The sequence below is a fragment of the Bos grunniens genome, chromosome X (assembly GCF_055505025.1).
Source record: "Bos grunniens cultivar Pamir isolate PY7600 chromosome X, Bosgru_T2T1.0, whole genome shotgun sequence".
NCBI classification, from domain to species: Eukaryota; Metazoa; Chordata; class Mammalia; order Artiodactyla; family Bovidae; genus Bos; species Bos grunniens.
Genome location: NC_141194.1, coordinates 82128200 through 82272378, shown reverse-complemented (window position 1 = coordinate 82272378; position 144179 = coordinate 82128200). Strand labels below are relative to the sequence as shown.

At 40.7% G+C, this 144179-nt stretch overlaps 1 protein-coding gene across 3 annotated transcripts; it reads right to left on the bottom strand.

Moving 5' to 3' along the window:
* Positions 1–42585: 42585 nt before the first annotated feature.
* Positions 42586–103061, bottom strand: LHFPL1 (LHFPL tetraspan subfamily member 1). Of its 3 annotated transcripts, none has more exons than XM_086388832.1 (4): positions 102931–103061; positions 93524–94162; positions 81519–81617; positions 42586–43831 (listed from the first exon to the last, which is right to left on the bottom strand). In XM_086388832.1, the coding sequence occupies exons 2-4, from the start codon at positions 93972–93974 to the stop codon at positions 43650–43652; spliced, it is 732 nt and encodes a 243-aa protein (XP_086244958.1). In that variant the 5' UTR covers positions 93975–94162; positions 102931–103061; the 3' UTR covers positions 42586–43649. The 3 variants fall into 3 exon arrangements, with proteins under 3 accessions (XP_086244958.1, XP_086244959.1, XP_086244961.1); XM_086388833.1 differs by lacking the exon at positions 102931–103061 and adding an exon at positions 66947–67014 and having other exon boundaries at positions 93524–94109; XM_086388835.1 differs by lacking the exon at positions 81519–81617.
* Positions 103062–144179: the final 41118 nt, after the last annotated feature.

Sequence of the window (144179 nt, the reverse complement as noted above, 5' to 3'; positions counted from 1 at the left end):
GGGATTGAGGGCAGGAGGAGAAGGGGACGACAGAGGATGAGATGGTTGGATAGCATCACTGACTCAATGGACATGAGTTTGGGTAAACTCCGGGAGTTGGTGATAGACAGGGAGGCCTGGTGTGCTGTGATTCATGGGGTTGCAAACAGTCGGAAACGACTGAGCGACTGAACTGGACTGATGATCCCATTGCCATTTACTTTGTTGTTTTGGGTTCGAGTTTGTCTAGAGAAGATCCTTTAGCATTTGTTGGAGAGCTGGTTTGGTGGTGCTGAGTTCTCTCAGCTTTTGCTTGTCTGTAAAGCTTTTGATTTCTCGTTCATATTTGAATGAGATCTTTGCTGGGTACAGTAATCTGGGTTGGAGGTTTTTCTCTTTCATCACTTTAAGTATATCCTGCCATTCCCTCTTGGCCTGAAGATTTTCTATTGAAAGATCAGCTGTTATCCTTATGGGAATCCCCTTGTGTGTTATTTGTTGTTTTTCCCTTGCTGCTTTTAATATTTGTTCTTTGTGTTTGATCTTTGTTAACTTGATTAAAATGTGTCTTGGGGTGTTTTGCCCTGGGTTTATCCTGTTTGGGACCTTATGGGTTTTCTTGGACTTGGGTGCTATTTCCTTCTCCATTTTAGGGAAGTTTTCAACAATTATTTCCTCAAGTATTTTCTCACGGCCTTTCTTTTTGTCTTCTTCTTGGACTCCTATGATTTGAATGTGGGGGCATTTGACATTGTCCCAGAGGTATCTGAGGAAGTCCTCATTTCTTTTAATTCTTTTTTTCTTTTTTCCTCTCTGCTTCATTTATTTCCACCATTCTATCTCCCATATCACTTATCCTATCTTCTGCCTCAGTTATTCTACTGTTTGTTCCCTCCAGAGTGTTTTTTATCTCAGTTATTGCATTATTCATTATTGATTGACTCTTTTTTATTTCTTCTAGGTCCTTGTTGAACATTTCTTGCATCTTTTCAATCATTGTCTCCAGACTACTTATCTGTAACTCCATCTTGTTTTCAAGATTTTGGATCACTTTTACGATCATTAGTCTGAATTCTTTTTCAGGTAGACTCCCTATCTCCTCCTCTTTTGTTTGGTTTGGTGGGCATTTATCCTGTTCCTTTACCTGCTGAATATTTCTCTGCCTTTTCATCTTGTTTAGATTGCTGTTTGGGGTAGCCTTTCTGTATGCTGGAAGTTTGTGGTTCCTCTTTATTGTGGAGGTTCCTCCCTGTGGGTGGGGTTGGATGAGTGGTTTGTCAAGGTTTCCTGGTTAGGGAAGCTTGCGTCAGTGTTCTGGTAGGTGGAGCTGGATCTCTTCTCTTTGGAGTGCAATGAAGTGTCCAGGAGTGAGTTTTGAGTTATGTATGGGTTTGGTGTGACTTTTGACTGCCTGCATTTTAACGCTCAGTGTTATGTTCCTTCATTGTTGGAGAATTAGCTTGGTATGTCTTGCTCTGAAACTTGTTGGCTCTTGGGTGGAGCTTGGTTTCAGTGTAGGTGTGGAGGCTTTAGGATGAGCTCTTGTCGATTAATGTTGCCTGGAGTCAGCAGTTTTCTAGTGTTCTCAAGTTTGGTATTTAAGCCTATTGCTCTTGGCTTTCAGTCTTATTCTTATAGTAGCCTCAAGACTTCTCCATCCACACTGCATTGTATTCCAGAAACATCCCTCAGAAGGCAGTGTTGAGGGTGGAAGAGACCAGAGCAGACACTAGTTAGAAGGCAGCCAAGGCATTCTAGATAAGATGTGATGAGAGCAAGATCAATGGCAGTGACAGCTGAGTGATGAATTTAGCTTCGAGTTCACACCAACTGTCCACAATACTCTGCTGGCACAAGACCAAGGGAGTTTTGCAAAATAACCCTCACTCTTAGCCAGGAGCTTACAGGATCTCCCTCCCCATTCTGGCTGAAGGATCACGCACAGTCTTGACTTGAGGTTTTAATTGCATCGGCAAAGTCACAGCAGTACCTAGGTTTGTGTTTGATTACATAACTGAGAGGTGGTTTATACCAGAGGATAGAAATTTTGAGAGCTATATTAGTTTGCTAGGGCTGCCATAATGAAATACCATAAAATGGACATCTTAAATAACATAAATTTATTTTGTCACAGTTCTGGAGGCTGTTAAGTCCAAAATCAAGGTGTCAGTAGGTTTGGTTTCCTCTGAGACCTCTCTCCTGGCTTGCAGATGGCTGACCTCTTGGTTGCTCTTCATACAGACTTTCATCTGTGTGCACCTTTGGTGTCTTTTTCTCTTTTTACAAGGACACCAGTCATATTGGATCAGGGGCCCCACCCTAATGTGCTGATTTTAACTTAATCACCACTATAAAGAACTTTCCCGAAAATACTGTAGCATAGTAAGGTACTAGACATTGGAACATCAACATACAAATTTGGGGCAGGAGGGGACACAATTCTGCCCATACCAGGAGCCGTCTCAAAATTCTGCCTACTCTACAAGTCATCCATATCATCTTTTTGAAAAACATAGGTACCCTCAGTTTTGTATTGAGAGTAGCCAAAACAACATAACATATAGGGGCCTCTGGGACCTCATATTTATCAGAATACTGAATTCCAATCATACAATGCCTGTTCCAGGGAGTAAGATTGGAGGTCATGCCATAACAGGAGACTTGAAGAAAAAGGAATAAAAACTAACATCCTAAATTATTAAGCAAGGTTAAGTTTAGTATGAACTGAAGAGCAACCAGCATCTCTGCATTGTGATTTTGACAATGAGAAAAGAGAAGTTTCAGAGACCCTTCTCTACAGTCCTGATTTTCAACACAGTCTCTCCTCAGCAATGCCTATAGTATCACCTCAAACTTACTGAATCAGAGCTTCAAGACCAAGGTCAGAATATTTATATTACATTTTTGCCATCTTCACTGGTGAATTTAATTACGTGCACCAGTAACCCAGAAACTAATGTGCCTGGGGCACTATATTTGCTCAATAAATATTTCTTGAATGGAAAACTCTAGATAATTTTCAGTAGTTTATTAGGTTGCATTTTATAGTCATATGGAACTTTGAGTTCTTCATATAGACCCAGAGTGTGATGTACCTACTAGTGATGCTCATCTCTAAGATCTATTTCAATGCCAGAAGCAGTGATGTTTGGGTTTCATTCCTTGTTTAGGTTCCAGACAACTTGATGTGCTTGCTATTGTTTCTGTCTTGACAAGTGGCATTTTATATATGAAATCACAAAGTCCTAATTATTGATCCTACTGCTTTCTCATCCTTGAGGATAGTGGGGAACTGACTGAGACTCATGGCAGCCTCTTCCTCAGAAATGATTCTGGTCATTGCATTCTTTTGGTCAGCATTATTTACTTCACATAGAGAAACACCATCTTCTGCAGCCAAGCAACATCTTTTTACCTGGTTGATGGATCTGCCTTGTAACATGAAGCTCCTAGGATCTTCATATAATCTTCTGCATAGTTTTAGGCCTAAACAGACATTTCTCTAAAGAAGATATACAGATGGCCAACAAATACATGAAAAGATGCTCAACATCTCTCTTTAGAGAAATGGAAATCAAAACTACCTCACACCAATCAGAATGGCCATCATCAAAAAATCCACAAACATTAAACATTAAATGCTGGAGAGGGTGTGGAGAAAAGGAAACCCTCTTGCATTGTTGCTGGAATTGTAAATTGATACAACCAATATGGAAAACAGTATGGAGATACATTAAACAATGAGAAATAAAACAACAACCCCATTATTGGGCATATACCCTAAGAAAATCATAATTTGAAAAGACACACGTACCCTAATGTTCCTGGCAGCACTATTTACAATAGGTAGGACATGAAAGCAACCTAGATGTCCATTGACAGATGAACAGATAGAGGTTGTGGTACCTACATATATATTCCATATATACAATGGAATACTACTCAGCCATAAAAAGGAATGGATTTGAGTCAGTTGTAGTGAACCCAGAGACTGTTATACAAAGTAAAGATAGAAAGAGGAAAAACAAATTGTATATTAAAGTGTATATACATATATGGAATCTAGAGAAATGGTACTGATGAACCTATTTTCAGGGCAGGAATAGAGATACAGACATAAAGAATGGATCTGTGGACATAGTGGGGGAGGGAGAGGGTGAGACAAATTGAGACAGTAGCGCTGACCTATATACACTACCATGTGTGAAAGAGATAGCTAGTGAGAATCTACCATATAGTATAGGGAGCTCAGCTCAGTGCTCTGTCACTGACCTAGAGGGGTCGGGTGGGAGGGAGGCTCAAGGGGGAGAGGATACATGTACACATATAACCCACTGGGTATTCTTGCCTGGAGAATCCCCATGGACAGAGAAGCCTGGCAGGCTACAGTCTATGGTGTCACAAAAAGTCAGACATGACTGAGCTACTAAGGACAGCATAGCTGACTCATGTTGTTGTACAGCAGAAGCTAACACAACATTGTAAAGCAATTATCCTAACAGAATTGTGGACACAGTGGGGGAAGGAGAGGGTGAAACAAATTGAGAGAATAGCATGGAAGCATATACATTACCATATGTAAAATAGATAGCCAGTGGGAATTTGCTGTGTGACACAGGGAGCTCAAACCAGTGTCCTGTGACAACTTAAAGGGGTACGATGGGGAGGGAGAGGGAAGTGGGGGCTCAGGAGGGAGGGGACATGCATACATTCATGGCCGATTCATGTTGATATATGGCAGAAACCAACAATATTGTAAAGCAATTATCCCCCAATTTAAAAAATCAAAAATAAATAATTATTTTTTTAAATGAAGAATATTAAGATTTTTAAAGTGAGGTCTAAGAACCATGTGAATGAGAGAATAGGCTATTACCTGAGTTAACATAGGTCTTTCAGATGGGATCCTGTACAAGGGGATATCAGTGTGTGTGAAAAGGGCAAAGATAAACAGGAGGGGTGGGAGACAGGATTACAGCTCACATCATATCAAAGGATAGCCTGAAGGGCCATCAGGAGTGAGAGGGGTAAGGGTGTGAGAGAGGTGGGAGCCATGAGAAGGTTGGGCAAAAAGTGACAGAGCTGTTGGAGTCCCAGAAAACCTACTCTTAATCTCTGCCATGTTGAAAGTGCAGTCTGGGGCTCTGCTGTGTTAGAAACTTCCAGGGAACCTATTAAAATGCACATTTCTAACTGGATTGTGTAAAGTGGTTATACAACTCTACATGTTTCCTAAAAATTGAATGTATTAAACAGGTGAATTTTATGGTAAATAAATTATACCACAATACATTTGTTTCAATGCAGATTCCTGGGCATCACCTAAGGCCTTTTGAATAAGAATCTCTTCGATTGGAACTCAGCAATCTCTATTTTAACATCACCTGGTAACTTTGATGCCTGCTGAACTCAGCTGGTAAAGAATCCACCTGCAAAGTGGGAGATCTGGGTTCGATCCCTGGGTTGGGAAGATCCCTGGAGAAGGGAAAGTCTACCCACTGTAGTATTCTGGCCTAGAGAATTTCATGGACTGTATAGTCAATGGGATCGCAAAGAGTTAGACATGACTGAGCAACTTTCACTTACTGGCAACATTCAGTTCAGTTCAGTTCAGTCGCTCAGTCGTGTCCGACTCTTTGCGACCCCGTGAATCGCAGCACGCCAGGCCTCCCTGTCCATCACCAACTCACGGAGTTCACCCAGACTCACATCCATCGAGTCAGTGATGCCATCCAGCCATCTCATCCTCTGTCGTCTCCTATCTCCTCCTGCCCCCAATCCCTCCCAGCATCAGGGTCTTTTCCAATGAGTCAACTCTTCGCATGAGGTGGCCAAAGTATTGGAGTTTCAGCTTCAGCATCAGTCCTTCCAATAAACACCAGGGACTGATCTCCTTTAAATGGACTGGTTGGATCTCCTTGCAGTGCAAGGGACTCTCAAGAGTCTTCTCCAACACCACAGTTCAAAACCATCAATTCTTCAGCACTCAGCTTTCTTCACAGTTCAACTCTCACATCCATACATGACCACTGGAAAAACTATAGCCTTGACTAGACGGACCTTTGTTGGCAAAATAATGTCTCTGCTTTTTAATATGCTGTCTAGGTTGGTCATAACTTCCCTTCCAAGAGTAAGTGTCTTTTAATTTCATGGCTGCAATCACCACCATCTGCAGTGATTTTGGAGCCCAGAAAAATAAAGTTAGCCACTGTTTCCACTGTTTCCCCATCTATTTCCCATGAAGTGATGGGACTGGATGCCATGATCTTAGTTTTCTGAATGTTGAGCTTTAAGCCAACTTTTTCACTCTCCCCTTTCACTTTCATCAAGAGGCTCTTTAGTTCTTCTTCACTTTCTGCCATAAGGGTGGTGTCATCTGCATATCTGAGGTTATTGGTATTTCTCCTCGCAATCTTGATTCCACTTTGTGCTTCCTCCAGCCCAGCGTTTCTCATGATGTACTCTGCATATAAGTTAAATAAGCAGGGTGATAATATACAGCCTTGATGTACTCCTTTTCCTGTTTAGAACCAATCCAGTCCATGTCCATGCCCAGTTCTAACTGTTTCTTCCTGACCTGCACATAGGTTTTCCAAGAGGCAGGTCAGGTGGTCTGGTATTCCCATTTCTTTCAGAATTTTCCACAGTTTATTGTGATCCACACAGTCAAAGGCAACATAGGTGAATCAAAAAATATTACAGTTGAGTGGGAAAAGCAGCAAGCAGCAGTGAGATTTAGAATATTTTTGTGTGTGCACACTCAGTCCCGTTTGATTCTTTGCGACCCCATGGACTGTAGCCTGCCAGGCTCCACTGTTCATGGGATTCTCCAGGCAAGTATACTGAAGTGGGTTGCCCATTTCCTTCTCCAGGGGATCTTCCTGACCCAGGGATCAAACCCAACATCTCCAGTGTCTCCTGCATTGGCATGCAGGTTCTTTACCAGCTGAGCCAAATGGAAGCCCCAGAACAATATTTATGTAAATCAGAAAGCCACAGAGATTCTGCATGAACACACACAAGCCAAAAAAAAATGTACATTGCTTCTCTTGGAATGGTTGGCTGCAATAAAGATAGGAGACAGAGAGAGAGACAGGGAGAAAGAGAGCATGCCTTAGGGGAGAGGCTTTTGAACTAATAACTATCAGAACATCTGATTCTACCTTTAAACACATCAGGAGAGAAATAATTCCTTTAGTTACTTTCCCAGCATGCCAGTTTTAGTTTTCAAGTTTGCTTGGTCATGTTGTTTAATGGTCTTCTCTTTCAATGCCATGCAAACCCAGCACTTCCTGATCTATTGTGAAAACTTCCATTTGTCAGCAACAAAACCACAGGGCATTGTGTTTATGGTTGCCCATTGGAGGGAATTCCCAGGGAGAAATGAAAGCCTCAGATCTCAGGTTTAACTGAGTCAATTCTCCATTGATGGCTTTCATGCCTCCAAAAACAATCTCACAATTAAATAATTCCAATTCCTGAAATCTTTGCAAGAAAAAACAAGGGTAATTAGTAACAGGAAGCATGCATTAAGAGCATGCAATTAAGCCTTCCCCAGTGTCTCAGTGGTAAAAGTATCTGCCTACAATGCAGGAGACATGGGTTAAATCCCTGATCCGGGAAGATTCCGTATGCTGTGGAGCAACTAAGATTGTGTGCCACAACTATTGATCATGTGCTCTAGAGCCTGGGAGTCACAACTATTGAGCCCACATGCCCCTAGTACTGAAGCCCATGTGCCTTAGATCCCAGGATCCACAAGAGAAGCCACTGCAATGAGAAGCCCTCACACCACAACTAGAGAGTAGCCCTCACTCACAGCAGCAAGAGAAAAGCCCACACAGCAATGAAGACCCAGCAAAGCCAAAAATTAATAAAAAATTTTTTAAATAACATGCAATTAAATTCACTGGGTTATCATTTATGTCTGATCTTCCTGAGCATAAAATCATTCATACAGACTCCCAGGAGTTATTGCTCTTTACCAGAGGCTGAATACTTCACCAGGGATTCTTAAAGTGTAGTTTCCTGACCAGTTGCATCAGCATGGCCTGAGAACTTGTTGTTTAGTCACTCAGTTGTGTGTCTGACTCTTTGCAACCCCATGGACTGTAGCCCACCAGGCTCCTCTATCCATGGGATTCTCCAGGCAAGAATACTAGAGCAGGTTGCCATTCCCTCCTCCAGGGGATCTTCCTGACACAGAGCTCGAACCCATGTCTCTTGCATTGCAGGCAGAAGACCACCTGAGCTACCAGGGAAGCTAATAGGAACTTGTTATAGATACAAATTCTTGGGCTGTACCCCAGGATCTGGGGATGGGGCTAGCTATTTTGGTTTTAACCTGACATCTGTGTACCTCAGGGGCACTGAATTACTGAACGTCTTCTCTACATTTAAGAAGGGAGTCAGCTCAGCCACGCTGACAGAGGAGATAAGCCACTTTTAACTGGGTCAAGAAAGGGCCAAAACCCTTTGACAGTGAGTCCCAAGAGTAAAATCCATGTACTTTTTAAAAAGACTGCACTCATACCTCTCTTGCCAGAAGCACCCACAGTTCCCCTATGTTACATGAAAATCTTCTGCCAAACTCCATGTCACAATGCATTCCTGCCCCCAAATATAAAAGAATAACAGTGAATGGGAAAGGGACAAGGTCCTCTTTCAGACTGTTAAATTTTCTAAAGACAGTTCTGCATATCTGCATATTTATTCCATATGAAGTTGTTTAGAAAGACATTTATAACTTAAAGGTGTCAAAGAGCTAAGTAAATCAGTCCATCTGAGGACTTCATTCATTCATTCATTCTCTCTCTCTCTTTCATTCATGTACATTATTAATAAATGGTAGTCTTTAAAACTTAAAATCTGTTATTGTTTCTCCATGGTATTTTATATCAGGTCACAAACTCAGTTACCTATATGGACAAGATGGGTAACATAAACAAGTAATATTTCTGATCTGACATCAGAAAACCTGCCACCAGCCTCTGAGTCAGAGCACAAAATGTGGCCATGGGCACTGTAGTAAACTGGAGAACACATTGACTGGGGAGTCGGCTGCTACACAGCTCTAGCTGATTTAGATATGAATGATTTTTGTGTTAATTTCTTAAATTTTTAAATGTTGGTCTCAAGTAAAACCAACACACTGTGAAAGCAAAACAAAATATATCAGCTCAGGGACCAACCAGTTTGGATTTCTTGTTTACCTGTACCATGCAGCATTTACCAAGAAGGCATGGTATATGCTCTCTTCCTGCTCTCCAAACCAATGCAGGGATGTCAGGTAAGTTACGTCATCTATGTGTGAAAACCACCCCACTGTCAAAGACCCAATAAGAGATTTGGATTTAGAAAACTGAGATTATCTTGTGTCCTATATGGATTCAAGAATCGTGACCCAATTTCAGCTCTTAATGACTGAGGCTTAGGTCAAAACAATTTTGTTATCTATTCTATTATCATTTAATATAGTGCTCATTGTAAGTACTTATTAAGTATTATTTATAACATTGTAATAATTCTCTGGGAGAGAGAGAAGGGAGAATTTGTTTACAGTCCTCTACTATCTTCCCAACAAAGTTACCAGTTTGGGGTTAAAAATAGAGTTGTATAGTTTTGTGTTTTATTTGGCATATCTCTGATTACTAGTGAATTTTTTCATAGGCATTTTGATGACATACAACTCCTTTTGGGTGACTGGCCTATTTCTATCTATTAGCCATTTTTTTCACTGGACACTTCTTTTTTCAGGAGCTCTTTAGATTTCTTGCATATAGCCCCTTTGCATCCTCTCTGCATCAAACATTTTTTTTCTCAGTTGATATTTTTCACACACTATTATTTTCATTGAGGTATTAATTCATAAACCAAAAAAGTGAACAAATCCTGAGTTTTGATAAAAGTGTTCACCCTTGTGACCACCATCCTGATCAAGATAGAGGACATTTACAGCACACCAGAAGTTTCCCTTGTGTCCTTCCCCAAACAATACAGTTCTCACTTCTATCACCCTAAATGGAATTTAACATGCTATTGAATTCCATAGAAATGAAAACATTCAGTGTATACTCTTTTGTGTTACTTCTTTCACTTAATATAATGTATTTGACATTCACCAATGTTTTGGGGTATATAGGCAGTTTGTTCTTTACAAAAAAGGACCGTCTTTTATTCCATCTTATGAAAAGACTACTATTTCATTATCTATTCTATTAATCAGGAATATTTGGGTTGTTTCCAGTTTGGGGCTCTTATGAACAAAATGGTTATGAACATTTGCTACAAGTCTGGGTAACTATATGTGCTCATTTCTCTTCAACAAATACTGAAGACTGAAACTTCTGGGCCATAGGATAGGCATATGGGAATAAAGGTTTCTAATTACAGTGTCACTTAATTATTTGAAGGTTGTCTGTATTACATGTAAAAAGTTTCACAATGTTAAACTAGTGGTTACCAGAGGGGAATAGGGGGTGGGGCAATACAGGGGTCTGGGAGTGGGAGGAACAGCCTACTGGGTGTAAGGCTCAAGGACGTATTGTACAAACCCAAGGAATAGAGTCAATAGCTTATAACAATGATAAGTGGAAAGTAACCTTTAAAATTGTGCAAACATTTTTTTTTGTTTTGTTTTTAATTTAATTTAATTTTTAACCTTACAATATTGTATTGGTTTTGCCATGTATCAACATGAATCCACCACAGGTATACATGTGTTCCCCATCCTGAACCCTCCTCCCTCCTCCCTCCCTGTACCATCCCTCTGGGTCGTCCCAGTGCACCAGCCCCAAGCATCCAGTATCGTGCATTGAACCTGGACTGGCGACTCGTTTCATATATGATATTATACATGTTTCAATGCCATTCTCCCAAATCATCCCACCCTCTCCCTCTCCCACGGAGTCCAAAAGACTGTTCTATACATCAGTGTCTCTTTTGCTGTCTCACATACAGGGTTATTGTTACCATCTTTCTAAATTCCATATATATGCCTTAGTATACTGTATTGGTGTTTTTCTTCCTGGCTTACTTCACTCTGTATAATAGGCTCCAGTTTCATCGACCTCGTTAGAATGGATTCAAATGTATTCTTTTTAACAGCTAATACTCCATTGTGTATATGTACCACAGCTTTCTTATCCATTCAGCTATTGATGGGCATCTAGGTTGCTTCCATGTCCTGGCTATTATAAACAGTGCTGCGATGAACATTGGGGTACAAGTGTCTCTTTCAATTCTGGTTTCCTCAAAGTGTATGCCCAGCAGTGGGATTGCTGGGTCATAAAGCAGTTCTATTTCCAGTTTTTTAAGGAATCTCCTCACTGTTCTCCATAGTGGCTGTACTAGTTTGCATTCCCACCAACAGTGTAAGAGGGTTCCCTTTTCTCCACACCCTCTCCAGCATTTATTGTTTGTAGACTTTTGGATCACAGCCATTCTGACTGGTGTGAAATGGTACCTCATAGTGGTTTTGATTTGCATTTCTCTGATAATGAGTGATGTTGAGCATCTTTTCATGTGTTTGTTAGCCATCTGTATGTCTTCTTTGGAGAAATATCTATTTGGTTCTTTGGCTCATTTTTTGATTGGGTCATTTATTTTTCTGGAATTGAGCTGCAGGAGTTGCTTGTATATTTTTGAGATTATCTCAAACATTTTTTAAAGTTCAAAGAAGACTTAAATTTCACAGTGTTCTATCAACATTCCTTTTAATGATCAATCAGCTCATAAACCGACTAATCCTTCCATTTTGTTGACAGTAAATAATTTAAACCATCTGACTTACAAACATATTTCTTTCCCAATTATTGGAAATCCCAATGGTCAAAGCTAGAACAATTTGAGGAAAATAAATAATGGTACGGGATTATAGCCCATTGAATACAAGAAATATCTGTTAAGTCCATATTGATTCAAGAAAGAAAGAAAGAATTCCAGGTAATAAATATAGAAGGAATATGGGAAATACAAAAACACTATTAGTACACCAAACTGTAACAGACAACATCTACCAATGGATGGTAAAAATAGTGGGCAAAAGTTTAAGGAGGACCTAGACATTTGCAGTCTCAAAGTATCTCTCCCAAGATATGTATTAATTACAAAGGGAACATCTAAAATTATTTCAAAGTAAAAAGTTAAAAATAAATTTAAAAATTGGAAGCTGTGTATTTTTAAGATTTGTCTCATGGACTACAAACACATAAATACATACATACATATTTTGTATGCTCTACTCCAGCTCTAGGATAATCAAGCTATCTTAGAAATGTGTTTAAAATTGGTAGACAGAGAGAAAGACACTTAAGAATTTTATATATAGATTAGTAATTTTATTGTTGAAATTATTGCTTATAATTATTCACTTGACAGAATTAGAAAAATATATATAAGCTGAGGAAAGAGTTTTTTTTCCCTAATAAATGCAAATGGTTTCCTAAAGTCCTGGATATCACATTCTAAAGCATTTTAGAAATCTTTTGTCCTACACTTGTAGAGGCAGATGCTCACTTTTATAAGGGCAATTTTAATCTATACATAGAAATTAACAGCACATGAAAGAGACGCTATAGAACCATTAAGAAGTGAGAGGTCCACAATCTAATCCAGCTCACAAGTAAAGGAAGCCATAAGCAAAATGAAAAGACAACCCACAGACTGGGAGAAAATATTTGCAAATGATGCAACTGACAAGGGCTTAATTTCCAAAATATACAGATAGCTCATACAAATTAACAACAAAAAACCAAACAACTCAATCAAAAAATGGGTAGAGGATCTAAATAGACATTTCTCCCAAGAAAACCTACAGATAGCCAACAGGTACATGAATACGAGGTACCACCTCACACCAATCGGAATGGCTATCATTTAAAAAATCTACAAACAATAAATGCTGGAAGAGGTATGGAGAAAAGGGAATCCCCCTACATTGTTGGTGAGAATGTAAACTGATACAGCCACTATGGAAAACAGTATGGAATTTCCTCAGAAAACAAAAAATAGAGTTTCCATATGATCCAGCAATCCCACCCCTGGACATATACATGGACAAAACTATAATTCAAAAAGATACATGCACCACAGTGTTCATAGCAGCACTATTTACAATAGCCAAGATATGGAAACAACCTAAATGGCCATTGACAGATGAATGGATAAAATGAATTAATAGTACATATATACAATGTAATACTATTCAGCCATAAAAAAAGAGTAAAATGATGCCATTTGCAGCAACGTGGATAGGCCTAGAGATTATTTTACTAAGTGAAGTAAATCAGAAAGAGAAAGACAAATACCATATGATATTTCTTACATGCAGAATCTACAATATGATGAAAATGAACTGATCTACAAAACAGAAACAAACCCACAGACATAGAGAACAGGCTTGTGATTACCAAGGGGGAGGAGAAGGTGAGGGAGGGATCGATACAAGGTCCTATTGTATAGCCCAGGGAATTATATTCAATATTCTATAATAAGGAAAATAAATGGTATAGAAAATATTCTACAATGAACTATAATATAAAATAATATGAAAAATAATATACATATGTATGCGTGTATAACGGAGAAGGCAATGGCACCCCACTCCAGTACTCTTGCCTGGAAAATCCCATGGACGGAGGAGCCTGGAGGGCTGCAGTCCATGGGGTCGCTGAGGGTCGGACACGACTGAGCGACTTCACTTTCACTTTTCACTTTCATGCATTGGAGAAGGAAATGGCAACCCACTCCAGTGTTCTTGCCTGGAGAATCCCAGGGATGGAGGAGCCTGGTGGGTTGCCGTCTATGGGGTCGCACAGAGTCGGACACAATTGAAGCGACTTAGCAGCAGCAGCAGCAGCATGCATGTATAACAATCACTTTGCTGTACAGTAGAAATTAACACAACATTTTAAGTCAACTAAACTTCAATAAAATAAATTTTTAAAAAAAGAAATAACAGGTTGACAAAAGTTATTTCTTACCTGTACTCTCTTTGGTCTTCTCTCACAGGACTCTTTCTCAGGAATGTTGCTATTGTTTCTAAGCAGTAGTCAGAAGATGAATTACATGATCAGAAGTTTCAGGATGCATATTCTGCCTTTCTTTTGTGTAGCAGGAGGACAACTCTGAAAGGACAGGTGGGAAAAAAATATCTTAGTAGGACACCTTAACTGCAGGCACATTCTCAGGCAGATCAATTTTAAGAATTATACATATGGAAGTTGAAATGACGCTCAAAATTGATTCTCAATACTTCTTTTGCCTGTGTATCCCTTGGGGGGGGTCATTGTGCCCCCCCAAGAAAGGAATACTGCTGATTTTTTATGATGATTCCAGAGTTTCAGAAAGACCTGACAATTTTTGCTTCATTGCTTCAATAGCTTAAAATTGAAAATTAATTATAACAACTATAATTGGTACAAATATGACTACTATTATATGTCATAGTAATAGTTTCTATTACATAGCATTTTGGGGTTTTCAAGTTTTCTCATATATGTTACTGTTTTATGTCCTTCTCTTTGGCCTTAGTTAATCTGTAAACAGAGACTAAGGGAAAGGTTTGGGTGCAGGTAGTATATTAGAGAAACAATTCAAAGGAGAGAGAGAGAGGGTAGTGAAATGGGAAAGGAGAGAAAAATGATACATTCTTGAACCGACTATCTTCATGGATAATTGGGAAGCTGAGGAAACTCAAAGAGGGTGTCTCAGAACTACTAGCCCAGGGGGAAAATGAGGAAAAGAAAGCGAAGGTGTTAGTTGCTCAGTTGTGTCCAACTCTTTAGGATACCATGGACTGTAGCTGGCCACGCTCCTCTGTCCATAGGATTTCCCAGGCAAGAACACTGGAGTGGGTAGCTATTATCACCAAGAATACTGGAGCAGGTAACCATTCTCTTCTCCAGGCGATCTTCCTGATCCAGGGATCAAACCCAGGTCTCCTGCACTGCAGGTAGATTCTTTACTGTCTAAGCCACCAGGGAAGCATTTATCTATAAACTATGACTTCCATTGGTCAAGGGTGGTTCCAAGAACATTCAATTCCAAGATGTCCTCAAAACCACAGAGTAGGGAACAATAGACGGGAGCAATGGGTCCAATGTGAAGCAGTGTCAGATTGAAAGTCTATGAGGAAATAAACAATGCAGGAGTGGCTAGGGTAGGAGGTAAGGTCGAGATGATTTGATACTATACAAGAAGTCTCCTATACATGCCCTTATAGCAACACTATAAGATAGAGTGGGCATTATTTGTTATTCTCATTCTAAAAGTATCAACAATCTACTGTGCTATTACTAGTAAATGACTTGGACACTCTCTGACTCAGTTTCCATAGCTGGAAAAAAGCAGAGATTTAGATTTCTTACTCTTTCCATTATGAAAATAACTAAGAGAACAGCTGCAAAATGCTATAAGCTCTCAGAACACAGCTATGTACATAAATTATTGTTATTATGCTTTATAGTCAATTTGAAAACAAGATGAGTCTTTTGTCATTTTAAAATATTGAATTCTACATCCAGCAAAATTGAAAGATACAGAGGGGCCAATTTTAGCTCTCATTCTTTATGCATATCTCCCACTGACTTTAAAGGGAGTTTGGCTCCCTCTGTCTATACATAATTATACAAAGTAATCACAAAATTCCATATTTTAGTTCCCATATAATGAGCCTCAAAAGTCAATAATGAACTACAAATATTCATAGAAAATATTCCTTTCTAATTTTAGGATTGATAATTCATTGCTGCTTCTATTTTGTGCACCAAGAACAACTAGAAGTATCATTACTTCTCAGAATTTATGCCCTCATTCAGGAGATAAGTGACTTCTTTTTTATTGTATTGCATTTGTGGCATTCTTTGAAAGAAGCCATACTGAAGCTTTTCCTGGCTCCCTGGCCATCTGTAATTCCATGCTACATCAGTACATCTCTACCTCAAAGTACAAGAAGGAGTCAGTCTATAGGGACCCATATAGGTGGCATGGAACTGTTGGGCTAGTAAACCACTGATGGACCATGGTCTGAGCCCTGGGACATACAATTATAATAGCTTGAATGATTCTATTTTTTCTTGATTTAATTGACTGGGTTTTGGTACGGTTATGGAGCTATGACCATAGCCCTCAAGATTGTAACCCATACAATCATGCCCGGGTCATCACAATCACTTTCCTGAAATCCCAGGCCAACCAATGATATAGACAGAGAGAATCCTAGTACTGTATAATCTTGTGAGAACTCATTTCTTCTTTTTCTTCTTCTCCTTCTTCTTCCTCTCTTGTTCATTGCTGATTTGTATTATGCTCTAGGTCCTATTCTACATTTTAACTCATTGCTACTGCTGCTGCTAAGTCACTTCAGTCGTGTCCGACTGTGTGTGACCCCAGAGATGGCAGCCCACCAGGCTCCCCCGTCCCTGGGACTCTCCAGGCAAGAACACAGGAGTGGGTTGCCATTTCCTTCTCCAGTGCATGAAAGTGAAAAGCGAAAGGGAAGTCGCTCAGTTGTGTCTGACTCTTAGCGACCCCATGGACTGCAGCCTACCAGGCTCCTCCATCCATGGGATTTTCCAGGCAAAAGTACTGGAGTGGGATGCCATTGCCTTCTCATTAGTCCTTACAATAATCCTATGCAGTAACTGTGTTATCATATCCATTTTGAAAATGAGATAACTTATGCTTGCTGCTGCTGCTGCTAAGTCGCTTCAGTCGTGTCCAACTCTGTGCGACCCCATAGACGGCAGCCCACCAGGCTCTGCCATCCCTGGGATTCTCCAGGCAAGAACACTGGAGTGGGTTGCCATTTCCTTCTCCATTGCGTGAAAGTGAAAAGTGAAAATGAAGTCGCTAAGTCGTGTCCGACTCGTAGCGACCCCATGGACTGTAGCCCACCAGGCTCCCTCCATCCGTGGGATTTTCTAGGCAAGAGTACTGGAATGGCTTGCCATTGCCTTCTCTGTAATTTATGTTTAGATGGGTTAAATAAATTGCCCAAAGTCACCCAGCTTGTCAATGACTGAGAAGATATTTAATCCCAGGTCTGTCTGATGCCAAAGTATTTATTCCTTCTAAGTAATATTCTGCCTCTGATGAAAGAAAATTCTGTGTCCCTGGGACATAAGTTATCAGGGAAGATTCACACTACACATGAATTCGTTACTTCAGTATTCTTGACCTAGTATAGATACAATCACTGTTCCGACCTCCACATCATGCACGTTGGCCATGATAATCTCTGGCTTTGACCCTATCCTGAAAGTTTGTGCCTAATCCCAAGAGTCTTTGGTATGAAGATCTAGAGCCCAGAACATTCATAGTTTTAGTTTGTCTGGACCTTCATGATGCTTATATCCAAAAATCCTTCTCCACCCATTTATTCAAAACATTTTATTGATCTGGGCACTAGATGGCCATTACCCTGACATTAATGAAGCTTGCAGCCTAGTGGGAGAAGCAGACAACACCCACATGTGCACATGCACTCATACAAGTGATAAGTATGATAAAGGAAACAAATAGGGAGCTATTGCCAAAAAAATAAAACAGAAGTGGGTCTATTTTAGATTGTCAGGGAAGGTCCCTCTGAGGTAGTAAGCTGGAAAGAGAAAGGAGCTAGTCATGTGAAGAGCCAGAGAAAGAGCACAGCAGACACAGGGAAGAGAAATAGCAAAGGGCAGGAGGAAAGGGTTTGGATAGTTCAGCAATAGAAAGGAGACCAATGTGGAGTGAGGCAGGAGGGGGATTGAGATGGAGGGGTAGAAGAATACAGAGCTCACCTTCTGCAACAAACACACCAAAAATACATCTACATGTGGAATGTCACAGAAAACCAACTGGAAACTGGCACATGATCTCCTAAACAACCAATCTGCAAGAAACATCTTCCCATAACCAGGTAGGACAGAGGAAAAAAGTCATCAGGACAGGATCAGTGGCCCTGGGAAGTATCTGTAAAGAGCAGAAAGTTTATAGGGGCATACCCTCACCCTTGGGAGATTCCTTGCCTCCTAAGAAATCCACCGGGCCAAATAGAGGGGCTGGAGTAGCCCAAAATCTATTTGTGAGTGTGCACATGCTGGGTTACTAACAATCAGGGCAGAAAGAGACCAGCACTGGCTACCACTTTCCCCCACTTCCCAATCTGAAGTGCACACTAGTTGGGGCCACAACTATGCAGAGCTGCTAAGTACTGAATCTCAGACTGACAGGCCCTAGGAAAGGACTCATCTAGCTACATAAGGACAGCATGGAGGACCTGGGGTTTGGCCCAGCCAGAACCAGGGAGCCCTTTGTCAGTGTGTACACGGTAGGGGTGGGTCTGGCTATGGAGTCCACTATTAACCAACTCATGGTGGGTACTGGTTGGTGTGCACACAAGTGGCATCACAGAAACACAACTTTCAGGTGGACAGCCCTTGGGGAAAATAGACAGTGGTTCATTTCCTGGCAGGAGCACTCTGGCTCTTCCCCGACTACATGGAAGCTTAGAGCTGGATCTGGGGTGGACAGATTCTGAGAGAGGTCTGCTCCAGAGTAACCCAGGTCCCAGGCAGCAGCACAAGTACTTAGGCTCCTGAAGCCAGCACCCAGGCCCCCAATATCAGCCCATTCCACACCATAGCCTAGTGCTAGGTCTGGGATGAGCATAACAGAGAAAAGGACATGACCTTGGGCTGCTTATGGGCAGACCTGTGGATGTCTGCACAGGCAGTGAATAGGTTGGCTCTGACCATATGGGTGGGATTCACTTGCTTCAGCAATCACCTCTGTTGAGGCAGGGCATGCATGAGAGGGCAATGTAGGCTGATCAAAACTGAACATCAGTGCTTCTACTCCAATAACTGGGGGGTAGACCCTGTCCCTGACAAGGCTGTGGCAGCCATGAGGCAACGAGGAAGCCCTGGTCAACATCCAGTGTAGGCTCTGGACACCACAACATCAATCACATCCCCTATCAAGGTTAAATTGCCATCAGACTCTGAGGAAAGACATGGATGGCATCCATACAGAAAGCAGCACCAATAATATTGGACTCACACAATTTACACAGGGACATTCCCACATAAAAATACCCCTTCAAAACCACAGTAGATAACTGATTCTCCTAAATTCACAGAGATAGATTTAAGTAATATTAAAAAGCAGAGGAACTACTCCTAATTAAAAGAATATGAGAAATCCCATGAAAGAACAAATAATGAAACAGACCCCAAATTCAAAAAGGAGGTAATACAAATGTGAAAGGAATTAAGAAAGATTCTCAATAGAAATGCAGATCACTGTAACAAAGAACTAGAAACTATAAACAGGAACCAATAAAAATTAGCCAACTCAATTGCTGAGATAAAAACCAATCTAGAAGCAATGAATAACAGATTAAATAATACAGAAGAATGAATAAGTGACCTGGATGATAGAATAATGGAAACCACCCAATCAAAACAGCAGACAAAAAACAAATAGAAAAAATAATGATAAAGAAATCAACATACGAAATTTATGGGATAATATAAAGTATTCCAATCTACACATAATAGGGGTCCTAGAAAGAAAAGAGAGAAAAGGGGATTGAAAATGTATCTGAAGAAGTTACAACTGAAAACTTTACAAAACTAAAGGAAGCAAATATCCGGGTACAGGAAGCACAGAGGGTCCCAAACAAGATGAACACAAATAGACCCACACCAAGACATATCATAATTAAAATGGCAAAAGTTAAAGATAAACAGAGAATTCTAAAGACAGCAAGAGAAAAATAAAGAGTCAGTTGCAAGGGAAACCCCATAAACTGATTCCTCTACAGAAACTTTGCAGGCCAAAAGGGAGTGGCAAAATATATTCTAAGTCCTGAAAGGGAAAAACATGCAACCTAGGATATTCAATCCAGCAAAATTATAATTTAGAATACAAGGAAAGGTAAAGAATTTCTCAGACAGCAAAAACTAAAAGAATTAAGCTACTATACTTACACTCAAATATTAAAGGGTATTCTATAAATAGAAAAGAAGCTACAACCTCTAGAAAAAAGAAAATCATGATAGGAAAGGCAAATGTATAAAAGAACCGAAGATCACTTAAATACAAATCGAGTACATAGATTAAAAAAAGAATAAAATATTGTAAATACTATTTTAACTATTAACACAATAAACAGTGAAAATAAAAGCGTGAAGATATAAAATAGAACATCAAAATCACAAAATATGGGAGAGGGGAATTTAAAAATCTTTTTAATGTGTTCGAATTTGAATGACTATCAATTAAGGGAGTAGATATAATTATGGGTCAACATACTTAAACTCCATGGTAGCTGAAATTCAAAAACACACAATACATTCACAAAAACCAAAAAGAAAGGAACTCAGTTTATTACAAGGGACTAACGGCTCTGATCAAAATACATAGGCAGATTGGATTTTAAAAAAGAAAAAGAACCTGCAGTATGCTGCCTACAAGAGATTCACTTCAGTGTCAAAGACACAGATAGACTGAAAGTGAGAATTTGGAAACAGATATTTTATGTAAATGAAAATGGCAAGAAAGCAGGGATAGAAATAGTCATATCAGACAAAATAGACTTTAAAACAAAGTCCATAAAGAAAGACAAAGAAGAACATTATATAATGATAAAAGGATCAATTCAAGAAGAGGATATTACACTTGTTAACATATATGTAACAAACATGTTGCTGCTGCTGCTGCTGCTAAGTCGCTTTAGTCGTGTCCAACTCTGTGCGACCCCATAGACGGCAGCCCACCAGGCTCCCCTGTCCCTGGGATTCTCCAGGCAAGAACACTGGAGTGGGTTGCCATTTCCTTCTCCAATGCATGAAAGTAAAATTGAAAGTGAAGTCGTTCAGTCGTGTCTGACTCTTAGCGACCTCATGGACCGCAGCCTACCAGGCTCCTCCGTCCATAGGATTTTCCAGGCAAGAGTGCTGGAGTGGGGTGCCATTGCCTTTTCCTGTAACCAACACAGGAGCACCTAAACATATAAATAAATATGAACAGACATAAAGGATGAAACTGACAGAAATACAAAACTATTAATAGTAAGAGGCTTTAATACTCCACTGAGATCAATGGATGGGTCTTACAAACAGAAAATCAACAAGGCAGCAGAGGTCCTAAATGACACAATAAGTCACAAAACAAGCCTCAATATATTTAAGAATATAGAAACTATTTCAAGCATATTTTCTGACCACAATGGTATGAAACTAGAAATTAAACACAGGAATAAAAATGGGAAAAGAACAAGCAAATGGAAACTGAAAAATATCCTATTTAAAAAGCCAATAGGAAAATAATGAAATCAAAGAAGAAATCAGAAAATACCTCATGAAAAATGGCAATGAAAATACAACCTTACAAAATCTACTGGATGCATTAAAAGCAGTTCTAAGAGGGAAGTCCACAGCAGTAAAGGCTTTCTTTACACACTCACACACACACATTCACACACACACACAATCCCTCAAATGAACAACCTAATCTACCAGCTAAAAAAGTTAGAAAAAAACAAAACCCAAACTCAGAAAAAGGAAGAAAGTAAATTGAGAAGAAATAAATAAAATGGAAATTTAAAAATAGAAAAAATAATCAATGAAGCCAAGATCTTGTTTTTTGTTAAGATAAACAAAATTGGCAAAGCTCTAGCCAGGTTCATGAAGAAGAAAAGAGAGAGGAGCAAAATAAACAAGATAAGAAACGAAACAGAAGAAATAACTGATAAGACAGAAATTTTAAAAAATAAAAAAACAATAGTGTGAACAGCTAAATTGGACAACCTAAAGAAATGAACAAGTTTCTCGAAACATACAGATGACCAAAACTGAGCCAAAAAGAAACAGATACTTTGAACAGACAGAGCACCAAAAGTGAAATAGACTCTGTCCAAAAAAAAAAAAAAAAAAAAAGACTCCCTGCAAACAAAAGTCCAGGACCAGAGAGATTTACTGGGGAATTCCATCCAACAGACAAAGAACTTATATTTATCCTTCTCAAAATATTCCAAAAGACTGAAGATGACGAAACACTGACAAATTCATGCTATAAAGTCACCATCACCTTGATACCTAAACCAGACAATACAATACAAAAAGAAAATTATGGGGCAATATCTTTGATGAATATAGATATAAAAACCCTCAACAAAATATTAACAAGCCAAATCCAACAATATATGAAAAGGATCATACACCAAGAAACTCTGGAGCCATTCCAGGGTTGCAAGTATAGTTTAACATGCAGAAAATCAATGTCATACACCATGAGAACAAAAGGAAAGACAAAAACCATGGTCATCTCAAAAGATGCAGAAGAAGTATTTGACAAAATTCAATATTCATTCATGATAAAAACTCTCACCAAAGTGGGTATATAGGGAATATATCTCAACATAATAAAAGCCATTTGTAATAAACCCATACTCAACATAATACTCAACAGTGAAAAGCTGAAAGCCTTCCTGTTAAATTCAGGAACATGACAAGGATGCCCATTCTCATAATTTCTATTCAACATGGTATTGGAAGTCCTAACCATAGCAATCAGACAAGAAAAAGAAAGTCATCCAAATTGGAAAGGAAGAGGTTAAACTGTCACTATTTTCAGAAGACTGTAAAGTCTCTGCACAAAATTATTAGAATAAATTAATTTAGTAAGGTAGTAGGATATAAGATTAATATATAGAAATCTATTGCATTTATTTATACTAACAATGAAATATCATAAAATTAAAGAAAAGTATCATTTAAAATTGAGTTTTAAAAAAACCCTAGGAATAAACTAAGGAAGTGAAAGACCTATATGCTGAAATGTATAAGATACTGATAAAGAAAACTGGAGATGATTCAAAGAAATGGAAAGACATCTCATGCTCTTGATCTGGAAGAATTAATGTTAAAATGGCCATGCTACCTGAAGGAATCTACAGAGTTAATGTCATCCCTATCAAAACACCCATGACATTTTAATCAGAATTATAACAAATAATCCTAAAATGTGTATGGAACCATAAAAAACCCAGAACTTTCAAGGCAATTCTGAGGAAAAAAGAACAAAACTGGAAGGGTAAATCTTGCAGACTTCAGACTATACTACAAAGCTATAGAAATCAGAATAGCATGATACTGGCACAAAAATAGATATATAGATCAATGGAGCAGAGTAGAGAACCCAGAAATAAACCCCACACCTAAAAGGTCAATTAATCTACAACAAAGGAGGCAGAGTATATAATGGAGAAAAGACAGTCTTTTCAACAAGCAGTGTAGGGGAAGCTGGACAGTTACATGTAAATCAATGAAATCAGAACACATCTTCACACCAAATACAAAAGTAAACTCAAAATGGTTCAAGACCTAAATATAAGACATGACACTAAAAAACCCCTAGAAAAGAACATAGGTAAAATATTCTTGTGTGTAAATCATGGTGATACTTTCTTACATCAATCTTCCATGGCAAAAGAAATTAAATCAAAAATAAACAAATGTGACCTAATAAAATATATAAGCTTTTGCAGAGCAAAGGAAGCTACAACAAAACAAAAAGACAACCTACAGCATGGAAGAAAATATTTGGAAACAATGCAACTGACAAGGGTTTAATTTCAAAAATATACAAACAGCTCATACAACTCAATATCAAGAAATCCCCAAATAACCCAATCAAAATATGCACAGAAGATTGAAATAGACATTTCTCCAAAGAAGGCATACAGGCACATAAAAAGTTGTTCAACACTGCTAATTATTAGAGAAATACAAATCAAAACTACAATGAGGTATCACCTCACACTGATCAGAATGGCCATCATCAAAATGTCTTTAGATAATAAATTCTGAACAGGGTATGGAAAAAGTGACCCCTCCCCCACTGATGATCGGAAAGTAAATTGATGTAGCCATTATGGAAAACAACCTGGTGATTGTTTAAAAAAACTAAAATTCGAGCTACCATATGATCCAGCAATCCCACTCCTGAGCATATATCCAAGAAAGATGAAAAATCTAACTTGGCAAGATACACACAACCCAATTCTCATAGCAGCATTATTTATGATAGCCAAGACATGGAAACCCCACTGCCCACCAATAGATGATTGGCTTATGAAGATGTGGTATATACATACAAAGGAATATTACTCAGCCATAAAAACAAAAAGAATAAAATATTTTATTCAGTAACATGGATGGACATAGAGAAGATCATACTGAGTAAGTCAGACAGAAAAAGTCAATTATATGATATCAGTTATATTTGGAAATCTAAAAAAATAATACAAATGAATCTATATACAAAACACAGACTTCAGATACAGAAAACAAACTTATAGTTATCAAAGGGGAAAGGGAGCAGGGGTAAGGGATAAATTATGGATATGAGGTTAACAGATACAAACTACTATACATAAAATAGCCAAGCATGGAGGAATTACTGTATAGTACAGAGAATTATCTGGAGAAGGAAATGGAAACCCACTCCAGTACTCTTGCCTAGAAAATTCCATGGATGGAGGAGCCTGGTGGGCTACAGTCCATGGGGTCACAAAGAGTCGGACACGACTGAGCGACTTCCCGACTTCACGACGACAACAGAGAATTATACCCAACATCTTATAATAACCTATAAAGGAAAATGATATGAAATACATATATGTAAATATGTGTATGTATAAACTGAATCATTTTGCTGTATACCTGAAACTAACACAATATTATAAATCAACTATACTTCAATTAAAGAAAAAAAGAAGAAAGGCGACCAGAGTACTTGGAGCTTACTGATCAAGAGAGTAAGAGACTATAGGAGAGGAGTATGTAGAAAAATGCTGGGGCCAGATTTTGACCAGACTCTGTTGGAGTTTTTGTTTACTTCTTAAACTCATGGGAAGACTTTAGTTTCTAAGTGCAAGAGTGATGTGATGTAATTCTTAGTATATAAGATCATTTTGACTATTGTGTGGAAAATAAATTATAAGAAGAAAAAAGTGGAGGAAGAGTGACCAAATAGTAAGTTTTTTAGGCTTGCAGTTTTTCAGGTGAGAGATAACAGCTTGATAGGATGATAGTCATGGAGGTGGCGAGAAATGGCAGAACTTACAAGATTTGCTGATAGACTGGAAGGTGAAGAAAAGTTAACAATCAAGAATGACTCTCAGGTCTTGATCTGAGCAACTGAAGGACATCATTTATCAAGATGGAGTATGCGATAGGAGAAACAGATCTGGGGGGCTGGATATAAGAATTCTGTTTTGGTCATGTTCTACTTGATAGGTCTATAAGACCTAAATGAAGACACTGAATTGGCAATCAAGTAATAAATCTGGAGTCCCAGGGAGACATCAGGGCTAGATATGTACATTTAGGAGTCAAAATATAGATGGTAAATAAAACCATGAATCTGGATGAAATCATTTAGGCAGTCTGTTTATTTTGTCTCTTGCCTGCTCCAGTCCCACATTAGAATGTAAGCTCCGTGCAAGCAGGTATTTCTATTTACTGGTGATTCTTTAGTGCCTAAATTTGTTCACTTATTAAAAATTCATTGAACATGCAAAATGAATGATTTTATGTTTTTCATTAAATATCTCTCAATAGATGGCACTTGGGCCTATTCTAGCCTCCTATTCCTTGTTTCTTTCTTTCTTTTTTTTTTTTTTTTTTTACTATATAAGTTTCAGGTAACAGCATTATAATTTGACATCTGTATACACTACAAAGTGATCACCACCACAAGTCTAGTTATCATCCATCACCCATTTATTTCCCTTATCTCCAACTCCCTTCCCCTCTGGTTAGTGCTAATCTGTTTTGAGTTTACTTGTTCATTTGCTTTGTTTAGATTCCACATATGCATGAAATTATACAGTATTTGTGTTTCTTTTTTGACTTATTTCACTTAGCATAATATTTTCAAAGTCCACTCATGTTGTCACAAATGGTGGAATTCATTCTTTTTTATGATCAAGTAGCATTTCACTGTGTACATATATTGTGTCTTCTTTATCCATTCATTCATCAATGGACACTTAGGTTGTCTCCATATTTTGGCTATTGCAAATAATGCTGCAGTGAATATAGGGGTACATATCTTTTCGAATTAGTGTTTTTGTATTCTTTGGGTAAATATCCAGAAGCAGAATAATTGGGTCATGTGGTAGTTTTATTCTTAATTTTTTGAGGAATATCCATACTGTTTCCATAGTGGCCACAGCAATTTACATTCCCACAAAAAGCGCTTAGGGTTTTCTTTTTAGCACATCCAACATTTGTTATTTCTTGTGTATTTTTACAATAGCCATTCTGATAGGGGTGAGGTGATATCTCTTTGTGGTATTGATTTGCATTTCCCTGATAATTAGTGATGTTGAGCTTCTTTTCATGTACCGATTGGCTATCTGTATGTCTTCTTTGGGAAAATTACCATTCAGGTCCTCTGCCCATTTTTTAATCAGGTCATATGATTTTTTTCATTGTTAAGTTGTATGAGTTATTTACATATTTTGGATATTAACCCCTTAATCAAATATATGATTTGGAAATACCATTTCCCATTCAGTATTTTTTTTTTATTCTTTGTTCTCTTATGAGGAATCATAGTCACTCATAACAACTGCCATCACATCTCCAAGCTCCAGGGAAAGTTATTATTTAGTCACATCTGCCTCTCTTGATATTTCCATCTCTATGGGTTTCTTTTGCCTAGGTCTTGTGACTTTTTTACTTACCACCATTCCCACTTCTTTGCCTTATTACCCAAACTTAGAGAGGACTTGTAAAATTGAAATTCTCATGGGAGTATCTGACTTGAGGTTGGGTTGAGAATTGGCAAAGTCTGCCTGGAGAGGCAAAAGGGGATAAATGCACTAATGCCTGATTTTATCACACTGCTCTAGGCAAATCCAGCTCACTGCTTGTGCATAGACTGGGATGCTTAAACATATTATCTAGAACTTGTAACTCCATAAATATTCCCAGGATGCTTGTAATCCAATTGTACTGGGTAATTTTCTCCAGATACTTTAAAAACAAATCCTCATTGCATGTCCAACCTGAGTGCCACCCAACATGATGTGACATTAATTTAATGCTTCAAAGCAGACCTGTGTTGGTTCAAGACAGTACTTAGTGACAATGTCGTTAGAAGCTACCTTCCCTGGGTTATTTCTCTTGATCTGAAACTCACTGAACAATCTGAAACATTCATAGCCGGTTTGCTATAGACTAAGGGCATTATTTGCTTTAAAAATGGATAACACTTTAGCAGGCCATATAGCCTGCAGTGGAATGCAAATAATCATTTTCTAGATCAGTTGGTCTGACCCAACTCAACAGGGACTAAGTCATATTAAACAGAAAAAGAAAGGGACATGCCTCTGACCTGGGTTAATGCAGTAACTTCGTAAATGGACTTGTGGGCTTTCATCTCTTCCATGCATGTGTTCTCTAGATTACTGTCAGAGAAATTTCTCACTGAGCTATTCACATGCTTAAATACCTCCCATAGCTTCCTCACAGCCTACCAACTCTTAAGTTTCTCTGGCAGCCTTTCAAGACCACCATCGGGCTTCCCTGGTAGCTCAGTGGTAAAGAATTCATGTGCCAAGGCAGGAGACACGGGTTCCATCCCTGATCCAGGAAGATCCCAAATGCTGAGGAGCAACTGAGTCCATGCACCACACTATTGAGCCTGTGATCTAAAGTCCAGGAGCCATAACTTCTGAAGCCCATGCTCCACAAGAGAAGCCACTGCAGTGAGAAGCCCTTGCACTGCAACTGGACAGTAGCTCCTGCTCCCACTCTCCACAACTAGAGAAAAATCCACACAGCAATGAAGACCTAGCACAGCCCAAAATAAATATATATTTATATATATATATATATATGCATCTCCATTCTTTCTCTGCAAATAGGTTCATCAATACCATTTTTCTAAATCCCATATATATATGTTAATATATGATATTTGTTTTTCTGACTTATTTCACTCTGTATAACAGGTTCTAGGTCCATCCACCTCATTACAACTGACTCAAAAGCATTCTTTTCATGGCTGAGTAATATTCCAGACACAGTGGGGAAAGGAGAGAATGGGATGATTGGAGAAAGCAGAATAGACATATATACACCACCATGTGTAAAATAGATAGCTGGTGAGAAGTTGCCATGTAACACAGGGAGCTCAGCCTGGCACTCTGTGATGATCTAGAGGGGTGGATGACGGGAGGGGAAGGAGACTTGAGAGGGAGAGAATATATGTATAATTATGATTGATTTGCTTTGTTGTACAGCAGAAAACATCACAACATTGTAAAACAATTTTCCTCCAATTGAAAATAAATTTAAAAAATAAAATGCAAGTCCAATGCTTAAAGCAGGGCACCAAAAGCTGGTGCTCTGGGACAACCTGGAGGGATGGGGTGGGGAGGGAGGTGGGAGGGAGGTTCAGGATGGAGGGGACACATGTATATGTGTGCCAGATTCATGTTGATGTAGGCAAAAACCACCATGATATTGTAACTATCCTCCAATTAAAATAAATATTTAAAAAAATAATAAAACAAAATGTTTTTAAAAGACCACCATCATCTGACTCCACTTTGATGCCTAGTAAATCCTATCCCTCTGAACACAACATCACACCCACAACACACACACCTCTTCCACTTACATAGTTAGGCTGCTCCACTATCAGTACCTTTCTTCCATCCTGGTGCCATTGTTATGCTCATTCCCACTGCTATGCCTTTGCTTACCCTGTAGCCTCAATCTGCAGCACTTACCCCTGTTGGTATAAACTGAAATCTTTCATTTGTTTTAAGGCCTAGGTTAAAGACAAGCTTTTCTGTGAAATCCAGCCCATGAATTTCTTTCCTCATGTTTCTCTGGTTCCCCCATATATCTTTCATGTATACATTTTATTGTAATTTTTTCCATTTTATTAACACTTTTATTATTTCTTATAGGGGCCCTTTCTACATCCCCTCAACACATCTACCCTAATGTCTCTCATTTCTTCTACTACTTTCAGTCCCCAGTGCTGCTGTAAAATGAGGCTTGCTAATAACAGCATCTAACATCTGCTTATCATTCATCTTAAACTGTGTCCTATCCATAATAAAGTTTTCTACTCATTTTAAGTTTTCCAGAATGCATATGAGACTGAGAAAGCCATAGATACTTAATGAATCCTCACTGAGGGAATCTTGGCATTCTTGACTCTGTTCCATAGAAAACAGTGAAGGGAAGACAGAGGCATAGTTCTTCCCCTCCCCTTCCCCCAGTACCAGTATAATAGTGTGGTTCTTCTTTATCCATTCTGTGTATTCAGTTTCAGAGTAAGATTATATTTGGAAAACAGGGTTCTGTCAACCTTTTATGTATGAAAACCACCAATAGAGAGCATTTATTGAATGTGTTGAATTAATGCAAATGTGCCCAGCACTGTGCTAAGCATTCCTATGTGCAATTAGGAAAGAGTTGGGAGTTACTAATGGCTTCTACACACCAAGGATTTGGAAATCTAAGGCCATGGGGAGCGACTTTCTGGGAACCAGAGTAACTCATCACCTAGTATTTTATGTATTGAGAAGGCGTGGGTATTAATTGTCCATCCTGTTCCCAAAGAGGGAGCAACACAAAGAATAAAGCATCCCTTTCCATGTGCATTTTACCAGCCCCTCTCCTATTGCCCAGTCCCTTGCCAGTCTTGCCACATCAGAATGATGGGGGCCTTGGTTTCTTGCATCTCGGAATCAGGCCAGATAGATTGTGGTGCCAAGTTGGTTGTTTTCTGTTTTAAGCACCAGGCTCCCCTGTGGGCACTGGCATTTCTGCATCTGCTCACATAGAAGGCTGCCTGCCTGAAATCTTCCCCCTGACCCTCTAGGTCTACCGGGAGACTGAGTTGGCATCAGGAAACTGCTTTACCCATAATTCATCTCTGTAATCCTGCACACCAGTCACCTGAAGCAAAGTGTCCTGCTGCCACCGCCACCAGGCAAAACTGAATCATGTGCAGACACCAATACCCCAGGCTGCTGGCTAAGAATAAGATAAGCTTAAAATAACCTGCACTATCCCCAGCGGACCTTGCTGCCTGCCAGGCTTCTCTTTACCACTGCCTGTGACTGGCTGAGGAGCCAGGTAGACAACTAGTTCCTGAGCCCTGAAATAACATTGACAACAGAAATAAATCTCCTGCCTGGGTTAGAGGCTCATCAAAGCTGAAGGAAAAGATGTTCAATCATTCTGGCACTTAATCAGTTGCACTCAGGATTTCTAGCATGGGCTTCAGGAGACTTTGATCCTCCCCAGTTCAGAAGGGTGGCAGATGTATACGGAAAGTGGAGGTTCAAACACGGTGGGAAAGGTCATTAGTTTTAGTGGTGGGGTAGAACCAGGTGATCTGTGCCTATGAGTTCAAAGCTTCATTCTTGTACCTAGGCCCCTAGTCTCTGTGAACAGACCTATATTCAGGTTGTTTGAATGAGAACTACAGCTAAGACATGCCTGGTAAGTGGGAAGCAAAGGTTGCTAAGGATGGGGATGCTCCCCTCTGCCCATGAGAAGTCATACTACTCCATGCCACCTCCTCCAGAGCTAGGGGCACGTTTTCTAAAAGTGAACATAAAACAGGAAGTGAAGGCTTTGGTGTTTCCTAACCTGAGTCACACTTATTTGACCATCTGAGAGTTACCAAACCCTGATTCACCACTCTCAGGTTCCCCTCAACCTTCACATCAGAAGAGGCATTTTCCTCTCTCTTAGCACCTAATGGTGCTACCATAGGATGGATTAAGTTCTTGACTCTACCCAGCGAAAAGGCAGATGATACTGGTTCCCTTAGGATTCGAAGAACTTATCAATTACAAGAAGTAGGGAGGTATGGGTAAGACTGCAGAGTTTACTGACCTGTAATATCAAAAGCAGTAGGATTCTCAGTAGGAACAGGGAGCCAAGCAATAGAGCATGACTATTATGAAAGATATGCCAAGGTTATTATGATCCTTACCTTTAACTTTATATCCATGCATTAGCAAGTTACTCTTATTAATTTCCTAATTCACTGAAGAGACAAAAATGGCCCAGATAAGTAACATGACCTACAAAACATCACCTAGCTGAGAACCATGCAGAAGCTGCCTGTCTCTTCAAGTGCTTACATAGCCATCACTGTTGGTCCTCTTAAATGTTTGACCATGAGAATAAGTGACTTACAGCAACTGGCATCCAGCCCTGAGAACTGGGGCTTGCAAACAATCTTCCTTCACATATGTATGAGTCTGTTTGGGCTCCCAAAACAAAATACCACTGACTGGGTGGCTTGAACAATAGAAATTTATTTTATCAATTATGGAGGGCTAGAAGCCCAAAATGAAGGCATCAGTGGTATTGATCTCCTGAGGCCCCTCTCCTTAGCTTGCAGATGAACATGTTTTGCTCTGTTCTTACACAGCACATTTTATGCACATGCCTCCTGGTGTCTGTTGTTTGTTTGTTTGTTTGTTTGTTGTACACACACTAATACTATTGGATTCAGGTCCCACCTCATGACTTTATTTATTTAGTTACCTCTCTAGAGGGCTTCCCAGGTGGTGCTAGTGGTAAATGCAGGAGACACGGGAGATACAGGTTTGATCCCTGGGTTGGGAAGATCTCCTGGACAAGGAAATGGCAGCCCACTCCAGAATTCTTGCCCGGGAAATCCCACTGATAGAGAGGCCTGGCAGGCTAAAGTCCATAGGGTCACAAAGAGTTGGACACAACTGAAATGACTTAACAGCCACGCACCTCTGTAAATGCCCTATCTCCAGAGAGTGTCACATTGGGAGTTAGGGCTTCAACATATACATTTGAGGGAACAGAGATCAGTCCAAAGTATTAGCGTTGAAGCTCCAATACTTCAGCCACCTGATGTGAAGAGTCGACTCATGGAAAAGACCCTGATCCTAGTAAAGATTGAAGGCAGGAGGAGAAGGGGACAACAGAGGATGAGATGATTGGACGGCATCACCGACTCAATGGACATGAATTTGAGCAAGCTCCAGGAGTTGGTGATGGACAGGGAAGCCTGGTGTGCTGTAGTCCATGGGGTCGCAGAGTTGGACACAACTGAACAACAACAAGATCAGTCCAAAAGAACATGAAAACTGTGACAACTGGGTACAAAGAATGTTTATCCTCATTCACCCTGCTGCTGCTAAATCACTCCCTGCATCTATGCAACTGCATTTCCAACTTCTTTCCCAACCCCATTCCACAAAGATCCTTCACACACATCTCTATAACCATCATTGGTGCTTCCTCAAGTCACATCCCTTCTACTCCAGCCCCCAAACACCCTGTCCCCAGTTTTGTGGCCTGGTCCTGGGGCTGTCTTTATCTTCTGCATGTGTTTTTCATACATGGGTTCTATGCTCCCAAGAAACCCTATTAGCTCCTCAAGGGCATAGCCCAAATCATCTTTTTCTTTTGGAGCACCAGAACAGGTAGCAAACGTCTGGGCACACAGGGGACACATGTACTAAAACCACCTTATGCCCTATTTAATGACATTACATGAAATGACAGTAAATGTCACAGCACTCCAGAAATGTTGACTGACTGCTGAGGGACAGAAACAGGGTCACCTCATCCCCCTTTCTGCTCCCTTTTTCAGTATTTTCCAAACACAATGGAAAAGGTCTTGCTCTCTGCTTCTCTTAGACAGTTCTATTTTCTATCCTTACACTCTAGGCAGTGAGAAACTCAAATAAGAATTGAAGGGTATTTATCTTACTCTGAGAGGCTGAGGTTTTTTTGTGGTTTTGTTTGTTTGTTTTTGCCTGCTGCAGCTCTGGGGCTCTCACTGTCCCCAAAAAGCAGCTCAATAGCAAAAAGTGAAATTAGGTATAGGGGGCAGGGAAGAAGGAAGCAAAGAAAGCAATGAAGGTGGAAGGGAAAGCCAAGCCATTTCCAGCACCGTGCTGCCCTTCCTGCCAAGAATAGGAAGAGAGCTGCATTTTGCATGCACGCATGCCTAATGAATCACTTCAGTAGTGTTTGTCTCTTTGCAATCCTATGGATTGTAGCCCACCAGGCTCCTCTGTCCATGAGATTCTCCAGGCAAGAATACTGGAGTGGGTTGCTATACCCTTCTCACATTTTGCAAAGCATCTCTACATAGACAAACTTTTTCTGGACAAAGACCCTAATGGGAACTGAAAGATGAGTGGTCCATTCTCATGATCGTGTTTAAAGTGTAACTTCATCATCAGGCTCATCAGCCCAAGAATGAGGGCAGAAAGTGCCTCGTGGTTTATTTTTATAAACCACTCCCATCACCTCCCAGATCCCAGAGGGGCCCAGCCTGTCGTATTTAAGACCACACAATATTGTTATTAAACTCGTGTGTGCCTGAGGGACACTTCCTATCTGTTTCAGGGGAAGAGAGAACCGAAGCTGAGCAACTTAGCTCTCTGGCCCTTGTCTTCCAGCCAGTATTTTAATAGTGGCAGGAAATCGGAGAAGCAGCTCAATGATACTCTAAGCTTGTGAGCAGATTGAGCAATTGCACCTGGACTAGTGAGCTGATCTATCATCAGTGAGCAGTTCTGGAATACTTACTGGACACAAGACTTTGCATTAGGGACTGTGGGCCTTTTCCATGAAGATGACATGATCTATGCTTTCAGGAGCTTCACGATCCTGGGACAGAATTCAGTAATGTATTCGTTTTTCTGGCTGCCTAACAAATTACCATCAGCTTCATGACTTAAAATAATACCCATTTATTCATTCACAGTTCTGTACGTCACAAGTGTATCATGGTGTAATAGGAACCTCTGCTCAGGGTCTTCTAAGCTGTCAGCTGAGCTGCATTTTCGTGTGGAAGCCCAGGACTCTCTTCCGTGCTTGTGTGGTTGTGGCAGAGTTCAGAGTTCCCAGTTACCCTGTAAAAGGAAGGGCTGTGCAATAAAGGGGGGAAAAAAACCTCTCTCTCCAAATTTGCTAATTGAAAACAACCTTAGCCTGGCAAGAGTTAGGAAAGAGGATTTCATTGTTAATGAGTTAATGTTCTACACTACTGCTGACTCAGACTTAAAAGGATGGTGTGGAGATGAGCTAGTCCTGGCTGAGAAAGCAAAACTGTGCAAGAGCTTAAAGCTCACATAATAATGAAATAGATCCTTTTTCCTAGGTTATATTCCAGAGAGTTTAGAGTTTGGTTCAGGATCCTGGAATGCTACTACCGAGTCAGAATTTTGTATAATAATGAAAGCAAGTCTGACCTAGAAAAGAGAGATGAAGCATATAGAGTTCAGCCAAAAGGGGCTTTACATTTGGGGGCAGGGGGCAAGGAAGCTGAGACAGAAACATGACATTAGATTGGGGAAAATAGAGACTTCACAAAAGAGCTCACACAGAATCTCACAAGCTCTGGAACTCAGGGCAAAAGCCATAATTGAGTAGGAGCTTGGGTAAGACCCACCTGCTGGTCTTGGAGGGTCTCCCCAAGAGGCAGGAGGCAAGTGCAGCTCACTCTGAAAACATGGACACTGGTGGCAGCCATTTTGGGGAGCTCCTTCTACCACAGGGATACTGCTGCTCCTCCCTCTAGCTTATTAGCCCCAGGACCCAGTCCTGCCCTGGCCTAAGAGCCTGCAGTTGCCACTCTTGAGGCACCTCAGGCCAACCAACTAGCTGGGCAGGGACACAGCCCCACTAGGCAGCACAAAAGTTGCCTAGACCCTCTGAGCCCACAGCCGCCTCTGGACAAGGCCCTGCACACCAGAGGTCCCAGCTCCACCCGCCAGCCCCAGAATGCCCTGGGCCCCAGCCCTGCCTTCCAAGAAGCTTGCTTTAGCCTCTAAACCAGCTGCACCCACCAGGGGGCACATACCAGATGCCAAGAAAACCACAGTCCTGGATCCTGTGGACCCAGCATGCTTATCAGTAGGCCAGACCCTTCCCTTAGACCAGCTGGGTCCTGTCCCTGCTCACTAGCAAGCCAGTAAAAGCTTTGGGACACTCCAGGTCCCAAACCCAGCTGTGTCAAGAACTGCCCATTCCCCACCACCAGCAATCTGACACCTACTCTGGTTACCCTGGGTCCTGCAACCAGACAGTGGGACCCAGTTCTGCTTGCCAGTAGTCCAGCGCTAACCACAGGACCTGGCTTCATCCACCAATGGGTGGGGAACAGCCCCAAACTCTTCTGGACATGGGCTCCACCCACTAGTGAGCCAGCACTAGCCTAGAGATACTACTCTGGGAGTCATCAATATTTAAATCAATGGTTCTCCATCATAGATGCAAAGTAAAATCACACAGTGACTTACAAAACTTGCATATATCAAGGCCCTACCTTGGGGCTGCTGCTGCTGCTAAGTCGCTTCAGTCATGTCCGACTCTGTGGGACCCCATAGACGGCAGCCCGCCAGGCTCCCCCGTCCCTGGGATTCTCCAGGCAAGAACACTGGAGTGGGTTGCCATTTCCTTCTCCAATGCATGAAAGTGAAAAGTGAAAGTGAAGTCCTTCAGTCGTGTCCGACTCTTAGCGACCCCATGGACTGCAGCCCACCAGGCTCCTCCATCCATGGGATTTTCCAGGCAAGAGTACTGGAGTGGGGTGCCATTGCCTTCTCTGGGCCCTACCTTAGACCAATTAAATTAGAACCTCTGAAAGTGGGCATAGGCATTTGCAGGGTTTAAACTCTTCAGCTGATTCCAATTTGCAATCAAAGCTGAGACCAATTGGCATAGAACAGTGCTTCTCAAACTTTAATGAATAAGAATCACCAGAGGACTTTACTAAAATGTAGATGATGATTCACTAGGCCTGGGGTGGGGCCCAAGATTCTAAATCTCTAATGCCATCCCAAGCTTTTGGATTAAAGCTTACACATTGAGTAGCAAGAGTATGAAACAAAGTGTTAGTCACTCAGCTGTGTCCGGCTCTTTGCAACCCCATGGACTATAGCCCACAAGGTTCCTCTGTCCATGGATTTCTCCAAGCAAGAATGCTGGAGTGGGTAGCCATTCCCTTCTCCAGTGGATCTTCCCAACTTAGGGACTGAACCTGGGTCTCCTGCATTGCAGGGAGACTCTTTACCATCTGAGCTACTAGAGAAGCCCAATTCTAATGTGAACCAGAATTCAAAATTACTGTTAATCAGTGCAAACTGAAAAGTATGGGGCCACTGGATGATAAGTGCATCCTATAGCTTCTGGACACTGAGAAGCAGACAGGAGAGGCTGTCTCAGAAAGCTTTGTAAACTCAAATAAGTAACTTGCCCAAGAACACACAACTCACAAATATCTGGGCTGGGATTCAAACCTTGATCTGTCTGGGAACTTTCCTGGTGGTCCAGCAGTTAAGACTCCATGCTTCCAATGCAAGGGATGCAGTTTCAATTCCTGGTCAGGTGACTAAGATTCCACATGCTGCACAGTGTGGCCAAAAAAGTAAAAAAAAAGATAGGGGAAAAAACCCAACCATTATCTGACTCCAAAACCTGAACTGTACAAAGAGATATCTCAGGGGGAAAAATGCAATGTTTCCCCAAATGAGATTTTAATAGGCCACACTGGCAAAAGGCACTGTGTCTCTGGAATGACCCCCACGTCTACCTCTTCATCTACCCCTCTTTCTTCCCTTTGATCTTTCCAGTAGCTTTGTTTCCTTTCTGTAGTTGCCACCACCTCTTTCAGAAGTGGAGGCACTACATGAAAAGGAGCCAGCATTGCAGGCTGCCCTCACGGAGGCCAGCCAGCTTTGATGTCCTCCTTCCCCAAGTACTGTGCCCTGGAGCCTCATTTCTGGAGAGAGAGGAAGAAGCAGGATACAGTGCTGCAGTCAAAACCAAGCATTCTGTTTCCTACTACTTTTGCCTCCTGACATAGCAGCAGCTCTGTGTAATGAAAATCTAAATCATTTGTGTGCACACATAGCAACTGTTTATTTGCTGTTAGCTTTGAGGACACAGTAGGGGTTCGATACATTTAGAAAAGAGATCAACACTGGGAGAGTCTAATCTCATAAGTAGACAAAATGAAAAACAAAGCCAAAAATGCATCCCTCCATATCTGAAAGAGAGGCCGGTAATAAATATCCTTCAACTTCAGCCCCCCTCCGGCTCAGAAAAATGCTTTTAAATCAGTGACACAGAGCAGAGATGACTCCTTGTAAGGAGATGACTCCTTCTGTCTGCTTGCTAAAAAAGCTTTACTAGGTCTGGTTGGAGATTGATTGTGAGTTCTAGAAACCATACAACTTTCCTCTCAGGCCACTGAGTGTGCTACCTTCCATCTTTTACAAAATGCATGCACTATTAGTTTTCTGGAAACTTCCATTTTTTTCTCACCAACAGACTTCCTGGGACTAAATACCATCCAGAAGCTTCTCCACATTAGTATTTCTACCAAGAGTGAATACCTGATTGAAGAAAGTGTCCTTATCACATTTTGAAGGGGCCAGACCTCTGTCTTAGTGCAAACTGTTGGACAGTTTATAAAATCTCGGCTTGCCAGCAGCTTCCTCATGCCTTCATCCTCCCAGGTTTTCTCCTCATCCAACCCAAACCTCATATTACCACCTGCTCTTGCAGAAACTCAGAAACCACAGCTGGTCCATTTTGGTTCAGGGCACATGCTCCTGTAAGGCAGGGACCCACTGCCTGGAAGTCACCAGCATCTGAAAATCAATGGAGGCAGCTACTCCCCTAGGACTGGCATAATGAGAGGTGACATTAGGGAGAAGGATCATTCAAGACAGGCCTGAGTGACTTGATACTTGCAGTATACTGAGGGACACCCAACGTGGAGAAATTATAACCCTACAGAAAGTGAAAGAGGAGAGTGAAAAAGTTGGCTTAAAACTCAACATTCAGAAAACTAAGCTCATGGCATCCGGTCCCATCACTTCATGGCAAATAGATGAGGAAACAATGGAAACAGTGACAGACTTTATTTTCTTGGACTCCAAAATCACTGAAGATGGTGACTATAGACATGAAATTAAAAGACTATGACCAACCTAGACAGCATATTAAAAAGCTTTGCCAACAAAGTTCCATCTAGTCAAAGCTATGGTTTTTCCGGAGAAGGCAATGGCACCCCACTCCAGTACTCTTGCCTGGAAAATCCCATGGATGGAGGAGCCTGGTAGGCTGCAGTCCATGGGGTCGCTAAGAGTCGGGCACGACTGAGCGACTTCACTTTGACTTTTCACTTTCATGTATAGGAGAAGAAAATGGCAACCTACTCCAGTGTTCTTGCCTGGAGAATCCCAGGGACGGGGAAGCCTGATGGGCTGCCGTCTGTGGGGTTGCACAGAGTTGGACACGACTGAAGCGACTTAGCAGCAGCAGCAGCAGCAGCATGGTTTTTCCAGTATTCATGTATGGATGTGAGAGTTGGACTGTAAAGAAAGCTGAGCGCCAAAGAATTGATGCTTTTGAACTGTGATGTGGTTGAAGACTTGAGAGTCCCTTAGACGGCAAGGAGATGCAACCAGTCCATCCTAAAGGAAATCAGTCCTGAATATTCATTAGAAGGACTGATGCTGAAGCTGAAACTCCAATACTTTGGCTACCTGATGCGAAGAACTGACTCATTGGAAAAGACCCTCCTGCTGGGAAATATTGAAGGCGGGAGGAGAAGGGGACAGAGGATGCAATGGTTGGATGGCATCACTGACTTGATGACATGAGTTTGACTAAGCTCCTAGAGTTGGTGATGGACAGGGAAGCCTGGTGTGCTGCAGTCCATGGAGTTGCAAAGAGTCTGGCATGACTAAGCTGAACTGAACAGACATGTCAATTGGGTAGGTGCTGTCAATCTGACATTCCTTCTTGAAGGAATATCCTGCTAAGTAGACTCTTCAGAAATGCTCAGTTGGTTTTGAGCTAGCCTGCCACCCGTCACCCCTCTACACACAAGATCTAAGTGGTTCTGAGAGACAGAGAGGATCCATGGTTAGGCACTCGATTTGTGTGCACAGGCGGGGAGCATGTTAGCCAGCCAGGCCTGGGACAGATCCCTGTCTCTCAGATCCTCCCTTTGCTCTTTCAACCCTCCCCTAATCCATGGGCTCTCCTTCCTCTCTACTTAACAGGGACAGACAAGGCTGGCTTAGCATCCAGAGTCCGCTCTAGGCCACAGGGGGAAAAAAACAAGCAGGCTAGTCAGATGTCTATTCTATGCAAAAACAAGACTTGGCAGGAAAGAAACCAGACACGGCAGTGAGAAATTTAAATTCAAATTGAACAAGGGGCTGTATCCCTCTTTGAATATAAGCCCCGTGGGCCTGGTTTCTTCACTGGGGAAAAAAAAAATCCCTTTTAAGTCCTATCCCCTTTCCCTGGAAAAGGAGAGGAAACTGACCAATGAACTACCTTATACAAGATGACAGTCATTTTAAATGGTTATTTTGAATTAATCCCTTTCTGCTCAGTCTCCTCTCTAGGGTATAGCTACTTCAAAATGTGTTCAGGTATCTGAGCCAGGGAGGGCAGCGAGGCATTGGGGAAGCAATGTGGAAGGAAATCGGGAACTGAGAACACTCACTGAGCTGTTATTTTCCTTTTGCCTCTGAAATCCCCAAGGTCCATGCTCTGCCCTTCTCTGCCATGCTCTGTGCCAAAGGAGGCTGACCTCAATGGACTATAGCAACAGGCTTTTTTTGTCAGCTGGCATCTGGCTGGGGCTGGCTAATGGTGGGCAACAGTAGGAGATCAGAGAGCAGAAAGAGAGGGAAATAAAGATTTTGTGCCCCTGCCTCCCTCCCAGGTGTGTTACATTTAGGCAGTGGGCTTCCCTGTGTCTCAGACAGTAAAGAATCTGCCTGCCAATGCAGGAGTCCCAGATCCAGTCCCTGGGTGGGGAAGATCCCCTGGAGAAGGGCATGGCAACCCAGTATTCTTGTCTGGAGAATCCCATGGACAGAGGAGGCTGGTGGGGTACAGTCCCTGGAGTCACAGAGTCGGACATGACTGACACTTTTTTTCACTCAACTCTTCTACCTAAAGACACAGCTCCTATCAGGTAGCCCTTCTTGCACTACTAGAGTTCTGGCTGGGTTCTAATAACACAGTTTCTTCCCTTTGCCCCTTCAGTCTTTGGGGTGATATCACCTCTCTACCATTCATCGTCTCTGCATGCCCCACCATCATGGTAGATTCCCTGAATTCTACCCATACCACCATAAATAGCCCCTTCATTAAGCTCAGCTAGGAAAACTCCTTGAGTGTACCATCTGTTTCCTGCCAATACCCTAACTTAACACTTACATCACTTTCACAAATTTTATCCTGCAGAATTCCAAAAGGTTCCCTAGACTTCTGAGAAGAAAGATGACCTCATCCAACTGCCTTTTCTAAAGAGACTGATCTGCATTCTCTCAAATGACAGACATATTCTCCATATACCAAGCTCTCCTAAATTAAGGTTGCATTATTGTGCTTACACAATAGAAATGAACTTTGAGCCAGTTCCATTTTTGTTTCACCTGTTCTTTGTCATCTTTCTCGGGGAAAGGGAGTGCTACAAACCTAATTACATTGTTTTCCTCCCAGTGAGGTATGCTCAACTTTCTTTACCTTAAATACTTAATCCAGTTTCATGGGGAAAATACTTGCTATTAATTCAAATATCAGTTCCCTACTATCTGGTATTCCTATGTTATTCCCCATCTTGATGAAAGCAGACATCCCAAAGTGATCATACCAAAATTTTCACTTGTCCTCACCATCACAAAACCCCTAGACATCAAGTGTTATGGGATCTATTTCCTAGATACCTTTATAAAATTTTAATATGTTCTATTTAACCCAGTATACACCAAATATTATCATTTCAACATTACTTGGCCTTTTGGCTAAAATCAAATGTAGTATGTTCTTATCACTATAAAATTATTAATAAGGTATTTTAATTCTGGTATGTAACAAAATATTCTAAATATCTTCATTCAGATTAGTCCATCTGCTCTAGCTCCATAGTCATTGCCTTAGTTCAGGACCTGATCATCTTACACCTAGATTATTGAAATATCTATAGTCTCTCCCTATTTTCTTCCATTCTCTGCACATTAGTCAAACTGATCTTTGAAAAACACAAATACGTTCACTTCACTTCCCTTTCAATGGCCCTCCTTTAAGATAAAATCCAAGCTCCTTATCCTGGTTTTAAAGATCCCGTTAGTATTTCCCGTTGTAGCCTCAGCTTTTGCTACCTTCCTTTTCACACCTTTATTCGTTGTTCTTGTGATGGAGCCATGTCTTGTCAAGTCTCCATGCCCTGCTTTCCATGTTCCCTTGTATGGTACACACTTCAGTTCAGTTCAGTTCAGTCGCTCAGTCGTGTCTGACTCTTTGCGACCCCATGAATCACAGCACGCCAGGCCTCCCTGTCCATCACCAACTCCTGGAGTTCACTCAGACTCACGTCCATCGAGTCAGTGATGCCATCCAGCCATCTCATCCTCTGTTGTCCCCCTCTCCTCCTGCCCCCAATCCCTCCCAGCATCAGAGTCTTTTCCAATGAGTCAACTCTTCACATGAGGTGGCCAAAGTACTGGAGTTTCAGCTTTAGCATCATTCCCTCCAAAGAAATCCCAGGGCTGATCTCCTTCAGAATGGACTGGTTGGATCTCCTTGCAGTCCAAGGGACTCTCAAGAGTCTTCTCCAACACCACAGTTCAAAGGTACACACTTAGCCTTTGCTAACTCTCCCTATTCATCTCTCAGACTCATCTTAGACATCATCTTTTCTAGAAATCTTTCCCATGAACTCCTTCATCCCCAAATTGGTTTAACAGCCCCTCTATGTGAACCTTTAACCCCCACCCCTTCACTTATTAGCACTTAACACACTGTTTGACAATTACTTATTTACATGTCTGTCAATATCCTATCACTTTTAGGGTAACTATCTTTATCTTTTTTTCCCCCAGTACTTAGCATAGAAAGTGGCATATAGATAGATATTCAAAAAGTGTGTCCTGAATGAGGGATTAAATGAATGAATGAGCTCATGAATAGACTATACACTTGAATTCACTTACCTCCATAAGGCCGATATATGAACCCTGAGTGGCCCTTCTTAGGGTGGCCTGTAGCTAATGAGAACACTTTTTGCCATTTCTCTCCTTCCAGGTAGGGCTGTCCTGGGCTGTATAAAAACCACACTGGAGTGATTAAGAATAGAAAAAGATGAACTGGCATTTTGAGTCACAGGCCGTCCCTAGTCCCTAAAACTGTACTTATGGAACAATAGAGCTAGCCTGAATTAATTAAGGAAGAGTAGGGGAGATAAATTCTCTTCCTGAGAAACACCCAGTTCTTCACCATCCATCAGCCTTGAGCACAGATGGGATAGAGGCCAGGCCTAAAAATACATCAGCCCTAGGTGACATCAGGATTGTGTTCTTTTATGTCTAATTCACCCCAGATGGAAGGGAAAGCACTTGAAAGTCTTTGAAACAGGCAGAGAAACATGTATCATGCTGGGAATGACTATAGGGGCAAAAGGCCACTGTGGATTTCCTTGTCAGTGAAAATGAACTCTTGTCTATTGAAAAATTTCAATAAAGAACCAGCAGAAACATCCTTGTCATCATCATTTTGAATTAGTATTTATTGAGCACACAACAAATGCTAGTCTCTGCTCAGAACATCTGATGAAAACCATTCCTGTATCTATAAGGGAAGAGGGAATACTTGCTACTATTTTAATGCCAGTCACCCGGCCAGAACACAAAATGAACTCTTATGAATATTTTCTAAAGCATAATGAGGAAGGAATCTTAGACTACATGCAAGCATCCTTGATTACTGTTTTTTCCACTGGCAGTCGCTCTCCCCACAAGCTTCGTCACAACCAGAAAGGAAGAGAAGCAGGAAAAAAGAAGAAGAGTCAAAGCACAATCATGAGAGAGGCATAAAAAATTGGGCAGGGGCACTTCATAGATGTTTACAGATGGCAACAAATATCAAGGGAGGACCAAAGGAATGGAGCAGTAGGAACCAGCCCTGTTCATCTCATGGCTCCTCCCTGCACTAGTGTTTTTGTTGTTGCTGCTGATGCTGTTGTTTGGTAACTAAGTTGAGTCTGACTCTTTTGTGACCCTATGGACTGCAGCCTGCAAGCCTCCTCTGTCCATGGGATTTCCCAGGCAAGAATACTGGAGTTGGTTGCCATGCCGTTCTCCAGGGGAATCTTCCCAATTCAGGGATGATTGAACCCATGTCTCCTGCATTGCAGGCAGATTCTTTACTGCTGAGCCACCTGGAAAGCCCATAAGTGTTTTTACCCAACGTTTAAGCTTTGGGGTAAGTCACCGAAGATGCAGAATTCTGAAGAACTGCTTGATTGTACAGCTTTCAACTGAGGATCTTTCTTATTATTTTGTATGAAAGGGCACTTTGGGACTTGAAAGCCAGTGGGTACTCACCAGCTAGATAAACATTTGAGAGAATTATTGTCCTTGGTGAATTTTGTAAATAGCCACTGACCCACTGATTTAAGGCAAAGTGAAAATGAATGATGAGTTAAAAAGCATACAAACACTGTGTTACATGACTGGCAAGTGGGTAGCAACTGGCCTAGTCTTAGTACTTCTTTTCAAGGCTCCCTTCCTTCCTCTTTCCCACCCTCTCCAATTCTGCCAAATCTCAAGGTTTGAGGCAATGGTCAAGCTCCATGGTATAAGAATTGGTGTTCCTCATGATGCTCTCCACCAACATGACAGGCTTGGGGTTTCTTCCAGCAAAGCAAGAGAGCCAGGTGCAAATCAACATGGCTGCAGCTGCGCCACCTCCAGCACAGTAATAGGCCCAGCCAAGCCGACAGGTACCTGTGGAAACAGGGATAGAGACATAAGTGTTAGATTGTCTTCTCATACATTCTCTTGGAGATGTTAGGGTTAAAGTGAGAGTAGGAAACAGTGAATGAGACTAGGCTCACTCTTTCTTCCTTTGCTGATGGCTGATATTAGCTTTAGCAAGAGGTTATAAAATGTTATTTTGTTACACATCTGTAACAGAATGGAAGTGGTGTGGGTAATGGCAGTGGTGGTGATGCTAATGACAGTGATGAGAAGAACAACTGGATCAAGTGTTAAGAACTATGTTAAATTCTTTAGACATATATCTCATTGAACATTATAGTAACTATAGGAGTTAGGTACTCTTATTATCCCTACCTATTTTATACAAGATGAGGCAACCTAGGCACAGGTTTGAGGAAAATCACACAGATAGGAAGTGGTAGAATCAGGATATAAACACTTGCTCATCCTAACTCTGCAGCTCTGCACTTTTAACCACACTGATATACTACACTGCATGAACTGTTTTCAAAGAACTATATCCTGTATCATGGGAAATATGCAGGCAAAATCAAATTACTTGCTCCATGCCATGTGTCTCTATTCTAACCTAATCTTTCAACATTCAGGGAAGAAATATGCACTGGAATCAAGGCCAATCTTCTAAGGGGTAGTTTCAGTCTGAAGGTTAATGGGAAAAGTCACCTGTTCACAAACATCCACTCCACCCATCATTTATTCTACCACAGGTAGATTCTTTCCTTTGAAGTATTTGAGTTTTTTCAGAGATCCATCAGAAAAAGTCAATCCCCAAAGAAAGAAAGCTATTATATCACAAGGGATCAGAGTAATAAGTAACTGCTGAAATCAAGTGCTTAAGAGAATAGGACTCCAGAAATTGGAGTAGATGCCCAGTGATACAAAATGGCAGAGGAATCCTGAGAATAAAAAGTGGCTTTCACCTATATCACAGTCCTATAGAAAGCAAGTCCTGACTATAGTCAGTCAGTGGTGATGTCAAGACTGATTTTCAGGGCAATTTACATTTATTAATTGAAGTGTAGTTGATTTACAAGATTATATTAGTTTTACATGTGCAGCATTGTGGTTCAGTACTTTTACAAATTATAGTGTTAGTCACTCAGTCATGTCCGACTCTTTGAGACCCCATGGACTGTAGCCCAACAGGCTTCTCTGTCCATGGGATTCTCCAGGCAAGAATATTGGAGTGGGTTGCCATTCCTTTCTCCAGGGGATCTTCTCAACTCAGGGATCAAACCCAAACCCAGGAATTGGGCCCAAGTCTCCCGCATTGCAGGCAGATTCTTTACCACCTGAGCCAGGGAAGCTCTCACAGATTATACTTTCATTTAAAATTTATTATAAGGCAATGGCTATAATTCACTGTGCTATACAATATATCCTTGTTACTTCTCTATTTTATACACAGTAGTATGTATCTCTTAATCCCATACCCCTATCTTGTCACTCCCCCCTTTCCTAGTCCCACTGGTAATGAAGTTTCTATTCCATATCTGCGAATCTGTTTCTATTTTGCCATATACATTCATTTATATTATATTTTTAAATTCCACATATAAGTGATATCATACAGTACTTGTCTTTCTCTGTTTGACAAATCACTAAGCATAATATTCTCTAGATCCATTCATATAGCTTCAAATGGCAGAATTACATTAGCAATATTTTTATGACAGAGTAATAGTCCATTGCATTGGGTTGGCCAAAATGTTTGGTTTTTCCATAACATCATATGGAAAAACCTGAACAAACATTTTGGCAAACCACCCCCCTCCCCAAATATATATATATATATATATATATATATATATATATATATATACCACATCTTCTTTATCCTTTCATCTGTTGATGGACATTTGGGTTGCTTTCATATGCTGTTTATTGTAAATAATGCTGTTATGAACATTGGGGTGCATGTAGCTTTTTGAATTAGTGTTTTCATGTTTTCCTGATATATACACAGGAGTGGAATTGTTAGATCATACAGTCATTTTTTAAGGACTCTCCAAACAGTTTTCCATAATGTCTACAGCAATTGATATCCCCACCAACAATGTACAGTGTTCCTTTTTCTCCACGTCTTCACCAACATTTGTTATTTGTAGACTTTTTGATGATAACCATTCTGACATGTGTGAGGTGATGTTTCATTGGTTTGACTTGAATTTATGATAATTAGTAATATTGAGTACCTTTTCGTGTACCTGTTGGCCATCTGTATATATTCTTTGGGAAAATCTCTATTCATATTTTCTGTCCAATTTTAAATTGGTTGTTTGTTTTTATAATATTAAGTTGTATGAGCTATTTTTTTCTATTTTGGGTATTAATCACAGTAGATCATGTTATTTGTAAGCATTTTCCTCCATTTCACAGGTTCTCTTTTTATTTTGTTGATAGTTTCCTTTGCTGTGCAAAAGCTTTTAAGTTTAATTAGGTCCCATTTGCTTATTTCTGCTTTTATTTCTTTTCCTTGGAAGACAGATACCAAAAAAAGGCAATGCTACAATTTATGTCAAAGACTGTTCTGCCTATGTTCTTTCCTAGGAATTTTGTGATTTCAGGTCTTACATTTAGATTCTTAATCGATTTTGGGTTTATTTTTGTATGTGGTATGAGGAAATATTATGGTTTTATATATAGCTGTCCAATTTTTCAAGCACCACTTATTGGAAAGACTGTTTTTTCTCTGTTGTATATTTTTGCCTCCTTTGTCATGAATTAATTGACCATAGTGTGTAGGTTTTGGAGAAGGAAATGGCAGCCCACTCCAGTGTTCTTGCCTGGAGAATCCCAGGGACGGGGGAGCCTGGTGGGCTGCCGTCTATGGGGTCGTACAGAGTTGGACATAACTGAAGTGACTTAGCAAGCAAGCAAGCAAGTGTGTAGGTTTATTTCTGGGCACTCTATTCTGTTCTATTAATCTGTCTGTCTGTTTTTGTGCCTGTACTATGCTATTTTGATTATTGTAGCTTTGTAGTATAGTCTGAAATACCTCCAGTTGTTCTTTTTTTTTCAAGATTGCTTTGGCAATTTTGAGTGTTTTGTGGTTCTACATGAATTTTAGGATTATGTGTTCTAGCTTGGTGACAAATATTATGAGTATTTTATTAGGTTTAGGGTTTTAATATTTAGTATTTTAATAGGGATTGCATTAAATCTGTAGATTTCTTTCTTTCTGTTGTATAGCCATTTTAGCAATATTAAGTCTCCTAATCCAAGAGCATGAGCTAGGTTTTCCATTTCTTTGTGTCATCTTCAGTTTCCTTCATCAATGTTTTACAGCTTTCAGGGTATAGGTTTTTCACCTCTTTGGTTAAGTCTGTTCCTAAGAATTTTATTCTTTTTGATGCAGTTTTAAAATAGATTTTTTAACTTTATTTTTCTGATAGTTCATTAAAAATGTATAGGAAAGCAGCAGATTTCTGTATATTAATCTTATATCCTGCAATGTTACAGAATTTATTTATTAGTTCTAATAGTTTTTTTGGTGAATACTTTAGGTTTATTTATATGTTGTATTGTGTCATCTGTAAAAAGTGACAGTTTTACTTCTTCATTTCAATTTGGATGCTTTTTCTTTTTCTTATCTGATTACTATGGCTAGCACTTCCAATACTATGTTAAATAGAAAGGGCAAGATTGGGCATCACTGTCATCTCCCTGAATTTAGAGGAAAGGATTTCAGCTTTTCACCATTGAGTGAGCATAAGTTAGCTGTGGGTTTGCTATAACTGGTATTTATTATACTCAGATACATTCACTCTATACCCACTGTGATGAGGGTTTTTATCACAAATGGATATTGAATTTTGTCAAAAATTTTTTCCTGCATCTATTAATCATGTGATTTTTTTATTTTATTAATCTGGGTATCACATTGATTGATTTGTAAATACTGAAGCATTCTTGCTTCCCTGGAATAAATCCCACTTGATCATGGTATATGATACTTTTTATATTTTGTTGAATTTGGTTTGCTAATTTTTTTATCTTTTTTAATTTAAATTTATTTATTTTAACTAGAGGCTAATTACTTTACAATATTGTATTAGTTTTGCCATACATCAACATGAATCTGCCACGGGTGTACACGTGTTCCCAATCCTGAACCCCCCTCCCACCTCCCTCCCCATACCATCCCTCTGGGTCATCCCAGTGCACCAGCCCCAAGCTTCCTGTATCCTGCATCAAACCTGGACTGGCGATTCATTTCTTATATGATATTATACATGTTTCAATGCTATTCATATATACGGAATTTAGATGGTAACGATAATCCCATATGCTAATATTTTGTTGAGGATATTTTCATCTATGTTAATCAAACATATTAGCCTGTAATTTTCTGTTTTTGCAGTATCTTTGTTTGCTTTTGGTATAAGAGTAATGGTAAAATGAAAGTGTTAGTTGTTCAGTTGCGTCTGACTCTGCAACCCCATAGACTGTAGCCCGCCAGGCTCCTCTATCCATGGAATGCTCCAAGCAAGAATACTGGAGTAGGTAGCCATTCCCTTCTCCAGGGGATCTTCTTGACCCAGGGATCAAACCCTGATCTCTTGCATTGCAGGCGGATTCTCTACCATCTGAGCCACCAGGGAAGAGTAATGGTGGCCTCATAGAATAAATCTGGGAGTGTTCCCTCCTCTTTAATTTTTTTTTTTTGAATAGTTTCAGAAGGGTAAGTATCATCTTTTCTTCATATGGTTGGTAGAATTCCCATGTGAAGCCATCTAATTCTGGATTTTTGTTTACAGGGAGTATTTTTGAAATTACAAATTCAATTTGACTACTAGTGATCAGTTGGTTCAAATTATCTATTTCTCCTTGATCGAATCTTGGCAGAGTGTATGTTTCTAGAAATTTTCTTTCTTCTAGTCTGCCTAATTTGTTGGCATATAACTATTCCTAGTATTCTCATTATTTTTTGTATCTCTGTGGTAGCGGTTGTTATTTCTCCTCTTCCATTTCTTATTTTGTTTACTTGGGCCTTCTCTCTTTTCTTATTGGTGATGCTGGGTGAAAGTTTATCAATTTTGTTTACCTTTTTAAAAAACAGATCTTGGTTTCATTGATTTTTTCTATTTTTTTATCTTTATTTTCCCTCTGATCTTTATTTTCTTTCTTCTACTGACTTTGTTTTTTTTTGGTTGTTGTTGTTGTTCTTTGTTTTCTAATTCCTTAGGTTAGGTTGTTTATTCAATATTTTTTTTTCTTAAGCAAGGCCTTCGTTGTTATAAACTTCCATCTTAGAACTGCTTTTGCTGAATCTCATAGATTTTGATGTGTTGTGTTTCAATTTTCATTTGTCTCAAGTATTTTCTGATTTCCTCTTTGGTTTCTTCATTGACTCATTGATTTTTTAGTAGCATGTTATTTCAGTTCCATGTGTTTGGGCTGGAAATGGAGGGGCTAGAGCTGGAGCCAGTGTGAGGTGGGACTTCTGCTCAGTGGCTATTACCACCCTATCAAGGATTGGATCTAATCCCATGTTGCTGGAGGAAAAGCTCTGAAGTCTGAGTTCAAGCTGGCTCTGTTGCCTTTATGCATGTATTTTCCCCTCTCCCTAAACCAGGACCCTTGTCCCAGAGATGGGGAGTGCTAAAGTAAGGGGGCCTCATGCAGGCTCTCTGCTCAAGTCAGCTGCAGACAGTGATCCAAACTGTCTCCAATAAGCTGCCTATATGGGCACCTGAAACTGTTTCCTCTCTGCTCAGACAAAGCCTTAGATACAAGTTCCCTTTGTTCCTCATAGCTAACTACTGTTCCAGCCTCTGCCACCCATGCTACCATGCCATATCACAAGGCAGGCAGGGTCCATGTGAACTCTCAGTGTAAATTGGGGATTGAGCTATAGTGGACTCCTCAGAGGTCTAGGCTGCTTCTGATATACTGCTTGAATAAGCACCCATGATAGCCACTGCTATTCTACCGAGACTTTGCCCTAGGACCTGATCACCTCTGTATCCCATGGTTGAGTCTTCTCCTTGGTTGTGGCTGCCCCAGATTCAGTGCTGCATTGTGATGTGGAGTGAGTAGGGCTGGAGCATTTGCTTGGTTTAGGCTGAGGCACAGCAAGGCATTCATGGGAAACTGGGCAGTCACCAGAGAAGAGCTCTCTATGCCCTGCCTAGGGAACAAGCAAGCATGTGTACACAAGCACATGAGCAGAGTTCAGGTTTCCTGCAACCCTACTCCACCACCCCTCAATAATCCCTGTGGTTTTCCAACCAGCCAAAATGGCTTGTCTCCTACACATAGGACCCCAGGACTGGGGACCCAATTTGTAACTCTCACTGTCTCCATCCTTGCATTCTCCCTTCCCAGAGACTCAGGTCCTTTTCTTCCTTCCTATCAAATTACGTATGTATCTTTCATATAGACTTGCTTGTGCAGGAGTCCTTCTGCCAGTTTCCAGATGATTTTCAGTGAGACTTGTTCCACACATAATACATTTTTGATGTTTGTATGGGGGGAATGTGGTCCCCAAGTCCTCTCACTTCACCATCTTGATTGATCTCCCCTCATGACAATTTATTTTTCAATAAACAATTATTTCTTTTCACATGGTTCCCACTGACTCTTAATTTTCCTTGTTTTTATTGTCTGGTTGGCATGTTATTTAATGAGTCTAAAATACCCCCAAGTTAGGCTGCTTTGCTTTTCCGTTAGGGCCAGGCTAATTTATCCCTAATTTCCCACCTTAGAAATAATCTTTCGAGCACCAAGGCATCACTCATGCTGTCTCTCTTGCTATAAACAGTTTCTTTCCTTTTGTTCACCAATTCATATCTTCCTAAGAATACTCTTCAGTATTCAGCACCTCCAGGAAATCTTCCCTGGCTAACCCCAGTGAGCGCAAGTCACCTCAACCAGGTAGCCCTCCAGGAATTTATCTATATACCACTTACATAAGTATACCTGTTAGACAAAATGTTGGAATGAAGATTTTCATATCATGTATTTTTCATTTACTTTTTACCTCCTTCCAGATTGTTGGCTCAATAGAGTAAATGTATTTGTTTCTTTTTTGATAATGCCCCCCATGCTCTGTCAACAGTGGATGCTCAGTATGATTTAGCCTAACAATATTTCAAAGATAGATATATTTGCATTTTCAAACCTCAACACCCAAAACTATGACTTAAAATTTGAATTAAAATGACAAAACCAGCTATTTTGTTTGTTTCTGGAATGTGCTATAAGGCATAAGTGTATTCTGTTTCTTTTGCCTAAAATGCTTATTGAATGTGCATACATACATATACACTTCTCACCACTCTGAGTAGTCAATGTTCAATCATTCTTCAGAGCTCAACTCTGAATATGATAGAGAAGAAAGGAATCCAACTTTCTGAGTAACTGCAATGTGAACAATGACAGTAGAACTCTGGGAAGAGTAAAGTGAAAAATACCATCTTGAGGCAAGCAGACAATAGAGCTGGATCCCCTATTCCAACCTTGTCACACCTTCCTTTAGACACTCACTTTTTCATTCACTCAGTCACTCAGTAAAAGTAGGAGGTTTTATATACTTAGGATTTCACAGAGTGAAAATTCTAGAGAAGGGCAAACCTTCCAGTTTTGCCATCCTTACAAGGAAGGCTACAGGCTATTTGTACCTGCTTCACAGACAGGAATGTGAGGCTCAATTTAAAGCCTTTAGAAACTCTCTCAGAAATAGCAGGTACAGGCAGGGATCCAGATCAAGTATCTTTACTTTCAATCTGGTTCTCTGCCCTCTACTGTTTTTCTCATCCTCCCAAAAGCCATTTGCCTCTTACAGGACCCTTAATCTGTAAACCGTACAGAGGGGGATCCTGTGTCAATTTGCAGTAGACTCACTCACCAGAGCTTCTTTCCTAACCCCTCAAATGAAAAGCTCCTGTGCTCACATGACAGAGTAGGCAGAAGCCAGCTTTGTGGAAGGGCCACTGTTGGAGAGTTTCCTCCTCTCTGCAATGCTTCCAATCTAGTCTAGGCAGGTATCAGAAGCCTCAAGCTGCTGCTTCAGTTTCCTGTCTGGTCACCCCCACCCCCATTGGAGGGGCAGAGCTTTTTCTATTAGGTCCATGCACCCTGGGGCCAGGGAAAGACTTGTTTCTGTAAATGAAAGGAATAAATGCATAGCATGCCATTACTCCAAAGCCCTAAGCAGGAAGAAAGCTGACACAGTGGGCAGCTCCAGAGTGAAGAGCTAGCTAGAAAGGTCTTAATAAACCTTATTGAAGCCAAGTCAGAACCAGGTATCCCTGGGCTAAAAGCCAACACCAAAGTGCCCCCATTGCCATTCGAAGTGCAGAATTTCCTCTCACAGAGATGCCAGTTAAGCCACTGAAAAGCATCTAAGCCCAAGGCTGCTATCACACAGGAAATCAAAGAGAAATAGAGGAAATATATCTCCTATCCAATCCTCTCTGGACAACCCTACCTGTTATCTACCCGAGGGAACAGAGAGGTTACAACATTAGCATTGCAAACGAGGGGAAAGAGCAAACCTTTTAAGAACTACATTTCCAAGTTGAGAGATGCTGTCATTATTCACATACTCCACAGAAAGCTTGGACACTGGTCTCATGGCCTACAGAGGAACTCGTGTTTTCTGTGGAAGGAGGTAAAAGTAGGAAGCCATGGGAATAAGCTACCACACTTTACCTCCAATCAACTTTTAGTGAAGCCCCATGGAACATCACCAATCCCTAAATTCTATTTCTTGAAATACAATTGATCCTTCTATTCATCTGACAATTATTTATTAAGTATCTACTATGTGCCATACATTTTGAATACATCATCTCATTTGATTCTCACAACAGCCATGATTATTTCCATTTAGAGCTGAAGATTTAGTAATCTCAGAAACTTAATTACTTTATCAACTTACAAGTGTCAGAGTTGAAATTTGAATGCCAGGACTAAGCCCATGGTTATCCATTTCAACCATGCCAGGAGAGTGGAATCAACAATACATGTTATTATGGCCCAAGTGTTATGAGAAAGTATGATAACTTTGGGCTTCCCAGGTGGCGCTAGTGGTAAAGAACCCACCTGCCAATGCAAGAGATGTAGGAGACTCGGGTTCAATCCCTGAGTCAGGAAGATCCCCTGGAGTAGGACATGGCAACCCACTCCAGTACTCTTTCCTGTAGAATCCCATGGAGAGAGGGGCCTGGCGGGCTGTAGTCCATAGGGTTGCAAAGAGTTGGACACAACTGAAGCAACTTAGCACACACACACACTCATGATACCTTCACCTAATTAATTCACTGTTCTTGGTCTCAATTTCCTTTTTCTAAAGTGAAGGGAATTTTACTGGAGACATTTCTAAAGGCAGCTTCCAATTCAAATTTTCCATTCTATTATGAATATGATAAATGTTTTGAGAGACATACAAGTAAAAAATGTACATAATATCCAGGGAAAGAATTACTTGTAGCTGAGAGGATTTAGGTTCAGGTAGGGTTTTATAGAGTAGCTAGCATTTCAACAAGACTTTAGTCATGAGAAGTGGGCATTCTGGGCAGGGGGAGAGGTTGGTGTGAGCAAAGTTATACAAGTGAGAATGCAGACCACATGGTTCAGAAACAGCACTCCATTCAGAGTCATTTCAGAAAAGAAGCTGTAGATGGCAAATAATGAGCTGAATCTAGACAAGGAAGGATCATGACTCTGTCATCTTTACCACCAGGAGTGGAGAACAATGGTAATTTCTGATGATTATCTAATCATCAGAAATAATTATCTAATTATCTAATGATATGATAAAACAAAGTTTCTCATCCTTGTTACTATTGACATTTTAGGCCAAAGAATTCTTTTTCATAATGGGGGTGGGTAGTGTTGTTCTGTGAATTGTAACACCCTGGCTCTACCTACTAGATGTCTTCAACTTATCCCTGCTCCACTGAACTGTGAAAACCAAAAATATTGACAGACTTGGCCATGTCCCCAGGGTGGAGGTATTAAGAACCACTGAGTTAGAAGTACAGTTTGGGAGATTAACCTAAAAGCTCTGTGTAAAAGGGATTGGAAGTAATCCTTTGCTATAGGCAGAGACCAGTTAACCAGAGGCCACAGACGCTGCAACACATCCAACAATATGCAAAGCAGCCTCCCACCACAAAAAATGATCTGGACAAAAATGTTCATATTTTCAAGATTGAGCAACTGTCATCGAGGCAAACATCACAATTTTATACTTTGCATTACCTCCAAAATGAATCTTGATGACTGAAAGATTACCCCAGAAGAATGGATTCTTCTTCCTTAAGAACAGCTATGCATGGTTCCTCACTGACCTGGCAAGCTGGCTGAAACTGGGGCCTGGTCAGCCTTGAGCATTCTAGTGTGCTAGCCCAGGGAAGCTGGGACAGGTCAAGGAGAGATCTCATAACGTACTGAGAAGGAACTACTGATTCCCTGAGAGTCAAGAAACTGGAGTCTTTGAAGAAATCTCTTAACTCTATAGGATCTCAGCTCTCTCACTCTTAAAATGGGAGAAAATAATTAAGTACCTTTGTAAAGATAGAGCAATAGGATGAGATGAATTTTTGAGATCACCTTCAAAAATAGCCAGGCTCACAGGTGCTTAGCCTTTCAGCCTGAATGCATGGACTGAGCCTGCATGCTGGAATTGTTCAAGGACTTGTGTCCCCAGAAAATACTGCAGTGAGCTGACATCACACCTGGGGATTGTATCTACATACATGCATAGTTATCTGTGACAAGAAAGACTGGGTGGCAGGATAGGGTGAGAGAAGAGGTCCTAACTGCAAATTAGCTTTATGCAAAGCTTCTAGATAAGCCTTGAGATAATCCTCTTTCTTTTTGTGCTCTTCTGTATCATTTCTAACACCCTCTCTGTGAGTCATTCTATTCCAGTGTTGAATTTGCTGTGACAAGATCCCTCATAAGAGTTATTAAATCATCACTCAGCAGTGGGCCTGACATTTAAATCAAGACATGTTGCCTTTTATTCCAAGCTGCAAATCAAATTGGTTTGGAGTTTGACTATTTCCTTTGATTCAGCATTAAGTTATGTTATTACATCTACACTGTTTAGAGAACAAATTATCATTGTCTGCTACTTAAACTGACCCTCCTCCCTAGAGATCTAGTCCTATGCTCTTCAGGGACTTGGTATCTGGCCAAATGTCAATGGTTCATGATGAGTAAGTGGGAAGGGTTAGCCACAAGCTAATGCTTTTCATGGGGCCCAACAGTGGTGTGGGTGTCAGAGTTGGGAATAAGAGTAGGAATGAGTCTGATGGAGAATATTTCTTTGCAGGGGGCATGGTTGTAGTTCCAGCTTGAAAGCCAACAATTCCAGTGAAGTAATCCAAAGAAAAGAGTCCTCCTTGGAGGAAGAGAAGAAAGGCATAAAAAGAGAGTGTGCCCACTTTGGAAGATAGTTTCTTACAAAACTAAACATATTCATACCATATGATCCAGCAATCACACTACTTGGTATTTACCCAAAGGAGTTGAAAACTTACAGCCACAGAAGAACCTGCACACAGATGTTTACAGCAACTTTATCCATAATTGCCAAAACTTGGAAGCAACCAAGATGTCCTTCATTAGGTACATGGATAAGTAAACTGTGGTACATCCCAACAATGGACTATTATTCAGTGCTGAAAAGAAATGAGCTTTCAAGCCATGAAAAGATGTGGGAAAACCTTAAATGCATATCACTAAGTTGAAAGAAGCCATTCCCCAAAGACTATATAGTGTAAAATTCCAACTATATGATCTTCTGGAAAAGGAAAAAAGATGGAGACAGTAAAAGGATCAGTGGTTGCCATGAGTTGCAAGAGTATGGGAATGACTAGGCAGAGCACAGAGGATTGCTTAGTTCAGTTCAGTTCAATCTCTCAGCCATGTCTGACCCTTTGCAACCCCATGGACTGCAGCACACCAGGCCTTCCTGTCCATCACCAACTCCCAGAGTTTACTCAAACTCATGTCGATTGAGTCAGTGATGCCATCCAACCAACTCATCCTCTGTCATCCACTTCTCCTCCTGCCTTCAATCTTTCCCAGCATCAGGGTCTTTTCAAATGAGTCAGTTCTTCACATCAGGTGGCCAAAGTATTGGAGTTTCAGCTTCAACATCAGTCCTTCCAATGAATATTCAGGACTAATTTCCTTTAGGACAGACTGGTTGCATCTCCTTGCATTCCAAGGGACTCTCAAGAGTCTTCTCCAACACCGCAGTTCAAAAGCATCAATTCTTTGGCACTCAGCTTTCTTTATAGTCCAACTCTCACATCCATACATGACTACTGGAAAAACCATAGCTTTGACTAGACAGGCCTTTGTCAGTAAAGTAATGCCTCTGCTTTTTTTAATAACAGAAGATAGAGCAGTGAAATACTCTGTAGGATACTATTGGGTTGGCCAAAATGTTCATTTGAGTTTTTTGCTGGAAGATGTTTTCCCAAATGAACTTTTGGGCCAACCCAAAATAATGATGGATGTACATCATTATACATTTGCCCAAACTCATAGAATGTACAACACTAGGAATGAACCATAGTGTTCAAACATGGGCTCTGGGTGATTATGTTGTGTCAATGTAGCTTCATCAGTTGTAACAAATGTACCACTCTGGTAAGGGTGTTGATAATGGGGGAAACTATGCATGTGTGGGAGCAGATAGTATATAGAAAATCTCTGTACCTTCCCCCCAGTGTTGCTGTGAACTAAAACTTATTTATTAAAGTCTTAATAAAATGAGAGAGAAAGACTGAGGGAAGTCTGTCTTTTCAGTTTCTCAAGTCTTCCCTTTTAGAATCATTTGATGAGATGCTAGGTTCCTGAAAGGCTGGAGGAGGAGACAGAGAAGCAGAGATATAGAAAGAATATAGCAACCACTAACACCTGAAAACTGATGAGGGCTAAATGAAATGGAATGGAATTTATAGATACACTAAGTTTTGATTTCACACGTGCTGCTGCTGCTGCTGCTAAGTCACTTCAGTCGTGTCCGACTCTGTGTGACCCCATAGACGGCAGCCCACCAGGCTCCCCTGTCCCTGGGATTCTCCAGGCAAGAGTACTGGAATGGGTTGCCATTTCCTTCTCCAATGCATGAAAGTGAAAAGTGAAAGTGAAGTAGGCCCAGTCGTGTCTGACTCTTAGCGACCCCATGGACTGCAGCCTACCAGGCTCCTCTGTCCATGGGATTTTCCAGGCAAGAGTACTGGAGTGGGGTGCCATTGCCTTCTCTGTTTACACGTGCATATGTGCTCAATCGTGTCCAACTCTTTACAGCCCCATAGACTGTAGCTCACGAGGCTCCTCTGCCTATGGAATTTTCCAGGCAACAATACTGAAGTGGGGTGCCATTTCCTACTCCAGGGGATCTTCCCAACTCAGGGATTGAACCCATGTCTCACGTCTTCTGCATTGGCAGGTCTGGTTCTTTATGACTAGCGCCACCTGGGAAGCCCTTGATTTGACACAAGAGTTGGCAAAAAGTCAAGTTCTGAGAGCTAATACTTCAGGAAAAGACTTGCTTGTGACTTGAAATCAGTGGGAAAAAGACCTAGATGTTAGTGTGGTAGAGGAGAGGCTGATGGAGGCAAGCCTTAAGGTAGGACAAGAAGTAATAAATTTGCTTTGAGAATATAAGCAGCTCCAGGGTGTAGAGAGAGGACTGAAATCCTGTACAAAGAGAAAATACAAATTCCAGCAACTCATGGAGTCAGAATGTTGGGAAGTGGTTGATGAAGAATGCCAAGAGAACCATATTAACAGCTGTTGTTTGTTGTGTTTTTTGTTTTTTGTTTTTGTTTTTGTTTTTTGTCTAATTTAGTCCAATAACCAGGAAATGTGAAAAATACTGCTAAAGACTTAGGTAGGCAAAATAAGGGAAGGAGTGATTGCAGGATGTAGAAGGACCTGCAGTGGGAACCAGCATAGTGCTCTCAACCTCAGTACCCAGAACAGAGGGATGGCATAGATATGAGCTATGCAGGATGTCTGGGGCTTTCATAGCCTTCATCATATCAAATCAGGCTGCCTACACTGGCCCTGAGGGAAAGACCCTCAGCTACAGAGAGATACCTAAGTTTCCTTTGGAATTCCAAGGAGTAGATTGAGAGGGGAAGGACTAGAGAAAGATCAAAGGAGGCAGTGAGACTAAATAAGACAATGAGACTAAAGGGGAAGGTGGAAGAATATGAGAAGAAAGGCAGGGGGAGTTTGTTGAGAGAACATTAGGAGAAGATCAGAACCCTTGAGAACACAATGCACACTGAGTTGAGATTTTCAACAGACCTCTTCCTCATGAGGGTCTTATTTTTTCCCAAGCAGACTCAGCTCAGGAAAAACAGGTACTCCCTCCATCACTTCAGCACCCTCTAAGCTTATGAGACCAAATTTCCAACCCACTGCCCCAGTTGCTGCTTGATGTGTGTAGTTGGTGGACTAGGAAGGCAGTGAGGAAGAGGGCAGGTTGTTACTTGCTTAACTCAACGTATTTTTTCCCACTGGGACCTGAATTTAGTGCTAAGCATACTGCTGACTTCAGGGTCTCCATGAAAGTGAAAGTGTTAGTCGCTCAGTCATGCCTGACTCTTTATGATCCCATGGACTGTAGCCCTCCAGGCTCCTCTGTCCGTGGAATTCCCTGGGCAAGAATACCACAGTGGATACCCATTCCTTACCCAGGGGCTTTCCTGACCCAGGGATTGAACACAGGTCTCCTGCATTGCAGGCAGATTCTTTACCATCTGAACCACCAGGGAAGGCCATAGGTAGCAGCATAAAAACATTTTTAATGCAGGCAAGACCAAGTTAAATGAGTAGAGAAGCTTCTATGCTAGATTCAGTACAGATGCATAATTGTCAAAGATTAAGCAAAGCCATGAATTCAAAGGTACCCACACCCACCACAGCCCCCAGTGAAAAGATACCCAAGCCATGAGAATAGCTCTCTTCTCACTTGCTTCACTGAATATGAGTATTAGTAGGAGCTTAGATTGGAAGCCAAGAACCTATGGAAGATTCCAGGAGCCTCTCAGGCTCCCTTGTTAGGGAGGAAGGCAAATCAAACAAATAAACAAGAAAACTTCTGAAAACTTCAGTAGTTCAGGTAACCATATTATTTCTAGTAGCCACTATTTGGCTGGCTCAGTCAGGTCTGCCAGGGAGGTAGGACTTTCTGAGTTGCCAACTCCATCTTGGTCCAACCTGATGTTCTAAAAAGCAAGGGAAGACCAGGGCACTTTCTAGAAAGTCAGGGTAGCACTCTGTAGAATCAAGTCCTCACAGTGACAGAGATGTCCTGACTTGGTTGATTGTTTTCTTGTTTTTACACAAACTTCTGCTAAACAAATTGAGTCCTATTGAAATCTTCCCCATCACTACTGAGCATTTGATTCTCATCTATCCTCATACTTTGCCAGCCTGCTTTTCCTATTTATATTATTTCTTGCATCACTAGCCTGAGGTCCAGCTACTCTGCTCATGTTTTTTATTCCACTGGGGGTGAGGAGAAGGAATTATGTCTCAGACCAATATAAATTATGCTACTGGGTGTTTACCAAGATTGACCCCCTACTTGCCCCTGAAAAGACCTCCATGTCACTCTGTGTTGTCCTTTGTATACTCCATCAACTACACTTAGGGTTCACTGGAGGCTCAGTGGTAAAAAATATTCCCTGCCAATGCAGGAACTGCAGGAGGCTCGGGTTTGATCCCTGGGTTGGGAAGATCCCCTGGAGATGGACATAGCAACCCATGCTAGTATTCTTGCCTGGGAAATCTCAGGGACAAAGTAGCCTGGCAGGTTACAGTCCATGGGGCTGCAAAGAGTTGGACATGACTGAAACAATCGAGCACACACCGCACACTTGGAGCAGCTTCTCACAAGAACTTTGGGGATTACTAGAGACTAAAAGTCTGTGTCCCCCAAATTCCTATGTTAAATGCTAATGCTCAGTGTGACGGCCTTTGGAGTTGGAGCCTTTGGGAGGTGATCAAGTCATGAGGACAGACCCTTAATGAATGGAATTAGTTTTCTAATAAAGGAGGAGAGCTCCTTTGCCCTCTTCTGCCATGTAAAATACAGTAAGAGGATGGTCATGTACCAAATAAGGAAGCATTTCCTTATCAGCCACTGAATCTGATGTCACATTGATCCTGGACTGGCCAACCTCCAGAACTGAGAGAAAAACATTCTGTTGTTTATAAGCTACCCAGTCTTTGGTATCCCTCATAGCAGCCCAAATAGACTAAGACACGTACTCTCCGCAAGAGACAGGTTTTTTTTTTTTTTTTAATTTAAAAAAAAACAGCTAAGGAAGTGTTGGACCTCTCTAACATCTGCTCAATAGACCTCTTCTTGAATCCAGCTACATCCAGAATTTTCTCAGCTAATTATGTCTGCAACTGGAATAGAAATAGCTAATATTGGTCAAATGCCTCCATGTACCAGGTGCTGTGTTAAGCTCTTTAAACGTGTTGTTCTCACATATGCAAGATCAACAAATCAGATGAGTAAAAGGTACCAGAGACAGATGTAGAACAAGGAAATACAGTATTAATGTGATGAGTGTTATGACATAGAGTGACAAAAGGGTACAGATGAGGGGGGTCAAATCCAGTTTGAAGGGGGCAGGGTGTTTTCAAGAAAAATAAAAAGGTAGGTGAGGAAGACCAGGAGCTGACAGTGGCTCAGATCATGAACTCCTTATTGCAAAATCCGGATTCAAATTGAAAAAAGTAGGGAAAACCACTAGGCCATTCACGTATGACCTATATCAAATCCCTTATGATTATAACTGGAAGTGACAAATAGATTCAAGAGATTAGATCTGACAGAGTGCCTGAAGAACTGTGGACAGAAGTTCATAACATTGTTCAGGAGGCAGTGATGAAAATCATCCCCAAAAAGAAATTTAAAAGACAAATGGTTGACTGAGGAGGCCTTACAAATAGCTGAGAAAAGAAGAGAAATGAAAGGCAAAGGAGAAAGGAAAGATATACCCATTGAATACAGAGTTCCAAAGAATAGCAATGAGAAATAAGAAAGCCTTCCTAAGTGAACTATGCAAAGAAATAGAGAATGGGAAAGACTAGAGGTTTCTTCAAGAAAATTAGAGATATCAAGGGAACATTTCATGCAAAGATGGGCATAATAAACAACAGAGATGCTGTGGACCTAACAGAAGCAGAAGAGATTAAGAAGAGGGGGCAAGAATACACAGAAGAGCTGTACAAAAAAGATCTTAATGACCTGGATAACCACAATGATATGATCATTCACCTAGAGCCAGAAATCCTGGACTGTGAAGTCAAGTGGGCCTTAATAAGCATCACTACAAACAAAGCTAGTGGAGGTTATGGAATTATGGCTGAGCTATTTCAAATCCTAAAAGATGATACTGTGTGAAAGTGCTGCACTCAATATGCCAGCAAATTTGGAAAACTCAGCAGTGGTTACAGGACTGGAAAAGGTCAGTTTTCATTCCAATCCCAAAGAAAGGCAAAGAAAGGCAATGCCAAAGAATGTTTAAACTACCACACAATTGTGAAATACATGCTAGCAAGGTCATGCTAAAAATCCTCCAAGCTAGGCTTCAACAGTATATGAACTGGGAACTTCTGGATGTTCAAGCTGGATTTACAAAAGGCAGAGGAACCAGAGATCAAATTGCCAACATCCGTTGGATCATAAAATAAGCAAGAGAATTCCAGAAAAACATCTACTTCTGCTTCATTGACTACACTAAAGCCTTTGACTGTGTGGATCACAAAAAACTGTGGAAAATTCATAAAGAGATGGGAATACCAGATCACCTTACCTGCCTCCTGGGAAATCTGTGTGCAGGTCAAGAAGCAATAGTTAGAACCAGACATGAAACAACAGACTGATTCCAAATTGGGAAAGGAGTACATCAAGCCTGTATACTGTCACCCCGCTTATTTAACTTTTATGCAGAATATATCATACAAAATGCCAGGCTAGATGAAGCACAAGCTGGAATCAAAATTGTTGGGAGAAATATCAATAACCTCAGATATGCAGATGATGCCACCCTTAGGCAGAAAGCAAAGAGGAACTAAAGAGCCTCTTGATGAAGGTGAACAAGTAAAGAGTGAAAAGGCTGACTTAAAACTCAACATTCAAAAAACAAAGATCATGGCATCTGGTCCCATCACTTTATGGCAAATAGATGGGAAAACAATGGAGACAGTGAGAGACTTTATTTTGGGGGGCTCCAAAATCACTGCAGATGGTGACTACAGCCATGAAATTAGAAGACGCTTGCTCCTTGGAATAAAAGCTATGACCAACCTATACAACATATTAAAAAGCAGAGATATTACTTTGCCAACAAAGGTCTGTATAGTCAAAGCTATGGTTTTTCCAGTAGTCAGGTATGGATGTGAGAGTTGGACCATAAAGGAGGCTGAGCACTGAAGAATTGATGCTTTCAAACTGTGGTGTTGGAGAAGACTCTTGAGAGTCCCTTGGATTGCAAGAAAATCAAACTAGTAAATCCTAAAGGAAATCAATCCTGAATATTAATTGGAAGGACTAATGCTGAACTGAAGCTCCAATACTTTAGCCACCTGATGCAAAGAGCCAACTCACCTGATGCTGGGAAAGATAGAAGGCAGGAGGAGAAGGAGACGACAGAGGATGAGATGGTTGTATGGCATCATCAACTCAGTGGACATAAGTTTAAGCAAGTCTGGAAGATTGTGAAGGACAGGGAAGCCTAGCATGCTGCAGTCCATGGGGTCACAAAGAATGAAAAGACTGAGCGACTGAACAACAACAACAACAAGGTGAGGAAGGTGAGAAGGGTACTTTTGATCAAAGGGCAGAACACATGCAAGGTTGCCAAAGTTTGAAAGAACATGGTATTTTCAGGGTGGCTGGGCAAGAGAAACTTGGGTGGTGATGGAAATGATGGTCGGGGTCCCTATGGACCATGTAAAGGAATCTGGGGTTTATCCTTAAGGCAGTGGGGAAACCATTGCCAAATAGTGAGAATGATATCAGATTTGCAGTTTTGAAACATCGCTTTTGGACACAGAACAGGAGACAGATTAGGGCAGTCGTGTGCAGTATCTTAAGGAATAGAGAGAGAGAGAAAGTCAGGGGCTGTTTTCTATAATCCAGATAAGAACTGATACTAAGGGAAAGAAGATAGATTATGGGGGTCTCACTGTATACCTTTGCAGTATTTATCCCTTCTGATGACCAGCATTCTTATAGTTTGGGGTTGACATTACTATGGTCGAATTCATTAGATAGCCATTGTTTAAAAAAAAAATATATATATATATATATAATGTCTCCTCAAATAAATTACAAGCTCCTTGAAGACTGTAATCTTGAGTTCTGTGAATTATGTACAGTGCTCCATTCACCGTCTTGTATACAGTAAGTGTCCAGAATATGCTTATTGAGTGACTGTTATCTATTTTTGACATAATATTCAAATACTTAAAAGTGCTAAAAAGCCAGACCTGGCAAGCTGACCTACCTCAGAACTCTGGAGTGAATGCACCCTCATTCCAGCTATTGACTTCATGCCATATCAGCAATGCCAGCTTTGTGTATCATCTATTTCCTTCCAGGTTCCATTGGTCAATAGATATAGGCCATACACACTTTCCTGAGATCCAGGATCCCTGAGCAATAACCAATGCCTTGTCTCCCAGGTGGTTCATTGGTAAAGAATCTGGAGACACAGGTTCGATCCCTGGTTTGAGAAGATCCCCTGAAGGAAGAAATGGCAACCCAGTCCAGTATTCTTGCCTGGGAAATTCCATGGACAGCAGAGCCTGGTAAACTACAGTCCATGGAGTCACAAAAGCGTTGGACAGGACTTAAAGACTAAACAATAACCAATGCCACAAATAATACAATAAGTATATAGCACTTTACAAGCTAGTTTTTCCATTCATTATCTCGTTTAATTCTCTTTTGTTTGTTTTATTCATTCATCAAGTCTAAGTCAGAGGCAGGAATACTGTTATCAAGGAAGGAAATGAGCAGCCAGATGAAGTGTTTGACCAAGATTTTCACTTGGTCAGAGGGTAGAGACAGGACCAGGCCCATGTGTGCTTGGCAAGTCTGCAATACAGGGAGAAGGGCCTGGGACGAGGATTACAAGGAACTGTGTTTGAAACCATGCCCTGTCATTTACTGAATCTCTAGGCAAGGCATTTAACCTTTCTGAGTTTCAGGTCCCCCATGGGAAAAATAGAAGTGACACCACCTACCTCTCAGAGCAGCTGTGAAGATCAAATGAGATGACACATATAAAGCACTTAGCATGGCACCTAGAATGATCAATATTTCTCAGCTCTGTTTTCTCTCAGCTAAACACTTTTCAATTAATGCACTAGTTCCCAAAAGTGTCTAGGAAGAGCTTTACAAAAGAGCTTTACAACACAGATTCCTAGGCTCTACTCCAGATGTACAGAATTGTTATCTTTCAGGGGAGGGCCCAAATGATTTTGATGTACAGTGCACTGGGGAATCACCTGAACCAGATCATATTCAGAGCTTTTAGGTAAAAAGTAGGAGGGAATCAACATTTATTGAGAATCTACAGTATGCTCAGTGCAGTGGTAGGGGCTTTCATTTGAAAGATACATTTGTACACAGTTCTTTCCAGTTCACCTGGATGGGGCTTGGAGAAGATGGTTTGGAAAAGTCATATGACACAATAGACAGACATATATTTTCACCCCTGTATCATTAACTTAGCCAGAGAATTGATTTTAGCATGTGTAGAAGTTGTCCCCAGTTTTCTTTCTGGTTCCCGCCTTTGAAACACATTTCATTTTACTTTAAAAAAATTCCTTCTGGCTTAGCCTAATGTATAATAATAGCAGTTATCGTTAACATTTACTGAGTGGAGACACTGTACTAAATGTTTTAGGTATATAATTTCATTTTATCACAAGAACCCAGTGAAATGGTTGCTGCAGTATTAACACCACTAATTAAAAAATTATACCCACCTTACCACCTAACCTGCCTCTTGAGAAATCTACATGAAGGTCAGGAAGCAACAGTTAGAACTGGACATGGAACAACAGACTGGTTCCAAATCAGGAAAGGAGTACATCAAGGCTGTATATAGTCACCCTGCTTATTTAATTTATATGCAGAGTACATCATAAGAAACGCTGGACTGGAGGAAGCACAAGCTGGAATCAAGATTGCCGGGAGGAATAGCAATAACCTTAGATATGCAGATGACAGCACCCTTATGGCAGAAAGCTAAGAAGAACTAAAGAGCCTCTTGTTGAAAGTGAGAGAGGAGAGTGAAAAAATTGGCTTAAAACTAAACATTCAGAAAACTAAGATCATGGCATCTGGTCCCATCACTTCATGGCAAATAGATGGGGAAACAATGGAGACAGTGAGATACTTTATTTTGGGGGGCTCCAAATCACTGCAGATGGTGACTGCAGCCATGAAATTAAAAGACGCTTGCTCCTTGGAAGAAAAATTAGGACCAACCCATACAGCATATTAAAAAGCAGAGACATTACTTTGCCAAAAAAGGTCTGTCTAGTCAAAGCTATGGTTTTTCTAACCGTCATGTATGGATGTGAGAGTTGGACTATAAAGAAAGCTGAGTGCCGAAGCATTGATGCTTCTGAACTGCGGTGTTGGAGAAGACTCTTGAGAGTCCCTTGGACTACAAGGAGATCCAACCAGTCCATCCTAAAGGAAATAAGTCCTGAATATTCATTGGAAGGACTAATGCTGAAGCTGAAACTTCAATACTTTGACCACGATGTGAAGAACTGACTCATTTGAAAAAAAATAAAAAACAAAAAACCCTGATACTGGGAAAGATTGAAGGCAGGAGGAGAAGGGGACGACAGAGCACGAGATGGTTGGATGGCATCACCGACTCAATGGACATGAGTTTGAGTAAACTCCGAGAGTTGGCGATGGATAGGTAGGCCTGGCGTGCTGCAGTCCAAGGGGTCGCAAGGAGCTGGACACGACTAAGTGACTGAACTGAACTGAACTGAATTAAAAAATGGTTTCTGATTTTAAAACAAAGGTTTAGGATACAGTATAATCCTTAGAGTAGCAGGGAAAGACAAACACTCATTAAAGGTGAGGAGAACAAAGAAAGCCAATGTAGAGGTTTATAGAGGGAAATCGAGTGGAGGAAAACGGAAACAAAGAAATGAAGCGTGAATAATGTTCTTTGACCGGAGGACCAGAGGCAGGACTGGGAAAGCGGCAGAGAAAAGAAGAAATCCGCCTGACTTTACTGCCACCTCATGGTGGTCTGATGTATAGACAACTGGTTCACAATTCAGCCTTGTTTCTGAGCCTACTAAACCCTCTCCATCACTGACTGGATGGACGTGAGTCTCAGTGAACTCCGGGAGTTGGTGATGGACAGGGAGGCCTGGAGGGCTGCGATTCCTGGGGTCGCAAAGAGTCGGACACGACTGAACGACTGATCTGATCTGATCTGATCTGAAACCCTTTCCAGGACACTGGATAAGGAAATAAAGCCAAGTGAAGCTGAGGACCTGCCCTTGGGGACTTTTTAGAGCTTGTCTCCCTCCAGGTGGCGCTAGTGGTAAAGAACCCACGTGCCAATGCATGAGACTTGAGAGACACCGGTTTGATCCCTGGGTCGGGAAGATCCCCTGGAGGAGGACATGACAACCCACTCCAGTATTCTTGCCTGGAGAATCCCATGCACAGAGGAGCCTAGAGGGCTACAGTCCATGGGGTTGCAAAGAGTGGGACACGACTGAAGTGACTTAGCACACATGACACTCACTCTGGAGTCACCAGGCTAGACACCACCCTAGAGATTAACTACTCTAGGGGTAAGCACCCTCCTTTCATATGGGGAATTTCAGGAAAGACAGAAATGTCTATAAGAACCACCATTTTTTGTATTGCATTCAAAATGAAAATAGCTTAGCATTCCATGAGATGTGTAGAATCTCATTAAGTTTGTCTCTATTTTTAATAGAAGATGGTCAGTGAAAAAACTTGCCCTGAATTTTAGCTACTGAAATGAGAGGGAGGAGGAAGTTAACAAAGCAGCTTTCTCATGTTTTATCACTTACACTTGTTGGGCATTGTTCTCATAAATCAGGTTCAAGTAGACTTTGTCATTTCATGAACGAAACCATCTCTGAAAGTAGATAAAATTATCCCCACTTTAGCCATAGGGAAATAGGTGTAAAGAACTGAACTCTGCATGTGAAATCTATAAAAGCCAAAATCATTAAAAAAAAAGAATAAAATGGTTACCAGGGGCTGGGGGTGAGGGAATAGGACAGATGTTAAGGATACAAACTTGCAACAAATATTAAATAAGACCTCGAGATCTAATACATAGTACAGTGAATATAGAAAACAATACTGTATTATAGTCACCAAACTTGCTAAGAGACTAGAACATAATTATTCCAATCATTACAAAGAAATTATAATTACACAATGTAATATAGGTGCTAGTGATCACTACAATGGCAATCATATTATAATATATAAATGTATTAAACTAACATATTGTACAGCTTATATTTATACAATGTTATATACCAAATGTATTTCAATTAAAACACACAAAAAATAAAGAACTAAATCACTTGGCTATGCCATCACAGTAAGATGGCAACATAACCACTCTACAATTTGTTCATTCTACTCAGTGCAACATTTAGAGAATGCCAAGAGCATGCCAGGTACCAGGGATCCACAGTTGAATTAAGTTTCTCCTTCATCCACTGATTCCCTCCTTCCTCCTCCAGCTTAGCCCAGCTTCCTCTCAGGGTGGAGACTCCTCTCTGGGTGGAGACTCCTCTCTGAGTGAACTAAGAGGGCAACTGAAAAACCTTAGGCAACACCTGAACCACAAGTTTTCTGGAAGGACTGGCTGCCCAGGGCATTCTAGTTGATGCTGCCCATCAATGAGATGCTTTTGGCAATGCCTTTGGCCAATCCTTGGACTCCACCCCCATGTTGTTGTTTAGTTGCTAAGTCAAGTCTGACTCTGTCACCGCATGGACTGTAGCACACAAGGCTTCCCTTTCCTCCACTATCTCCCAGAGTTTGCTCAAATTCATGTCCATTGAATTGGTGATGCCATGGATGACCGATACTAAAAGGCTCCTTTCTTCTAGGAGGGTTGCCTTAAGTAGATTGGCTTATTTTGTCACTATTTCTGGTTTTTAAGAACAAAGTAAATATGAAATTGGATCAAATGTCTCCCCACAAAGGAGGTGGGAGAGCCAGCACTGCATGACTGAAACCCTAAGACACCATTCCCATGGCTGACACCATTGGAGGCCTAGAGAAACACTTCTCTAAATCGGTTGACTTATCTCCTCAGGAGAAAAGATAATTGCACCCATATGCCGTTAAGGTTTTTGGATTGTGCTAATGCTCATGTGGAAGTGAGAAACTGTTTAGAAAAACAGGGAGTGTATCTGGCTGGCAGGAAGGTTTAAATAAAAAAATAAAAACATATTATTTAACTCATCAAATTCATCCCACATGAAGCATGTGTGAAGAAAGATAATTGGTTCTTTACATCAACAGCTAAATGTAGATTTGTGGGTTTTTTTTATAAAAGCATGTAATAATGTTGCGTAACATTTTTAGGAAACACATAAAATAGAAGATTTTTTTTAAAAAAAGGTAGGTGGGTCATGACAGGGAGCTCAGTAGGTATTTGGGGCCTCTGGTTGTTCATCAGCTAGTCCAAGGCTCTCTATGTCAAAACAGGGAAACCAAGGCTCAGAATGGGAAAGTGACATGCCCAAGTAAGCTCAGGAAAATTAAAACCCAACTGTTCTGAAACCCAGGCAAGGGCTATTTCTACCACACTCTGCTGCCCCTCTGTGGACATGAGCATGTATTAAGCTGTTCTATTGTGCTCTGATGAGCATAAGAACACTCCGTCCCTAAAGAAGGAAACTGGCAGAGAGGAAAGGTAACAGGAAATCCCTGTAAAGTGAAACCATAAAAGCTAAACTCCAAGTCACCGTAAAAGGCTTTGAACTGGCAAGAATGACAGGAAATGATGGGAAAATAGAGGAAATGGGCCTCTGAGAGAGGAAACAGGGAGCGCACACAAGGCCTTTAGGTAGACTCTGTTGTGGGCCATTATCAAGCTGACTGGGTCCCTCCCACCCTCCCTCCCAGAAGTCAAGCCTGGGACATCCTCTCCAAAGAGGCTCTTGAGAAATGGGCTGATTACCTACTAACAGCAGGTTATATTTAGTGCAACCTAAGAAAAGAACTAAAGAGACTCTTGATGAAAGTGAAAGAGGAGAGTGAAAAAGTTGACTTAAACCTCAACATTCAGAAAACTAAGATCATGGCATCCGGTCCCATCACTTCATGGCCAATAGATGGGGGAACAATGTAAAAAGTGACAGACTTTATTTGGGGGGGGGGCTCCAAAATCACTGCAGGTGGTGACTGCAAGCATGAAATTAAAAGACGCTTACTCCTTGGAAGAAAAGCTATGACCAACCTCTGCAGCATATTAAAAAGCAGAGACACTACTTTGCCAACAAAGGTTTGTCCAGTCAAAGCTATGGATTTTCCAGTAGTCATGTATGGATGTGAGAGTTGGACTGTAAAGAAAGCTGAGTGCTGATGAACTGATGCTTTTGAACTGTGATGTTGGAGAAGACTCTTGAGAGTCCCTTGGACTGCAAGGAGATCAAACCAGAACATCCTAAAGGAAATCAGTCCTGAATATTCATTGGAAGGACTGATGCTGAAGCTGAAACTTCAATACTTTGGCCACTTGATGCAAACAACTGACCCATTGGAAAAGATCCTGATGCTGGGAAAGATTAAAGGCAGGAGGAGAAGGGGAAAACAGAGATTGGATGGCATCACCAACTCGATGGACATGAGTTTGAACAAGCTCTGGGAGTTCGTGAAGGACAGGGAAGCCTGGTGTGCTGCAGTCCATGGGGTCGCAAAGAGTCAGACATGACTGAGTGAGTGACTGAACTGACTGACTGAGTGTGCTAAATGTTTTTATGCATGTTTTACTTCACTTAGCCTTCTAAATAACCTTAGGAAAAAACATATTTTTATCCATCCCCATTAATGGAAATGCAGAGAGGTTGAGTAGTGCACCCAGAGATGCACAACTATTTAAGTGGCAGGGCTCACATTTGAACCCAGGTCTTTCTACTAATAGCCTGTGTTGTTATTCATCATGCTTTGTACAAGTGGCTCCTTGCTGTAATAGAGGCTTTTTCTGAAAACTAAAGTACTGAGAACATTTTCATTTCAACAACTGGTATCATTATAATGATGATGATGATAATACCAGACAACAACTACTGACAGGGTACTATATTCCAAACCCTGTACTAGGTGTTTTGCATGTCTGATATCATTTGATCCTCACAACAACCCCAGGAAGTAGCAATAAGCTCCCAAATGCTGAAAGATTTGCCCAAGGTCACAGAACTAAGGGTGTAGTGATGATAAAGCCCACTCTTACCACTAGGCAATCCTTTCATGGGTTCTTCTCTGGCTCCTACTCTTGGTGAAGCCAATTAAAGGCTTGGTGAAGGTGGCATTAAATGCATCAAAGCTAAAGTTGAACCAAGATAGATTCATTTGTATGGATCAAGTCCATGAAATCTTTATTTGATATCTAGAGTTCAATTAACAACCATCAAAACACCTTTCTCAGCTTACATCTTTCATTTACTTAGTCAAATTTAAGTGTGAGGAAATTTGTACTTGGCTATTGCTGGCAGCTGTTGTCTGACTCTTCCCTTCTTACTGATAGGTGATACATTTAACGAACAGATATTGGATTGCCATTGAGCAATATCTTAGTAGTATATATGAGGATCAGTGGGCTAGTCTCAAATCCCTAGTGGGGACTTGAGAAAGTCACTGTGCTTGTTGGATCTTATTAGCTATAAATGAGACCACTGGTTGATCTGCATGGTCCCTCGCCTTGTAGGTTTCAGTTCAAGCTCATGATTCTTTTTTTCTATTTAAAATATGATTCATTAATTTCTTATTTTTATTGAGATACAATTGACATATAAAATTATGTTAGTTTCAGATGTATAGCATAATGATTCACTATACGCATATATTATGAAATGATCACCAGAGTAAGTCTAGTTAACATCCATCACCACACATTTTTTTCTTATGATGAGAAATTTTAAGATCTACTCTTTTAGCAACTTTCAAATATACAATATAGTATCATAAAATATGACTTCCCTGATGGCTCAGATGGTAAAGAATCTGCCTGCAGTGCAGGAAACCCAGGTTTGGCCCCTGGTCAGGAAGATCCCCTGGAGAAGGGGATGGCTACCCACTCCAGGATTCTTGCCTGGAAAATCCCATGGAGAGAGGAGCCTGGTGGGCTACAGTCCATGGGGTCATAGAGTCAGATGTGACTAAGCAGACATCATTAACTATAGTAATCATGCTATACATCACATCGCTAGTACTTATACATTTTATAAACAGAAGTTTGTACCTTTTGACTCCATTTACCCATTTCACCCAGTGCCCACTCCTGGCCTCTGGCAACGACCAACCTATTTTCGGTATCTAAGAATTTATTTTTATCTTTTGTCGTTGGTTGTTTTTTTCAGATCATACAGTACTTGTATTTGTCTGTCTGACTGATTGATATTTCACTTAGCATAATGCCCTCAAGGCCGATCCATGTTTTTGCAAATGTCAAGATTTCCTTGCTTTCTAAGGCTGAATAATATTCCTTTGTATACATTTTCTTTATACATTCATTCATTGGTGGACATGGTAAGGTTGTTTCTATGTCATGTCTACTATGAATAATTCTGCAATGAACATTGGGGTACATATATCTTTTCAAGTAAGTACCTTTGTTTCCTTTGAATAAATACCCAGAAGTGGAATTGTTAGATCATATGGTAGTTCTATTTTTAATTTTTTGAGGAACCTCCATACTGTTCTCCATAGTGGCTATACCAATTTACATTCCCACCAACAGTGCACAAATGTTCCCTTTTCTCCACATCCTTACCAACACTTGCTATTTCCTGTATTTTTTGATGATAGCCATCCTGACAGGTGTGAGGTGATATCTTACTGTGGATTTTATTTGCATTTCCTTGATGATTCATGATGTTGAGCACCTTTCCGCGTACCTGTTGGACAACTGTCATCTGCACGTCTTTTTTTTTTTTTTGAAAAATGTCTATTCATACCCTCTGACCATATTTAAATTAGATTTTTTTAAATTATTGATTTATATGACTTCTCTCTCTCTACATATATATACACACACACACACACACACACATATATATATATATATATATATATATATATAGGATACTAGCAGCTTATCATGAAGAAGGCTATGGCACCTCACTCCTGTACTTTTGCCTAGAAAATCCCATGGACGGAGGAGCCCGGTAGGCTGCAGTCCATGGGGTCGCTAGAGTTGGACATGACTGAGTGACTTCACTTTCACTTTTCACTTTCATGCATTGGAGAAGGAAATGGCAACCTACTCCAGTGTTCTTGCCTGGAGAATCCCAGGGATGGGGAAGCCTGGTGGGCTGCCGTCTATGGGGTCGCACAGAGTCGGACATGACTGAAGTGACTTAGCAGCAGCAGCAGCTTATCAGATATATGATTTGCATATATTTTCTTCCATTTGGTAGGTTACCTTTTCATTTTGTTGATGGTTTCCTTTGCTGTACAGAAGTTGTTTAGTCTGATGTAGTTCCACTTGTTTAATTTTGCTTTTGTTGCCTTTGTGTTCGGGGTAAAATTAAAAAAAAAAAAATCATTGTCAAGATCCATGTCAGGGAGTCTACTGCCTATGTTTTTCTGCTAGGAATTTTATGGTTTCAGGTCTTATGTTAAAGTCTTTAACCCAATTTGAGTTACTTTTTATGTATGGTGTAAGATGTGGTCCAGTTTCATTCTTTTGCATGTGGACATCAAGTTTTCCTGATACCATTTATTGAAGAGACTACCCTTTTCCCATTGTATATTCTTGTTTCCATTATCACAGATTAACTGACCCATGTGTGGGCTTATTTCTGAGCTCTGTATTCTCTTCCATTGATCTATGTGTCTGTTTTTACCCCAACAGTATACTGCTTTTGACTACTGTAACTTTGTAATATAGTTTGAAATCAGGAAGTATGGTGCCTCTAGCTTTGTTCTTCTTTCTCAAGATTGCTTTGGTTATTCAGGGTGTTGTGTGGTTCCATACAAGTTAATTTTTTCTTTAAATGAAGAAAAAGAAGAAAGTCAATTCCCTAAACTTGACTGGTGGGTAAGAGCCAGGTAAGTGATTTTCCAGCAGGGTAGAGCAGTCACTAGGGGAGGACTGGGACCCCAGGGCACCTGGAAGATGGACTGAGAAATAGGAGAGCAGATCCTAGAAACAGGAGAAGGTTGGAAAGAAAGAGTTCAAACTTCTGGAAGGCAAGGGGGTTGAGATATATTTTGCAACTGTAAGTTTTTATTTTGAGATCTGTATCTTCCCTCTCTGCCTCAGAGTGTTTATCTGACACACACACACCCACACACACCCAAACACATACACACACATACAATCTCTTTCTCTCAGGAACATAAAATACACATAAGGAGTAGATATCCCAGAAGACCAGAGAGAGACCTTAGGTAGACTGCATATGATCTTAGAATTTGGAACACAAAAACTCTTCTATATATCTTTATATCTTTCTTCTATGATCAAGTTTTAAAGGACCATTTAGGTGCCTTTATGATGCAATTCAAACCCAAAGGCACTTTAAAATTTCCCATGAATATTCATTCCACTGAAAGTCTTTGAGAATTCCATCAGGTCCAGCCACTGCCTTATTTATTTGTACTCTGATTACACTAAAAGACTGATAGGGAACTCAGGCTGAGTCCAGGTGGTGGGGGTAGCGGAGAAAGGATGCAATACTGGGTATTTTCCATGGTGTTTCTGACATTTGTTTCCAAAAACAATAGAGCTTAAGTGTATTTTAAGGGGAAAAAAATCTCAAATGATTCAAGACGCACACTCACCAATAGAGAGGGGGAGAGTCAATGTAGTACACACAGGACAGTGAATCAGGACACAGGCTCCACTCATAGTTCTGACTTCAACTTGCTGTGTGACCTTATTCAAATTGCCATACCTCTCTATATCTCAGGATTTCTTCATTATAAAATAGGCATATTGCCATCTTCTGTGCATGCAATTTTCAGGATCAGATTAGCTCATATTCATGAGAAAACATTGCAAATGTGATCCATTCATAAAGTACAAAGAGACCTTACCTTAGAATCACATGCTAAAGATAACACAATGGTTTTATAAACTTGCTTGAAAACAGCAATCTGACATTAGAAGTATTTAGCTTCTCTAAATTCTCAATGGGGATCATTTGTATATGCAACACTTATAGGCCATTGGGTATGAAGGAATCCCATAATAGTTCTGTAGCTCTAAGAGGATTTGAATATCACAGCAAAGCTGAAGTATGTGTATTAGGACATCAGTTGAAAACAACTGAAATCTCTGCTTCTATTGTCCTTCCTATCCCCTTCATCTCTCTCAGACCAGTCAGGGTAAGAAGCTTTGTTCCTTGGGTAGGTTCCATGTATTTCTTGGCTCTGAGTCTCTCCCTTCCCAAACTACAGAGCACATAGTAGGGTACAGAGCCTAGAGCAGAATCAAAGTAATGCCATCATTTGACTCTACTCCCCAGGACATTCTACTTTGTTAGGAAGCCCATCACCTATTTTAAGTCAAATACTGTGCTAGGTCCTTCAGTACACTTTTTCTTATTTCATTGCTACTACAACACTCCATGATTAGCCCACCAGGCTCCTCTGTCCATGGAATTTTCCAGGCAAGAATATTGGAGTGGGTTGCCATTTCATTCTCCAGGGGATCTTCCTGACCCAGGGCTCAAACCCACATCTCCTGCATCTCCTGCATTGGCAGGCAGATTCCTTACCACTGAGCCACCTGGAAAACCCCATGGTATCATTAGTATCCCCCATTTCACAGAGAAGAAAACTGAGACACAAACATCAACTGACTTTACCCCATAGGTGGCAGAGCCTGGATACCAACCAAGTCGTTTGACTCCAAACGCTATGATCTTCCCGTATACCATGCTGCCTCTCAAGGAAAAGAGAACAAAAGCATGGACACTGGACACTCAGGGTACTTTTCTCCTAGTTTATCATCCATCCTCACAATATCTAAGGTATGTGAGGATGCTTCCACACTACCTGAATTTCCAGAGTATTAAAGAAAGGTCTAAGAAGAAAGGCTGTACTTCTAGCATTGGCATTCCCAAATCTTGGTATTCACAAGCTTGGTATTCCTGTCGCATCATAAAATATTTCTTTTAAATTCTATTACATGTTTTACCATTGCTCCTGGCACCTCTGTATTACAAGGGAACAACTGCTAATAGAATTGTCATTGTCATGTATGCTTTGCCAGTTGACTAGAAATGGGTCAAGAATGGCACAGGTTATCTCATGTTTTTAGTATTAACCAGGAAGCTGTATATTGTCACCCTGCTTATTTAACTTATATGCAAAGTACATCATGAGAAACGCTGGGCCGGATGAAGCACAAGCTGGAATCAAGATTGTCGGGATCAATAACCTCAGATATGCAGATGACAAATGGCAGAAAGTGAAGAAGAACTAAAGAGCCTCTTGATGAAAGTGAAAGAGGAGAGTAAAAAAGTTGGCTTAAAGCTCAACATTCAGAAAACTAAGATCATGGCATCCGGTCCCATCACTTCATGGCAAATAGATGGGGAAACAGTGGAAACAGTGGCTGACTTTATTTTGGGGGGTTCCAAAATCACTGCAGGTGGTGACTGCAAGCATGAAATTAAAAGACGCTTACTCCTTGGAAGGAAAGTTATGACCAACCCAGACAGCATATTAAAAAGCACTACTTTGCCAACAAAGGTCCATCTAGTCAAGGCTATGGTTTTTCCAGTAGTCACGTATAGATGTGAGAGTTGGACTATAAAGAAAGCTGAGTGCTGAAGAATTGATGCTTTTGAACTGTGGTGTTGGAGAAGACTCTTGAGAGTCCCTTGGACTGCAAGGAGATCCAACCAGTCCATCCTAAAGGAGATCAGTCCTGAGTATTCATTGGAAGGACTGATGTTGAAGCTGAAACTCCAATACTTTGGCCACCTGATGCGAAGAGCTGACTCATTTGAAAAGACCCTGATGCTGGGAAAGATTGGGGGCAGGAGGAGAAGGGGACGATAGAGGATGAGATGGTTGGATGGCATCACTGACTCAATGGACATGAGTTTGGGTAAACTCCGGGAGTTGGTTATGGACAGGGAGGCCTGGCGTGCTGCGGTCCATGGGGTCTCAAAGAGTCGGACACAACTGAGTGACTGAACTGAACTGAACTAAAGGAAGGTCCTAATATAGGGGCATGTTATTGGAAAATATGGGCAGCAAATACGAGCCTCAGAAGAATAAGAGACATGAGCAGTTGGAAGAATGCAACAGTGAATCAAACAAGGAACTAGGAGGACTTGACTCAAGCAAAATTCTGTAATTCCTTCATCCCTATGGATTCACAGAGCACAGTATTTAGTGCACTAAGGAAAGGGGCACTGTTGTCCTTAGGCAAATATATGGTGCAGGAGAGAAGGTTAAATAAAGGAGATGAGAAAAGTAATGATCCTGTGGTAAACACAATCGAAGGCCATCAACTTGGGACAGAGACAGCCATAAACAAAATTTCCCTTTTGGGAACTAAGTCCTTAGCGGTGGTGATTGGTGCAGAAAATTGCCAAATGATTACATGCAACTCACATCTCCAGTTTTTCACTCTGGTATTTTATTGCTACATTAATCAAAGCAGCAACTGATTCTATTAGAATAATATTATGCCCATACCAAAATCCAGCCAACATCTCAAGAAATCTACAGGTTAACGAATACAGATGTAAAAATCCTTAGCAAAATATGAGCAAACCAAATCCAGCAACATATAAAATGGATTACATACCATGATCAATTAGGATTTGTCCCAGAAATTCAAGGTTGGTTTAATATATGAAAGTCAATCAATAAATACATATGATTATCTCAGTAGGTGTAGAAAAATCACTTGACAAAATTCAGCACCTTTTCATAATGAAAACACAACACTAGGAATAGATAAAAGGGAACTTTTTCAACCCAATGAAAGCCATCTATGAAAATAGCCTATGCATGTATGTTCAGTCACTTCAGTCATGGCCAACTCTTTGCAACCCTATGGACAGTAGCCCATCAGGCTCCTCATTCCATCGGATTCTCCAGGCAAGAATACTGGAGTGGTTTGCCCTACCCCCCTCCAGGGGATCTTCCTGACACAGGGATCAAACCCATGTCTTCTGTGTCTCCTGCATTGTAGACAGATTCTTTACTGCTGAGACACTGGGAAAGTCCAAAAATAGCCTAGCCAACATCAGTACTTAGTGGTGAAAAACTGGATGATTTACCCCTAAGATCACAGATAAGACAAGGATGTGCACTCTCACAAGTTCTATTCAACATTGTCCTGGAGGTTCAAGCCAGGGCAATTACACAAGGAAAAGATTGGAAAGAAAGATGTAAAACTTCTCTCTTCTCAGATGACATGATCAGGTATATAATAAATCCTAAACAATCCACTAAAAATCATTAGAATTAGCAAAGGTGTTCTGCAAGGTTGCGGGATACAAGGTCAATCCAGAAAAGTCATTTATATTTCTATACACTAACATGGGCTTCCCAGGTGGCACTAGTGGTGAAAATCCCACCTGCCAATGCAGGAGATGAAAGAGACCCAGGCTCGATCCTTGGATTGGGAAGATCCCTTGGAGAAGGGTATGGCAACCCACTCCAGTATTCTTGCCTGGAGAATCCCATGGACAGAGGAGCCTGACTACAGTCCATAGGATGGCACAGAGTCAGATACGACTGAAGCGACTTAGCACACACACATACACTAACAATGAACAATCCAAAAATAAAATTAAGAAAACAATTCCATTTACAATATCATCAAAAACAACAGAATACCTAGGGATATATGTCAGCAAACAAATTGTAAGACCTGTATGAAGAAGTGAAGTGAAGTGAAGTCGCTCAGTCATGTATACTGTATACTGAAAACTAAAAAATATCATAAAAAGAGATTCAAGATAACCTGATTCACTGGAACATCATCTTGTGTTCATGGGTTGGGAAACTTAATATGGCTAAAGAGGTTATATACTCCAAACTGATGTATAGATTCAATCCAATCTTCATCAAAATCTCAGCTCACTTTTTTGCAGAAATTGACAAGCTGAACCTAAAATTCACAGGGAAACACAAGGAGGCCAGAGTAGCCAAAACAATCTTCATAACTTTAGATTTGGCACTACTAATTGTATTCTTAGATATGACACCAAAAATACAAGCCACAAGAGAAAAATTAGATAAAAGCAGATTTCATTAAAATTAAATAAATTTGTATTTCAAAGGATGTCATCAAGAAAGTGAAAATACAACCTACAAAATGAGAAAAAGTACTTGTAAATCATATATCTGAAAGGGGTCTAGTGTCCAGAATACATTAAGAATTCTTACAATTCAACAAAAAAGGGCAAATAACCCAGTTAAAAATCGGCAAAGGATTTGAATAGGCATTTCTCCAAAGATATAGAAATGGCCAATAAGTAAATGAAAAAATGCTTAACATCAGTCATGAGGGAAATGAAAATTAAAGTCACAATGAGATATCATTTCATACACATTAGGATGGCTATAATTTCAAAAATGTAAAATAAGTATTGGTGAAGATGCTAGAAAATTGGAACCCTTGTACATTGCTGGTGGAAATGTAAAATGATGCAGCCACTTTGGAAAACAACTTGCAAGGTCCTCAGAAGGCTTAAATATAGAATTATCATTTGACACAGTAATTCTGTGCCTACACCCAAGAGAAATAAAAATAGATTTCCATACAAAAATGTGTACACAAATTGTTATAGCAGTATTATTCATTATAGCCCCAAAGTAGAAAGGCCAAAGTATACATCAACTGCAGCTGCTGCTGCTGTTGCTGCTGCTGCTAAGTCACTTCAGTCATGTCCGACTCTGTGTGACCCCATAGATGGCAGCCCACCAGGCTCCTCTGTTCCTGGAATTCTCCAGGCAAGAATATTGGAGGGGGTTGCCATTTCCTTCTCCAATGCATGCATGCATGCTAAGTCGCTTCAGTCGTGTCTGACTCTGTGCAACCCTATGGACAGCAGCCCACCAGGCTCTTCTATCCACGGAATTCTCTAGGCAAGAATACTGGAGTGGGTTGCCATTTCCTTCTCCATACATCAACTGATAAGTGGATAAATAAAATATAGCTACACAATTGAATATTATTCATCCATGAAAGGCAGAAGTACTGATACAAGTTACAACATGGATGAACCTTGAAAACATTATGCTAAGTAAAAGGAGTCAGACCTACAAAGCCACATGTTATATGATTCCATTTATCTGAAATGTCCAGAACAGGCAAATCTAAATTGACAGTGGTTGCCAGGGGCTGGGCACAGGGAGGAATGAGAAGTGGCTGCTAATGGGTAAGGAGTTTCTTTTGGGGATTGTGAAAATATTCTGAAATTAGATAGTAGTGATGATTGCACAACCATGTGAATATAGTAAAACCCACTAATTGTACACTTTAAAAGGGCAAATTTTATATCAATAAAACTGTTACTTTTTTAAGTTAAAAAAATAAACTTTACTCTTTAGAGCAGTCTTAGGTTCACATCAAAGTTGAGCAGACAGTTACAGAGATTTCTCCTCTGCACCTTGTCCCACACACCCGCAACCACCCTCATTGTCAACATCCCACAATGGAGTGGAAAATTTTTTGTAATTGATGAATCAAAATTGACAAATCATAACCACCCAAAGTCCACAGTGTATATTACAAATCACTCATGGTATCATACATGCAATATGCTTGGACAAAGGTACTTAGTCACTCAGTTGTATCCAAGTCTTTGCAATCCTATGGACTTTAGCCTACCAGGCTCCTCTGTCCATGAGATTCTCCAGGAAAGAATCCTGGAGTGGGTTGCCATTTCCTTCTCCAGGGGATCTTCCTGACCTAGGGATTGAACCTGTGTTCCTGCATTGGCAGATGGATTCTTTACCATTGAGCCACCTGGGTGTGTCCACCATTATAGTAGATACTCAGTCTGACAGAATAGTTTCACTGCCCTAAAAATGCTCTGTTAAAGCCATTATTTGTTTTAAAAAACAACAACAACAACAACAAAAAAAAAAAAAGTAGAATTATAGGAGTAAGAACCCAGTAGGAGATGTGTGCTAAATCTTCAGCTTTCTCTACCCTGGTTAGCAGCATCAGTGTCTTGCTTCTTTTTTCTTCAGTCCCTGCCCCCAAAGTTTCTTTTTGAATTTCTTTACTCCTTCCTTCACCTATGGCAGAATCATTGTGTTTACCAGTCAGCCCCACCCTGAGCCAGGAACACTGGACATGCATTCTAGGGTCTTCATTTTGTCACATATTCTCTACAGCCCTTTCCTTATATTATGTTTGTACAGTAAACAACTCCCTCCAAAAATGAGTCAGGTAAGGCTCAGAAAACAGTCTGAGGCAACAGAGAGAAAAGGGAAGTATGGGAGCATAAGCTACTGTGAATGGGTGGCCTCGTTGTTCCAAAATCTTCTACTACAATTGAAAATAATCAAGGAAACCTAGACATTCCATCCTGGTAGTTTGGACAAGTATTTTGAAATCTTCCAGGTAGAGTCTAATCTATTCTCAATTCACAATAATGAACTCAAGCCATTCTCAGAGAAGTTGGCAACCATAGAAGAGTCCAAAGTTATTTCTGTCACCCATTTTAATATTTAACACCTCTTGTCATTAACATGCCAGTAACAATGTAAAAATGCCAGTAACAATTCCCAATGTTTAACTTAGGTTCCTAATGCATGATATAAAACAAATTACCTCTTGTTATATGCTCAGTGGAGAGTGAGAAGAGATACTATTGATTTGTATTTGGAAAATAGTTGCCTAGAAAGAAATACTAATAGAGTCTAGGACTTATTCAAAGGATGACAGATCTGCAGTCTCTAAGCATTTAGAATCCCTCTGTAGATAAAACTGAAACTGTTAGTCACTTAGTCATGTCTAACTCCTTGAGAACCCATGGACTGTGGCCCACTAAGCTCCTCTGTCCATGGGATTCTCCAGACAAGAATACTGGAGTAGGCTGCCATTTCCTTCTCTAGGGGATGCTCTGGACCCAGGGATTGAACCCAGGTCTCCTGCATTGCAGGCAGATTCTTTACCATCTGAGTCACCAGGGAAGCTCTCTGTAGACAGGGTTGCCCTAAATCGGTCACAGAACTCTGGGTGAAAGTACATAAGGGTGTGGTAAGACATCGTTAAAGAAGCAGAATTTATGTTCAATCCTTGTAAATTATCAAGGCCACATGAGACTGACCAAGATAGCACTTCCCACAAGCTAACACAATGAGAGACTCAGGCAAGCACCACTAGCAAGTACAGGCCCCTCTAAGAGCACTTTGAGAAACTGATTCCCCATCACTGCCATCTTGCACAAACCATCTTACCTAACTGAAATTGATTGGAGACATTCCCACACGTTTGCATTATTTCCGGGCTATTCCATCCTAAAGGGTATAATGCACAGCCTGAACTTATCAGCAGTCCTAGAAAAAAAAAAAAAACACACACAGGCAGAAAAAAATACAACAGGCCTCTGTCATCCCAAAATCCCCTCTGGATTAGCTCAGCTCAAATTCTGCCTCTTTCACTCAGAGTTTACCTTTCCTCTTTTAACCTAGATTTCTATGACACTATCAACTCAACAGGATGTCTTTACTGTGTCAGAGGTGGTGAGCTGCAACAGATAGTAAAGGGGTCAAATCATAAAAAAGGACAGTACTGGGGATTGAGACCAACCAATGTACTTTTAACAGCCAAAATGTTTTTGCCAATGATTCACATGGCTGAGTTGGCTTCTCCAACCAGAGTCCTTTTCTATGTTGGTCTGATTTACAAAGAACAGCAAGGTAGAGACAGCTACTTGTCCCTACAATTCAGCCTTTTCTAAGAGTCAGGTCAGTCCCTACTAGTTGAAGATAGGTCATGATTTCTGTAACTTGAAATCAGTTGCCAGACTGAGATCTACACAAAGTATACACATTATGTAGGCTTCTACTGGTGAGCAGGGGACCACATCCCCTCCTCCAGAAACACTTCGAGAGACCATTCCAGATTCATGCTAAGCATTCCTACTTTCTTTAGCTTTCAAAACCTTCCATTGTGTCCCTTGCCTTCATCTCATTTTGTTGAGGTCATTTAATTATTAGAGGGCAACTCTGTGCAATCTTAGTGATAACATTACTTTTCTGACCAGAGATATAAATCTGGGTCTACTTGTTGGCATTGCCTTTTAAGGACATTTGCATCAACTACAGCTCTTGTTTGCTGCCTAGGTTTACATTTTGTAACCTGTGACCCACTCTCCCTTGCCTTTGGTGATCGTGAATTGGACTAAGCATTGGCATCTGACACAAGAGCAACCAAATTAATTGGCTGGCCAGTAATGGGTGATATATCATGCTCTGAAGAGAATAGCTGGGCCAGATTCTTGTTTCTGGAAATGTTAATCAAGGAACACAGAAACCTTGTGCTAGTTAGCAGATGGAGCAGAAGATAGGAAAAAAACACCAGGAGGTAAAATCAAGTCTGTGTCAAGCTGAAGCCAAGTTCAATCCAAAGTTATGAATAGACATCAGTTCTGGGTAAGCTGAGCAAACTGATTGGTAAAAGAAGAGAACACAGTGGCAGAAATCAGATACACCATGAAGGGAAACTCCGTACTGTTCCTGAAAGAGTTAGGGAATTCAGTTCTTGTCAATGGCTTTCCAGTTCCACTTTTCTTATGTTATAATAAATCCCCTTTTTCATTGGAGAACTCGAGTCTCTGCTACTTACAACCAAGAGAGTCTAACTACAAGAACACTATACTTGAGTGCTACACCACAGGTCATGGGATGGTCACCTACTACGAGTGTCGATGCAGAACCTAACATAGTATGCTGCTGCTGCTGCTGCTAAGTCACTTCAGTCGTGTCCGACTCTGTGCAACCCCATAGACAGGTTGATTAATGGTGACTGAATGGCATATTCAGAGGTTCCAGAAATGTTCCAGACAGTGAAAGGCAGGCTGCTCCAGGAACTGCTGGCCTTACCTTTGTTTCTCTTTCCTCAATGAGGAAGATTCTCTGTATACACTCTGAGAAGCTAATAAGCCCACTTTGCCTTCAGCTGAAGCCTTTTTGAATAAGATCTTAACATACTCGCTAAGCTTGTCAGCAACATGGCAACATGCTGCTGCTGCTAAGTCACTTCAGTCGTGTCCGACTCTGTGCAACCCCAGAGACGGCAGCCTACCAGGCTCCCCTGTCCCTGGGATTCTCCAGCCAAGAACACGGGAGTGGGTTGCCATTTCCTTCTCCAATACATGAAAGTGAAAAGTGAAAGTGAAGTCGCTCAGTCATGTCTGACTCTTCTCGACTCCATGGACTGCAGCCTACCAGGCTCCTCCGTCCATGGGATTTTCCAGGCAAGAGTACTGGAGTGAGGTGCCATTGCCTTCTCCAATGGCAACATGAGCTGTTCTCAATATTCAGTGAGGCCAGAGAAAAAGATATGGACCTAAAGAAAAAACAAGAAGAGTTTAAATAGGAAAACAGAAGGAGCTTTCTGATGGTGAGAGAGCGTTTAGAAACTAAAAAGAGTGACCAAGTAAGGTTAGAAATTCCCTTCAGTGGAATGCTTAAAATTAGAAGACATTCTTATCTGTCTGATAGTCTTAAAGGAAATGAAACTGGTCACTCAAAAGACTTTTCTAGGCTCTGGAATTTGTCCAGTGGCAATGGAACAGCACTCATTTTTTTCTTACTGCAGATAAAGTGAAATCATATGATATGAAGAGGTATGCACCAAAGTATGTGATCCCCGAGTATATACAATGGGTTAAGGACAGAACTGGAAATGAAACCTCAGCCTTTTCCTGCTTTCAGTGTCTACCCTTTGAGAGAAGAGTTAATAAAAAATGAGCTTTCCCACACAGAGTAGGAAGAAAAAAACACATGTTTATAAAAAAACAGCAGTTCTGTATTCCAGCCTCCACACTCAGATCTCTGGGATGGGCATGAGCTCTGACTTTTCAAGCAGGGGCCTGTGTTAGCTAAATGCCTTTCCCGACATGGCAGGAGAAACCTTCCACCTTCTTCAGCCCTCCTGCTCCTTAGACCTTATCATGCTGAGAAGTTCAAGTCACAGATTACCTTTTCCAGAAACCTTTCCTCACCATCCCCAGTGCCTACCCCAAGCAAAGTTACATATTCCTTACCTCTGCTCCAGAAATACCCTGTGCTTATTTCTGTGGTAAGAATATTCTGTGATATAAGCCCTTAAAACTGCCACCTGCTTTCATTACTGGACTGTGCATTCCTTGAAGGCAGGTACCATATTTCTCTTCAACTATGTATCCTTGTTACCTACTTATTACCTGGTATGTAATAAGTGCTCAATAAATGTACCTGTGTCAGAGTATGCTCTGCCTATCTAACAGATAGCTTCCTTTGCTCCCACTTCCCAAGGGGGGAGCCTTCTGAAAGGATCTCCATAGTAGAGATGAGAGGTCATCCTAGACATTCAATACAGCTACAGAATTTTAGAGAAGGAAAGGCCTTTGGAGAGTATCTACTCCAATCCCTCTCCATTACAGATGTGGGTGCTTAGACCCAGAGAGGGAAAGCAATTTACTCAAGGTCGCAGAGCCAGTTGCTGGCAATGCTTTTCTTACTAATAAGAGAGATCCTTAGAAGTGCTGTTCTTCTAGAGACAGGTGTCCAGAAATGATCACTTTTTGGCAACAGTATCTATAGTAGGCACTAGGAATCTTATAGGCATTAAGATTCAGAGACACAGCAAGAGAACAATACAATATTATATACTTGAAAGTTGCTAAGAGAGTAGATCTTAAATGATCTCACCACAAAACAATTATGTGAGGTGATTTATGTGTTCTCTAACATTATTGTGATAATCCTTTCACAACGCATACGTGCATCAAATCAGTGTATTGTACACCTAACACTTACACAATGTTATGTTAATTGTATTTCAATGAAGCTGGGGAAAAAGAGAGAGAGAAAGAGATTGGGTTCTGTAGTCCATGGCAACCCACTCCAGTGTTTTTGCCTGGAGAATCCCAGGGACGAGGGAGCCTGGTGGGCTGCCATCTATGGGGTCACACAGAGTTGGACATGACTGAAGTGACTTAGCAGCAGCAGCAGCAGTCCCTAGAACTAATTTCTAATTCCAGCTCTGCCCCCTAGAGGCTGTGTGACTTTAGCAAGTTACTTAATCTCTCTGTGCCTAAATTACCTCATCTTTAAAATGGAAATAATAGTACTCTAACTTACAGGGCTGTTTCAAAAAGTAGTACTCATAAAGCTGCCAGGCACATAGAATGTGCTCAATAAAGATTTATTACTATTATTAAACAGCAGCCTCTCTCTCTCGCTCTTCCCTAACTTTCTACTTATGTTCGCCATGCTAATTTCTTCCTCATGTTTTTGTCCTCATAACAGATGAAAAGTCAAAAGCTGAACAAGGCTTGATTCAAAAGTCACCTGCTTGGTGTTGTTTTCTTGCAATTTTTCTCAGGCACCAAGCCAGAAAGTAGGAATCTGCCAGGTATGTGTTCTGCCCCAGTGCAGGTGGCCACATGCTCTTCTCAACCTGCCCTACCACACCTCCCATCCCCCAGTCTCCCTCCTGCCTTTCAGACAGGTGAGCACAATAGGTTGTAAACATACTTCATGGACTTGTAACATACAAGTGCATACTTCATTGCACTTGTAACAGAGGATTACAATACATTTGATCACAGATGAATAAAGATGTCCAAGGAGACATATTATTTTAAAAACAAAGTCACAGGGTCATTTATCCTCATTGTTGAATGGTTCTGTGAAGACCCACAGGATCTTCTAGAACTAACACCCAAAAAAGATGTCCTTTTCATTATAGGAGACTGGAACGCAAAAGTAGGAAGTCAAGAAACACCTGGAATAACAGGCAAATTTGGCCTTGGAATACGGAATGAAGCAGGTCAAAGGCTAACAGAGTTTTGCCAAGAGAATGCACTGGTCACAGCAAACACCCTCTTCCAACAACACAAGAGAAGACTCTACACATAGACATCACCAGATGGTCAATATCGAAATCAGATTGATTATATTCCTTGCAGCCAAAGATGGAGAAGCTCTATACAGTCAGCAAAAACAAGACTGGGAGCTGACTGTGGTTCTGATGATGAACTCCTTATTGCCAAATTCAGACTTATATTGAAGAAAGTAGGGAAAACCAATAAGCCACTCAGGTATGACCTAAATCAAAGCCCTTATGATTATATAGTGGAAGTGACATATAGATTCAAGAGATTAGATCTGATAGACAGAGTGCCTATGAACTCTGACCATGAACCTATGGACGGAGGTTCATGACATTGTACAGGAGGCAGGGATCAAAACCATCCCCAAGAAAAAGAAATGCAAAGAGGCAAAATGGTTGTCTGAGGAGGCCTTACAAATAGCTGAGCAAAGAAGAGAAGTGAAAGGCAAAGGACAAAAGGAAAGATATACCCATCTAAATGCAGAGTTCCTAAGAATAACAAGGAGAGATAAGACAGCCTTCTTCAGTGATCAATGTAAAGAAATAGAGGAAAACAATAGAATGGGAAAGACTAGAGATCACTTCAAGAAAATTAAAGATACCAAGGGAACATTTCATGCAAAGATGGGCACAGTAAAGGACAGAAATGGTATGGACCTAACAAAAGAAGAAGATATTAAGAAGAGGTGGCAAGAATACACAGAAGAACTGTACAAAAAAGATCTTCATGACTCAGATAACCACGATGGTGTGATCATTCACCTAGAGCCACACATCCTGGAATGTGAAGTCAAGTGGGCCTTAGAAAGCATCACTATGAGCAAAGCTAGTGTAGGTGATGGAATTCCAGTTGAGCTATTTCAAATCCTAAAAGATGATGCTGTGAAAGTGCTGCATTCAATATACCAGCAATTTGGAAAACTCAGCAGTGGCCACAGGACTAGAAAAGGTCAGTTTTCATTCCAATCCCAAAGAAAGGCAATGCCAAAGAATGTTCAAACTATCACACAATTGCACTCATCTCACACGCTAGCAAAGTAATGCTCAAAATTCTCCAAGCCAGGCTTCAGCAATACGTGAACCGTGAACTTCCAGATGTTCAAGCTGGATTTAGAGAAAGCAGAGGAACCAGAGATCAAATTGCTAGCTTCCATTGGATCATCAAAAAAGCAAGAGAGTTCCAGAAAAGCATCTATTTCTGCTTTACTGACTACACCAAAGCCTTTGATTATGTGAATCACAACAAACTGGAAAATTCTTAAAGAGATGGGAATACCAGACCACCTGACCTGCCTCTTGAGAAATCTGTATGTAGATCAAGAAGCAACAGTTAGAACTGGACATGGAACAACAGACTGGTTCCAAATAGGGAAAGGAGTATGTCAAGGCTGTATATTGTCACCCTGCTTATTTAACTTATATGCAGAGTACATCATGTGAAATGCTGGGCTAGATGAAGCACAAGCTGGAATTAAGATTGCTGGGAGAAATCTCAATAACCTCGGATATGCAGATGACACCACCATTATGGCAGAAAGTGAAGAAGAACTCAAGAGCCTCTTGATGAAAGTGAAAGAGGAGAGTGAAAAAGCTGGTTTAATATTCAACATTCAGAAAACTAAGATCATGGCATCCAGCCCCACTATGCATGCATACATGCCAAGTCACTTCAGTAGTGTTCGACCCTGTGTGACCCTATGGACAGCAGCCCACAAGGCTCCTCCGTCCACAGGATTCTCCAGGCAAGAATACCGCAGTGAGTTGCCATTTCCTTCTCCACCAGTCCCATCATTTCATAGCAAATAGATGCAGAAACAATGGAGACAGTGAGGGACTTTATTTTGGGGGGCTCCAAAATCACTGCTGATGGTGACTGAAGACATGAAATTAAAAGATGCTTGCTCCTTGGAAGAATAGCTATGACCAACCTATACAGCATATTAAAAAGCAGAGACATTACTTTGCCAACAAAGGTCCATCTAGTCAAAGCTATGGTTTTTCCTGTAGTCATATATGGATGTCAGTAGTTACCTTTGCTGTGGAGACAGTGGAGTACGATCAGGGTATGAAGACTTAAACAACATCAGTAATAGTCTATTCCTTAAGCCTTATGATGCATATATCTGAAATATTTCATATTATATTTTCAAAAATAAATAAGTCAGCCTGAGAGGCTATGTAGAATCCAGAGTGCCAGGCATCAGCTCTTATTCGGGAGGTTTCAGTTTAGTTCAGTCAGTCAGTCATGTCTGACTCTTTGCTACCCCATGAATCGCAGCACGCCAGGCCTCCCTGTCCATCACCAACTCCCGGAGTTCACTCAGACTCATGTCCATCGAGTCAGTAATGCCATCCAGCCATCTCATCCTCTGTCATCCCCTTCTCCTCCTGCCCCCAATCCCTCCCAGCATCAAGGTCTTTTCCAATGAGTCAACTCTTCGCATGAGGTGGCCAAAGTATTGGAGTTTTAGCCTCAGCATGTCCTTCCAATGAACACCCAGGACTTGTCTCCTTTAGGATGGACTAGTTGGATCTCCCTACAGTCCAAGGGACTCACAAGAGCCTTCTCCAACACCACAGTTCAAAAGCATCAATTCTTCAGCGCTCGGCTTTCTTCACAGTCCAACTCTCACATCCATACATGACCACTGGAAAAACCATAGTCTTGACTAGATGGATCTTTGTTGGCAAAGGAATATCTCTGCTTTTTAATACGCTGTCTAGGTTGGTCATAACTTTCCTTTCAAGGAGTAAGCGTCTTTTAATTTCATGGCTGCAATCACCATCTGCAGTGATTTTGGAGCCCAAAAAAATAGTCTGACAGTTTCCACTGTTTCCCCATCTATTTCCCAAGAAGTGAAGGGACCAGATGCCATGATCTTTGTTTTCTGAATGTTGAGCTTAAAGCCAACTTTTTCATTCTCCTCTTTCACTTTCATCAATAGGCTTTTTAGTTCCTCTTCACTTTCTGCCATAAGGGTAGTGTCATCTGCATATCTGAGGTTATTGATATTTCTCCCAACAATCTTGATTCCAGCTTGTGGCTTCTTCCAGCCCAGCGTTTCTCATGATGTACTCTGCATATAAGTTAAATAAGCAGGATGACAATATACAGCTTTGACGTACTCCTTTTCTTATTTGGAACCAGTCTGTTGTTCCATGTCCAGTTCTAACTGTTGCTTCCTGACCTGCATACAGGTTTCTCAAGAGGCAGGTCAGGTGGTCTGGTATTCCCATCTCTTTCAGAAGTTTAGGAAGGCCCTAAGGAATCTGCATTTAATAAGCACACCAGGAAATTCTTATACAAGTGCTTCAAGGACCACTCTGAAAAACACTGTGATAGAACTTCCTCTCTAAAGAGATAAAGAAAAATCAATGACACCAATGCATAAAGCCCAGGGCTGAGAGTCAGAAGGCCTGGACCACATTCTCTGCTCTGCTTCAAATCTTCTACATGAGTCTTTGTTAATAGATTAACTCCTTTAAATAACATTTCCCAAACAGAAAGCCACTTTTATAATCCTTGCTCAACATGGTACATTTAAGTTAAATGATGACTGATGACAGTTTGCAAGACTTTTCAGGAAATGCTTGGTTTGCAGAGAAGATAATGGTTTTTAGAAAACACCACCCTTTCCTTGAATCACATTCTCAGTGATCTGTCTCCAATGGCAATTTCATTCAGGCTTGAAGCATGTAGTATTAGGACCTTATATGGAGCAAAACATTAGTGCCTGTCTGGGCTTGTTGAATTCTATCTGCTTAACTAAACCAAAATAAAAAAGTCCAGAGTGGTAGTTCTCACTTGGGTTGGGGAAAGGGAACACAGAATACACATCAGAGTCACTGGGGAGATTTTTAAAAACATGTAGCCTTCCACCTGTTGCTATGTATATCAGTATGGGAAAGAGTGAGAGAGACCATTTTTTAAAGCCCTCCAGGTGATTCTGATACATTCCCTGCTCTAGAAAGATTCTTGGCCTCCCTCAAGTAACCTGATCCAAGATCTTACACTTTTTCCTGCCAAGAGTTCTTTATATTTACTTCTCACCTATTTCTTCTTCAGTTAGCTCTCACTGAAGTTAGAGGATAATTCACAAGCATCTTGCATGTGTATACACAGGGGAATGTAAATAATGACCTTATTCTCTGGGATCAGGGGCCAGCTGGTTGGAAACCTCAGCATCCCCGGGGTTGAAATAATCTCCTGACCAGATGTTTCCTTCCCTGGTTAGAGGAGGGCATGAAGGTCCCAGTGGAAGGCTCTCTGGATCCTACACTTGTCCAGCTGGATTGGCTGCAGGTGGAGCAAATAGGACCCAAGGGCCCCATCAGGTCACCTTGCTGAATCTGACTCAGGCCAGCAGTACTTTATTTCTTCCTGTCTCTCCCACTTCCCACCGCTCATCTCTGTGGACAGCCGCCAAACTGGGGAACAAAAATCAGGCAGAGGGGAGGGAGTAGTTCTTAATGGATACTCCATCTCTTCAGTGGTTTGGGGTCTGGCAGAGATAAACCAAACCTGAAACAAATGGGCTCCTCCCCCTGATATATTTTGGTTAATGCGCCAGCTGCTGAGAAGCAGTCCGGCCTGGAGCAATGAAATCAATTTCCCTCGGTTGAACAACAGGCTTCAACTTAACCCTCACAGCTCTGTCTCTTATGTCTTTTATCCGTGTAGCTCAAAACACTCTTCAGGTTTGGCTTTCTGCCACTAACAGTGCCCATCTCTGAGGAGTGAGGCACAAGATCCTGCAGAACCTTGGATAATGTTTGTATGCCAAGGAGTGCCTAGAAAATATGATACATTCAAGCAGGCTTTACCATTCCTTCACATCTGATATAACCTTGACAGGCTCCAGCTTCTAAAACGGAAATGAAAATGACTCTTAGTTGGCTGGTATTACAGATGGGGAAGTTGTGGAAATTCAGCCATCTGTCCAATATTATTCCCTTGTCCAGAGAGAAACCTTGTAGCACACCTTGGGTCTTAACTCTTTCCATGACTACTGTCAAGTGGCATTTTATTCTTGAGTTTTAAAGACCTTCATCTAAGCATAAACACTGTGACTATGTTCCTATGAGCGATAGCCAATGGGGAATATAAAATGGCAGAATCATATGAGATGAAAATGATACTGATGTTTCTGTTGCCTCTGCATGACATCTGCCACTCAGTTAAAGTTCTTCCCCACTCAGTTCATGGATTAGTTCATTAGATTAGAATGTTAATTCAAATTTAAAATTTTTACAATGAGATTTTTTTTTACAGGCTCCATTTTTTTACAATGAGCTCTCTGATGACTGCATTCAAGTAGCCTTGAGGTGCAATGGCAGTGATGAGCTAAGACAGTGCTTCTCATCAGGGACTGACTTTTTACACCCTTCACCCCCCCACACCCCAAACAGAAGACATTTAATAATGTCTTTGAGACATTTATGGTTATCACATACTCGGGAGGGTGTTACTGACAATCAGTGGATAAAGGTGAGGGATGCAGTTAAATATACCACAATGCATAAGAATAAAATAATTGCCTACTCCCCAAAAGAAAGAAATATCTGGTCCCAAAACAAAGAAATATCTGGTCCCTTTTCCTTAGAGGAAAGAGGGAAACAGAAAACATCATCTTAACTGGCACAAAAGAGAATCTGTTACTTTTCATAAGAAGGCAAGGAAATCATAATACGTTAGCTTAGGGTTTCTCAACCTTGGCACTATTGACATTTGGGACCAGATATTTCTTTGTTTTGGGGAGTAGGCAACTGTTTTATTCTTATGCATTGTGGTATATTTAACAGCATCCCTCACCTTTATCCACTGATTGTCAGTAACACTCTCCCGAATATGTGATAACCATAAATGTCTCAAAGACATTACTAAATGTCTTCTGGTTGGGGTGGGGCGGGTGAAGGGTGTAAAAAGTCAGTCCCTGATGAGAAGCACTGTCTTAGCTCATCACTGCCATTGCACCTCAAGGCTACTTGAATGCAGTCATCGGAGAGAAGAAGAAAATTAGGATCTGGGCTATCTTGCCAATGAACCAATTCAAGGAAAGAAGGGAAGTGAACATGAGAGAGGTCAGTCATTTGCTTACAACCACAGGGCAACTTAGTGAAAGAGCCAGAAGTGGGATCGAAGTTTCCTGGTTCCAGTCACCCACACTGTGCTGCTAATGGAGATGACAGTTATAATGAATAGGAATTCTAAAACTTCAGGAACAACAACAAACTTCAGCCATAGATTCTACCAGCACTTTTTTCCATTTCCCCATCCAGGTGTGAAAAATGGCTCATATATTCACACACGTATTTGCCTGTGTGTCTAAACTTGCCTTTTTCTTCTCAGTTCAAATGAAACCACTCCCACTGCTTTCCTGCTGTCTGCCATTTTTGCATTTTGTTCTTTCTTAGCCCATCCACACACTGCAGCATCCCAGGTCTCCCGCACTAAATTCAGAGGCAGACTGAATGAGGGAAAAGATAAGTAGAGTGAGTCGGGGCCAGAGGAAACCTGGATAGACTGTTGATGGCTACCAGTCAGGGCTAGCCTTAGATATTGCCAGATAAGCGGTCAACTGCAGTCTGCCTGGTAGCTAGCATTTCACTATTAGAGATATATTTTTTTGGTGAGGACTGCATATTAAACTCATTCAGTAATTAGCACCTTTGTGTACGTGTTAATGAGATCATGGTCCTCAGATAACTACCAGCGATCAGGGATCTTAGAGGTCAAGTTTATTTGGGAACTGTAATACTAGAGTATATAGTTGTATACCATACTAGTAGTATACTAGAGTTGCGTCCTCTGCAAATCAGACCTGGATAATATTGTTAAATGGGCACTCTGCAGGCAAAAGAATGTGATGAAAATCAGGGCCAAAAAAAACAGATATCAATTCTGCCTACTAGACAATCTTGCTGTGAATAAAACCCTGATGTAGATTGCGCTTTGGGGAGTCCCAGACCAGGTATTTCAAAGGAGCCCCCATTCAGAGTCTTGTTGTTGTTATCCAGTTGCCAAGTCATGTCTGATTCTTTGTGAACCCCCCGTACTGTAGCACCCCAGGCTCCTCTGTCCATGGGATTCCCCAGGCAAGAATACTGGAGTGGACTGCCATTTCCTTCCCCAGGGGATCTTTCCAACTCAGGGATTGAACCTGTGTCTCCTGCATTGGTAGGCAGATTCTTTACCATCTGAGTCACGAGGGAAGCCCATTCACAGCCTTAGTCCATTCACAGCCTTAGAGTTGGACAAAGAGGAGAAGCTGAAAGTGGATTTCCCTGTAAGGCAACACGCCCACTATGCCCACCCCTGCAAAGCTCCCCAACCTCTCCAATCTCAGCCACACAGTCTTACCTCCCACGAACTGTGCAGCTCCCATGCAACGTCCCATCATTCTGGAGATGAGTTCTTCCATGCAGCAGCCCAGGACAGCAGCCAGTGCCACCAGGAGCAGCAGAGCACAGCCAGCACCTGTCACCACTGTGCACATCTGCCAGGCCAGGCTGGGGATGGCACTGAAGCTGGCATAGCGCCCACACTCTTCAACCATGATCAGACTCTGCCCCTCTCCCCTCACAGGGTAATTGCACCTCCGGAATGTGCTGAATGACACTGGCTTCCCCAGCTGAGATCCAAAGAGCCAATAAGGCAGGAAGTAACTGGTAGAACTGGCTACGGCGGTAGCAAGGGACAGGAAGGCCCAGAGGGTCCCCACCAGGGTCAGGCTGCTCCTCATAGTCCCAGGTTTCTCGGTGGGGATGGGGAGATGAGTCGGTTCACAGCACCAAATGCAGAAAGTTGTCATGTAGGCTCCACCAGCCTAGTTTTCATCTGCCTGGCCAGCCCCAGGGCTCAGTCATGTGCTTCTTGGCCCTTACTTCTGGATAAGGTTATTGTCTTGAGGACCATTTGGGTCCCTATGGGATTCTGCTCTCCACCACTTTTCTCATCTTCCCTTCCTTCCACCTGGTTCAGACTCCTATGATCTCTAGGCTGCAATGGAAGAACCACAGAAGTGAATTAGTGACTGTTTCGTCTACTCCAATGCAGCCTGCCTGAGTGTGTGAATGCTAAGTCATTTCAGTTGTGACCAACCCTTTGTGACACTATGGATTATAGCCCGCCAGGCTCCTCTGTCCATGTGATTCTCCAGGCAAGAATACTGGAGTGGGTTGCCATGCCCTCCTCCAGGGGATCTTCCCAATCCAGGGACCTAACCCACATCTCTTACATCTCCTGCCTTGGCAAGCAGGTTCTTTACCACTAGCATCACCTGGGAAGCCCAGTGCAACCCAAACAGAGAGCTTTCAGTTCTTGACATCTAATTTGGAACAAGGGGTAAGAGGGAGGCCTGAATCAAACCTAGGCTCTCCAAAGAGCCCCCAATTTCTGATGGAATGACCTTGTTTACCTGAGGCCTGGAAGGAGGTACTGCCTCAAGAGGGCCAGGAACCAAGGTGCTTTCAGAGAATGAAGGAAAAAGGAAGATCACTCACAGGGCCTGCCCATACTCCAAGGGAGAAGAGGGAAGGAGCGCTCACCATGGAGTTAAAGGATGTGCCCATTTGACCTTAGTAGGATGTCCAAGAGAGCATTAACTTGGGCTTTCCCAATATTGCATCAGTTAGGTTTAAATGGGTAAATAAAATAAGGGGCACCTAGTCTCAATCCTTATGTTCATCACTGAGCGAGCTCTGTTTAGTCACTTTTCCCCAAGAACAAAAAAGGAGGCACCATCCCAAACAATGAGAGTTGTTTAACACTAAACCGTCTACTAAGAAAAGCTGCCCAGTCCTTTGCTGAATATAATCATCAAAACTTCTCTCTCTGAAACAGATCTGGTTCCCCCTGCCTGGCTGCAGGAACATAGATCTCGAGCTGTAAGGGCCTTTCAAGATGCCTTTTGGAACAAGTCATCTCAGATTCAAGACACTGAGTGCCTTTTTAGATTTAATCTCCTCAGCCCAGCTCACAAATGGCTTTCACAGACCCCACTGTCAAAAATCAACTGCTTCCTTCCCAACTACATTAATCTGCCATTGCATTCTGGCCTGTTTCTCAATGAAGGCAGCCAGAGACCACACTGCAGCCTGCTGACAGCACTGTGAACATCTCCAGCAAACAGGTGGTGGAATCTGTTTCAGAAACTTCATGATTCATCACCACTGCTTAAAGTTACAGGTGGTGGGAAAGGGGAGAAGGGGTAGGGGACTAAAGGCAGGGGAATTATAGGAACTGTCCATGGGGTCACCACCTTGCCAGTTGAGACATGGCCAGAAACAAGTAGCAGTTGTACTCAGAGTCTCAGGGACCTTTCCCAGCCATGTCACAACTATCATCAAACAATGTCTGGCATGAAGCAGGCACTGCCATCCATGTATATTTAATGAAACCCATTCTAGAGAAGCATCCAATTTCTAGGCTGGCAGAAATCTTGATGAATCACCTAATTCAACCTTTTTTTTTTTACATATGGGGAGGTGTGGCCTTGTAAGTGGGTAGTGATTTCCCCCAAATCACAGAGAATTTAGCAAGCGGCCAGACTGGAATAAGAAACCCAATCTACAGATGCCTAGGCCAGTACTGTTGTACTCCACAGTGAAAACCACCTTCCTCCTCTATCACTTTACATATAGAAATACAGAGAGGAAATGATTTCCTCAAGGGTAAAGAACTAGTGGAGTACCCTGGCTGGATCAGAATCCAGTTATTCGATTCTTAGTATAATGCTCTTTTCTTGCTTCACCACAATTCCCCTCCCAATACAGATATATTGTGTGCTGTGTGTTTTGCACAGGAAGGGAGCAGAGACTATAAATTGCAGGTGTTTACTTTGGAATGTTAGGGCTTGGGAAGAAAGTGCCCTGAGCTGGGCCCCAGGGAATGAGGCTTTGTGCCTGAGAGTTGGGGGAATGAAAGAAAGATGTGATGCAGGGTTGAAAGCCAACAGGAGAAGTGAAACTAGTCTTGAGTAATTGCTGTTAGAAAGCAGGTATGCTTGGCCGCAATGAGGTAATGCCTCTGCTTGCTATATTAGAGCATGTAAGATTATGGAAAATGCAAGCAGCTCTCTTTTATGAGCTCACTTCCTGGTGAAGAAGCCCAGGCCAGAGGATGAGAGGAAACAAGCTGATAAACAGCTGCTGGGTGCACCATCATATTCCCTTCCAAGACCATTGTTTCATGTGCTCTGGCAAACAATCTCCTCAGGTTGGTAAGAAAGGTAGTACCCCTGGTTTACAAATGAGCAAATATGGAATCTAAAAAAATGGTACTGATGAACCTATTTGCAGGGAAAGAATGGAGATGCAGACGTAGAGAGTGGACTTGTGGACACAACGCGGGAAGGAGAGCAGGATGAATGGAGAAAGTAGCACTGACATATATACACTATCATGTGTAAAGTAGATAACTAGTGGGAAGCTATTGTAGCCCAGCCTGGTCCTCTGTGATTACCCAGAAGGGTGGGATGTGGGGAGGGGAGGGAGGCTCCAGAGGGAGGGGATATATGTATAATTCCTGCTGTTTTGCATTTTGTATGGCAGAAACCAACATTGTAAAGCAATTTTTCTCCAATTAAAAATAAATTTAAAAAATAAAGCTAAGGAACTTGCCCAAATTTACACAGTGACTCAAATGGCAACACCATCATTTCTCACCTCTCACTTCACCCTCCCCATATTCTTCCTCATCACCCCAAAAGTGTTTCAACGAAAAGCCTCCATGGTTTCCCACCCACAATGGCAAATCTGTTTAAGGATGATGAAAAAAATCAGACAGGAAGGACAGGCAAGGCAGGAGGAAGGCGACTTTCTGTACCCAGCATGTCACCACCAGGACCAGGGCACTAGATATTTCAAGTTTGTAGTCAGAACTAACCCCGTATGTCCACCATGAATGTTTATCATCTTGAGATCAAGTCCCAGGACAAAAGCCAATAGAAGGGAAGAGAGTATAAGGCGGAGAAAGGGACTAAATCGGTGAGTGGTACCTAGGCTATACTAAAATAGGAGGAGGGCTTCTGATATAAGGTAATCACCATCTGTGCCAAGACAGGCTGTTTAAAAACCTATAAGACTACCAACCACTGTTGCCATCATTTCATTTTAAATATGCCATTTTGAAGCCAAGAGATAGGAAGGTGGAATTACAAAATTCAGTTTAAATTAAATATGTTTAGCTTTAGAAAAACTCATTGGCTTTCAGAATTTAAATTAAATACTTTCAACTTCAGGAAAAACTCATTCTCCTTATCTCATTTAGAACTAGGATGTCCAACCATGCTAGTTAACTTGGGACTAAGGGATGTGGGATTGTCAGGGATGAAACTATTAATAGGAAAGTCCCCAAATGGATGAGTTAGTCATTCTATCTAGGACTAGAAGTGTGGTGAGCCAGCATAATCCATGGACAGCAGGTTGAGAATCACTGCCACAGATAATTTTCTCTTGCTCTCTCTCCAGGACTCAAACAATATAAAGTGAAAAGTTACCATGGAATTAAATAATGGAGAGATGAAATCTTTATATCCTGAAGGTAAAATCTTTCTGAATCATAGGCTTGACCTCATGCCGTAAAGAAAGAGAGGTCAGAGATCCCATTGCTCAATAGTTTCTGAGCACAAAATAAGTCCCAGCCCAGCTTCTCCTACGGCAAAGGGCCACGTGGGGTCTGCATGTACACTGTTATATGTTCACACAGAGAAATGCATTCAACCAAATGCTTTGAGTTACTGCACCACCTGTCATGGAGTAACCTCCCTTCATGACAGCCCTCCAAAGCAATCAAGTTCATTCCCAGGAGCTAGACAAGTGTCTTTTACATTCACATAAATAAAAGTCACACACAATGCTATACTTCACTTTACTTCTCTTGTGTATTTCATGTAGCAATCACTTTGTTTCCCTGTCCTGGAAGGCCTCACCACCCAGCCACACTGGATTTCAGAAACCAAGAACTCAGCCTGGTGCTCCTGCTAAATGGTCCAGTAACCAGGTATTGCTAAGTTGGCTACTGTCCCTCTCTCTTTGTTTATCACACGGTCTCTCCGCCTTGGTTGCTCTAGCTCCTCAAAGGATCACATGCCTGTTTCTGAGAGTGGCTGTATGAGATGCAATGAGTGTGGCTAGAAAGTTATAATGACCAGGGTGGAAGCATGAAGGCTGTTCTAAATTTATTGTCCTTACTAGAGACTAGTAGTAAGGATACAGTGGTCATTTTAAAATAGACTCATGCATAGAGGTCATTTCAACCTATAAGATGTAGGAAACACTCCTAAGCCATACATACCAAATGATTATCTATACTGCTTTTAAAGAACTCTAGAGAAAAGAGGACTCAACAGTTTTTCTCAGTAGCTTGATGACTCTCACTGTCAATAAATAATTTATGTCTCATTTTAAACCTTTTTCTGATACAGTTCAGTTCAGTTCAGTTCAGTTGCTCAGTCGTGTCTGACTCTTTACAACTCCATGAACCTCAGCACTCCAGGCCTCCCTGTCCATCACCAACTCCCAACTTAAGACCAATTCCTTTGGTCAGGTCCTCAGAGGAAATGGAGGACAGATTGGCCACTGTCATCCAGAGAAGAGCCCTTCATCAACACAGATTAACTCAGATTGCTGGTATCTTGTGCTCAGTTGCTCGGTTGTGTCAAACTCTTGCGACCCCATGGATCATAGCCCACCAGGCTTTGCTGTGCATGGGATTCTCCAGGCAAGAATACCAGAGTGGGTTGCCATGCCCTCCTCCAGGGAATCTTCCCAACCCAGGGATTGAGCCTGTGTCTCTTGCATCTCCTGCATTGGCAGGAGGATTCTTTACCATCTGAACCACAAGGGAAGCCCTGCTGGTACCTTACCTTTGGACTTTTCCTCCCCAAATGAGCACTCTACCTCTCCCTGTGATGTCTCCTTCCCAAGCCTGTCATCATTTGTTCTCAACTTTTCACTCCTGTGTATTCCTACTTATATGTGTGCACTTACTTAGTGTCAATGAAACTGAAAACATTGCTCTTGTATTTTTCTTGGTGGAGAAAAATAAAGCAAATCCTTCCAACACCTTATCTCCTCCCCAGTCTTCATGGAAAAGGACTCAAAACACTACCTGTTTTGGACTGGTTTGTGAGAAGCAGCTTTGTTGGCACTGTTATTGGCAAGGGAATATGAATGGGCATTTCTCCTCACACCCCCAAACAATGTGCATAGCCTACTAGCCAACCCTTTAACAAATAGTGGGTTTGCCAAAAAGTTTTTCCATAACAGCTTACAGAAAAACCTGAAAGAACTTTTTGGCCAACCCTATTCATCATACTCAGTGTTGAGACTTTAAGAAATAATTAATAAGCATAGGCATATGGTTTCAGTAGGTAAATAGAGTCCTACTCCAGAAAAGTTTCTTGCTCTTGTATCGAATTGGGTATATAAGCAACATGACCATTCTAGATCTTTCTGCTTCAGTGCGTGCTAAGTCACTTCAGTTGTGTCCAACTCTGTGTGACCCTATGGACTATAGCCTGCCAGGCTCCTCTGCCCATGGGATTCTCCAAGCTAGAATACTGGAATAGGTAGCCATTTCCTTTTCCAAGGGATCTTCCCGACCCGGGATGGAACCTTGGTCTCCTGCACTGCAGATGGATTCTTTACCACAAGTGCGACCTGCTTCAGACACAGCCTCAAAAAGAATCTATAACCACTTTCCAAGTATTTCTTGCCTTATTTTCTGCCACCTGAGTTCACCCAGAATTTTCTCCTCTATACATCTCCCCAATGGGCATCTCTCCAGATTCTCCTATGCCTGAAATCATCTCATGACTTATCTACCCCCAGAATTGTGTTTGTTTCCCATTTGTATTGTGGTGACTTGAAGAAGACCTCACTTTTTGTAAGGTTTATTGAGGTACACTTGATATATGAAAATCTGCGCATATTCAATGTATATATCTCGATGAGTTTGGACACATGCCTACATCTGTAACACCATCACCACAGCCAAGGCACTGAATAGATTCATAATCTTCAAAAAGTTCCTTGTAATGAATGTGGGTCAGTTCTAGTGAGGTGGATGAACCTAGAGCCTGTTATACAGGGTGAAGTAAGTCAGAAAGAGAAAAATATCATGTATTAACCCATATATATGAAATATAGAAAAACTGTACTGATGAACCTATTTGCAGGGCAGGAATAGAGATGCAGACCTAGAGAATGGACTTGTGGACATAGAGGGTAAGGAGAGGGTGGAACAAATTGAGAGAGTAGCACTGAAACATATAAACTACCATATGTAAAACAGATAGCTAATGGGAAGTTGCTGTATAACACAGGGAGCTCAACCCAGTGCTCTGTGACAACATAAAGGGGTGGTATGGGGTGGCGGTAGGAGGGAGTCTGGAGAGGGAGGAGACATGTATACTTATAGCTGATTCATGTTGTTGTACAGCAGAAACCAACACAACATTGTAAAGCAATTATCCTCCAATTAAAAATAAAGAAACAAATTGAAGAAACCAGTTCCTTGTATTGTTTTGTGAGTTTGTGTGTGAAGAAAACTTAACCTAAGGTCTGTCCTTGCAATGTAGTTTTGAAGTGCACAACACCATACTGTTAACCACAGGCACAAAGCTCTACAGAATATCTCTAGAAGTTTTTCACCTTGTGTAACTGAAACTTTATGCCTACTGAGAAACAGCTCCACATTCCCCCTTCCTCCAGCCCCTGGCAACCACCATTCTACTCTATGCTTATAAAGACCTCACTTTAGGTCTAAATCTTGTCTTTCAAATCCTCAGATTTCTTGCTTGTGGGTTGTCTTTCTAAGTCTTCTCCCTCCTCCCATCCTCTTTTAATCTGGGGTAGAAAGACTAGCAAAAGTAGCTGTGTTGGGTTTGTTTGTTCATTTATTTGCATTTCTCCATCCTGAGGTGAAGATGTTCACCAGGAGGTAAGATATTGGGAGGCAGGAAGCCAGGGAGTTAGTGCCAAGAGAGGACCAACCGAGTCATCAATAACCTAGAAGGTCAATTCTAAATAATCACGTTGGCCATGGAGAGACAGGGAAAGCCCATAAAAAGAACCTCCATGTTATGTCCTGGGCTATTCCCTTTCTCCTGAGTCTGAGATTAGAAAGGTGGAAATTGGAATGATTTCCCTAAATTTTATATGAGCTTCTCCCTTCTTTGTAAAAATAAAATAAAATACTGCTCATTGAGCTCCCTGTCTCTTTTGCTTTGGAAAGTGGGGTATCAGAGATCTTCACCCCAGGTCTTATTTTGCCTGGACCAGTGCCACCACATTTAGTGTTCAATTGGTCGGCTAAGAGACCTATCTCTCACCCTCCATGGGTTAGGAACTACTCCAACCAGCCTGCTCTGGCAAGACACCGTTAAGTTCTATCAATGGATTAGCTGGTAAAGCATTTCCCTACAACCTTAAGTTAACAGCCCCAGCCCTACTATTGTTGCCCAGTACTCCCTCTACCCATGACCTCCAGTAATGAATAAAATGCCACCACAGCTGACCTCCTCCATTCAATGAATCTAGCCAGTGTAGGAAGAAGGTGCACTGAATGCTTCTCCTACTTCAGCAGACATGAGAGGCAGCCTGGCATGTGAAGAGTGTTTTTCAAATGGGGTCCCCTAACACCTCTGCATCAGAATCACCATCAGTACTTGTCCAAAATGTAGACTACAACCTCCTTTTAGGATTCATTGAATTAGAATCTATGGAATTTGCATTTTTCAAAAATCCTCAGTTGATTCTGATGGAAACTAATGATTGAGAAATAGCATCTTCATGGACAAGAGTCCAGATTTTGGAATCCAGATCTGGGATAGGGTCTGCCCCTTACAAGTTAGATGAACTTGAAAGGCTCACTTAAAACCTATGAGTTCGAGTTTCCTCTATAAAATGAAGATGATGGAACACCGAGTTCAAGTGAAGTATCATCTGTGCTGTTATCCTAACACCAGGATAGGTAATTCTCCCATCTACTAGAGAAGACAATATCGTCCCATTAAGTAATAGAGAAGACTCAGAGTCACTCAAGAAGGAGAACATTATTCCTCTTCCCTTTCTCCCCTAACCAGTATCTCAGTGATTTCTCCTCACCATGAGACTTATTTCTGCTTTGTTTCCTACCACGAAACAGAATTATTTGGCCCAGTGTTCCTTTCAAGAATGGATTTATAGCTAAACTATTTCAGGTTTTTCTGGAAATCATCATGCTTTGGCACACAGTAGGAACTCAAATATTTACTGAGCAAATGCAATCTTTTACTTCCAGTCCAACTCACTTCAACATCTGCATTTCAGTTTAACCCAAGCACCCCATTTCAGTACTGTAACCCCAATTTTGGCAAGTCTAAGAAGTCAACCCAGCACATCAGCAAACCCGATCCACTTTTATCTCTATAGACAGGTCAGAACAAAATCCTTCCCTCCACTCCCAGAGACATGGACTTCCTCTCCTCAAGTTACCAACTCTCCTGGGGAAATCAACCAGCATTTAACTCTTAGGTCTTCACACCGTGTCAACACGAAACGGGAATCCAGCCCCGATTCCTCTTAGCCTCTGTGCAAACAACAGACTTGAGGAAGTAAAAATGAACCAGTTTGCCTTTGGGAAGAAAACAGCTTCTCTGAGCTGTCAGATGAAAGGGCAGGAAGCCTGAGAAAGGAAGGGGAGAAGGGGGGCTGAGCAAGGGGAGAGCAAACAGTTTCTTATCCAGCTGTTTCAATTGTATTTGGCCCAAGTTGCAAATTTACCTTCTGACCACGAAGGCTGATTGACTTATTCCCTGTCTTCGGACTCACATCTGAGAAACAACTTCTCCTCACAGCTTGTCAGAGGGGATGGGAATTCCAGCTGCTCTTTGCAGTGATGCCTGAAAAAAACTTGCTTTACCTTTGGGAGAGAGAGGCGGAGTCTAACCTAATGGGAATTAACTCCAAACATGCTGGAGTCTTCAAAGTCAGCCTCAGACATGCAGGCACTTGTAGCTCAGCAGGCACAGCGTCCCCCACCTCCATCCTCACAGATGCCAAGTCAGCTGTGCGTGAGTAAGTGAGAGTGTGCATGCGTGTGTATATGTGTGTGTGTATGAGTGTGTGCAGGCATGTCCACACTTGAACTGCATAGCTGTCTCACTTCCTCACCTGCTGCCCAAATGCCTGCTGAGGAATAGAGGTTCTCCCTAACTTCCCAAACCCTAAATAATCTCACCATGTATACTACATAGCAGATTTACATGGCTGGAAATGACTCAGTAGACACATGCATGAAGGGAGTAGGACAGAATAAACTCTTTTCCCCAAACTGATTTCCACTATATGACGGGGAAGGTGCTCCAACAGGGCCATCCATGACTCCAAGGTCTCCCAAGTTTACACTGAAAAAGTTAAAATCACACATTGAAAAGGCTAAATAATACTTTTTTTAAAAAAAAATAACAGTACTATCAAAAAATAATAGCAGCACTACCAAAAGTCAATGTTTAATATCCCAAAGCACCAATAACTGTTTTTATATTTGAGAGAAGAATTGAGAAGTCTGGAGATTCATGAAGCTTTGCCTGACACTCTGCTCCAAGCTGATGTCATTTCTCCCACCTCTAATGTCCCTGGCACTATATATTTATTTCAGGAAATTTATTACCTTCTACCTTGTATCAACTTTTTGCATGTATGTATCCTTTCACCTCTGAGTTGCCTTGTGAACAGGGAACTTGGCTGAACAAAATGAGTTAGAAGAAGGAATGGTAACTAGCTAAACTTAATAGAGCATACTGTTGTGTTGTTGTGTGTTAGTTGCCCGGTCGTATCTGACTCTTTGCGAACCCATAGACTGTAGCCCACCAGGCTCCTCTGTCCAAGGAGTTTTCCAGGCAAGAATATTGGAGTGGGTAGCCATTCACTTCTCCAGGGGATCTTCTTGAACAAGGGATCAAACTGGGGTTTCCTGCATTGAAGGTGGGTTCTTTACCATCTGAGCTACCAGGGAAGCCCTAATAGAGCATACTGCTGCTGCTGCTGTTAAGTCGCTTCAGTCATGTCTGACTCTGTGCGACCCCATAGACGGCAGCCCAGTAGGCTCCTCTGTCCCTGGCATTCTCCAGGCAAGAATTACGGAGTGAGTTGCCATTTCCCTCTCCAGTGCATGAAAGTGAAAAGTGAAAATGAAGTCGCTCAGTCGTGCCCGACTCTTAGCGACCCCATGGACTGCAGCCTACCAGGCTCCTCAGTCCATGGGATTTTCCAGGCAAGAGTACTGGAGTGGGTTGCCATTGCTTCTACCCATTTCCCTTGTTCCTTACAGAACTGGTCTAATTGTAGAACAGTATTATACTTAAGAGACCCTTTGACTGGCCACTGTTCGCCATCCTCCAATGGATACTGTGGCCATGCAGCATCACATAGGAAGACCAGGTGTGTCTCCTCTAAGCCCTGGGGATCAAATCTATCTGTTTTTCAGGATACAGTTCAAAGGAGTGAGGCTGGAATTGTTAGCTCCCATCTGTAAGACAGAAAAAAAGTGACCAGCACCATTTTTCTACCGGAGGCATCCCTCCCTGCTCTAGATGGGGGTGTAGACAGACTTTACACCAAAAGATTTTCCTTCCCGGTCGGATTTAGTCTGTCCCTTACCCACGCAGGCACCGTCCGAGTCCCTCTCAGTTCTACCACCAAGATGGGGTGGGGATGTACCAGGGGTAGACTTGATAGCATCCCTACTTGACGTCCAGCTCTTCACCCTTAACTTTGCTTGCCTCTGAAGCCACCCAGGGTGCAATCAGAGTAAACTTCTGGAATGCCTCCCAAGCTAAGACCACTGGGGAAAACATTTGTCACCTGAGTGCCTGTAAACCCATTGCAGTCCCAATCTGAGTAACCTTTAACCTCAGAGATGTTCTTGGAGCTAGAGCTCCATCTAGCTTCTGAATTTTCAATTCCTAGCGAGGCTAGGCGCTTTCTTGACTACCAATCCAAGTTTGGGACCTAAACCACAGTACACAGTAACAGTATAGATCACAAGTCCCTTGAAAGTCTCTGATCCAATAGATTAGGTTAGTACTTCTAATTCCCAAGGAGTTATGAAATGGTCAAAGAGACCAAAAAGTTTGACCGAGAAAGGAGAGTTCGGTCCACATGCTTTGCCCATTTCTGGTCAGTTCCCAAAGGAGACATTGGGTGCCTCTTGGCATTGGCAGGTCGGTATAACCCCCAGAAAGGTTTCTGCCATAAGCCGTATGAGATCACTGTGGAACCGCAGAGCAGGGCTCCTTACTTGCTTCATGCAGGGCATGTCATTCATTTACACAAGCACACCGTAGAGTTAGTAAAGCATAGCAGAAAATGTGTTTGCTAAGAGAACAAAGAACTAGAGCTCCAAACATCCTTACCTTGTCCTGAAGGATCCCGGACGAGCCCCCAAGATGAAAGGTTGTTGTTGAATCACGCGAAGACATCAGGATTCTTGGCCCCCGGAGGAGAAGAATTCAATCCAGGGCCAGAGACAAGGCTTGATCGCTCAGAGCTTTTGTGTAATAAAGTTTTATCAAAGTATAAAGGAGACAGAGAAAGCTTCTGACATAGGCATCAGAAGGGGGCAGAAAGAGTACCCAATAGAGCATACTAGACTGATCCAAAGAAACTTTCCTTCCATAATGGCCCACTTACCTTCTCAGAATGCTATGGAGGTTATCAGACCTGTTATAATTCAGAATATGAGAGCAAATGAACTAGCAGTTTAGCACATTCATTGTAGCCTGAGTATTTAATGAAGTTGTTGAAATTTTTCCCACGGGCATTTCTGTCTTTCATCAGTGATATAGCCTTATATTCATGAATGTATGCATTTGTCTGTCTTGCTACTTTCCACCAGCACTTTCTAACCATTTTTTTCCTGCTCCAGTACACTGATAAACCACATTTCCATCTGTAATGATGGCTTACTAAGGCAGTTTCTGGGGGAGGAAGAGGTGACCCCATAGGTTGAATGTCAAACTTTCAGTAGTATAAACTCCCAAGATAAGTTTTATAATCTTCCTGTTCATGTCCTCTTGAGTAGTACTGCTTCAGATATCAGATCACATCAGATCAGTCGCTCAGTCGCGTCCGACTCTTTGCAATCCCATGAATTGCAGCACGCCAGGCCTCCCTGTCCATCACCAACTCCCAGAGTTCACTCAGACTCACGTCCATCGAGTCAGTGATCCCATCCAGCCATCTCATCCTCTGTTGTCCCCTTCTCCTCCTGCCCCCAATCCCTCCCAGCATCAGAGTCTTTTCCAATGAGTCAACTCTTCGCATGAGGTGGCCAAAGTACTGGAGTTTCAGCTTTAGCATCATTCCTTCCAAAGAAATCCCAGGGCTGATCTCCTTCAGAACGGACTGGTTACTATATAAAGAGAAATGCTGACCCTTTCTCATTAAAAATAAGTCAATATTAACAGACACTGTGTGTGAGATATGGCTAAAAATTTTGACATCAGAAAGATAGTGATTCTGTGCTATGCATTGATAAAGATTGCCTTTTGCTTAGTGGCTACACCTGACATTTGGGTAACATCACTATCTGCAATTCTAAGAAGAGCTAATTTTTACTTACCTTTTTTATCCTCTTTTTCCTGTGCCTCCAGTTCCTTTGAGTGGAATACCATGTAAACTTAAATGTATGCTAAATAACAATCAAATTTATTGGGTAAAGTTTTGTTTCCTGTTCTTAATTTAACAACTGATAGTGACCTTGGGGAAAAAAATTTGCTGGCATCTTGCAGCTCTTGGTAAATTTACATCTGAAAAGGCTTTTCAACCCTGCTTCCATAATATCATATGGGAAGGATTGAGAAGGGAACACATCTTATTAGTCATTTAAGGGACAGGGTGATATATAATATTTTAATAATACTAAAATGGGTATTGGTCAGGGACCTGGGGAATACCTACATTTTGCCTTTGATCAGTATGAAACAAGAGATCCTGTGAAGATAAGATATGGTGACAGGTGATTCTGATACATTGCCCCACCTCACCCTCATTCTTAGTTTGCAAAACACTGCTCTGTACAATAGAATTTCCCAAGCAGAATCAACACTCCAACAACATTTGCAGTCTAGACAAGGGGTCAGCAAGCTGGAGCCTGTGCCATGCACCAAATTCAATAGGCTGCCTGTTTTTGTAGTTTTATTGACACACAGACATAACTTATTCATGTATGTATCATCTATGGCTGTTTTCATGTTACAGCTGAAGAGTTGCGTAGTTGTGACAAAGATTTCATGGTCCACAAAGCCTAAAATATTTACACTCTGGCTATTTAAAAAAAATTCTGACTACTGGTTTAGATCCACACCACAGCAGAGACATTATGTTAATTGTTATAAGAAAGGTGTTGAAAAAAGAGGGAGGGAAAGTGAAATAAAGAGAAGTGCTGCTTGCTTTCAGCTTTGTGAAGGTGCCAGTCAACCCTTGCCAGTTCTTTAGAATCAATCTATGAAGTTCAGAATGCACTAGAGATCAGTATAAGCCAAATTTTCACTAGGTCTACAAAAATGTGTTTCTCTGTTAACTGGCTATTCTTTGAACCTGCGTTTATGTGCGTCTCCAATATGCCTTAAGTTTTTAACTGACAATTTTATAGACCTATGTCACATACCATGACGTTCACCCTTTAAAAGTATAGAATATAGTTTTCTTTTTTTTTAACAGAAAATGTGGTATGTTTATTTTTTTAATTTAAATTTATGTATTTTAATTAGAGGCTAACTACTTTACAATATTATATTGGTTTTGCCATACATCAACATGGTTTTCTTAGTATATTCACAAAGTTGTACACTCCATCACTGTAATATAATTCCAAAACATTTTAACCACCCCAAAAACAAACCATATAATTACTAGCATATAGCTTAAATTATTGTGATCCACACAGCCAAAGGCTTTGGCATAGTCAATAAAGCAGAAATAGATGTTTTTCTGGAACTCTCTTGATTTTTCGATGATCCAGCAGATGTTGGCAATTTAATCTCTGGTTTTTGGGCTTCCCTGGTGGGTCAGAGGTTAAAGTGTTTGCCTGCAATGTGGGAGACCTGGGTTCAATCCCTGGGTCGGGAAGATCCTCTGGAGAAGGAAATGGCAACCCACTCCAGTACTCTTGCCTGGAGAATCCCATGGATGGAGGAGCCTGGTGGGCTATACAGTCAACCGGGTCGCAAAAAGTCGGACACAACTGAGCTACTTCACTTTCACTTTCACTTTCCTCTGCCTTTTCTAAAGACAGCTTGAACATCTGGAAGTTCACAGTTCACATATTGCTGAAGCCTGGCTTGGCGAATTTTGAGCATTACTTTACTAGCGTGTGAGATGAGTGCAATTGTGCGGTAGGTTGAGCATTCTTTGGCATTGCCTTTCTTTGGGATTGGAATGAAAACTGACATTTTCTAGTCCTGTGGCCACTGCTGAGTTTTCCAAATTTGCTGGCATATTGAGTGCAGCACTTTCACAGCATCATCTTTCAGGATTTGAAATAGCTCAACTAGAATTCCATCACCTCCACTAGATTTGTTCGTAGTGATGCTTTCCAAGGCCCACTTGACTTCACATTCCAGGATGTGGACTCTAGGTCAGTGATCACACCATTGTGATTATCTGGGTCGTGAAGATCTTTTTTGTACAGTTCTTCTGTGTATTCTTGCCATCTCTTCTTAATATCTTCTGCTTCTGTTAGGTCCATACCATTTCTGTCCTTTATCGAGCCCATCTTTGCATGAAATGTTCCCTTGGTATCTCTAATTTTCTTAAAGAGATCTCTAGTCTTTCCCATTCTGTTGTTTTCCTCTATTTCTTTGCATTGATCACTGAGGAAGGCTCTCTTATCTCTTCTTGCTATTCTTTGGAACTCTGCATTTAGATGCTTATATCTTTCCTTTTCTCCTTTGCTTTTCGCTTCTCTTCTTTTCACAGCTATTTGTAAGACCTCCCCAGACAGCCATTTTGCTTTTTTGCATTTCTTTTCCATGGGGATGGTCTTTGCATACAAATTTAAAACCACATACACCCTATGACCTGTCACTCATGCAGGTTGGATACAGTAGCTACACTTTGCTTATACTATATTTTCAGTTCCAGACTGAAAACCTAGAAATGAAATTTATATTTCTTTTTTTTTTTTACATTACCAAGAGATTAAAAATTTATTGAAGTATAGTTTATATACAGTGTTATATTAGGTTCAGGTGTATTAAATCTAATACAAAATGATCACCATAAATCTTGCAAACATTTATCACTATACAAAGTTATTATAGTATTATTTATATGTTCCTTATGTTGCATATTACCTACCCTTGTACACTTAATTCTCTTCACCTATTTCATCCAACACTTGCCCCTTCTCCCACCCTCCTAGCAACCACCAGCTTGTTCTCTATGTTTCTGTTTTGTTTTGTATGCTTATTTGATTTAGTTTTTAGATTCCACACTTAAAATCATATAGTATTAGTCTGTCTCTATATGACTTATTTCACTTAGCATAACACTGTTTTGATCTGTTCAAGATGTCCCAAATGGCAAGCTTTCATTTTTTAAATGGCTGAGTAATATTCCTTTGTATATAGATACGTACATCTTCTTTATCCACTCAGCTATTAATGGAGTTTTCACAGTGTGGATGAAACTTACATTTCTTTTTTTGTATAAAAATTAGAACTAACAACTCTTTGTTGAGTTTTCTTATTACCCTCAGACGATGACCTTATTAGTGTTAACTAGTGGTGTGTTGGGCAGGCAAATACTTAATTTAATAACTGGTTTTTGGCATCATGGGAGCAAGAGAGCCCTGATTGGTGACATTTGCTGATCTCCATGGTGTAAATACTCTCATCATGGCCAATTTCAAGCTACCAACTTAAAGTCAATGAAAGTGGAGTTGGAAAGATACATACACAGTCTACTCTCACGAGCTGGTACAATCCAATTCCCACACATTACTGGAACTCAGATTCAGGGAATTACTTCAGTCTTGGTTTGTGTAGATTTATAAGTTGTATACAATATTAACCAAAATACAATAGCTACCATAGTTGCTTATGTGTTGCACACAGACGTCTCCCCACTCTCAACACACTATTCAGCCAACACTGAAACATATCAAAAATTTTTACTGCACCAACTTAGAGTCTTTAGAGTCCAATGGGTGTATTATTAAGAAGTAAACCAAAGATAAATTGTTTATGGATATTACTGACTGCTTTAACAACTTCTGAGAGAGAATCTTTATTATATTTATAATAAATTTTTAAAAAACAGATTGCAATCCTTTTTTAAAAAAACTTAAATAATGTACAATGTTTTTAGTCCATCTTGTGCAGTATAAACTAAACTAAATTGTATTATATTAACTACTATGAGTATCTTTCTTTAAGCATGTTTATATGGAAATTAACTTTTAAAAAGAAAAAAATATGGAAAAAGTTTGTCAGCAAACAAAATTCTTAAAAAGTCCTATATATTAGGTGGGGAGATCCATCACTCATGCTGTTGTTTCCCTCTTGGAGAAAGGCTACCTGACAATTACTTCCTAATCACTAATGTGTGCCAGACTCTGTGTTAGGTGCTGGAAACACAAGAGTTAAAGATAGACAGGGTCCCTTGTGATGTTTACATTCGACTCAAAGAGATGCAAAAGATTAAACAAGCAAACAAACATGATAATAATGGACAGTGATGAATACTGAGTAATTTAAAAATAGTGATACTGATAGAGTAATGAGGTTGAGGAAGACCTACTTTATTTTTGTTTTTTAACTTTTTATTTTGTTTTGGAGTATAGCTGACTAACAATGTTGTGATAGTTTCAAGTGGAAAAAAACATGATAATAATAAACAGTGATGAATACTGACTAATTTAAAAAATAGTTATACTGAAAGAGTAATGAGGTTGAGGGAGATCTACTTTTTTTAAAACTTTTTGAATTGCAGAATAGCTGATTAACAATGTTGTGATAGTTTCAGGTAGACAGCAAAGGGACTCAACCATTGGGAGAAAATATATGCAAATGATGTGACTGACAAGGGATTAGTCTCCAAAATCTACAAACAGCTCATGAGGCTTAACATCACCAAAGCAAACAAACCAATCCAAAAAATGATCAGAAGACCTAAATAGACATTTCTCCATAGAAGACATATAGATAACCAAGAGACACATGAAAAGATGCTCAACATCCCTAATTATTAGAGACATGCAAATCAAAACTACAATGAGATATCATCTCAGACAGGTCAGAATGGCCATCATCAAAAAATTGACAAAGAATAAATGAGAGAGACCTACTTTAAATAGAGGAATCATGGAAAGCTTCTCTCATGTGGCTTGGAGTGTACAAGCTTAAGAATGAAAAGTAAGAGAAGAGGTGGAAGAAATTGAGTGAAGATTGTAAATGGAAAGGCTCTGCAGAAGGATCTTGGGATGCTAAGGAACAGAAAGGCCAATGGCACTGGAACATAGTGAACCCAGCAGGAGTGGTACCAGGTAAGGGTAGAGAGGTGAGCAGAGGGCAGATGCTGCAAGGACTTTTATGAAAGTGTGAAAGTGTTAGTCACTCAATTGTGTCTGACTCTTTGCTATCCCATGAGCTGTAGCCCACCAGGCTCCTCTGTCCATGGAATTCTCCAGGCAAGAATAATGGAGTGGGTTGTCATTTCCTACTCCAGAGGATCTTCCTGACTCAGGGATCAAACTCAGGTCTCCTACATTGCAAGCAGTTTCTTTACCATCTGAGCCACCAAGGAAGCCTAAAGTGAAAGTGAAAGTTTCTCAGTAGTGTCTGACTCTTTGTGACCACATGGACTTTACAGTCCATGGAATTCTCCAGGCCAGAATAATGGAGTGGGTAGCCATTCCCTTCTCCAGGGGATCTTTCCAACCCAGAGATCAAACCCAGGTCTCCCGCATCACAGGCGGATTCTTTACCAGCTGAGCCACCAGGGAAGCCCACTAGGTCTCTAAGACCACACAACTTCATATGTACTGTTGTGAAAACAGGAGCAGCTACAAGGAAACAGTAACCATCATTTTATTTTTATCTCAGGGCTTCTGAGGTACTACTATTCACAGATTATTAGCAGTAAACTGAGGTTTAGTACTTTATCACTTAGTCTGCCTTGACCTAATCTAAGTCATTATCTTCACCAGTCTTTGACCTTTGACCTGATTTTCTGGTCTGGCCAGATCAGACCAATGAGAATACATTGGTATTATCTGATTTATATTTGAAAATGGTCTTCTCTTTAAAAAAATGCAATATTAGCATTTCCAGTTCAGTTCAGTCACTCAGTCGTGTCCTACTCTTTGCGACCCCAAGGACTGCAGCATGCCAGGCTTCCCTGTCTATCACCAGCTCCTGGAGTTTACTCAAACTCATGTCCATTGAGTCGGTGATGCCATCCAACCATCTCGTCCTCTGTCGTCCCCTTCTCTTGCCTTCAATCTTTCCCAACATCAGTCTTTTCAAATGAGTCAGCTCTTCGCATCAGGTGGCCAAAGTATTGGAGTTTCAGCTTCAACATCAGTCCTTCCAATGAACATTCAGGACTGATTTCCTTTAGGATGGACTGGTTGGATCTCCTTGCAGTCCAGGTCTTCCTCAAAGCTTTCATCTGTTCTAGGTAATCATCTTACATTTACAATCACCAAACTTCACTTTTCTTTTCCTTTGAGCCTCTGCATTCAAGGTATCCCAATGCTGACTAAATATGAAATTGTCTTGCCTAGGAACAGAAGGTCTACTCTCATGCATCAGTCAATAAAAAAGTGACTAGAATTCTATTCCTAGGCCAGTGTTCTAAATGATGGTCCACATAGTTAAAAAAAAAAAAAAACAGTCTTCTCTCAGGTCTGTCAACAGTATTTCCTCTGTCCTTCTCTATCTCACCTCTCACTGCAAAGCCATCAGCGTAAACCCCTGTCTTCACAGCCAGCCAAACCATGTGGGGAGTGTCTTCTGATAGGATAACTGATTTTCTAAACCACCCTGATTCATTTCCCAGGGGATAATCTGAGGTATAAGAGTTTTGATGAAACAAGAGAAGCAGCATTCCAGAACCAAGAAATCCTTATTATCCTTGTCTCTGATCCCTGAAGCAAGTCATGGAGCTTTGGCAATTTGGGGACCTCACTCCCAAAGATTGGTTTCTGGACATCCCATTGGTTATTGCAGCATTACTACATTTCCCTGGCTTTGCTGACTGGTGTAGCCAGCTGGGCTACTCCAAAACGCCTGGGCTATCATACTCCAGAAGGACATGAAAAGAACTGAAACGATGAATGTGCCTCCTGCCAGTTCAGTACAGTCTTAAAGGCTGCAGGGAAAGTGAGGGTTACAGGATAACCCCCAAATGCTCAGGAAATGAGATGTAGAGCTCAGGAAATATATGACAGCATTTTCCATAGAGGTTATCTGATAGGGCTAGTGGCTGGCCAGCAGAGACAGTACTATGAGCCAGTCTACTTGCCCACAAAATCCCATGAAGCAACAGCTGCAGGAAGGAAGGACCACACAATAAGAAAGGCCCTGCTTTATGAACCTTGGCTTTGTTCTCTGGGTGAGTGTTGGGTGCTGGGGTAAGACCACCCGAGGGCATTTGCCTAGAGACTTCAGCATATACCATGTTTTCCTGGCAGTTGTGGGTAAAACACAATTGGCAGCCAAAAAACTTTGCTCATTCTCTTCCTGGAATGTACCTGCTTTCTGGGGACATCATAGGCTCATCTATTTGGCAGAAAACAACAAAATTCTGTAAAGCAATTATCCTTCAATTAAAAAAAATAAATAAAATCAGAAAAAAGAGCATTATTATTAAGGATAAAATAATATATTTTAAAGATGAAAATAAAATTTTATCCACATGTGGGTACTCAATCACTTCAGTCATGTCTGACTCTTTGCAACCCCATGGACTATAGATCGCCAGGCTCCTCTGTTCATGGGATTCTCCAGGCAAGAATACTGGAGTGGGTTGCCATGCTCTTCTCCAGGGGATCTTTCCCACCCAGAGATCGAATCTGGGTCTCCTGCATCTTCTGCATCGCAGGTAGATTCTTTACACTGAGCCACCAGGTAAAGAAGAACTACAAAAAAAATTAATTAATTAAAAGTAAAATGCCTTCTATCTAGAAGACCTGCCTCCAAGGCTGTCATCATGGATATTTGCTGGGAATTAGGGGCAGACATTGCCTCATCTTCACAAGCAGAACTTGCCTTTTACTTAGTAATTGACCCTTAAATTTGAATAGTAAAGTTGTTCCTCACAGCAGCCTTATAAAGTAGACATTACCTCCATTTTCAGGGCAGAAAACTGGAGCTTAGAAAAGTTAAATGGGGAGATTTTCCTGGTGATACAGTGTCTAAGGCTCCATGCTCCCAATGCAGGGGGCCTGGGTTTGATCCCTTGTCAGGCAGCTAGATCCCACAGGCCGCAATTGAGAGTTTACATGCCACAACTAAAACGATTTCACATGCGGCAACTAAAGATCCCACAATGAGGATCAAAGATTCCATGTGCTGCAACTAAGACCCAGCCCAGCCAAAGATATAAATGAAATATTAAAAATAAATAAATAAAAGTTAAATGACTTTCCTAAAGCCAGGGAGCTCTTAAGTAATATATTTAGAAAAAGACTTGGAGACAGAAGACAGGTTGCCTGGGAACAGAGGAGATGGGTCAAAAGGAGTATGAGAGAAAGGGAGAAACATGGCATGAACCCTACATTTCTGCTTTGAGAAACCAGGTGCATGGAGACATCCTTCATTAAAATAAGAATAAAGGCAGATTGCACTGTGACCTCCCTACATCCTTTCTCTTTGGTGATGGATAGCGAAGAACTGGAAATAACTGAGTTCATCTTGGCTGTTAGAAGCATCTCTGGAATATACTAGTACATAGTAAATAGATAGTTTATATGAGCCTGAAGCTCAGAGGGAAGTCTATACTGAAAGTTCAGATGTGGAAGACAGAAGCCCCAAGAGTAGATTATAAGACCAAGGTGTTTGTCAAATAGGAGGGCTGAGGACATGAATAACCCTGATAAAGTTTATCTCCACATTAAAAGGATGGGTAAAGAAACAATACAGTCCATGGGGTTGTAAACATTTGGACACAACTGAGAAACTTTCACAAAGAGACAAGATGGCGGGGAGCGCTTCCCAGGTAGCTCAGTGGTAAAGAAGAATCTGCCTGCAATGCAGGAGACACAGGTTTGATCCCTCAGTCAGGAATGATCCCATGGAGACGCACATGGCAATCCACCCCAGTATTCTTGCCAGGAGAAATCCATAGACAAAGAAGCCTGGCAGGCTACAGTCCATGGGGTCACAAGAGTCAAACGGGACTGAGTGACTGAGAACTCACGCAAAGAGACAAGGACCTATGAAGGAGACACAAATTGCTCAGTCCTCCCCTTATCATCCTGCTTTCCACACACCACAACCTCTCAAGAACAGAGCTGGCTCAGGAAGAACAGGCTCAGGAAGGATGTGGGGATATGGAGGCTGAGGCAGCAGAGTGGTTAAAAATCTTTCAGTGTTAAGTGCTTTATTGATCAACCACTGTCCTAGGGTAACCAGGGATGAGCTGTGAGAAACCAATCTCACTACAGTATTTCCAGGTTGTTTAACAAGTCTCTTTTATTTTTAATGAGTTTTAATGAGCCACTCAGTAACTGATGCTTGCTGTGCTTGGCAAAGAGCCATCAACTCCAGTACCACCCAGTTTTCTTCCTTGAGTTTAGAGACATATCGAGAAACAGCAGGGAGGCTAAAAGCAGGCTCAAGCACCTTGGATTTGGCCTTGAACAGTCTCTCCTGTGCCTTCCTCCTCTACTCTTGTGGGATACCACAAGCTAAATTAATGCTGTGGGAATCACTCCGCAAGTGAAAGACTCTCTGTTTGACCTTGGGGAGTCACTTACATCCTTCCCAGAATTTAATTTTCCTATCTAGGGAAAGATTTTAGAAAATTAAAAACCAGCCTCATGCACAGCGGGAAGAGATCATTTATTAAGTTCCAAAATGACTTAGAGGACATAGTTGTCAGTATTATACTACTGATGGGACCACTCTGTTCATTCTACAATGAAGTGTTGACCATGTGCTGTGTATCAGAAATACAAGATCCTTGCTCTCACCAAGCTCACATTCTAGTGAAGAAGAAATTTAGAAAACAAACAAACAAGTGAGCTAATAAAATAAAATGATAATGTCTAAAACAAAAATAAAATTTGATCATAAGGTAAGGTGTTGAGGTATGAATAAGGACAACTTTAGTTGAAGTAGTTCAGAAAGGCTCTGAGGTGATATTTGACATGAGACCTAAAAGATCAGAAGGAGCCAGGCATGCAAAGAGCCAAGGTAAGAAACTTCCCCAGAGGGAAAGCAGAGGCAGAAGACATAGAAAATTAAGAGGCATAAAAATGTTCAGAATGTTTAAGGAATTAAATGTGGGTTAAGAACAACTGAATGTCCACGTGTAGAAGAGAGAAGTTGAACCCCTACTTCACTCCACACCATGTTCAAAAATGAACCCAAAATGCATTAAATATCTAAATATAAGAGCTAAAGAACATAAAGTTCATAGAAGAATACTTAAAGATACATCTTCATGACCTTGGATTATGCAGTGTGTTTTAGACATGACAACAAAAGCACAAGCAAGCAACAAAAGAAAAAATATACAAACTGGACTTCATAATTAAAAACTTGTGTGCATCAAAAGATACTATCAAGTTAGTGAGAAGACAACCCATAGAATGGAAGGAAACGTTTACAGATTATATATCTGGTAAGGGCCTAATATCCAGACTATATAAAGAACATTTACAACTCAAGGGCAAAAAAGACACATGACCCAGTTTTAAAATGGGCAAAGGATTTAAGTGAATATTTCTCCAAAGAAGATATGTAAATGATCAATAAGCTGGTGTGAATATAAAATCATACAGCTACTGTGGGAAACAGCTTGGCAATTCCCCCCAAAAGTTAAACATATAGTTACCATATGATCCAGCAAGTCTACTCCTACCCATACGCCCTCTCCCCAAAAATAAAAACAAGTATTAAAGAATTGTGCATGAAAATTCACAGAAGCACTTTTCATAATTGCCAAAAGGTTTAAACAACCCAAATATCCATCAATTGATGAACAGATAAACAAATTATAGTATAGCCGTATAAAAGGAATGAAATTCTGATACGTGGATGAACCTTGAAAACATGGTTAATAAAATAAGCCAGACACAAAAGGCCATATATCATATAATTTAATTTACATGAAATATCTAGAATAGGCAAATTTACAGAGACAGAAAGATTATTGTTCGCTAGGGGCTGGGGGAAGGGACAGAGGGTTGCTCAATAGGTGCAGTGTTTTCTTTAGGAATGATGAAAATATTACAAAACTAGATGATGCTGATGTTTCACAACTTTGTGATTATACTGAAAACCATTTTCAACGGGTGAATTTATATATCTCAATAAAGCTGAGAGGGGAAGGATTCTACTGATTGAAAAAAAAATAAATGGGTAAATTGAATGATATGTGAATTATTTGTCAATAAGGCTCAGTGGTAAAGAATCCACCTGCCAATACAGGAGACCTGGGTTCAAAACCTAGTTCGGGAAGGTCCCCTGGGAGAAGGAAATGTCAACCTACTCCGGTATTCTTGCCTGGGAAATCCCATGGACAGAGAAACCTGGTGGGCTACAGTTCATGGGGGTCGCAGAGTCAGACACGACTTAGCAGCCAACCAACCAACCAAAGTTATAATCACAAAAAAGCAGACTAATGTTATAGGAAAATAGTGATAGAAGGGGCAAAGATGGAAATTACCTAAGGATACCATCTTCCTAAGGCTCCTCGTAGGTCTAAGGCTTATAATGCTAAACATATGCTAAGCAGCTTTCTTGGCCTCATTGTGCTAGGCCCAGGGCCTCTAAAATCAAAGATCAGGGAACCCTCTAACTCAGGGAAAGAGAGTACTTTTCTTTGCATCTAGAGCAGAGGTAGTCCAACTATCCTCTCTAGTCCTGTTCAGGGTATGAGCTTCCATCCAATTCTCACTAAATGCTCCAGAGACATGAATACAACCAAGGACGCAATGGAGTGAGGATATGATATGCTTGTTCCAAGGATATGAAAGTTCAATGGTTCCAAGTGCATAACATCAAAAGCTCTACTATCCAGAACTGTGGCCCAAGGATCACCTTGCTAACATTAACAGCTACATTTTATTGAATGCTTATCTGTGCCAGGCATTATGCTAGGTGTTGCATAGGTTATCTCATTTGAGCCACACAACAATCTAGTGAGGATTTTACACATTTGTAACACGAGTTCAACAAGTGAGGAAATTGAGCCATAGCTGGGTTAAAATCTTGCCTAAGATCTCATAGATAAGGGGCAGTTCCCAAGTTCTGTCAATCTAAACTTGTTCTTAAGCTCCACACCATACTACCCTGTCTCCTCTGACCCTCAGGAATGTTCCTCTTTGTGGAGTTAGAAGTGAAGTGAAAGCTGCTCAGTCATGTCTGACTCTTTGCAACCCCATGGACTGTAGCCCACCAGGCTCCTTTGTCCATGGGATTCTCCAGGCTAAAATACTGGAGTGAGTTGCTCTTTCCTTCTCCAGGGGATCTTCCTGACCCAGGAATAGAACCTGGGTCTCCCTCATTGCAGGTAGAAGAGGGAGCATTGTGATCCTTCTAAAAGTTAGGGGTATGCTCCTAACACCTTTAATTCTTTCTCTGGTAAATTCAGAGGATTAAATAGATAAAGTTTTGGCCAACCAGAGATGTAGCTGGCTGCCTTAAAGGAGATAGGCAGAGTATCAGAAATATCCTATCTGTACACCTTCATGACCCTGCTTCTCTGACTCACCTAAGGCCTGTGAGAAAAGAGTATGTTGGTCATCAGAGTTCAGGCTTTGCTTTCCTCATCACATAAAAACCCTTACTCTGGAACTGTAGCCTAAAGGTGTCCTGAACTAGCAATCATTGCTAACAAATACTATCTAGTAAGTACTGTGGTTAAGTGCTTTGACATAGTTTATCTCATTTGCTTCTGACAGCAAATTTGTGTGAGAGGTACTATGTTATTTTCTTTTTTAATAATTGGAAATACTGAAACACCACTATAACATACTTGTCATAGATCTCTCAGCTCATGAACATACTCAAACCAATGACCAGTTTTCAGTCAGTCAGATCTCAGAGCCCTTGATTTTTTAAAGAAATTTTGGTAAGAAACACGTAAATAAAATTTTCCATCTTAACCATTTTTAAGTTTACATCTTAACAGTGTTTGGAGAGGGAAATGGCAACCCATTCCTGTATTCTTGCCTGGAGAATTCAATGGACAGAGGAGCCTGGCAGGCTACAGTTCATGGGGTCGCAAAGAGTCAGACACAACTGAGCGACTTCACTTCTTAACAGTGTTAAAAGGGGCATCCCTGGTGGCTCATATGGTAAAGAATATGCCTGCAATGAGGGAGACTGGGTTTGATCCCTGGGTTGGGAAGATTCCCTGGAGAAGGAAATGGTAACCCACTCCACTATTCTTGCCTGGAAAATTCCATGGACAGAGGAGTCTGGCAGGCTACAGTCCACGGCATCACAAAAAGACATGAATGTGTGACTCATACTAACAGTGTTAAATATTTTCACATTGCTGTACAAAAGATCTCCAGAACATTTTCATTTTGCAAAATTGAAATTCTATAACTCCATAATGTTTTTTCATAATGGTTTCAACATTATACAGTCCCAACAACAGTGCACAAAGGTCCAGATTTCTCCACATCCCACTCCTCTAGGTCATCATAGAGCACTACACAGGGCTTCCTGTGTTATATAGCAACCTATCACCAGCTATCTATTTTACACATAGTGTATATATGTCAATGCTACTTTCTCTGTTCATCCCACTCTTTCCTTACCCCATTGTGTCCACAAATCCATTCTCTGTATCTGAGTCTCTATTTCTTCCCTGCAAATAGTTTCATCAATACCATATTTCTATATTCCATATTTTATATGTATTAATATATTTGTTTTTCTCTGACTTACTTCACTCTGAATAACAGGTTCATCTACCTCACTAGAACTGATTCAAATTCATTCTTTTTATGGCTGAGTAATATTCCATTGTATATATGTACCACATCTTCTTTATCTATTCATCTGTTGATGGATGTCTAGGTTGCTTCCATGTCCTAGTTATTGTAAATAGTGCTGCCAGGAAAACTCGGGTACATACATGTGTCTTTTCAGTTATGGTTTTCTCAGGGTATATATACCCAGTAGTGAGATTGTTGAGTCATATGGTAGTTTTATTCCTAGTTTTTTTGTTAAGGAATCTCCATAGTGTTCTCCATAGTGGCTATATCAGAAAACATCAAAATTCTGTAAAGTAATTATCCTTCAATAAAAAATAGATTAATTAAAAAAATAAATGATGCACAAATAAAAATAAATTCCCACCAACACTGCAAGAGGGGTTCCTTTTCTCCACATTCTCTCCAGCATTCATTGTTTGTAGATTTTTTGATGATGGCCATACCGACTGGTGTGAGGTGATACCTCAATGTAGTTTTTTTTTTTTTTAATTTAAATTTATTTATTTTAATTGAAGGCTAATTACTTTACAATATTGCATTGGTTTTGCCATGCATCAACATGAATCCACCACGAGTGTACACATGTTCCCCATTCTGAACCCCCCTCCCACCTCCCTCCCCATACCATCCCTCTGGATCATCCCACCCTGTATGCAAGACAGCAAAAGAGACACAGATATATAGAACAGTCTTTTGGACTCTGTGGGAGAGGGAGAGGGTGGGATGATTTGGGAGAATGGCATTGAAACCATGTATAATATCATATAAGAAATGAATTGCCAGTCCAGGTTCGATGCAGGATACAGGATGCTTGGTGCTCAATGTAGTTTTGATTTGCATTTCTCTACTAATTAGTGATATGAAGCATCTTTTCATGTGTTTATTGGCTATCTGTATTTTTCTTTGGAAAAGTGGTTTTGTTTTCTTAATAGTGACCATCCTAATGATTGCAATGTCATTGTGGTTTTGATTTGCATTGCATTTCTCTGATAATTAGAAATGTTGACCATCTTTTTGTATGCTTGTTGGATATTTGTGCATCATCACTGGAAGAATGTCTATTCAAGTACTTTGCCCATTTTTAAAATTAGGTTATTTGATATTTTTGAATTGCAGTAGTTAATTATATATTACGGATATTAACCCCTTAGCAGACATATAATTTTCAAATATTTTCTGCCATTCCATAGGTTGATTTTTCACTCTGTTTTGATTGTGTGCTTTATGTATAAAAGTTAAGTTTGATATAGTCCTATTTGACTATTTTGCTGTTAGTATCCTATATAATAAATCATTGCCAAATCCAATGTCATGAAGATTTCCCCCTGTGTTTTATTCTAGAAGTTTTATAGTTTTGGATTTTATGTTTACATCTTTAATCCATTTTTGAATTAATTTTTGTATATAGTGTAAGATAAGTGTACAACCTCCTTCTTTTTCATGTGGATACTCAGTTTTCCAAATGCATTTTGGAGACTATCCTTTCCCCATTGAATGGTCTTGGCACCCTTGTCAAAGGTTATTTCACCATATACATGAGGATTTATTTCTAGACTCTATATTTTATTCCATTTATCTATATGCTTATCTTTATGTCAGTAACACTTTTGATTGTTGTGGTTTTGTAATGTGTTTTAAAATCAGAAAGTGTGAGGTCTCCAACTTTCTTCTTTTCAAATTGTTTTGCTGTTTGGGATCCCTTGAAATTCCACATGAATTTTAGGATAACTTTTTCTACAAAAATAGACAAATGGGACATCAAACTTAGCAACTTTTGTGAAACAACAGGGTGAAAAGGCAGCCTCTAGAATGGAGAAATATTTGCAAATCATATATGTGATAAACAGTTAATAACTATAATATGTAATGAACTTCTTTGACTCCTTTTATGGAAATTTGCTATGGGGATTTTGATAACAATTGCATTGAATCTGTAGATTGTTTTGGGTAGTATGGACATCTTAACAACATTAAGTCTTATAATCCATGAACATGGCTGACTTTCCATTTATTTGTGCCTTTTAAAATTTCTTTCATCATGGTTTTGTAGTTTCCAGTATATAAGTCTTTCAACTCCATGGTTAGGTTTATTCTTAAATTTTTTACTATTTCTAAATGGAATTGTTTCCTTAATTACCTTTTTGGATTGTTTGTTAATGTACAGAAATGAAACATATTTTTGAATGTTGAGTTTGTATCCAACGACTTTGCTGAAATAGTTTTTTAGCTCTAACAGTTTGTGTGTGTGTGTGTGTGTGTGTGTGTCTTTGTGTATAATCTTTAGGATTTTCTACATTTAAAATATCATCTACAAACAGGGATTATTTTACTTCTCTCTTCTAATTTGGATGAATTTTATTTATTTTTATTGCTTAATTGCTCTGGCTGTAACTTCCAGTACTATGTTGGATAGAAGTGGTGAGAGTGAACATTTGTGCCTTGTTCCTCATCTTAGAGGGAAACCTTTCTGTTTTTCACAATTAAGTATAATGTTAGCTAAGAGTTTTTCATATATAGTCTTTATTATGCTGAGGTAATTTACTTCTATTCCTGGTTTGCTGAGTGTTTTCTTTTATCATAAAAGGATGGTGGTTCTTGTCTAGTGTTTTTTTTCTGCCTTAATTCAGATGATCATGTAGTTGTCACTCATAACGCTAACGTGTTTTATTACATTTATTGATTTTTGTATGTTGAGCCATCCTTGTATTCAAAGAATAAATTTCACCTTATTATGATGTATAATTGTTTTAATGTGCTGTGGAATTTGGTTTGCTAGTATTTTGTTGAGAATTCTTGCATCAATATTCATCAGAAATGTTGATCTGTTTTCTTTCTTGTATTGTCTTTGGCTTTGGTATAAAGGTAATGCTGACCTCATAGAATGAGCTTAGAAGTGTTCCCTTTGCTTCTGTTTTTCAGAATAGTTTTAGGAAGATTGGTATTAATTCTTCTTTAAATATTCGGTAAAAATTTGCAGTGAAGCCATCTGGTCTTGGACTTTTTTGGTTAGGAAGTTTTGATTAGTGATTCTATATTCTAACTTGTTGTCAGTGAGTTCAGATTTGCTATTTTTTAATGATTCAGTCTTGGTAGGTTGAGTGCTTCTAGGAATTTATTCATTTTTTTCTAAGTTATCCAAACTTTTGGTACATAATTTTCAGAGTATCCTTTTATAACCTTTTCTTTATGTCTCTGCCATCATCTCTAATATCTCCTCTCTCATTTCTGATTTTAGTTGAATCGTCTCTCTTTGTTTCTAAGTTAAATCAGGTAAGGGTTAGTCAATTTTGTTGATCTTTTCAAAAAACAAACTTCATTTCATTGTTTTTTCTATTATGTTTTGTTCTCTATTTTGTCTCTCATCTTTATTACTTTCTTCCTTCTGCTAGCTTTGGGTTTAGTTTGCTCTTGTTTTTCTAATTTCTCAATATGTAAAGTTAGATTGTTATTCTGAGTTCTTTCTTTTTCATGTACACATTACAACTATAAACTTCTGTTATTACTTTTGGTGTGTCATATAAATTTTGGTATGTTGTGTTTTCACTTCATTTGTCTCAAGGTATTTTCTAACTTCCCTTGTGACTCCTTCTTTGACCTATTGGTTGTTTAAGAATGTGCTGCTTAATGTCCACATATTTGTGGATTTCCCAGTTCTCCTTACGCTCTTGGCTTCTATTTTCATTTCATCATGATCAGAAAAGATACTTTGTATGATTTCAATCTTTCTGATTGTTAAGACTTGTTTTGTGGCCTAAGTTATGATTTATCACAGAGTATGTTCCTCTGTACTTGAAAAGAATGTATATTCTGCTAAGTTGGATGAAATGTTCTGTTCATTTCTGTTAGTCTTCGGTGTTAGTCAAGTCCTCTGTTTCCTTACTCATCTCCTGATTGTACTTTGCGTTATTGAAAGTGGGGTATTCAAATCTATTCTTGTCATATTATCTATTTCTATCTTCAATTCTGTCAAAATTTACTTCATATATTTAGAAGCTCTGAGGTTGGTGCATAAATATTTATAATTTCTATATCTTCTTGGTGAATTGACCCATTTATCATTATAAATGTCCTTCTTTGTCTCTTGTAACAGCTTTTGACTTAAAGTCTATTTTGTCTGATATTAGTATTGCCATCCCTGCTGTCTTTAGCTTACCATTTGCATCATAGCCCTTTCTTTTGGCCACACTCCAATCCACCCTACCCCGCAATCCATTGTCGCCCTTCAGGTATCCTCTTGTAGAGTGAGAGAGGATGACCTGAGTTCCTTCTAGAAGTTAGGTGTGTGCTACTAAGCTATTTTGTTATTTTTCCCATAAATGAGTGGACTAAAGAGCAAGTTCTATAATCGCCCATGGGTCTGACTAGCCCCCCTCAGAGGAGGTTGAGTCTTGCCTATACATTCATGAGGCCATTTCTCTAAAATCTCCCACTGCTCCTATGTAATCACCTCTGACCAATGAGATGGTACTTCAACAACTTAAGTCCTTTTGTAAGAGAAACCTCAGGGTTTCTCTCCATTTCTGAAATCGATCTAGGGGTCTATGCGGACTTGGAACAGGGGAGTCTCTGTGATATTGCTTACCATTGAAATAGAATGGAGCATAAAGGAACTTCAACCCTTTGAGCCTCCTTCATCTCATCTTTTGCCAAGAGTGTTCTGTGACCTTAAAATCCAAAGTTGGCTGTTTTCAAGGCTTATGGAGGTCTTCAAAGTCTTTTCTGTGAGGGAAAATGAAAAGTACAAAAATGAGAATTCTTATTATGTCTGCAATTAACTTTTTTGGAAGTCAGGCCCTCTGAACTAACATAACTCTGCTTTCAGAGTGAATATTGTTGTCCACATCTAAGTACTTAGTTTTTAAGACTACTCCTGAACCCTTTTACTGAGTGGAACCCTTCAAAGTAATCTCTGAGAGGGCTACCTAAAGGGAAGACCACTTATAAGCTAATGCAATGGCAAGAAAACTAGATATTGCAGCAATAAGTCTACCAATGACATGCACTTCCACTTTTATCTCTCATACCACAGCCAGCTTCAGTTCTCAATGACTTCCATCCTTTGCAGAACAACATCTTCCTGTAAATGCAAATATTCAGGTTGACCATTGCTGGCTTTGTGCCTGTGGCTCTTTGATAGAAATTAGGCTAATAATAGAGTTTTGTGTGAAAATAGAGAGCTGAATGACATCAAATAATCATGAGGCATCCTGCTGATTAATGGGCCAATTGTCCTGAAGGTCATCTGGTCCAAGCTTGGCTAGAAATTATTAAAATGTGGATTGTTACACAAAGCAACAGCTGCCTCTTCAGAGCTTCCATTTTAGCCCAGAATAAGAGATGACAATCAAATTTTTGAATCACACATAGGTTGTACCTTTAACTGAAGCTTGCACCAGTTTTTCTTCATTATTCCTAAGAAGGCAACTGATTTTTGATGCATTTAACATGATTTTCCTTTTGTGAAATTACCATATATGGAGGTTCCAGGTGTTTTTTGTCTTATTATATGTAATTTCTACAAAAATTGACTTTTCAATATATACATGAAGGTATAAAAAGTGTAGAGTACATACAAATTATAGTTTATTGAGCCATTTGTGTATAAGCTCCTGGTTTTCCCCCAGCTCTTCTTACTGTCTTTTACTTTTTATATTTATTATTTATTTATTTATTTGGCTATGCTGGGTCTTAGTTGCAGCACACAGGATATTTTTAGTTCAGCATGCAAACTCTTAGTTTCAGTTTATGGGATCTAGTTCCCTGACCAGGAATTGAACCTGGGCCCCCTGCACTGGGAGCATGGCGCTTTAGCCTCTGGACCACCAGGGAGGCAGGGGTAAGGAATGGTTCCCAATGTTTCCCCTTGGGAATAAAGGGAGCCTTCAATAAAAACACTATCACTGAAAACTAAGTTTTGGTAGGCTTTCCACAGGAGACAAACAAACAAACCACATCTTAAGGAGATAAAAACATCTTTGGTAGGTTTCAATGTGGAAGCCCCCATTTTAGTGAGTTATAGTAGTTTGCAGTGTTTGTGCATGTATTTTTTGTTTTGTTGCTCAATTACATTTTTATTTTTCTTTTTTAGTGAGAGGAAGATATTATTATCTTTTAATAGAAGATGACCACTTCAGCTTTGCTAAAGCAAATATTCAGGACAGATCAGAAAGATGAAAAAACTTTCTCACTAGTGACTACCTATTCCAGGCCCTCTGCTCACCTTGTCCTTGGGTCTAGCCAATGGATCCTCTAATAGGGAGTTGGCCTTCCCAGAAGGAGGCCTTCTGTGTCTTGAGTTTTGCTAGCTTCTTAGCTAATTTTCATTTCATCAACCCCCTTCCCTCCTGCATACACACAAGAATCAATACTCCTCAGACCTCACTATGTAAAACATGCAAACCATAAAGTTTTCTCTAATAGGTCCTGGCATCACACAAAGGAGTGGTGGCCTTCTCGTGTGTTCCCTGCAATCAATACTTTTGTTGCTATTTTTCAGTTTTGAAATGTTTGTTTTCTTTTATTTCAAAAAATTATTTGTTTCATCGGCCAACGTGGGTCCTAAAAACTTAAAAGACTTTCTCACCAGTGTCTACCTATTCTTTAATGTTTAAGAAATGCAGAATCCCTGGGTCAGGAAGATCCCCTGGAGAAGGAAATGGCAACCCACTCCAGTAATCCTGCCTGGAGAATTCCATGGACAGAGGAGCCTGGCAGGCTACAGTCCATGGGGTTGCAAAGAGTCAGGCATGACTGAGCAACTATCACTCAATAGCATACTGTACCCTCTAGGTCAGACCAAGTGATTCCCTTAGGAGCAGCCTTGGCATTTGGGCTTCGCAATTTAGATTATGAACAACTGGGGACCTCAATGTGGTAGATTCCTCTGTCTTAATTCTTCCCCCTTTTGGCAAATGGATGAATTTTCTTATCTTTAAGACAGAGAATAGTACCACGTAGTTAGCTAAAGGAAATTTGCACTATGCATTAGAGAGATTTTCTCATGAAGACATAGAGATTTCCTCATATGATTATATACTCTGGAGTCCCAAAATCTGAGCATTCTGCTTCCTCTTGAACCCTAACTTCAAGTCTAGCCAATGGTACCTCTAAACAAGGAGTTTGCCTTTCCAGGAGGCTCTCTGCATTCTGGCTTTTTTTTTTTTTTTGACTGGAAGCCAGAATTTTGGTAAACCTCTTCCTTGTACCCCCACAAAAATCAAGATTATCACTCCATATTCACTTAAGCCATAAAATCTTATTCTAAGTGTACTGGCACCACACAGGAATGGTGCCCTTCAGGTGTTATCCCACGAAAGGATACTAATAGTTACTATATTTTTCAAATGTTATACTTTTTAAATATCAGAACCTCAGTCATGTGGTTGGCCAAGGTGAAATCATTTGTCCTAAAAGATGCATCCTCATCAGTGTCTACCTACCTATTCTATCACCTTTACTTTTGTTTGATTTGTTTTTATTTTTTAAAGTGATATATAGTTGATGTACAATATTATATAATTTGGGCTTCCCTCATAGCTCTGTCAGTAAAGAATTTGCCTGCAATGCAGGAGACCAGGTTTGATTCCTGGGTTGGGAAGATCCCCTGGAGAAGGAAATGGCAACCCACTCCAGTACTCTTACCTGGAGAATCCCATGGACAGAAGAGCCTGGAAAGCTATAGTCCATGGTATTGCAAGAGTTGGACCCGACTTAGCGACTAAACCACCACCACATTATATAATTTAAAGGTATACAATACAACAATTCACAATTTTTAAGGTTATATTCCATTTACAGTTATGAAAGAGTGACTAATATCAGAGCATTTTCATTTATGCAAAAAACAAAAATCTTTCACCCATTAGCATGCACACTTCTCTGTCCTGTCCAAGCCCCTGGCTACCACTAATCTACTTTGTCTCTCTATGGATTTGCATTCTGGACATTTCAGGTAAATGCAATACAATTGTCTGGCTTCTGTCATTTAGCATAATGTTTTCAATGTTTATCCATATTTTAGCTTGTCTCAGAAACTCATTCCTTTTTGTGGATGAAAAATATTCCATTGTATGGATATATCACATTTTGTTGTATCCATATATTAGCTAATAGACTTTTGAGTTGCTTCCATTCTTTGGCTATTGAATAATGCTGTCATGAACATTCGTGTACACGTTCTTGTATGGACATATGTTCTCATTTGTCCTGGGTATCTATGACAAACCTAGACAGCATATTAAAAAGCACAGACATTACTTTGCCAACGAAGGTCCATCTAGTCAAAGCTATGGTTTTTCCAGTAGTCATGTATGGATGTGAGAGTTGGACCATAAAGAAAGCTGAGCACTGAAGAACTGATGCTTTTGAACTGTGGTATTGGAGAAGATTCTTGAGAGTCCCTTGGACTCCAAGGAGATCCAACCAGCCCATCCTAAAGGAGATCAGTCCTGAATATTCATTGGAAGGACTGATGCTGAAGCTGAAACTCCAATACTCTGACCACCTGATGTGAAGAACTGACTTATTGGAAAAAACCCTGATGCCAGGAAAGATTGAAGGAAGAAAAGAGGATGACAGAGGATGAGATAGTTGGATGGCATCACCAATTTGATGGACATAAGTTTGAGCAAGCCTGGGGAGTTGGTGATGGACAGGGAAGCCTGGTGTGCTGCAGTCCATGGGGTCGCAAAGAGTTGGACACAACTGAGCGATTGAACTAAACTGATGGTATGCCCATCAACACAGATTTATAATAACTGATTGATAAATGTCTCAAATTATATAGAAAAATTATAAACAAAAATATATTTAATTATCTGTTATATTTACCTATATAGTTACCTTTTTCAGTACTTAGGGCTTTCTCAGTCTTTTGATGAGCTGCTCACAGTCTAGGAATGTGTTTGGCCATCTAGATTTTCAGGAATACATAAGAACTTTTTTTTTTAAACTTTATGTTGCTGATCAACTGTTTCTTTTTTTTTTTTTAACTTTACAATATTGTATTGGTTTTGCCATATATCAACATGAAAGTCCATTGGACTTCTCATTCTCCAGCTTTTCATTTTAAGATTTCGGTTAGCCTGTTTTTTGTTTTTTGCCCTATTATCCACCACTTAAGGCAATACTGAAGTTAAATAATGCCTGTATATATTTTTGACAAATACCCTCAAAAAAATGCTTTTAGGACTATGTAAGCTCTGACTATATCCTTGCAAGTAGGAGCATTCCAGGATCAGTCAAATAATAGCAGTTCTCTTGGAGTGAGACTTTGAAGGAGCTCCAAAACTGTCCTGCTCCCTCTAGTGCTCCCATTATGTTGGTTTTTATTGTGATTATGAACTACTGGTTTTCAAGACTACCACTGAGCTGGAAAGAATGCAGTGTAAATAAGAGGTGTTAAAACCACAAGTTCACTGTTTCGAGATTTAGCCACTTTTCTTAAATAAACATTTCCAAAGTTGCCATAAACTTTTTGTTAATTTCCAGAGCTCTGAAAAAGTTGATTCTGACACATTTTACCTGTTTTTTCATTGCTTTTGTGGAGGAGAGAATTTTCAAATGTCTTTTGCCATTTTTGACACCATTAGCCTGTTAGTTAGTTTTCACAGTTATTTTTTGCTTTGTTGTTCCTTCAGTTTGGACAGCAGCACATCATGAGTTCAGCCAAGGTGATCAATCCCCTGTGGATCCTGAAAAGTCAGAAACTTCTTTTCCATTATCTGTCTTATTACTCCCTTGGTCAAGACGACTGACTCTCCTCCTGGCAGCCTTCACACTCTTAGGCCACCTAATTAAGAAGATCTCACCTTGAGAGGAAAAATCCCCATGAATCCTCAGGAAACTACCTAACGAGACATTTACAAGGCACCATATACAGCTGGGAGTGATCCATGTGGAAACTTGTTTTTATTTTCCTCTTTTTATTTATAAGTGGAAAGAATTCCTACTATTTAACAGAGAATAATGTCTCATAGTTCATTAGACCAAACTCCCATCATGCATCATTGGAAGGTTTAAAGGTTTCCTCACTGATAGATGTGCACCCTGCAGCCTTGTTTCAATGTCTTGGCTTACTCCTTCCACTGAACCCATGTTTCATTTGTCCTTCTGATTAAATGTGTTCTTGGCTTTGCCCTGAATGCTGTGACCATACCACATGTGTGACACCTGGAGACTGTCCTTGTGTGGGGCTTCCTGGTTGAATGAACCAAAGAGTTCCCTGAAAACCCTGGGGTTTGCTTCCTTTGGCTTTGTTCCAAAAACTGAGGAGACTGTTCAAAGGAGACAGTCATCTGGGCTGAAGGGCTGCAGGGCACTGTCACTAAAAGATTGCAGCACAGTTAGATATCAGTCAGGGAGTCTCCACCCTGGGTTACCACACATTATTAGGTGATGCTGGATAAAAGGAAAGTCTGCCAATTGATCAATCAATCGATAATAAGATGGTCACCTTATATTTGAGAAAGTACACTTCTTCACACTATCTCCTCTGAGTGTTTATCAGACACCCTTGTCTTCTTGTAAAATTTCAAAAATTTGCAATACTGCCACATACACATGTACACCCCAGTCATTGGATCTTACCCATAAGGTCTGTTATACACATTTCAAATCTTTTAATTCCCATAATTTCTATGAACTTTGTGCTTGATAGCATCCCAAAGTTGAACTGAGCATGGTCTATATCTAGTAATATAGTCCCCTAATGAGCAAGGTAGCCTGCTGCAGTAACTTGCTATTTACAAAGCACTCTATAACCTGTATTTTCCATAGTGCCAGTCTCATGCCCTTCTTTACCTATCCCTCACAATATATTAAATAAGGTGTTTGCATCCCTGGGATATAGGAGCTTACTATCTGCCCTGGAATTCTATGTTAACAATTGACTTATTTATACTAACTAGTGACTATGTAAATGAAAGCAATTAAAGTACATAGCCTTGGTTTGTCCTGCTGCTGCTGCTGCTGCTGCTACTGCTGCTAAGTCACTTCAGTCGTGTCTGACTCTGTGCGACCCCAGAGATGGCAGCCCACCAGGCTCCCCCATCCCTGGGATTCTCCAGGCAAGAACACTGGAGTAGGTTGCCATTTCCTTCTCCAAGGCATGAAAGTGAAAAGTGAAAGTGAAGTTGCTCGGTCGTGTCCAACTACTAGTGACCCCATGGACTGCAGCCTACCAGGGTCCTCTGCCCATGGGATTATTCCAGGCAAGAGTACTGGAGTGGGTTGCCATTGCCTTCTCCTTGGTTTGCCCTACAATACAATAAATAAAATGCTTCCTTATTTTATTTTTCTCATTATCTCTGACCAGCACTCCCCTTGAGGTAGTCCCACAATGCTATCCATCCCCAGCACACTAAGTGTGCCTGCATTTCAGGATGCTAGAAAGGGCCCTCTCCAGCCTTGGAAGAGGACTATTACTAAGAGAACAGGTAAGAGTTAGGGAAGTACATGCACTTTGCTATACTCAGGGGGAAGATTGACATTTATTGAGGGAAAATTTACAGACTTACAAATGGGACTTTTTGGTCACAATTTCAATTAAAAATCTCAAAGCTGAAGATAGTAAGAGTGAACTGAAAGTGAAAGTGTTAGTCGCGCAGTCATGTCCAACTATTTGCGGCCCCGTAGCCCACCAGGCTCCTCTGTCCATGGAATTCTCCAGCAAGAACACTGGAGTGGGTAGCCATTTCCTTCTTCAGGAGATCTTTGCAACCCAGGGGTCGACCATGGGTCCTCCTGCATTGCAGGCAGACTCTACAGTCTGAGCCACCAGGGGAGCTACCTATCTACAAAAAGGAAAAGGAAAAAAAAGTTTCAAGCAGATGCTAGATACCTATTCCAAGGCTTTCTCAGTTCAGTTCAGTCACTCAGTCATGTCCAACTCTTTGCGACCCCATGGACTGCAGCATGCCAGGCTTCCTGTCCATCACCAACTTCTGGATCTTATTCAATCCCATGTCCATTGAGTCAGTGATGCCATCTAACCATCTCATCTTCTGTAGTCCCCTTCTTCTCCCACCTTCAGTCTTTCCCAGCATCAGGGTCTTTTCAAATGAGTCAGTTCTTCGAATCAGGTGGCCAAAGTATTGGAGTTTCTGCTTCAGCATCAGTCCTTCCAATGAACACTCAGGACTGATTTCCTTTAGGATGGACTAGTTGGATTTCCTTGCTGTCCAAGGGACTCTCAAGAGTCTTCTCCAACACCACAGTTCAAAAGCATCAATTCTTTGCCACTCAGCTTTCTTTATAGTCCAATTCTCACATCCATACATGACTACTGGAAAAACCATAACTTTGACTAGATGGACCTTTGTTGGCAAAGTAATGTCTGTGCTTTTTAATATGCTGTCTAGGTTGGTCATGAAGAAGGCAATGGCACCCCACTCCAGTACTCTTGCCTGGAAAATCCCATGGACGGAAGAGCCTGGTAGGCTGCAGTCCATGGGGTCGCGAAGAGTTGGAGACGACTGAGCGACTTCACTTTCACTTTTCACTTTCATGCACCAGAGAAGGAAATGGCAACCCACTCCAGTGTTCTTGCCTGGAGAATCCGAGGAATGGCGGAGCCTGGTGGGCTGCCGTCTCTGGGGTCACACAGAGTCAGACATGACTGAATCGACTTAGCAGGTTGGTCATTGGAGAAGGCAATGGCACCCCTCTGCAGTACTCCTGCCTGGAAAATCCCATGGATGGAGGAGCCTGGAAGGCTGCAGTCCATGGCGTCACTGAGGGTCAGACACAACTAAGCGACTTCACTTTCACTTTTCACTTTCATATATTGGAGAAGGAAATGGCAACCCACTCCAGTGTTCTGGCCTGGAGAATCCCAGGGATGGGGGAGCTTGGTGGGCTGCTGTCTATGGGGTCACACAGAGTCAGACATTACTGAAGCGACTTAGCAGCAGTAGCAGGTTGGTCATAACTTATCTTCCAAGGAGCAAGTGTCTTTTAATTTCATAGCTGCAGTTACCATCTGCAGTGATTTTGGAGCCCCCAAAAATAAAGCCCTGTCATTGTTTCCACTGTTTCCCCATCTATTTGCCATGAAGTGATGGGATTAGATGCCATGATCTTAGTTTTCTAAATGTTGAGTTTTAAACCAACTTTTTCACTCTCCTCTTTCACTTTCATCAAAAGGCTCTTTAGTTCTTTCTAACAGATATTTAAAATGTTCCTGTGAACCTCACCCTACCCTGACTCTGGCTAAACTACATGGGAGAAGTATGTTAAATTAATTTGTAAGGGTTGTGAATGGTGGGGCCACTGGGGTTTTTCCTATAGTCTGGATAGTTCCTTGAGCTACGAGACAATGGAAATAGAAAGCAAGAGGTATGTGGATAACAAAAACAAAGGCCTGCATCCCGATTCTTGGCAGTGTGGATAGTGAGGTCTCCTGATTCTGAAAAGGAAATGGCTATGGGATGTGCGTCTAAGATAGGACCATTAGACATCTCATAAAATATACCAATGTCCTAACAGAAAGATTACCATGTCCCAAGCAGGCACTGAATAGCAGCTTCCTGCTGGGTCCCATGAGTCATCAGACAGGGTCAGTATCAACAGGGCTGTGGCAACTTGTGTGAGCTAATAAACAAGACCAGATGGCTCCACTTTTGTCTCTTCTCAATGACTTAGTGTTGTGTAAGCTCTCACTGGAAGGACTGTCAGTTGCTCAGGCTGGTTATTGGGTGGGGTTAGACTCTAAATAAAGACAGCAAACTTTTTACTAGGGTTAATGGGAAGGGGAAGAATGTTAACAGGGGCTCCAGATATAATCTGAGCGTTATCAGGATCATTGGTGAGGCTAGAAAAGATATTGTTCTAGGACCTAAGGATTCTTCTGGGAAACAGTTGTATGGGAAAGTAAACAAATCTGATTCAACAGAAATAAATTAGTATCTGAGGATGAGGAGAGGTAGACTTTAACAATAGCATGGTGTATATCAGATTGTATTTTAGGCCAGGCCTTGGAGACTGGAGTCTGAACCCTTTAGCAAAGAGGCTGCTTTACTGCAGTAAATCTCCATAGGACATTGAAAACAAAAGAATCAGTAGCATGGGTGCCAACAGCTTTGGCAGCAACATGATGCACGGCCTCTAATACAGTGTCAGTACTCTAAGTGCAAGTACCTGCAGTGTTGTTACAACAAAGAATTCAGCATCTACAATGTCACCTTGGTCCAACAAAGAGTTTAGGCACTGGTGTTCCTGGTGAAAGCATCAGCATCCTGGAGCCATCTGTGGAGAGTAGCCCCAAAATGCATCTTAACAATAGATAGGGACAGAAATGGGTTGAGATCCTTTAGAAGGAGATTGTTGCAGGCTGAACAAATTAGTCAAGAAGCTCACTTTAAGATCCTATTCAGCTCACTGTGAAGCATCCCAACTGCATTTCACCATTCTTGTCAAAGCAAGCAAGAAATGGCTACTGCCTGGACAACTACAAGGGAGGGCATCAAGAAAGAATGGACTTTGTAGGTATGGAAAGAACAAGAGTTTGTGGTTGGAAATAATAAAACTTCATGTGAGATTCTAAAGTTGCTTGCAGAATTCCTTTGGATATATATTTGATGTATATCTAGCTTGCTCCTCCCTCCTCTGCCATGCAGGGCAAGACCATGTGGACATAAACATTTTTATCTGAGATGACATCAGTATCTTAACTCTTGTTTAACAGACACCTAGGGGAAAGTGGCAAAGAAAACCAACCAATAAACATCAATGGTGCTTATTGTGCAGATGTGACAAGAGGTACAGATGTGACAAGAGGTACAGATATGACAAGAGGAACACGGGGAATCTTACAGGAGAGTGAAAAAGTATTTGACCAAGGAGCCCTTTTACCACTACTATGAGGAAAAGAGGCCAAAAAGTAATACACTTTTCTAACATTACAATTATGTCTAGTATTACTTCAAGGTAAGTGTAAATGTAGAAAATAACCAGAAACTGAAGAATTCCTACTTCAGAAATAGAGCCTATGAACAAAGATCAACTTTGCTCACTTTCTGAGTGATAGTTTCAGTGCCACAGACCTAAAATTTAGTAGAAATAATGTTGTTGAGACATCTGCCAATGTGACTTATAAGAACTAATTTCCAACTAAAAAGTCCTGACTCCTAGGCACTGTTTTCATTGCCATTATTACTGTGTAACAAAAATCCATGTGTGACTATTTTTGTGACCTAGCTGATATAACATACAGACACAGAATATTTTTGTTTGAAACAAAAAATCCAGACAGATTGTTTATCAAGGTTATCTTTTCTGATTTGTTGATATATTATGAACATTCTTACAAATGAATAAGAATTAACCCCCACTGACTTACACATTTATGTTCCCTTCAGTTGAAATAAAGCAGTGGACTTCCCTGGTGGTCCAGTGGTAAAGAATCCACCTGCCAATACAGGGGACACAGGATTTGATCCCTGGTCCAGGAAGATCCCACATGCTGCTGGGCAACAATGCCCATGCACAACAACTACTGAAGTCTGCATGCCTAGAGCCTGTGCTCCACAGCAAGAGGAGCCACCCCAGTGAGAAGCCTGCACACCACAACTAGAGAGTAGCCCCTACTCTCCACAACAAGAGAAAAGCCCACACAGCGCAAGCAAGACCCAGTGTAGCCATAAATAAGTAAATACTTCAGAATCATAATACATAGAAAATCGTTTCAAGAAAACAAAAAATTAAGTAAAATAGTAATAAATTGAAACTCTCCCAGAAATACCTAGATGTATTTTTTTTCATTTATTTGTGCAATGAATATGTTGATAATTATTCCAGCTATACTTTAAGTAGAATCCTGCTGCTGCTGCTGCTGCTAAGTTGCTTCAGTCGTGCCCAACTCTGTGCAACCCCATAGACGGCAGCCCACCAGGCTCCCCCATCCCTGGGATTCTCCAGGAAAGAACACTGGAATGGGGTGCCATTTCCTTCTCCAATGCAGGAAAGTGAAAAGTGAGAGTGAAGTCGTTCAGTCGTGTCTGACTCTTAGCGACCCCATGGACTGCAGCCCACCAGGCTCCTCCGTCCATGGGATTTTCTAGGCAAGAGTACTGGAGTGGGGTGCCATTGCCTTCTCCATAAGTAGCATCCTAGAATCCCTCGGTCCCTTACTGTTCCATGCTATCTGCTTTGTCACCATACCCAAACATCTGTTTTATTTATATCTGCTGAGTTCTGCAATACAAACTTGGCTCCACTACAAGTGAATGCCATTTAATCTCAGTTCAGCTTTAAATACTGATTGGCAATTCTTTATTTCTTCACCCCTATGTTGATGTCCCTCAAGCAGCTGTTCAAAATTGTTTCACTCTTCATAGGCTCTCAATCTTCAAAGAAGACAATCAAAGGAAGGAAACAGAACAATTTCAAAAAAGTATAGTTCATGAAAATATATCTGAAATAAAATTTGAGACTGCATATTATAAAAGGAAATTGACCCAGTCAAAGCAATGAGACATATTCAAGTAAAACTACTAGAGTCTAAGGGGAAAAATGTCAGTGAAAGGACAAAATTGCTCATAAAGGAGAGAAAGCCAGATTGTTGTCAGACTTTGACAACAATCATTATGCCAGCAGGAAATGGAATAGCATGTTTAATATACTCAAGGAAAGAAAAGCTGAGCCAAAGATTTTATACCCAGTCTGATTTTCAAATAGGAAGGCAACAAATTTACCAACATGTGAGAAATCAGGGAATCTTGTTCCCACAGTTCTCTCCTTATTTTAGAGAACTATCTTCTAACAATCAAAACATCCAGAAATATTATCAACCTAAAGCCTGATGACATTGATCATTAATGGCAGCTAAAATGACAGAAAAGAGAGGAAACCCACATTGTGTACCTCCAAATAGAACACACCACTGCCTAAGAAGCCAAAAGAAAAACAAAAATAAACCCAAATCTGATTAATCCTGTAGACCTAACTACTAATCTACAGGAAACTCAGGACTGAGAAGCATATTAAACTGCAACAGAGAATGTTATCAAGTGAAATCAAGACTGTGGGAAACTCTAGAGACAAAGGACACCATTTATTCAACAAATAAATTACAATAATAGAAGGATAGTCCCTGAAATAAAAAGAGGCATATCGTGAATTTCCTGGTGGTCCAATGTTTAAGATTTAGCCTTCCACTGCAGGAGGCCTGGGTTTGATCACTGGTTGGGGAGCTGGCAAGAATAATCAGATGAACTGTACAAAAAAGATCTTCACGACCCAGATAATCACAAGCATGTACTCACTCACCTAGAGCCAGACATCCTGGAATGTGAAGTCAAGTGGGCCTTAGAAAGCATCACTACGAACAAAGCTAGTGGAGGTGATAGAATTCCAGTTGAGCTATTCCAAATCCTGAAAGATGATGCTGTGAAAGTGCTGCACTCAATATGCCAGCAAATTTGGAAAACTCAGCAGTAGCCACAGGACTGGAAAAGGTCAGTTTTCATTCCAATCCCAAAGAAAGGCAATGCCAAAGAATGCTCAAACTACCGCACAATTGCACTCATCTCACACGCTAGTAAAGTAATGCTCAAAATTCTCCAAGCCAGGCTTCAGCAATGTGTGAACCGTGAATTTCCTGATGTTCAAGCTGGTTTTAGAAAAGGCAGAGGAACCAGAGATCAAATTGCCAACATCCGCTGTATCATGGAAAAAGCAAGAGAGTTCCAGAAAAACATCTATTTCTGCTTTATTGACTATGCCAAAGCCTTTGACTGTGTGGATCCCAATAAACTGTGGAAAATTCTGAAAGAGATGGGAATACCAGACCACCTGATCTGCCTCTTGAGAAATTTGTATGCAGGTCAGGAAGCAAGAGTTAGAACTGGACATGGAACAACAGACTGGTTCCAAATAGGAAAAGGAGTTCATCAAGGCTGTATATTGTCACCCTGCTTATTTAACTTATATGCAGAGTACATCATGAGAAACGCTGGACTGGAAGAAACACAAGCTGGAATCAAGATTGCCGGGAAAAATATCAATAACCTCAGATATGCGGATGACACCACCCTTATGGCAGAAAGTGAAGAGGAACTAAAAAGCCTCTTGATGAAAGTGAAAGTGGAGAGTGAAAAAGTTGGCTTAAAGCTCAACATTCAGAAAACGAAGATCATGGCATCCAGTCCCATCCCTTCATGGGAAATAGATGGGGAAACAGTGTCAGACTTTATTTTTCTGGGCTCCAAAATCACTGCAGATTGTGACTGCAGCCATCAAATTAAAAGACTCTTACTCCTTAGAGGGAAGTTATGACCAACCTAGATAGCATATTTAAAAGCAGAGACATTACTCTGCCAACAAAGGTTCGTCTGGTCAAGGCTATGGTTTTTCCTGTGGTCATGTATGGATGTGAGAGTTGGACTGTGAAGAAGGCTGAGCGCTGAAGAATTGATGCTTTTGAACTGTGGTGTTGGAGAAGACTCTTGAGAGTCCCTTGGACTGCAAGGAGATCCAACCAGTCCATTCTGAAGTAGATCAGCCCTGGGATTTCTTTGGAAGGAATGATGCTAAAGCTGAAACTCCAGTACTTTGGTCACCTCATGCAAAGAGTTGACTCATTGGAAAAGACTCTGATGCTGGGAGGGATTGGGGGCAAGAGGAGAAGAGAACGACAGAGGATGAGATGGCTGGATGGCATCACTGACTCGATGGACGTGAGTCTGAGTGAACTCCGGGAGTTGGTGATGGACAGGGAGGCCTGGCGTGCTGTGATTCATGGGGTCGCAAAGAGTCGGACACAACTGAGCGACTGATCTCATCTGATCTGATCTGAGGAGCTAAGATTCCATATGCCTCATGGCCAAAAAACCAAAACATAAAAGAGCAGCAATATTGTAAGAAATTCAATAAAGATTTTAAAAGACAGAGAGAGAGACTTCTGGCAGAGAGGGAAGTATAACTAGACTAGTGCTTAAGTTAAGTCTTTGTCACTTAGTTGTGTGTCCGACTCCGCGACCCCAAGGACTGTAGTCTGCCAGGCTCCTCTGTCCATGGTATTTCCCAGCAAGATTACTGGAGTGGGTTGCCATTTCCTCCTCCAGGGGATCTTCGCAATCCAGGAATAACATTTGGGTGATAAACTTATAAAGAAAGAAGTAATGCTATGAAGGTCAGAATTGTGATTACTTTTGAGAAGAGGAAAGGGGTTGTGGGTAGGGTAGATACATGGCAAAATTCTATTTTTTAACCTAGATGGTGGTTTTAAAGTTGTTTGCCTCATAAAAACTGGTTGACTTATACATTTGTTCTATGGAATTTCTTATATCTGTTAGATATGATACTCAAAAATCTATTTTAAAAATAACTATATATTCCTTCATATAGATTATACTTTTATGTTAGAGCATTGATGCATTAATAGCCAGTACAAATACACAGAATTTTACACAGCAGGGCAGGTTTAGAAAGGTCTAGTTGTTTAGAAGATAATGAACAACTTAGGGTTTATGAGGACTCCTGCAGCAAAAAAAGAGAAAGAGGAACAAGAGGAGGGGATGGTAGGGAGGGGAGAGGGGAGGGAGGGAAGTAGGGAAAGGCAAAAGGAGAGGAGGAGAGATAGGGAAAGGGAAAAGGACACCATAAAACACATTCTCCTGCTCTTATCTATAAGAAGTCTCATCACTTCCATTATTTCTGTTGTAAGTGGAGTTTCTTCATATTTACAACAAATAAGCAACAGAGAACTGTTTAAGAAATCAGTGTGCACAAAGACTTAGGCAAATACTGCTACTTAACACAGTTGCCTATAGAAGACCAAAGCTAACAAAACCAACAACTGTGTCTGGAAGTTATATCTTATGAAATTTTATGTTTACAATGCTATCAGTTCAGTTCAGTCGCTTAGTCGTGTCCGACTCTTTGCCACCCCATGAATCACAGCACGCCAGGCCTCCCTGTCCATCACCAACTCCTGGAGTTCACTCAGACTCACGTCCATCGAGTCAGTGATGCCATCCAGCCATCTCATCCTCTGTCGTCCCCTTCTCCTCCTGCCCCTAATCCCTTCCAGCATCAGAGTCTTTTCCAATGAGTCAACTCTTCGCATGAGGTGACCAAAGTACTGGAGTTTCAGCTTTAACATCATTCCTTCGAAAGAAATCCCAGGGCTGATCTCCTTCAGAATGGACTGGTTGGATCTCCTTGCAGTCCAAGGGACTCTCAAGTGTCTTCTCCAACGCCATAGTTCAATAGCATCAATTCTTCGGCGCTCAGCCTTCTTCACAGTCCAACTCTCACATCCATACATGACCACAGGAAAAACCATAGCCTTGACTAGACGAAACTTTGTTGGCAAAGTAATGTCTCTGCTTTTGAATATGCTATCTAGGTTGGTCATAACTTTCCTTCCAAGGAGTAAGCGTCTTTTAATTTCATGGCTGCAGTCACCCTACAATGCTATAACTGTATTTTAATATTCATATGAATAATAGAAGGAGAATTTACCTGGAAGCAAGATTCGGAGTAGCCCAACTACACTTTATTTTTAAAATTTAGCATTTTTTAAATAAATTTTTTAATTAATTTATTTTTATTGAAGGATAATTGCTTTACAGAATTTTGCTGCTTTCTGTCAAACCTCAACATAAATCAGCCATAGGTATACGTATATCCCCTCCATTTTGAAACTCCCTCCCATCTCCCTCCCCATCCCACCCCTCTAGGTTGATACAGAGCCGCTCTTTGAGTTTCCTGAGCCATACAGCGAATTCCCTTTGGCTATCTATTTTACATATGGTAATGTAAGTTTCCATGTTACTCTTTCCATACATCTCACCCTCTCCTCACCTCTCCCCATGTCCATAAGTCTATTCTCTATGTCTGTTTCTCCACTGTTACCCTGTAAATAAATTCTTCATAACCATTTTTCTAGATTCCATATATATGTGTTAGAATACAGTATTTATCTTTCTCTTTCTGACTCATTTCACTCTGTAAAATAGGTTCTAGGTTCATCCACCTCATCAGAACTGACACAAATGTGTTCCTTTTTATGGCTGAGTAATATTTCATTGGGTATATGTACCACAACTTCTTTATCCATTCACCTGTCAATGGACATCTAGGTTGCTTCCATGTTCTAGCTATTGTAAATAGTGCTGCAATGAACAATGGGATACATGTGTCTCTTTCAATTTTGGTTTCCTCTGGGTATATGCCTAGGAGTGGGATCGCTGGGTCATATAGTGGTTTTAATCATAGTTTTTAAACGAATCTCCACCGTCTTCCATAGTGGCTATATCAATTTAAATTTCCACCAACAGTGCAAGAGTGTTCCCTTTTCTCCACACCTTCTCCAGCATTTATTGTTTGTAGACTTTTTGATGAAGGCCTTTCTGACCGGTGTGAGGTGATATCTCATTGAAGTTTTGATTTGCATTTCTCTAATAATGAGCAATATTGAGCATCTTTTCATGTGTTAGTTAGCCATCTGTATGTCTTCTTTGGAGAAATGTCTGTTTAGGTCTTCTTCCCACTTTTTGGTTGGGTTGTTTGTTTTTCTGGTATTGTTGTTGTATGAGCTGCTTGTATATTTTAGAAATTAATCCTTTGTCAGTTGTTTCATTTGTATTATTTTCTCCCATTCTGAGGGTTTTCTTTTCACCTTGCTTATAGTTTCCTTTGCTGTGCAAAAGCTTTTAAGTTTAATTAGGTTCCAGTTATTTATTTTGTTTTTATTTCTGTTACTCTAGAAGGTGGGCCATAGAGAATCTTGCTTTGATTTATCTCATCGAATGTTCTGCCTATATTTTTCTCTAAGGGTTTTATAGTTTCTGGTCTTACATTTAGGTCTTTAGTCCATTTTGAGTTTATCTTTGTGTATGGTGTTAGGAAGTCTTCTAATTTCATTCTTTTACATGGAGCTGTTCAGTTCTCCCAGCACCATTTATTGAAGAGGCTATTTTGCCCCATTGTATATTCTTGCCTCCTTTTTAAAAAAATAATGTACCCATAGGTGCATGTGTTTATTTCTAGGCTGTATTGTTTCATTGGTCTGTATTTCTGTTTTTGTGCCAGTACCATACCGTCTTGATGACTATAGCTTTGTAATACAACATGAAGTCAGGAAGCTTGATTTCTTCAGCTCCATTCTTCTTTCTCAAGACTGCTTTGGCTATTCGGGCTCTTCTGTGTTTCCATATGAATTGTGAAATTTTTTGTTCTAGTTCTGTGAAAAATGCCATTGGTAATTTGATAGGGATTGCATTGAATCTGTAGATTGCATTTTGTAGGATAGTCATTTTCACAATATTCATTCTTCCTACCCAGGAATATGGAATATCTCTCCATCTGTTTATGTCATCTTTGATTTCTTTCATGAGTGTTTATAATTTTCCATATACAGTTCTTTTGTCTCCTTAGGTAGGTTTATTCCTAGATATTTTATTCTTTTTGTTGCAATGGTGAATGGGATTGTTTTCTTAATTGCTCTTTTTTTCATTGTTAGTATATAGAAATGCAAGTGATTTCTGTACTGATTTTGTATCCTGCAACTTTACTGAATTCACTGATTAGCTCTAGTAATTTTCTGATACTATCTTTAGGGTTTTCTATGTACAGTATCATGTCATCTGCAAACAGTGAGAGCTTTACTTCTTTTCCAGTCTGGATTCCTTTTATTTCTTTTTCTTCTCTGATTGCTGTAGCTAGGACTTCCAGAACTATATTGAATAATAATGGCAAAAGTGGACACCCTTGTCGTGTTCCTGATCTAATGGGGAATGCTTTCAGTTTTTTACCATTGAGAATAATGTTTACTGTAAGCTTATCATATATGGCCTTTACTGTGTTGAGCTAGATTCCTTCTAAGCCCATTTTAAAAGAGTTTTAACCATAAATAGGTGCTTAATTTTGTTAAAAGCTTTTCTGCATCTATTGAGACTATCATATGGTTTTTATCTTTCAATTTGTTAATATGGTGTATCACATTGATTCATTTGTGAATATTGAAGAGTTGTTGCATCTCTGGAATAAACCCAATTTGATCATGGTATATGAGCTTTTTGATGTGTTGCTGAATTCTGTTTGCTAAAATTTTGTTGAGGACCTTTGCATCTATGTTCATCAGTGATATTGGCCTGTAGTTTTCTTTCTTTGTGTTGTCTTTGGTTTTGGTATCAGGGTGATGGTGGCCTCATAGAATGAATTTGTAAGTGTTCCTTCCTCTTCAATTTTTTTGAAAGAGCTTTAGGATAGGCATTAGCTCTTCTCCAAAGGTCTGTCTAGTCAAGGCTACGGTTTTTCCAGTAGTCATGTATGGATGTGAGAGTTGGACTGGGAAGAAAGCTGAGTGCTGAGGAATTGATGCTTTTGAACTGTGGTGTTGGAGAAGACTCTTGAGAGTCCCTTGCACTGCAAGGAGCTCCAACCAGTCCATCCTAAAGGAGATCAGTCCTGGGTGTTCATTGGAAGGACTGATGCTGAAGCTGAAACTCCAATACTTTGGCCACCTCATGCGAAGAGTTGACTCATTGGAAAAGACTCTGACGCTGGGAGGGATTGGGGGCAGGAGGAGAAGGGGACAACAGAGGATGAGATGGCTGGATGGCATCACCTACTCCATGGATGTGAGTTTGAGTGAACTCCGGGAGTTGGTGATGGACAGGGAGGCCTGGCGTGCTGCAATTCATGGGGTCACAAAGAGTTGGACATGACTGAGCAACTGAACTGAACTGAACTGAACTGAAACCATACTCTGAACATGTGCTGTCATTATGGCTTTTTTGTTCCATTTATAGGTTCCAGGTAGAATCAATTTAGCATAATTCTGAAGGCATAGGATTTGTAGAATGGTAAATGAACATTGGCTTTTCAATTTAAAGTACCC

Bases quoted from the DNA above. Each gene is read 5' to 3' on its own strand.
- LHFPL1 (XM_086388832.1), bottom strand. From the start codon at position 93,974: ATGACAACTTTCTGCATTTGGTGCTGTGAACCGACTCATCTCCCCATC. The intron at 81,618-93,523 runs GTAAGACTGTGT...TTTTTTTTCTAG, and splicing joins AGCTGCACAGTTCGTGGGAG to GACTGCTGATAAGTTCAGGC. The intron at 43,832-81,518 runs GTAAGATGGTTT...CTGTTTCCACAG, and splicing joins CTCCAATCAATTTCAGTTAG to GTACCTGTCGGCTTGGCTGG.